The sequence below is a fragment of the Lagopus leucura genome, unplaced genomic scaffold, assembly GCF_019238085.1.
Source record: "Lagopus leucura isolate 7727_CA_CO unplaced genomic scaffold, USGS_WTPT01 Super-Scaffold_100027, whole genome shotgun sequence".
In the NCBI taxonomy this organism is placed as follows: Eukaryota; Metazoa; Chordata; class Aves; order Galliformes; family Phasianidae; genus Lagopus; species Lagopus leucura.
This window is the reverse complement of record NW_024962278.1, coordinates 7,342,532-7,486,710: the sequence shown is the minus strand read 5'-3', so window position 1 is coordinate 7,486,710 and position 144,179 is coordinate 7,342,532. Positions and strand designations below refer to the sequence as shown.

Genomic DNA, 144,179 nt, shown 5'->3' with positions numbered 1-144,179 from the left:
GCACATGGTGTAAGGGGAGGAATATAGAGCACTAAAGTGGATGTTTAGCAAAAGATGAGCAAGACAAGTAGGAAAACAGGCATTCTGTTTACTTAAGGGATTGCTCTGGGTCTGGCTTGAAATATTTCTCAGAGGTCAGTAGTACACTTGCTTGTCCTATTGGCAAATGCAGAAGTTAGAACAGAGTCAGTAGGTCCTGTAGGAGTCAGTGTTGCTCATGGAGACCTTTAAACAGTCTGATATGTGACTTCAGCTTCCATCTGTGGCTCCTGAAGGGTCCTTATGCTGATCAGAAATCCCTCCTGTTCCCTATCTCTGTTCAAGGCAAAGCTGTATGTAAATCTGCAAATGCAGAAAGTCAGATGCCAAAAAAGGGTCAGATGGTCCCCCTCAACCCTAAAAAGCTATTGCACACTGAGGCAAAGGGCAGATTCTGGCAGTTCCACTTGGAAGAGAAAAAGACTTCACCAAAACTGCCATTACAAGAATTGAAACAGCTAAAAGCAAATCTCTACCACCCTGTCCCAAATGCTGATGCACTGGCCACTATACAATTGTACAAAACAAGAGCCTTGCCCAGGCATGAGCACTTGTTTGCTTAATTCCAATTTTTCAACTCAGGGGACCCTCCTGGCATGTGCTTCAGAGGTTGTGCATTGTTGAGGCTGAATAGAGCCATCAGGACCTGGCACTAAAGAAACAATAAGGTAATCACAGCTAGCTTTACAAAGTCAATCTGAGACTGAAATGAAGCATGATTGCATGAGTAATTGAGAAACAGGTAGATAGACTTTGGTAAGGTAGTATTTTTCTCTTATTTTAAGTATGGAGAGGACACATCATCTCAAATTATATTTACATCCTAAAAAGTGTGCATACATAGTTACACCACAGTTGTGACCAATTCATTCAATCTCCAGTGATTTCTTTGCAGTCCTCATTTTTCTGGTGTTGGTAGTTGTTCCTTCCTTCCTTGATGCAACTTGCATCAGAAACCTGGCCAAAAGTGAAACTGAGTGCACCCCCAGGGTTTGCTGCAGGATTCTCCTGCTGACATCTCAGACCTCTGAGAGCAGACAGCAGCCATTTCTTGCCTGTCTTTTTGCTTCTCCTGATACATCCACACCAACCCACGCAGGGCAAGGAGTGTAAATCAGAAAAGAGAACAGTGTGACAGCTCTGTATCTGCAGGGTTGGTGCCTTTGAACAGTGCTATACATGAGGGCTGAGATTAAAGACAGAGTAAATTGCATCACTCGCATCCTGCCTGCTTCTTTCCTTTAGATGTTCATATGGAGAGAGAGATCATGTGGACACAGGGAGACAAAAGCTTTTAACCTGTAATATCCTGATAGTGAGAATTGTCAACACAGCTCAGAAAAAAAAGGTTCCAAAATGTTACACTTGACAATACCATTATGAGCTACGAAAACAACTCTGAAATGGTGGGACATGAATAATCGAGTGAAATGAAGCAGATGGAGGGAGGGATCGACACACGCTTAAACATATAAATGAGGATCTGTATCTCGGATGCAGTTAGGCAAGTGACTCTTAAAGAAACCAAATGGAATCATTCAAATGAATATCTTGGAAGAGCCAAGTCTGTATCAATACAAAGAGCCAAAGTGAGATTTGGCGTGAATTCCTCACCCTGTTACAGATAATAAGGTCTGCGTCCTTCGAGGAGCCGTAGTTTCATTCATCCTTCTTCTGCATATCTTGGTACTTTCTGGGCATGATAGGCTTTTCCAGAATTGATTGGCATTGACCATCTGGGCCAGAGTTTCAAAGGAATTTTGTCTCCTTTGAGACAGGGAGCAGATTGCATGTCACAGTGCTCCTGGAGGGTATTGAGTTGGTTTGAAAATCTGGCCACAAGTGACACAAGAGAAGCAGCTGGTTGCTGATCACTTACAAATGTGATGCTAAGCCTTTGCAAAAAATCCCATATTGGGCATTTGAGGGTGCATGCAGTCAGCTTCATCTTTTGATATGGGGTCTTTAGCAAACGTCACAACTGAGAAATATCTTTGCTGTGTTAAGTTTTTGACATCAGTGCTTTCCTCTCTGTCTGTCTGTCCTGCCAGCAGCCAACTCTCTGATTGCACTCTAAGGGTCTTTTTGTGCATTTACATTCTTCTTTCAATTGTCGCTTTCTTTCCAGTGCAAATAACAGTGCTAACTGCAAGGAAGGCCTTTGAACTAAGTGATTTCATCCAGTTATAAGTCAGGGACCTGTGGGTATGTTAGAAGAAAGTCTAACCTCAGATAAATCAGATTGTGTATTTCCACAAATTACTGCTTTATGAAGAAGAGGGAAAATTTACATTCAGAGAGAAAGTAGGGGAAGGTTATTATGGGAGTGAAGGGAGGAGGGGAGGGAGAAAAGAAGGCAAGCTATGCACAGAATGGGCCAGATATTTTTCCTCTTTTATTTCAAAAATCCCTGCCAATATGCTAGCTGTGCCATCTGGCATCCATGATAAATTTGACTATGTGTAATTGCAAGCTGCAGAGAATTTTAAAGAGGTTGGAAATTTCTCTTTCTAGGTTCTTATGTGGCCATTATCACTGTAATCATTGAATACAGGAAAGCAACATTTTCTTTTTTAATACTCTCCTGGAATGAAAAGCTCTTTAGTCACTTAACTGTCTTTTTCACTTCAGTTTGTTTCATTTGAACAGTAAAGCAAAGGTGATGTTGGTACCCTCCCCATCCTCCATGAATATTTCATGTAATTTTAAAACTGTAATTTTATAGAGACAGAGAACATAACATTAATCTATTTCTAAACAAATTCCCACCACAGATTTGTAAATGAGGAGAAGAGTTTTAAACTTTTAATTTACATTTCAGCTTTTCTCCATTTCTTCTGCTCTGTTTTCTTTTCACATTTCATTTGAGAGATGAACCTCCATCAGTCGTTTCCACTTCCAACTATTTAAGCATTCTGCTTCTCATGTATTATTTTTACATTTCTGGAGTATGAGACTTCAGTAAAGCTGAACCAGAGAACAAGCCTTCAAAGGAGGCCTTGCCAAGCCCTTTTCTGTATGTATCCATCTGGTTGTCTGATATTTTTTCCTTTCTAGCATTTGCATTTACCCAGACAAAAGGTAGAGATTTTATTCATCATTATGTCGAGTGGGGGATGAAGAATCATCTAGGGATTCCTGTGCCCTAGAGAAGACCTGGCTCCAAAATGGCTCTTGCACTCTGTACAGCTACTGGGGGATGTTCTCATTTGGCTGTGACTGCTATGAGACCATGCACAAGCTCTGTGCACTTAAAGTATGCCACGTTTGGGTCACGGTTCTCCCCATCCCAACGCACCTCTGCACTGGAGTTAAGCGGGCAGCAGCAAACCTATCAGTTCAGTACCACCTGCCAGTCTGTGCTGAGTCAGAAATTGATGGCTGAATGGGTGCTGGATGCCTTCCAGTCATGAGAGTGATGGGGCATGGCACCAGAGGGGCTGTAGCATCCCACAGCACTCAGAATAACCAGGGAGTGCTTGTTGTTGAGCAAAGAGGCACCTCTGCTGCATTCCCTATAAGTGAAATGAAGTTCCCCTTGGGCAGAAGTTGGGTGTAGACAGCCTGAAGTAGCAGCAGGAGGAGAACAAGCAGACATACGTAGTGCAAATAACAAGATTTATTTGTGGGAGGAGCAACAGGTCTGCAGCCTTCTGACTCCTGTGCCAGCAATGTTAGCGCACCAGCAGATCACAACCAAGCTCTCACCTCTGCCTGCCATGTGTTCATCTGGTTGCTCATCAGCTTATTTCAGTGAAGGGAGCCAAGCTACTTTAAATAGTAGATCGCTGCTAGCTTAATTTGTTTTGATCGAAGGTCATTAAGGAATGACCACAGCAGAAGCTCAGCCATCGCCACAGGGCGCTGAGGACAGGTGGCAGACGGTGGGGATGCATTCCTTCCTATCCTCACAGATGGTGCCCGAAGAAGACCTGTTTTCACAGCACCGGTCTCAACTCCTCAGAGAAGAGCAGAATTACCCAAATCGTTCCCTCAATATCTTAATAGATCAACTGTGCTCTGCCTTCACATCAAACATCTTGCTATAAAAATAATTTGTTTGGCGGCAAAAGAAAAACCTGAGCAGGAGGGAGGGATGTATTTTCCAGGGATGCAAAGGCATCCCAAGTTGTGAGCAGTGGGTGATCAAACAAGGAAGCTGAATCGGGTGTGTCAGACAGGGCATCAGCACCAAGCAGCCCAGAGCAAGCAGCTTTGCACGTGCATGTTCCAGTTTTGACTCTGATGCTGGTGCTGCAACTGGCTGTGGGTGACAGCACAGCTGGGTACTGCAAAAGCAGCTGCTGCCTTCAGCTGTGCACACCAGCTCCTTCCAGGGATCCAGAGGAAATGTGCAGTAATTGCGCAGAGCTTACCACAGACTGGTAAGGGAGGTCTGCAGCCTTACTTGCTGCCCCTGCCAAGGCACTGGATGCAGGCAGTGCAGGAAGCACCCAGGTACATCTGTGTGGGCATGTGCTGAGTGTGAGTGTAGCCCTGTTCCTGGAGTGCCACAGCAAGCAAGCCCTTAGCCTTGGGGAGCTCAATCAGAAAGCAGCCTTGGTGGGGAAAGTTGGTATGGAGTTCAAACAATGTCACTGTCTCCTCACTGATAAAGGAGACACAGAAGTCAGGACTGGTTTAACAACCTCCTTTCTCAGAAGTTCCCAGCCATCAAATTTCAAGGGTTGCTCCTTTGATCTTGAAGGAACTAGAAAAGATGTCTTTTTTCTTTTTTCTTTCCCTTTTCTTTTTCAATTCCACGAGCACACCCTGGCACAGTACCTAACCCAGCATAGCTCAAAAGGCGTCTGCTACTCTGAATTGTTTCTGTTTCTAGCTGGTCTCTTAATTATTTGAGTCTTGCAGAAAAGGGAAGGGAAGGGGAGAAAAGGAATGCTGTCGGTTTGAGCATCTCACTAAGTGAAAATGAGAAACCTTAGAGAGGGAAAAAGAAATTGGTACAGTCTGTAATTGCTTTTGTTCTTCAACCACTCAGGAAATAAATTTCTGTAAAAAAAAAAAAAAAAAGAAAGAAAATGTCTTTGAACATCCAAAGCAGACAAGAGCCAATAAGGGCACTGTCTTTCCTTAAAACACAACCCCTTTTTCTCAGCCCACTTTCACTCCTTCTCATTAGTTCAGATAACTCTCACAGCGCTAATTCATTAGGTTCTTCCAGGATTATTTCCCTTCAAACAGCTGCTGAGGAAATAGAAATAATCTCCTCGTGGCTGATTGAGCCCATGATTGCAAGCACAAGGGATACGTCTGCTGCGGCGCGCAGGCGGTGCTGGGGCTCAGCCCAGGGCGGCTGCTTGATGTGCAGGAGAACAGAGGGAGCGAGGATGGGAGACCTGATTTGGACTGAGTTCTACAAATCGCATTTGTTCCTCTATAACTCACAGCCAGGACTGAAGGAGGAATCCATCTCTGAAAGCGAGAGTTTCTCCTATGACTGCAGATTGGTTTTCATGGAGTGAAGGTTAAGTAGATCCTAGAACATGTGAGGTTTTTTTTCCCCTCTTTTTCCCGCCCTTTCACCGTCATCTCACAGCTGCAATAACTGTGAGTATCATTCTTCTGTCTGAGTAATGGCTATTTTCCAGTGGCAATTTCAGTCTCCCTGTGCCTCTCTGGGAGGCTTCGGTCCCAGGCAGGCAGCACATGTGCAGTCAGAGTGAGGGTGATGATGATCCACCTTCAAACTGAGCACCTCGGCTAATGCAAATACTGAGGGAGAAAGGTTAAAGAATCAGAGAATCATAGAATCAGTTGATTTGGAAAAGATCACTGAAGGTCATCTGGTCCAACCCCCTGCAATGAGCAGGGATACTCTGAGCTCCATCAGTACTCAGAATCCTCCAGCCCTGACTGTGGGTGACTGCAGGGATGAAACACCAGCACCTCTCAGGGCAAACTGTCCCAGTGCCCCTTTGACAGTGCCCAGTGACACTTTTTAAGCTTCTTCCTTCTTTTTCTTCCAAAGGCCTGAAAGCAGAATCTAGAAGCCTATCCTGTAGCCCAGGATGCTGCAGTGGTCTGAACTGCAGTAATGAAAACACATAGAGTAAATCCTAAAGCTCCATCACTTTCTTGCAGTCTGTCTCTGGTCTGCACAGTAAATCCCCAGTCGTAGAAGCAACAGGAAAAAAATAAGGTGTCCTCCCTCAGTGGGGCATGGACCACGATGGGATCCAGCCATAGTTTTGCCCCAGCCTTAGTGAGCAGCTGCTGGACAGGTGTCAGTGAGGTGCTGCATGCCTCAGTTTCCCCATCTATGAGAAAGAGAAAAAGCAGAGAAGCATACACAGTCCTGTGCAGGATAGATAAGGTTCTTTGTGCATGGAAGGTGGTGCATAACATCCTCCCTGCTCACAAATTTCCTAGTATACCTGCTGTAGAGTGCAGCCCCAAAGGCTGCCCAGGGCTGGGTCCTGCTGGTGCCTAAGCACAACGGGAGTCAGCCCTTGGTCTGAGCAGAAATCACTTTTCTGCACCCATTTTTCGCTTTCTTACCCATCTTCTTGCCTTCTTTTTGATGAGATCATCTAAATCCAAGCAACATGGAAAGACCTTGTGTCTGTGTAAATGCCAACAGCTTTTTATTCCTCACTTGCCAGCCCTTCACAGGTTTTCTGAGGCATCGGTGCATTTTGTAAAGCTGTTTCCAGCTCTCTCTTGGCATTTCTGGAATATAAGACAAATTATCAAGGACTCAAAATAGCACAAAAGTTGTCATTTGATATCATTAGTCAGCCAGATATTTCATTATGGTCCCACATATCTTCTACCTGTTTAAGCAGAACCACACACACCTCAACCTTTTTTCAGACATACAGCAAAGAACCCAATGACCAGAGGATCCCAGCACTTGAATATCTTCTTTTTTTTCTGCCTGTCTGTCCATCCATCCCCCATTTCCTCCCCAAAAAAGCTAAAAATAGCCCAACATGTGAGCTGCAATCTGACGTGAGGCTACCAGCAGCGATGGGGATTTGCAGAAGGCAGCCGGGTAGCCTAGCAACAGGGTGCAGCTATTTGAGGCTGGTCCAGGCAGAATGCAGCACGGGACTTGGTTTTCCTTGCTGTGGGGGCAGTAGTAGGATGAAGGCAAGTTGTGCCCAAAGAGCAGAATGTACCAAGGGTTGTGGGTGCATTCATACTTCTGTCCTGCTGTGACTGTTTTCCAGTAGGGCTTGCAGCTTATTGATGTGAACATAGAGGTATTGATAGCCTGCTTGCATCAGTGGGGTGGAAAGCAAGTCCTGGAATTTATTAGGGCTGGGGTAGAGGAAGTTACACCTGAAGAAAAATGCCTCTGTGTCAGAGCATCCTATAAGGGTCCCTATATACTCTGTGTTGAAGGGAAGGTTTGTCTCTAATCGCATCCTTCACGCACACAGAACCAAGATTCACATGATAACTGGAGGGAATCTTGTGCAATTTATGGGCTCAGCCTGCATCCTCATAGCCCACGGGGCTTTTGCTGGAAGCTTCAGCAGTGCTTCATCAAACTCTCATGTCGCATCCTGACAGGGCTGCCCTTTCAAACTGACTGCATGGCAGCGATTCAATGTCCCTTAAATAACATCTGGCCCTTCTTTTAAATGCTTGGTTCTTGGAGCCTGCAGCAGCAGCAGCATCGCCCACCCCTCAGCGTAACATTGGGTGACAGCAGGTGAGGGCTGAGCCGTTCCTCATGGGCTCGCGGGTCACCTTGATTCAGGTCTTTAATCTCAGCTTTGGGAAGGAGAAACAATGATATTTACCCCACTTTGTGTGGCATTCTGCAAACTAGGCATGAAAAACACCTGTAAAAATGCAAAGCGTGGCTGTGATTTATTTAACAGCTTTCCCACCCCAGTCCTCAGCCTCTTCATTAAAAGGATTGGCAACGGTGCTGAATGCAGGAGAAAACAACCTGGCAGGTTCCTGAAACAAGTCTTGGAGGAGGCAGCAAAGAGGGCTCAGCTGGAGGGGAGCTCTAGCACGCTGACTAAGGGATGAGAGCAGAGGGGACACCTTCATCTGCAGGTATAACTCTGCATGTAGAAGGGTGCTGGCAGGAAGGAAAACGAACCAGAGCAGCTCTTGTGACTGCAAGGCACAATGTAGAGCAAGGCATGGCACAGCTCTGCTCTGGGAGGTAGGCAGAGACGTAGCCACGGTGACAGTGTGAATGTGTGTGACGTGGCACAGGGTTTTGAACCACACATAGCGTCCCTTTCCTGAGCACAATGGACAATTTGTCACTTTCACTGACAATTAAAATAGCCTGCTGAGGACAAGGCTTCGCTGTCAGGATCAATAAGTGGTCATCTTCCCTTTCCATGCTTACTGTGACCAGTCTGCATTCATCGAAACGCAAATCTATTGCCAGCCCAAAGTCTCAAATGAAATGGGGAAGAGAAGACCACAAACAACATACAGGGGACTGATTCCCTCATGCCAACACTTTTAGTAACACCCTCATCAGCCAATGTACTTTGGTGCTGAATCATGGTGAACAGGCTGAGAAGTCTGGTAAATGATCTCTGCACTCCTCAGCAGGGACTTCCTGCATTCATCTCTAAAGAGGGGCATTTCATTTCCATCATCCCATGATAATTGATCTCAGAGAGGTTTCTCTCCAAGCTCTCCAGATGTATTTGCAGTCAGCTCTCATCCATATTTCAAAATGCTCTTCAGCCCAGAGAGGAGAATTTGTAAAAGGTTTATACATCTACGTGTTTTATGAGTGGCATCAGCCACAGAAACTTTCAATGCAGGCTTCTGTGTTACTGTAAGCATTCAGTTGCACCTGAAGAGATTCCTTTTCTCCACTTTGCTGATCATACACAAGACCAAGCTCTCATGGACACAGCACCCCGCAGGTAAGCAGCAGAGTTGTGTTTGCCCTTCCATTTCCCCCAAGATCTCAGCGCCCATCTTCACTTCTCTCATCTTTCCTTCCCTCCCAGCTCCTCTCTCTGCTGCCACTGAATAAAGCTGATGCAGTTCTCCCTGCAAATGGCTGTCCTGTGTCCTTCTCTCAAAAGCAGCTGTGACTTTTGGAAGAAGCAAGTTCACCTCTTCTGACCTGTGGAATGGCTTCAGATATTTCATAAGAGCCCAAAAAGCACTGAAGCAGACCGTTCTGCAGTCTCTTTCACCCTGATTTAACATCAGATCTCAGGTCTGAAATGTCATCAAGTTAAGCATATAATGATAAAGCTAGGTCCCACAGCAGCGGATCAGTTAAGCGTGTACTTTAATTTAAGCACGTGAGTAATCTCACTGAGTGTGTATGGAAACTGAGTTGTAGGGTGAAGAAGTTCTTTGTCCCACTGAGGAGTTTGTAACCTAAAATATTGGTGCATAACCAGGAAAACGTATATATAGTCATCTTAAAGCTCTTACTGGGGAGATTACTTAAGTACAGATGCAACTGTGGCAATGCTATGGGTACTCGGCTCCTGCCAGGGGGTCTGAGAGCTGTACAAAATCCATGTGTTTTACCTTTTATTTCCTAAGCTAAAATTAATGCTGTGATACCCAAAGTGCATCCTCAATGCATCCTTTGTATCTTCTGCTGTAGCAGATCCTGAAGACTTAAGTAAAACTGCTGCTTCATTCCCGGGGAATAGAGACTGAAACGCAACTCAGTAGTTTGCCTTTTCCATATTTATTGCTTCAGCGCTCTGTCTGGCAAGGCTCTGCATGGCTGAGCTGCAGCTAAGAAGGATTTAGAGGCTTTCTGCCTTGTTCTCTACCCAAAAGGAGGACCAGAGTTGCCTGATGAATCTCATCCAGTACACTGGGTGAAACGGGGGGAATTTCCTGATTCTTTCTATACCAGCTGTGCCCCCTGGAGCTGAGAGAAACCCCAATGGTTGCATCACCACGACCTCTTGGCTCTCAGAAGAGCTGCTCGATATTTTAGTGCAGCATCCCCAAGCCCCATGGAGGGCCCTGCTCTTGTCCTGAGCTCAACCCACACTGACGTGCAGAGTTAACCTGGGGGGGGTTTCATCCCCACAGCCAGCCTCCATTATGCCAGATTTGCTCTCTGGCTTTGTTTCCTAGGCTTTCATTTAGCTGCACTGCTTCTGCCTCCTTTAGCCCCTCGCTTGAAAAAACTGCCTCCAAGCCCAGCATCCTCTCAGTTCCCTGACACACAGATTAGCTAACAGCTACAAGTAAAGGCACCAGCTTTGCTTTTCTGGAAGGGATTAGTGTGCTTCCAGAAGAATATCAAATCCACAAGCTGGTCCTTTTGTTCTGCTTCACTTTGTACACATGTGTTTTTGTTGAGCCTTATAAAAAAGAAATGAAAAAAAATAGGGGGGGAGGGAGGGGGAGTGGGAAGGGAGAGAGGAAGAGACAGATTGCTTTGCTATTGCCTGGTGTTCTTTCTCTTCAATTCTATCAGGGATGGAGAGGAGGCAGTAGTGTCAGCGCAGCAGTGGATGCTGCGGATGGTGCAGCTCGCCATTGTACGAGTCAGATGTTAATAATTAGTTAGCAGTTGAGCGTGCAGGGGGTGGAGGGGGGGAACTGAATTTACATGCATCACTACAGTGGCCTTTAAAAGTCTTAGTATGAAATATGCATGGCTGCCCATGCATTATTTATTCAGCAATGAATAGAATTTCCCAAAGATCAGACTCGCAGGTCAAGACTGACAAATTTGGCAGAATTAAGCATCGTGTCTATCAGCCCAATAGCAGATATGAAGGGGAACAGTGCTACAGCATGTAAGGATGGCTGCTTTGTTGCATAAATCACACTTAGAAGGACATGCAGGGTTTACCCCATCCAAGCAGCACCTTGCCAGCCTGCTTTCAGCAGAAGAGAGTGGTGTATTTCCATTCATCTTGGGTTCAGCTTGGTCCCACTCCCCCTTTCCACAATGAAAAGCTTTTTAACGCTAAGTATCTGTGGCAGAATCTCATCTTTTTGATCCTCGAAGCACCATTTGTTTCAGGTTTTCCTGTCTTTATTCTGTCATCAGCTAGGCAGCTTGAATACAACCTTGAGGCTTTCAGCTGACAAATGCCCCCAGAATTCTCCCTCTCTCTCTCTCTTTTTGCCTTTCCAATTGTAATTCTTGTTTGAAAATAATTTTGTGCAGTCTCTAGCCTGGCTGCCACCAGAATACCAATGAAGCACGTCTGAGACAGCAACTCTATTTTCACTGGCTGGTCTGATCCAGTATCAGGCAGTATGCAGCCCCTACCAAATTTGTGCTTCCCTCACTGTACCCACAGGGAATCATCGCAGTGTGCTGCAAGCTGAGCTGCTCAGCAAAACCAGTGCTGTCTGACAGCATGTCCCCACAGCAGGGAGCTGCTGGCCCTCACAGCACGGAGTGTGCAGGGCACCCAGCTCTGCAGCCCAGACCAGCTACCAAGGGTCATTAGCTAATGAGCAGAGGAACTTCTGGCCATCTGTGGGCTCTTATGGTGGAGAGAGAAATCAGGAATGCTGGGAGTTCTCTCCCTGTCATGGCCAGAAAGCCACACAGACAGGCACACATCAGGTTTCTTTGCACAGCTTAGCATAAAAAGGAACGTGTTTAACTTGCATGAGGGTCTCCTCACACAGACATTTGTTAATAGAGACTTTCAGCTCTGCTGGGCAGACCCTTGACATGGGATGAGCGACAGGTATTGAAGCTTAATAAATTCCAGCCCATTGCTGAGTGGTGGCAGGAGAAGATCTGTACTCACACTGCTTTCCTTGCAGGTCTTCCAGAAGTTTTGGATGAGAAGTAATTCCCTTCTGGTGCGGCTGTTCCAAGAGTGGACAGGACAGGCAGACACTGGGCAGCCCAGCAGGATTTAGGGAGGCAAATGGCCTGGGGGGGCGAGAGGGGAGAGCTGAGAGGGAGGCAGTTTGATGGAAATCCTGTTTTCCACAACAGATGCCATGCATGGAGATGAGCAAAAATGCAAGCATGGAGGAGAACTGTGGCACAGCACTCTGCAGCAAGGCTTTTTGAAGCCAAAGGCTTCAAAACTCTATGGAATGCAGACTGGAAGACTCCAGCTGAAACCTTTCTTACTTTGGCTCACTCCTATCATGGATGACTTTTCCTGATCACAACCCTTTCATCTGTGGAAACGCTTCTTGGCTGAATTGAGCTGCTGCCTGCATGCTGGATCTCTCCCATGGAGACAGGAGATCTGGGAAAGGATACATCACTCATCCACAGAGGCAGCAAACATCTTCTGTCTCGCTACTGTGTCACCTACTTTGTGCTTAGGGTCTGTTTGAGCCCTAAGTCTGCACTCAGAAAATAAATGAAAAATGAGGTTGTGTGAAACAGGCATAAACCTGCACACGCTAAGAAAGCTGTGGGGCTTATCAGCTTGGTGCACTGTTGTTCCTCTATCAGGTCAGCAAGCTTCCCCATTGCTGCTCCCCTCATAAATGCATAATACACATCCTACAAACACAGAACATCTCAGGAGCAATCTATTCTGGAGCTTGCTTGAAAATTGCTGTTTGCTGTAACGGCACCCAAGGGAGCACTGCTCTCTAATATTTGTTTAAAGCAGACTGGTGAAAGTGAAGTAATGCCCTCAGATGCTCCTCACTGACTGCAGGCTGCTCCCCACAAGATTGGGCAAAATTGAATATCTGAGCAGAGCTGCAAAAGAATGTTTTGCTCTGGAGTGAGGGGTCCAAATCCAATTGAAACACAGAGGTAGAGGAGCAAAAGGCAAATAATTTTCTACAGTTGGCATTTGATGCCTACGTTGCTTCCCTAAACACAAGCTGCCATGGGGCTTGCATGGTTGTCTGATTAGGGAGTCATTTTTTTAAACAGCTATGTGATCTTATCATAAACTTGGAAGAGTGAGAAGGCAGCTGCAGTGGCAGGGGGAGACTTTGCCTCTTGCCAAAGCCAAGATGAGCAGAAGTATTTGGGAAGACTTGAGCTCTGAATGTCTTTAGGAAAGAATCCAGTGGGACAAAGCTGTCAAGGTGACAGCACTTGCCATGCACTGACTTCTGTGATGAAGCCAGAGGGAGAAGGAGTACAGTACTGTCGGAGAATAGCTGGAGGCACCAAGTACCTGCCTGCCTCAACGCACACCACTGTGTTTCTGCACTGGGGAGATGGGAGGGCTGTTTCTGCACCTCTCACACCCTAGAGAAGTTCTGTGGGCAGACCCCACTGTTCCCCTCCCACTCACAGTTGTGCCCAAAAAATAATCACCCCCATGCCCTTTTGGGGGGTCCAATGCTGTTGCCTTTCCCTGCCCAAGCAGTGGTGCCTGGTCCCACAAGGGGCCTAGTGCTTCCGCTGTTCCTCTTCCTAATGGCAGCAGCAAAACCAGATCTGGAAATTACCCATGCAAGGTGTATGAATCCTGGCATTAATGTTTGCAACATACTCAGAGATCTCAACAGGGAAACTGCTTTACAGTGAAATATTTAACAACATAGATCCCTACCACCTTGCAGGAAGGCACCAAGTGACCCGGGAGGCTTTTTCTTCTTCCTCAGCCTCTTGGTTTCTCCATGCAAACTATGGTTCACAGGGTACAAGATCATCTGCTGTTCATTTGTAAGGAATATCTTCATGCTATTTCCAGGGAGGTAGGAGGGCTAATAATAGAGTGTAATGCTGACTCTTTTGTTGCTTGAGTCATATTTATCATTAATTCAGCTACCATGCACAGATGCAAAGAGAGATCTAAAGTGACGGTCCTTAAAAAATATATCGTTTGAAATAATTCCAGGCATTGTTATTCCTATTGCATGCTGTCGTGTTCATCGTTATCAGAATGGCTCTGTGAAATTGCCGTGGATGTACAAGGCTATTTTCATAATTCACTCTTGACATGCATTCTGGGCTGCTGCTTTTATGGTGGACTTCTGCTTCTTGCCTTTAATCATTTAGGTTGTATATTGCTTTCTGTGCATTCTCATTGCAACAAGCAATCATCACAGAGCAGGTATATATCTCTCCTCAATGTGATACTTGTTCGTACTGTGAGCTCATGAATTCTCATCATGCCTCAATTTATCCTCATGGATTGGAGCCCTTTGAGAGACAACCAGTGTTGCACGTGGAACTTGCTATGCTTCACTTGGTTATTTGTAATCACAAAATACTGAAATCAACCCTTTTTGAAAGATTTCTTACAACCCCTTGTGATTCCTGTAGTAACTTCCATATGAAGACATCCAAATGTACATTACCAAATGGGATTTGTAGCACTCCTGGAAATAAAAATATTATTATTCCCTCTTCATGGGTAAGGAATTTGAGTAAAGGAAAGGAAGCATAATTAAGGTTGTGCTGAAATAGTGTTGGATAGAATAGGATAGCATGAAATCAAATATAGCTCTGACCTCCTAAATCTCACTTCATTAATTTAAAATTTTAATGGTGTATCTTTCTTACCCAGAGGGCTGTACATTGATGTACTACCATCAGGGCATTTTTCTGCAGTCGAGGAGGTTCAAAAGGGCTACAAGCCCTCATGTAGAGCTTGGTTGGGGTTCGATGTCTTGGCTACAGGCTCCACGAATGGAAAGACAGAAATGAGTTTTCTTTGTTTGAAGGTACACTTCCTAATGCTAAGAAAACTTTGTCATACTAAAAGAGTTTCTTTCATCCATTTAATGAAGTGGGCATGCTGTGTCTCTGCTGCCCTGGAGACCTCCGGCAATGGAAATCTGGAGCTACCTGTGCAGATGGCTTTTTGAACTCTGCAGAGCTGAGACCTTGTTTATGTCCCTGGAACCAGAATGAATTAGTGGACTTAAATTTCAAAGCTACTCCTTTTGTGTCCACCTCTCAGTAACCTTTAATTACGCCTTCATGCTCACTCTTGCAGGCTCTGTAATTGACCACAAATTTAGTTGTATGGCCCAAATCAAAGGCAAAGGCACATAACTGTATTAAGGTCAATTATCTTGTGCTACAGTTCTCCTGCAAAGTGAGCTGCTTCTGGTAAACCCTATTATTAAACAGGCGACCATTCAGTGCTGAAGTTGCTTCGGTTGTGCCTTTTCCTCAAAGCTGCACTAACAGGTCATCAGCGTCACAGAGGATTGCAGCATGGAGGCAAACAATAAGGCAACCAAATCTCTTTGCATGCTTCTCATCAAAGCTTGAAATGCATTAAAAAGGAACAGTTGATGGCAGACTGTGATTTTGTCTGTTTTACATCCTGCTCTTCTGGAGAGTCTAACATCTGAACCTATCAAATATTACCATATTAATTATCTAATATCCTCTTGAATTAGTAGGCATTTAACAAATGAAAATGGAGCCTTCAGAATTCAGTTTGTCTAAAGCCAGTCAGCAGCCATCAGCAGCAAAGGATCATAAAGCCCAGAGAAGGGAAAAGCCTATGAGAACACTGGGTCACTTCCCTCTTAACGCAGGATTATTCTTAAAGAATAATAGGCTGAACTGAGTGCAGTAGAGGTTTTAAAACTCCATTTTAAAAGAAACTAAGACTGTTAGGATGATTTTAGTATGGTGCTAACTGGGAAATCAATCTATTCCCTTGTTTTCCATCCAAAAAAAATGCCAGAGAAATAAAACATCTATATAAACATGGAGAACCGTGTTGGGTAGAGTAATTAGGAAACTTCTTGATCTGTGAAAGACAAATTCTATCTTCTATATAGCAGTACAGATTTCAGCAGCTAGCAAGGGACTTCAAATTGCATGGTGTTTTCACAGCAAGGCATAGCCAAACAGAAATAGATCCTTGTATTGAACAAGGGGGAAAAAAAAAGAAAATCTACAGCACTGATGTTTTCTCCCTTGATACCAAAAGCTACAGTTAGCAGGGAAGTTTTGCACACACCTGACTTTGGGTGAGCACATGGTCAGGTGTGCACTCAAACCAGGTTGGTATTCCTAGCTGAATGGCATCAATTATCATTGTACATCTGCTACAGATAGCCTTCCTCTCTGATGTCTTTTCAAATAGGTGGCCTCTGCTGGAGTTGCAGATGCTTCTGCTGTTTGTTAGAAGTCATTGCTGTGTGCGGCCAAGCAGTGCTGATTGTATATCAGCTAGAAGCACCTGCAAGGTACAACTGCATTTCCCATCACACACCACTTTGCTCTGCTGTGGAATACTGCTTTGATTATTTTTTAAGAAATATCACATATATAGAAGAACATATATGGGGAAAATGTTGCCATTTCCATTTATACAGTATAAGACAGTGACTTTTAAGAAAAAGATAAGGAAATTGTTGCACTGTGTCAAAAATGAACTTAGTAACTGAATCAGAAAATAAGCACAGTTTAAGAGAGAAATGCTTCACATTCCACGAATGAGGGATTTCAATCACCAGATATCTACTGAGAAAAAAAACACGACGACCTGCAAGCAGTCCAGGAGACTCCTGGAGTCCATTAATGACAACTTTCTGGTTCACATGTTGGACAGACCCACCAGAAGTGAAGCATTGCTGGATGTGGTGCTCAACAACACAGAAGAGGTGGCTATAGGGGTCAAAAGGGGACATAGCCTGGCCTGCTGTGACCAAGCCTTGGTTGGGTTCATGATCTCGAGGAACACGGGCAGAGCAAAGAGTAGAGTCAGAAACCTGAACGTCAGGAGAGCAAGTTTCAGGCTTTTTAACGAGTTGTTGGATGAGATCTCCTGGGAAACTGTTCTTAGGCACAGAAGGAACAGAACAAAGCTGGCAGCACTTTAGGGATGCCTTTCTGGGAGGGTAAGAGTTCTTCATCTCCCAGAATAAGAGATCAGGCAGATGAGGCAGGAAACCTGCATGGCTGAGCAAGGACCTGCTGATCAGGCTGAGGGGAAAAAAAGGAAAAGCAGTGGAAGCAGCGATGGTGGCCTGGGAAGAGTACATGGATGCTGTCCTGATATTCAGGGATGAGATCAGGAAAGCCAAGGCACAGATGAAATTGAACTTAGCAAGAGATGTTAAAAACAGCAAGAAGGGTTTCTTTAGATACATTGAGCAGAAGAGACAGGCAAAGGAGAGTGTACTCCCTCTGATAAATGAAAAGTGAGAGCTGGCCTCCTCAGACATGGAGAAGGCTGAGGTACTTAATGAGGTCTTTGCCTTGGTTTTCATGGCCAGTCAGCCTATTCAAGTCTCGTGTCCGTGACCTTCTAAAAAGGGGTCAGGGGAGCAAAATCCCTCCCAGTGTAAGAGCAGAGCAAGACCAAGAGCATCTCATGAGGCTGAATGTGTACATGTCTATGGCTCCAGATGACACAGATCTGACAGTGCTCAAGAAGTAAGCACATGAGAATCTAATGAGGTTTAAAAAGAGCAAGCGCAAGGTGTTGCACATGGGTTGAAGCAATCCCAGATACAAGTACAGACTGAGAGATGAACTCATTGAAAGCAGCCCTGCAGAGAAGGACCTGGGAGTCTTAGTGAATGAAAAGCTGGACGTGAGCCAGCAGCATGCACTTGCAATCCAGAACATCAACAGCATCCTGGGCTGCATCTACAGATGGGTGGCAGCAGAACAAAGGAGGGGATGGGCCCCTCTTTACTCTGCCCTCATGAGGCCCCACGTGGAGAAACATGTTCAAACCTGGGGCCCTTACTACTGGAAGGATGCAGAGCTGTTGGAGCAGGTCCAGAGAAGAGCCATGAAGATGTTCACAGGACTGGAGCACCTCTCCTATGAAGAAAGATTGAGGGAGTTGAGCTTGTTTATCTTGGAGAAGGCTCCAAGGAGACCTCAGTCTTCCAATGCTTGAAGGGAGCTTATAAGAGGGAGGAGGACTGACTTTTCATACAGTCTGTTAGTGACAGTCTGATAGGACAAGGAGGCACGACCTCAAGGTAAAAGGAGGAAGATTGATGTTAGATATTAGGAAGAAATTTTTTACTCATAGAGTGCTAAGGCACTGGAACAGTCTGCACATGGAGACTGCAGGTACTCCATCCCTGGAGATGCCCAGGGCAGGTGGGATGGGGTCTTGGGAAGCCTGAGCTGATGGAGGGCGAACCTGCAGGGCTTAGAACTGGATGGACTTTAAAGGTCACTTCCAACCTAAGCCGTTCCATGACTCTCTGAATAAAGGGCACCTTGTTATGAGCTGAAGGTCTATGAATAATCCATTAACTGGAATCTGCAGAGGATTCAGTAGGAAAGCTATTGTTGTGTTTCCTTTACACGTGCTGGAATTCAATTTCATTTTGTATTCTTCTTTGACATTAAAATATTGATGTTTACATCACCAGTACACCTAGATGCCAAAACTCGTAGTGGGAAGACAGTCAAATGCAGCTAACAGGAAAATCAGGAAAAAAAAAAAAAATAAGTTCTCCTCTGGGAGATATATGGCTCCCAGCAGTTTTGTATTGTGAGGTGGCTTGTGCTGCCTCAAAAAGGAATTTTCACACTTTTATTTATTTATTTTACAGCTCAGGGTAAAAAGTAGTTTAGGATTTTAAACCCTGCCTGAAACAGCTTGGCTCTTCCTTTTTAATTTCCTTGTAGCCAGTGGCCAGGACAGTCCTCGAATCTACAGTGCCCTCACCATTAAAAGTAAATAGATAAATTCATCTAATTTCTAATCGAATCTTTGTTGAATTCATCTTTCAGCACTTCAAAGTCTTTTCCAGTTAAATAGCCCTCTTATATCAAATGTTCTCCCCATGTAGGTACTCACAAACTGTGATTAAATTGTATCTTAATATTCTTTTCAGTAAGTTTAATTGAACACTATAGCATCAGTTGAGGACCACCTCTTGGTAACTGATTTTCCAATGAATCCTAAAGCCACAGGAACTGATGAAGTGCCCCTTCTCTCCCTCCTCCTTTTTTTTCTCCCTCTATCAAATAAAAACAAAAAAAGAAGGCAAAGAATCAGTCTTCCTCCTTCTTAGGTGAAGCTCATTTCCAAGGCAGGTTGATGACATAACAAATGAAAATGTTAAAAGTCCTCCATGTTGCCAAGGTGCTCCTGGTGCTAAGTTCAAAAATGAATTTGAATAATAAAATAAATGGAATAAATTCTAACATATGTGGATAAGAGATATAGTCCAAGATGTGGAAGAAGAGCTGTTAAATGGTACCTGGCTGTCTGTTATCACACAAATCAGAATTGCTTTTTCCTCTTTATAACTCTCACCTGACCATACTGCAAGCAGGACTGCCATTCCCCAGTGATTGCAGGGGCCAGGGTGGAGCTGGAAGGCTCAAAACTTCTGCATCAAATTAAATCAATAACTGTGCTTATGAGACATGTTAGGAAGCACATGGCAGGGAGGGTCTGCTGTCAGCTACACTGAGTGGTAGGAGTGAGGGGAGCAAAGCATCCAGCAACTCTCCAACCTATGTAGAACCAAGGATGAGGAGGTGCTTTCTTCCTCTTTCCCCTTTCACTAAACTTTTTTTTTCCTGTTCTCATTGTAAGCAGTGAGAAAACAGCATCAAACAGCAGATTCCAACTCTGTGCAATCCCAGATTAAATGCACAATGTGATCTAAGGATACATAAACAGCTATTCCTCACAGCGCAGCAAGAGCTCCTTTTCCCAAGACAGCTAACAAAGCTCAGCATACTACAGATTCCAAAATAATCTAAAGCTTGTTAGAAATTTTGCAGACACCTTGCAAACAGAAGGTCTGACCAGCAGCCTGCTAACCTGTTCCAATCCCACATCGTGCTGCTAATAAAGCTTGCAGGAATTAGAGCTGCAGGAAAGTCTCCAGAGCAGCTGGGGGGCCAGGAGCTTATCATGCATGAGTACAGCTGGTGCAGATACCCTCATCTCCTGCCAGGAGGATTTCTCAAATTTTTTTTCTGAAGTTTTAAATCTAAAAACTCTGATCTGAGCCCAGTGCAGTACAAGGGATGCTTCAGTCAGCAAACTGGGGGTGTCTCACACTCTTGCCTTGCACAGTCCTTGGCAATGCTGAGAAACCTAGAAAATAAGCAATGGTGAGCTAAGACCTGGATATCAGCTTTGCCATGTCTGCCTCTGTATGTCACCCTGGCAAGGTGTCAAAAGCTGGAGCATTAATGTACAAGCAGAGCTGCACCCTCGCTGTTCACATGTATGTCTGATCTGAACACACTCCTCTGAAAATCTGCTTCTCTGCAAGTCTGTGCACATACATCCTCCTGCTTTAACCATGGGTAGGATCTGAAATAGTATCTATGTGACAGCTCTGAACAGATGGAAAATACGAGTGTCAATGTCTCAATTACTGAGCTTCTGTGTTTTCCCAGTGCTTACTACCATGCTCTGAAGAGCTAAGTACATGCAGTAAGCCTCTTGCCTGGGCTTCCATGTGCTGGGGTTTGAGTTTTTAGCTCTGAAGAGCACTGCTGAGAGCAGCTGAGCTGTTGTAGAGGTGTTTTCACTTTACTCTCTTAACTTCTTCCCAAACTGTAGGCACAAAGGCATTCCCAAACAAATGTCTCTTGCTCATCCACCACCGTTTTTATATACTGCCAGAGGGCGTGCTATGGGCCACTGCCAAAATAAAACATTAATTGCAAGGAGATGCTTTCAACGCCTAAGCTTCAATGAGGAAAAAAAAACAAAAAACAAAAAACCAAAAAAAGATCAGTTAGTTGCAGAATTGCAGTCTTTGGATCCTGCATCCACACAGCCACAGGCAGCTCTAGGGGCATGTATGCACCGAGTGGAGAACACAGTGCTATGATCTGGTTGTATTTGGTGCTTAGGAGTTGTGTGGTTCCCAGGTCAGTGGAACTCCATTGTTCTTGGTGCACATGTGTTGTAATTGGAAAGATTAACGCAGTAAAAAGGCAATAGAAGAGCAAACAACAAATGGACTAGTGCAGATGGAATGGCATTACAAAAGAAAGGTACTCACCTGTTTCTAAACATTGAGGCTTGCAGAAAAAACTCCAGAAGGGAGGAATCTCCAACCAAAGATCCTTCCCCAGTAGCAGCCAGCCCTTAAATGAAGTCTAAGAGAGGTGCAGCCAGGCTGCAGCCCTTCCAGTCGCACAGCTGAATTGCCTTCACCTGTGCTCCCAGGGCTGACCAGGTCCTTTCCCCAGGTGCTCAATCAGTGGTTCAGGCCATTACTCAACAGTTACCATACAACATCCAAGACAAACCCAGATAATGTCAGTGAAACTCCTCTTGACTTCAAAGTTAGGCCTGTTAGTATGCTTAACTGGGGGTTACACTGGAAAACATCCATTAAAAAAGTCAAAGATGCATTGCTCCAAATGGCTGAGGAATGTTTAGAATAATTTTCAGGAACATATGGTGTGTGCACACTGGTTCCTTTTCTTCTTGCTAATATGTTTCTGGTTGCCCATTCATCTTATAATTAACAAACCCACTGGGATCAATCATTGTTTCCAGCAGCTTAGTGTATAGCTGGCCTGGAACCATAGCACAGTGTGACATATATCAGCTAGTTCCCATACTCTGGCAGCCAAAAAAAAGATCTCTGCGATGCAAAGTTGTTCCCAGCACCTTGGTGTGCTTTAACCTCTGAGCTGCCCATGCTGTGCCTCATGGAGCTGCTAGACATGGTTTGGCTGCACCACTCAGCCTAAGCTATGGGGATATTGATTATTTATGCCCCAGCTGCCTTATAGGAGAGAAAATCAGCATTCCCAGGAATGCAACTGAAGCAGGTCCAGCTCGTGGTTCGTTCACGCAATGATTCTTCTTCAGGAAATGAGTATTTGAATCTGTTATTCTTGAGGGAAGTGCTTAATCAGAAGCGTAATCCTAAGCAAGCTTGCATGGGTGGGTGGGTTTTTGGAGCAAGGAAACAAGCAGGTGGGAGGAATGAAAACAAAGTAAAAGAGCCCAACAGGAAAGAAAAGAAAGCAAAGTCGAAAACTGAAATAACATATACACAAGAAAAACAGAGCTGTAATGAAGACCAGAAGAAACAAAGGAACAAAAATTAGATGTCAAACTGGGAGGTGGAAAGGGAGAATTCAGAAGTTGCTGATGAAAAATATGAGCCGTACAGACAAAAACAAACAAACAAACAACCCAGCCTTCCAAAAGGTTTGGAAATGAAAAGCAAAACCCTTATACACCTTTCTTAAAAATGAGTTAATATTCCAGTGATAAAAAATTACTTGTATTCTACAGCCTGCTTTCTGTTTTTCTGATAGACATCTGGAAATGTTTATTATTATTGTTATTATCAAGAGGAGCTGTTCTGGGGGCAGCCCTAACAAACCAGATCTATTATTTTCCTTTCCCCTTTCCACTCCCCTGCAAGATGACCACAAATGTTGTGAGAGCCCCAGCCCCATCCTTTGCACCACAACACCATGCCAGCTGAGTATTTGCAGCAGCAGCAATGAGGTGAGGATGCTCAGTGCTTCTCGATGCTGCATTCAGAGGGAGCCAAGCAGCCTCTCTTCTGCTCCTGTCTGTGTGGCCCTTGCCCAGCAGACTCAAGATGGATGTTAGAAATGCAGGCTGAGAGCTGGAAAGCACACGCTGTAATGTGCTGCTGTGTTCTGGGCTGGAGCTGCAAAGTGTACATCACATGTGCAGAACTAAAGATAGTAATGGAATTCTTACACTGTGTGTTAAAATACATATCTATGGTAGCACGTTCTATGGGGAGGTGGAAGGTGCACGGATGGTTTGTTCAGGGCTGTACCAAGGAAGCAGGGAGAGAAAAGCTGCCTTTGTCCCTGCTGACTGTAGGGAGTGCAGGAGGGAGAGAGAGACATTCATCCTGGATAACAAAGTGCCTTATTACAGTCTGAAATGTATTCTGCTCCATCAGACACCTTGCTGTTCAGTGACGCAGGTGAACTGCTAAGCTTCGAGACCCAAATCCTCACCCCTCAAGTGCACCTGCTATTGATGCTGATTTCTAAGCCAGGATGCCAGGAGGAGTCACTGAACTTAAGAGGAGGGTAAACTCAAATCCTTCACCATTCCCTGCCCTGCTGGGTCTCCTAAGTACATCTGGGCCACCTAGGCTGGCCTTGTGCTGGGTTTCTATGTTCACCCAGGGGTTTCTCTCCTTGAGTGAACATAGAACTCAAAAGGCAGCCGTGGAATAAGCAGCTTTCTCCCCAGAGCAGAATCTTCTTTCCAGAGCAGATCCCACTCTCTCACCTCAGATGAGAGATCAAACTCCCACACAGCCTCTTTGCCCCAGGGAAGGAACACAGAAGGACAAAGGAAAATGTTCCTCTAAACGTTTTCAGTTCATAGCCAAGAATTTAATTATGTGCCATTTTTGCATTTAGCACATACCTTGCTTCCTCAGGGGATTGCTGTTTTTTTCACTGTTGAAACAAATCCCTATCAACTTGTTTGGATGGTTCAGCCCCTTGGCTGGCCCAGGTACCTTATTGCTTCTGCCAAAATACTGTTCTAAAATTCACAGTTTTATGGCAGTCTACTCCTGATGATACCATTGATTTCGTTCAGTGAGCAACAGCAATCAGGACCTAAGGACGTACTAACAGAGAAGTGTCACATGGCTTGCACTGCCACAGGATGTTGTTTTTCCTGGAGGACCTGTGCTGTGAAGATTATGTTCTCCTTGCAAAATAGAAGGTCATGTCCCATGACTTCTCCCTTTCAATTCTGTGGCTTTGGAATCATCCTTTCACAGCTGCTAAGAAATAGATGTGAGCATCAGCCAACAGCACAGTTTGCTGGTCTCAGCTCAACAGGATGTATGTGTAATGCAGTGATCTCAATAAAGATGTGCAGTAAGTCTTTGTCATGAGAGAAGATCTGAGAGATCGTCAGTGGTATCTCATAGGCTGACATAGTCAGAACGGCACTGCCAGGGCAGGTCCAGCATCTCTTGAGCATTTCTTGAGCATTGTGACAGGGAGATTTTGCATCTTGGAGCTCAGCTTTTAAGGCAGCAAAGAAGACATAATGGCTTACAGACAGGAAGAACATCACCACTCTATCTTGGGCTTAAGGTTTTTGTAATGTGGGTAAGCAATGGGATAGAAAAAACATGCTATCTGTAGGCCAGGGACCATGGGTGACCTTTGCATTGTCACAGCAGCTTAGAGAAGATAGTCAGTTTTCTTCATAACCGCTGAAGAACCCTTCACAAGTGGTTAATGCATTCCACCAGCACATGAAAGAATAATTGGATAGCCTCTTTTTTAAGCTGTATGTAACCAACCATACCAAGTTTATCACTAAATGTCACAGTTTATCATAATCTAATCACCAGAGAGCAAGAAAAATGAGCATACTTGTCTCCATCAATAAACAAGCGATTATTCAGACAATAACTGGGTTTATTTTCTTTATTTCCATAATGTTTGAAGTCTTATGAAGATGCTCTGGAGAAAAGATTATTTATGTTGGCATCCGGACAGTAGAGTGGTAGGAGGTTTAGAAAAGCAATAGAGAGAGATGTTCAGCTAGGAATGATCCTAAAAGACTTAATGATTTTCATTCTGCAGAAGGAAATTGGGACAAAAGATTATTTGTCAGATTAAAAATGCACTGCTTGTTCCATCTTGTAGCATGCAGGCACGATGCACGATAGCATTGAGCACTGGAAAGCCAATAATAATGAAAGAACCAGCATTTCTACTTCGTTTTTTTTTTTTTTTTGTTTCTAAGTTCTCCTGCCAATTGGCCCTTCTTCCATGCCCCATTTTTGGAAGTTACATAGCATCAGATGCTGACATGTTACCACTCCACTGACAACAGTAAAAACTGTTTTGATCAGCATCAGCAAGATAAAAAATAGAAACAAAATCTGGCCCCAAGTCTCCACTGTGTTCTAACACGAAGAAAGTTACAGCTTGTCCCTAGGGGGATGACAAAGTGCATCTCTGATGGCTGAGCAAATCTAATGCCACATGACACCTGCGCACCCACGCATGCCAGGAGACAGGTGTGTGCTGTAGTATTTCATACAAACAGATGTCCTCAGAGAAGGCAGTGGGTTATCTGAGCCTCATATGAGAAAATAGAGATGTCAGGAAAGGAAAACAATTTCCTCTGTGATACATTTGCCCTTGCAGCTATTCCTCACGCCTCCAGACTTAAGAGTGAGCATCTGATGGCCGCTTGGGCAGAGGCACTGCTTCTGGGGCTGCGAGAAGGAAGCGTCTGAGGGAGAGCTGGAAAATGTTTTTGTGACAAAAAAACAATCCATCGGCCTGAGTGAATGATAAGAGATAGGGATTTTTTTCTCCTCACCCATGTAGGAAGATCAGTGTCAGCCGTCTGCGAGAGCTCTGCCCAGGCTTTGGCCATCGGAGCCTAATTGTGCCTGCAGCATAGACCTGGTTGATGACATCCCTGCAGTGAGCTGCAGTTTTGAGAGCGTCTCCCCTCAGTTTCCTTGGAAACATGGGGACCTCCCAAGAAGCAAGAATTTCTCTGTGAGAACCTCCCCTACTCAGGAGTGCAATCAAGATGATAGCCTGAAATCCTGGAGCAAGCACCCGGGAGATCTTTTCTTATTCCTTCCTGCCTTGACTTTCAAAGCTGCCACATCTCTTTAGATGTCAGTTGCCCAATCTGACTGATGGGGAAGAGCCAAAATGCCTTTTCTCTGTCCCTGCTGTTTTATCATATTACACACACATGAAGTACGTAGAAACAATGAATCTGTATCTTTTCAGTGCTGTTGTAACATAACAAAGAAGCCAGCTCCACATATTTCCTTCTTAGGTTGCCAGTAACCTCCTGTGACCTTATGGCCAACCTGGTTTAACAGGAGGCACTGAGCAAGGGCTTGTGCTGGAAAATATGCAGGGAAATTAGTCCCTGTAGAAGGGTTAAATGAGGATGAAGGAAAACTGAAATCTGCGGTTTGATGAGGATTGGCACATTGTGACTTGGGTATATAGCTGCTGGAGGTTTCCTTTGAAAAAGTATTTTAACCCCTTTAAAACATTCACCCTAGAGCTTCTTTTGACCTGACATTTCTGTAGTATGTCACTGCAAAATATCGTCTGAACAGCTGCTGGCAGATCGTGGCATCCTGGTGACATAAATGCTACTTTTTGGAGCAAGTACTGGGTGATCTCACATTTCCAGCAGCCCCACTGGGAAGAAGGAAGGGGGACATGGTGACAGGAGGAGGCCCCAAAGCAATGGGCAGGAGGCACAGAACAAGCTGATGAAGGTGACTGGAGTGCAGCAGGTGCCATTTCTGGGAAGAGAGTTAAATTCCAGCCTTAGTGGGAAACTGGTGATCCTCTGATGTGTGCTATCAGAAAGCCAGCTTAGGACACACGAGTGCCCTTGCTGCCTATTGCTGCTGGGCTGCTGCTTTGCCCGCACAGTGGAGGACATCAGCTCAGCTGCACAGGGCACCACAGCATCCCTACAGTCTTAGATGTGATTAGAAAAAAAAAAGAAAAATCACTCATAGAAAAATTACCCATAGGTTAATATGCTTTTGGATGGTGGCAAAAAATGGTAACTCAGAGCTGGTATGTGAGAAACCCATTTATTTCTGTTCTCTCCCTTCTTATTTTAATGTACCACAGCTAGATTAGCAGTGGCAGAATTTACGGCCCTCTAGTCTATTGGCGTCTCTGAGCCTTTAATGTCCCAAGTGGTCCTATGATCTGTTAATTACCTTATTGCACGCAAAGCTCTGTAGGGCTATTTCTCTACAAGAACTGTTCGTCAGGATCAAATTAGTTCTGGGGACCTCTCTCTGTGTGATGTGGAGTGTCCTCAGCTCTGCACAGGGAGCGTAAGGTCCTCTGCTCATAGCAGGAGGCACTCAGCCCTTTGCAGGATGAGACAGCGTGTGAAGTAAATGATCAAAGTGGCGTTTCAATAAATCCACACTCTTGTCATTAACCATCCTGAAAGTTGCAGGGGAATGGTTTACATTTTTCATTTTGCAGTCTAAGCACCGTGCAGAATTTTGATGTTTCCTCTCTTTGTAAGGGCTGTTCTGGTGTTTGGCTCTGAAGGGCTGAGCAGCCGATACAACTGAGCTGAGGCGGTCAGAGATCTTCCTGCTTCTTTCTAACCCTGAGCAATTGTGACAAGCAAGAGGAGATTTTGAATGATTTTTTTTGTAATGGACAGCGGAATTCAAAGAATGTGTGAAAAGGCATGGCAACAAACATTTCTGGGAGATCTGAGTTTTCCTCTTTACACAGTATCATTCATCCCTGCCTAGAAGAAACACCAGTTGAGTAGAGGCATTTTTCTGTCCCATCCCCTGAACCCTGTAGCACAGTTAACGGCATTTTTTCTGCTTCATATATGGCATTTTTCTGCATTTTCAAATAGCAAAGATCCCTCAGCTGAAGGCTGCATCCCCAGGCTGCAGGTCCAGCATCCATCACTGCACAGCTGGCACAGCCAAACTGCAACACATCTTGCAAGAAAAACACAATTCAGATGAGTGGAACCAGGCATTAGGAGATTTTGCTCTTTCATGAGCCGCGAAGTGTCCTACAGGTGGAGAGACATTTTGCCATCTGTTGCTTCTGCATGACCCCAGCCATGTTCAACAGACACACGTCAGCAAAGGGGAAGGGACATAAGGCCATGAGAGATGGCAGGCCCTGCCTCTTGTCACGGGGTGCCTTGCTGCATGAAGTAGCTGATGGGATGTTCCTATGGTTGCCACAGTGGCAGTGTCTTCTGTGTGCTCCTGATGGCTTTACAAACCTCAGTGATTGAAGGGTCTCCATTAATGACATCACAGTTGCATTACTTCAGCTCTCATTTCATCTGTGTAAGGAAATTCATAAACTTTCTCCACCTGAGGACTGCTCCTTAGGAGAAGTTGTCACTGTATCCTTCATCCTGAGCATCTTTCTTGCCACTCCCTTTTATAAAAGGGGCTCAGGGCTCTGTGCCCTATCCTCAGCTCCCCCAGCCCAGCTGGCAGCTGCAGCAGTCCCCAGTTCCTCATCTGGATTTGGAATCTGCTTCAGCACTGGATTAGTGCACGTTCAGCTTAGGCACCGGGGTCAGACTGCACTGTGTGTTTGGCTGAGTCTGAAAGAAGATGTCTTTTAAAAGCTGCTGTATTTAGGCCATGGAGGGGAAAAAAAAAAAAAAAAGAAGAAGAAAAAGAAGAAAAAAAGCCTACAAATCAGAGAGAAAAGGGGATAAGAAATAGGCATCAAATAGAGCTATCATTTCTTTGTATGTCTTATTCTTCAGTAAGCCATCCCTGGCTTACATTTGGGCTACAGTTCATTTTGCCTGTTTTCACATTGTCCTCTTCTTGGGTCCAGGCTGGGGATGTTACAAAGAAGGAGCAGGGCCAGTTTTATGCATCCCTAAGCAAGAAGCATTTTCAGCTGTGTGGCAGTGCTGAAGTGTGCCCTTGATGAGCGGATCTTATTCATACCATCCCCAGCAAGCAGCAGTCATTACCAATCACAATTATTAGGCTGACTTGGTTTCCAGAGAGACATCCAACAGATCAGCTTCTTAAAGTGGTGCAAATTGGTTCTTGCTGCCCACAGATGGGTAAATGCCATGCCCACATCACTTCTTACTGCCTTCCCCAAGGCAGCTGGGTCAGACCAACCTGCTCCAATGAGGCTCTTCCCTCTGCATGTTGTCTCCTTGCCACATAACACATCACTCCTGGTGCTATGAACATAATGATGGGCTGAACAGGAGTTAAATTATGCCAGGAATAGAAATGGGTAGGATTTTTTCTTAACTTTCCTTGTGGGAAATAACCACTTCAGCAGTGTTCCTATTAGCAGTATTTGTGCAAAGTTAAATACAAGATTCAGTGCTGCTACGTGCAAAGTAAGAGTATTTCATTTCAAAAATAAGGCCTGTTTTGCATTTCTTATAATAGTGAATCTGGAATTATGGGGCTGATGTGATTTTTATGGATAAAACAGCAGACATTTTCCTTTTGATTTCTAAAATATTTAGGAAGAGTCTTGACATGAAGCAAATAGGGATATTCTGAGGTGTTAATAAGATCTTCACCAATGTGGTGGAAGTCATGGGCAGTTAATGGGATATTAGGAGACACTGAGAGAATGCATTTGTATCATCACTTAGAATCTCCTCAAAAGGAAAAAAAAAATCATAGAATCATAGAGTATCCCAAGTTGGAAGGGACCCATAAGGATCAGTGAGTCCAATAAAATTAAGTATTACAGAAGGAGGGTGTTGGGGTGCCAGTTAAACTCTTAAGTCCATCTTCACATTTAAAGCATAAACAAGGGAAGAAACATATAACATTCAAATGCAATTATAAACTGGACAGGGAAAACAGAAGGATTATGAGGACATCAGCAGTGTGCAAAGACACAGTCGTGAAGTTATACGAAGACATGTTTTATGCTGATGAGAAGGTCAGAAGAAAGGACGTGCAGATGTTGCAGAATGGGGGGATATAATGATAGTAAACTATCTGAGAGATTAGCAGTAGACTGACTGATTCTCTAGGACCACAACAAAATGAAGACTACGTTGTAACTGAGACAGAATTAGAGAATGTCAAGAAATTCATAATTAAAGATGGAAAAAAACAAAACCCAAGGTGGTGATGGTTGTCTTTGAAAAGACCATGTTGGAAAAGAATGTAGAAAATGAGAGTCTTGTCAAGGCTGGTTTAAAAGGAAGAACTACAAGTGTGGTCGTGTCTGTGCCAATATGCAAAAGCAAAGATAAAAGGTAGAAAGATGTAATCCTGAATATGCAGCCATGCTGCAGGGTATATTGGTTGTATTACAGGAGGATGTACAAGGGGAGCCAGAGGGAGGTATGAAGCACAGTGTGACAACAGCATCTGGACTGAGCGCTGAACACTCTGCTGCTATGAGATGTGTGCTCCACCATGAGCCCAATAAAATGGTAGGGGAATAAGAGAAGAATAATGAAGTTTCTTGTTAATTGCTTTTCTTAAAATGGTTCCCAAAGGTCTGGCAAGGCTAGCATAAACATACAACATGATTGTGCTTCACAGTGGGCTTTGCCACTCATTGCATGTGCTTCATTAGAAAGAGAAATATATGTATATAAAACTACAGCTATAGATGTAAATTGCTAAGAATTGTAAAAACAGATAGATCTAAAAATGATGCCACTTATTCATGCAGGTCTGGGATGTCCAGAATCTGGATCTATTGAGCCCTTCTAAGAGCTGTACTAATGGCAGCAGCAATAAACTGGAGGACAGCATTTGAAAGGATCCCTGCCCATGTGCACCCTGCAAAAGTCAGTAGCTGATGGCAACCATATCCTCATTACTATGTCATGGTAGTGTCAAACTGGAAAGAATGTCAGGACCAGCATCGCTGGAGGTTCTCATCTCTCAAGCATGTTCCCACGCTGCACATTTATAGTCATTCCCTCTGCTCCTAGCCCAGCAATTAGATGTGCTTCAATATCTTGAAACTCCATGCTCAGCAGTTTGTATTTTGCTGGCTGGTACAATTTACTACAGCCTTTTCACATTTAGCAGCCCATACAGGTGTATGAAAGTCTGATTTGTAAACAAAAGTGCGGTGATGGTGCATCTTTTGCTTGGATTATAAATATCAGCCAAGTGCTTTGGGGGTCATGGCTTCCCACTGCACACTCCCTTTTGAGAAGGACTCTATTAAATGATGGATGTACTTGTATAAAAATGGCAGGCTCTGGCTGCAAGTTGGGTTAATAAATAAGTATACTGTATACTCTAAAGAGTACATTACCCTGCCTTAGTCACCGAAAGCCAGAGCTAGAACCACAGAGGTCTTGATTCTTTCTGGCAATGGGAATGTTTCCAGGGATTGGAACTAGATAATATTAAGGGTCCCTTCCAACCCAGACCATTCTATGATTCTAAAGTCAGTTTGAAATTCCCCGTGGCCATAGCAAGCAGACCAAGCGCAGAGGAAAACGTTGCGTGTCAGATTCTGTCAGCGCTCCTTTAACTACGCCATACCTCTGGAGTGTCTGAGATGTAATATTGAGCATTAATGCAATTAAGGTGAGATAAAAGTGTTTACTTTAGTGCCTCGTGTTGATTTTTTGACAAAATGTAGGTGCCGAGAGTGAAAAATAAAATACTTTAATGAATAGCTGAAATAGTTGCTCTTTATTTCAACGCCTCCCTAAATTAAATCATTTCTTTTCAGTATGCTTAGCTCCTGAGTAGGAAAATTGCTGAAAATGGACAAGACTGTTAAAGAGAGTTATAGCTGGCATAAACAGACCATTGAGGAGAGAAATGGAAAAATAGATCTTATTGCAGCCCTGCAAAGCAACTGCCTGGTTTACATCATAATTTCTAAAACCTGCAAGTGACTGCAGGAATACAAACAGGTAAAAAAATCAGAGCTGTGAGTTATTAAAAAGTAGGCATACAGACCCTCCATTAATATCCTGTGGGCTCTCAGCATCTTTAGGATATATAGATAACTGTGAGATCAGCTGGACAGGTTTGAAGGCAGTGAAAGGATGAGACAAAAAGCTGTCTCATTACAATTTAGGAACGGCTGTGATAATTGCCTGTGAACATAGCAGGGTTTCTTAAAGAAAATCTTTTCACTGGTTCACCAGTTGTCTCTCCAGTAAAACCCCACATGATCATGCCTGAGCAGAGGAAATGCTCACCAGCCCAGGGGCTCAGGGGATCCCATCCCAGCAAGCTGCTGCCAATGGGGCTTTGCCTTTCAATGTCAGAAAGGAAATTCCCTGGGAATTGTCAGCCTGAATTCAGATCAGGGAGCAGCCTGAAGCTGTCTGATGGATGGTGTAAGGATAGGCACCAGAAATCCCAGGTCATCAGCATGTCCCTCCTTCCTGCACACCTCAGCAGTCAGCACCCACCCAATTCCCATTATGGCAATTTGGAGGTGAGGTTACTCTGGGATACGTTTGATAGCCACGGCACACTCCATACTCCAGGGGATCTGGCAGTTACACACTCTTATTTCTCCACTGAGCCATTTGTCAGCAGGTGCTTGTACTCATTCTGTGTTATATAGCATCAGGTCCTTTTTATAGTACAGAGTCATTACATTGATAATTAAACCAATAATGTCTATACATCTGCTGTTATCTCAGAGGTGCAAGCAGTGAGCCATTAGTACACTTCTCCAGTCATCTCACAGCAGTGATGAAACTCCCTTAAACTTCAGTGACTGCTTCCAGCCACCCTTCACAGTCAAGGTGAGATTATAGCCAATATTTTATTTTTTAAATGTGATTTTTTTTGGGGGGTGATGTAATCTCCCTTTGTTTTTGAGGCCAATGGTGGCATTCCCAGTCAAGTAGACTTGATCATGGGCTGACAGATAAGTCATAGCATCATGGAATCATTAAGGTTGGAAAAGACCTCTAAGTTCAACCACCCATCTACATCAATACTGCCCACGTCCCTCTGTGCCACATCTCCCCAGTTCATGAATGCCTCCAGGGGTGGTGACTGCACCACCTCCCTGGGCAGCCCGTTCCAGCACCTTACCACTCTTTTGAAAAAGAAATTCTTCCTAATATCCAACCTGAACCTCCTCTGGTGCAACTTGAGGCCATTCCCTATCACTGCTACTGGGAGCAGAGTCCGATCCACACCTCACCACAGCCTCCTTTCAGGGCACTGTAGAGAGCAATAAGGTCTTCCCTAAACCTCCTCTTCTCCAAAAGTGAGACATACTTCAGCTTTGTGCTGAAAGCAGAGAGCTCAGGTGCTCCAGCCCTCACTAAATATCTAAAGTAAAGCAACTCTGAGGAGGGGACAGCATGAAAGTGATTTCTGCTGAAGCTCACGAAGATGTAGTGTACAGAGAGAAAAAACTGGAGGGAAAACAGGCAGCACAACACGTCAGTGACAATGGTCTTCTTCCTACTCAGAATCTAATGTTTTTCAGACAGTCCAAAGAAATAAAATGGAAATCTATTTTATTTTACAGCCCAACCACACCGACTAACTTTCTCTCTAATTAGATGATGCAAACCACATGGCCAAAGGCAGACAGTTCACCAGCACAGCTCAGGTGCCCCTTCCTTATTCGCAGATGGCACAGGTCACAGTGTGGTCCCTGCCTCCCTGCCCAGCTGCGGCTTCCAGCTCTGCTGCCTGGCTCAGAGCTCAGCAGTTTCCTACACATCTCTGCAGAGAGAGCACATTCTGCAGGCATAGGCCATGAACTGGGAGCAGCCTGCACTCACAGCTGGTACCAACCATGCCCCCAGCCCAAGGATCCAGCTGGACTGAGCACCTGGGCTGTGTCCTTGCTCTATGGAATTGCTAGCACTGCACTTACCAATGTACAAACCATGGAAATGTGCAGCTCTACACCCCCTTATCTGCACTCTAGGCATTCTCCTTCTCTTCTTATCCCCCAAACTTCCCCCACTCTGCTGCATTTCTCTGTCTGGTGAGAAATTTAAAGGGCTCCCTCAGGAGCACTTACATTATCTGTGGTGCATAGAGGCAGATTTCAGTGCTCTCATACGAGGTTGTAACTCACATTCTCGGAACAGGCCACTTGCTATTACACTGCTGTGAGTTCTGCTTGCATGGTGCGATTACAGGGAGCCAGCATTGAGATTTGAGGTTGAACTTGGTGCCTTTCTTTCAGAGACTTTAAAGGGAAGGAGGGAAAAATCTCTTCAATGAACCAGACAATGCTTGGCCAGGCCACGCTGCTCAGTGGATGCTGGATAATGCTGGAACTTGTGTGCAGCTCCACGTTTCCTTCCATATGGGTCTAGGATGCTGTGGGATTAGTGGCACTTCCCAGCCTTTTCAACACAAAAACTCACAGCAAAGCTCTGCAGATCCTGCGTATGGCACATTGCTCATAAAGACTTCTCTCACCGAGACTTGGACAGAAAGGCTTAAATAACCTGAGGAACAAGCGGGAAGTCAATAGGCTCTGAAAGTACAGAGGAGCTGCCAAGTGCTCCTGACTTCCAGCTGGGAGATGAAAAGCTGCCGGGAGCTTCTGATGTTGTTTGAAGGACTTTTCTCTGAGCACAGCTCAGGCACAGCTCCTGCCTGCTGCTGCCTTTTGGGGCAGTATGTGTGGCCTGGCTGTGCAGTGGGGTTGGCTGCATCCACCCTGCAGCTCCCAGCCCCAGGACACCCCAACCACAATGCCAGGGCCCTGAGCTGTCCCCCAGGGCAGTCCCCATGTCCTGGCTCTGCCCTGCATGCTGCTAGTCAAAGCCCACACTGGTGCAGGGATGCAGTGGTCTGAAGGTAGATGAACTTGTGGAAAATATCCCAATGGACACATGTACTATTCAGAAGAGGCCAGTCTAGGGGAAATATACTACCTATTCTACCTTATGTTTATGCAAAAGCATGTGATCTTACCTAACGGAGAGCTGTACCATTTCTCTCTACGTTACATGGTGCCTCCTAAAAACCTATGACTCCTTACTGACTTGTTGCTTCCCACAGGCACCCAGTGCCATAACACAGAGCCCACAACAATGCCTTCCAATGCTTCAGTCCTCTGCATGTGGTTCATCAACATGAGCCCACCCTCCAGCCAAAGCCCAGCACAGCTTACCTGACACACAGTGCTGCTGTGGGGACCATCCTCATCATCCTGCATTGCTCCATTCAGCATCTCCCTCTTTCTCACCAGCTGGAATGAATATTTCCCATGTGTTGTTCTTTTGCATTTAAAACCCAGCTGTTTTCTAACTACCTTCACACCTGAATCAAGGTGGTCTGGGGGCTGAATTATTTCAATTCTCAATGCTTAAAACATCATCAGGCTGCAATCCTGAAGCAATCGGTGGGCATCTGTGTCTCATCCAGTGTCATCCATTTATTTATTTTAATAAATGAGAACAAACTCTTGTAGATAACTGGTCTGTGAGTTTCAACTGGGTGGAATACTAGTCACTGCTGGTGGGGTGATCAGCAAGATCAGTCCTGGATACTCTTTGTTTTCTGAGTCGATCTCAGTCCATTGCTTGCTCGTGGACAGAACACCCGAACTCAGGTGCCCAGGGCTCACGGTGCCTTGCAGAGATTATTTTCTCCTTATGGTATTTAGTAGAGCTGCAAAATACTGATCTTGCTTTGGGCCTCCAGGTCTCCCTCTGTGCATTGACAATGCATAGATGGGGCCCAGAAAAAGCAGTGTAAGGCCTATTTTGTAAAGAGTGATGGCATTTCAATAGCAGTAAATCTCCCTTGAAGCAGAATTAGTTCTGGCAGGTGTATTATGGCTGCATGTGTGTCCCTTAAAGAGGTACTAATAGTACTGCTAGGAGATATTTGCTTGAAGACTTACTTATATTTTAGCAGAGTTTCATCTTCTTCCTTGTATGTGGGATTTTGTGGGGAGTGCCCGCGTGTCTGCAGCTAGACAGAGAGGCAGATGTATGCAGGCAGGTGGGTGCACGCCATACTCACACATCTGCAGGGATGCCAGCCCAGGTATGCTCCTCTGTGCTCTCTCCAAACACAGCAGCTCAGCCTTCATCTCCCATCAGTCTGATACTGCACTCAGACCCCCCCCCGTCCTGTTGCATTTTTAATGGGCCTTATAATAACTTACTGCAGAAACAACCAGTGATACCTACTAAATGTCAGCTGATGCAAGGACCTGGGTGTTTTATTTCCCTCTCCCTTCCTACTCTCCTGCCCTTTCTTGTGCTCATTCTATCTGGCAGGTTATTAATGTGGGTCTGTGCAAAAAGCAACAGCTTTTCCATCTGACACATGCCAAAATATTACTGGAAATAAAAGGGCTGCAGAGGAGGCCAGGTGTCCCTTCTTTATATACAGTCACTGCAGCACCTCGCAGGAGAAAAGCAGCAAAACCACTGCACTAAACGAGAAGCAGAATAGGTTTTCTGCCTTTCTTTGTATATTTAGTTGGAGGGGGTTAAAGTGACACATCTCACTTTTTTAAAACAAAACCTACATAGTCAGCTTTTTAAAGCAAGGTCAAGATACAGAAGTAAGCAGATAATGGTGCATGCTGTGAGCTGGGTGACAGCCCTGCTGTGGAGCACGCACAGATTGCTATCATTTGTAGGACCCGAAGACTTCATCATGTTAATTACTCATCTTAAGGTCTTGATGATTATGCCAACAGATCAAAATCATCAGCTGGCATTTGAAACACTGGTTCTGCTTAAATACACAGTGCACCATTGCTGTGTGTGTTTGCTTGAGTCCTTTTATTATAGGAGCACAGAAACAGCCGTGGCTCTTCTACCACTGTGAGGTCTCCAAAGCAGATCTCTGAAAATCTGTGTGTACTCATATGGAAAAGTATAAGCTATTTGTATGGAAGAGTATTGGGTATGTGGGTGGGATCAAATGTTTTTCTAGCAGAAAACTTGTGGAAAAAAGCTGAAAAAAAAAAAAACAAAAGGTCTTTTTCACTGTTTATATATTTTCACTCCTATCTCTGTTATTTCATAATTCTCCTCACCTTTCTTTTTTTTTTTTTTTTTTTTTTTTTAATTATTTTACACAACCCCAAGACAATTCCAACAATTTCTTCTTTATGATGAGGGGAAGTTTTTTCCTAGTGAGCCAAAAGTCCATAATTCACAGAGTAATTCTGTTTGCTGCTATTAAAATAGCCACATCTTCCCTATGGATTAAGCTGTCTTGCTCACCAGACTAGCCAGTCCGGACCACTGCCAAATGCTATATTTACATTTCCAAACTGGAATCTGTTTCTAATACATTTTTATAGGGAGTTTTGACCCCTTATATTTATTGTTAATGAGCTTTCATCTCTATAATAGGCTTTCATCCCAAAGGATACTGAAGAGTAATTGTAATAACCTGGCATGCAAAATATACACAGAAATCAATTTACCCACCACTGAAATGTAGCCACAACTGGAGGGGCTGAAAGCAAGCGACTGCTCAGGAGAAACCTGTGTTCATTTGAATGGCTGGGAGAGCTGACTACCTGTTCTGACTGTTGGCCAGCTGATCAGGGTTCACCCATAGGCCTGCAAAGCAACTCACTGAAAAGGTTTTAGTGACTGAGAACTCAGGAGTTTGGGTTTTTGGGTTTTCTGAAGACCATTAACTGTACACTTATCCAGCAAAGCAAAGTATTGGTGAAGACCCCAGCACCAGTACAAGCATAGACTTGTAGAGCTTTCAACCAGCACCTGGAAACTGCTGGCATCATTGCTGAGCATCGCACCTTTTGCTACAGCAGGCAATACATCCCATGGGTTTGTACCATGCTGTGCATAGCTGCACGTGGTGCTGTGCAAGTAGAGATGATCAGGGAGTATGTCCTGGAGCAGCCTAAGCAGGTTTTCAATGAGGCTGAAGCACACTCAGAATGAAAGCTCAGGACCTACAGGCTCTGAGGGAGAGGGAGGCTCGTTGTGATTTCACTCCCCATGTAGCACAAGCACTGCTCTTCTTAATCACCAGGTCTGAGAAGTTGGATGCTCCTTGGCCATGGGCAAACACTGGCCTACAAAAAGTCACATCAATAGAGAAGGGCAGTGGAGGGGTAAATAATGCTATCATTAGCCCCAATATCCATGGGGATACTTTGGCACTTGACTCATCTAAAACACCGCTGCTCACAAGTGTAGATATTGTATTACTGGCTCCATTTTCAGCATTTTTATTGTTGCTCACGCTCTGTGCTATCAGCAAAGGTCTGTGCAGGTTCTCCTTCCCACCTGTCCCTGTGCTCGTGGGGTGCAGGCAGAAGCATGGAGGGGATGTGCAGCCACAGCAACTAGTTTCTGCTTCAGGCATGGCCAGTGCCTCCACATCAGAGCAGAGAAGGGCAGCAACCGTGCCAATGAACTGTGTAACCTGCTGCTAAGAGGCTTTTCCACTTCCTCTTTCTCTGCTTTTAGCAGCCACAGATTGCCTACTGTGGGACAAAAGCCTCTGCAGGACTGATCCTGCTCAGCCCTGACAAGTGGTTCAAGCATAATGCTTCTGCATTTGTTGTCTTCTTGTACTTCAGCTTACCCTAGATTATTACCCATGATGGAGCAACCTAGAATTCATTGAATGACATTTCAGCCACCCCCCCCCCCCCCCAGGTAATGTTCTTAATCAAAAGGATTTTTACTTTTTTTGCCCCCAAAAGAACACCAGCCTTGCTCAGAAGGGGACCTGAGACACCCCTGACAGTCACCATGTGCTCCCAGTGGGATCCCAGCAATCCCCCAGTACTGCACAGCATTTTAAAAAAAGCATATGAGGCAAAAGCTACAGCAGGAAAGAGCTTCCATTCCCCTGTCCTCGTCTGTAAGTCATCCTCTTGGCCTATTTTACAGGAACAGGAAATCTATTAGAGCAATAGCTTAATCCGGTTTGACTGTAATAATTAGGGTGCTTTAAAAAGACCCTGACTAATCGTATAAAAAGTGATTGTAGACAGTTCAGTACATGACCCTTACACTTATCACTTGAGGTATTATTACAAACCAGAAACAGCTGGCAAACATGGAGGAGGATAAAAGGGGGGAAAAAAAAACACGTGAAGGGACAAAGACTGCTCCTTTTCTGATCTCACAGCGAGGCACTGCCAGCACTTCAGGCTGTCTGTCAATACAGATCCAGAGCACGAGGTTCCCTCCGTGCCCTTTGGCTGACATTTGTGTTTTCAGAAGGGGTCATCACCAGCCAGCAGGGTCCTGCATCAGCCCCTCTCTTTCTGACACTGCTTTTCCAGGCAGTCCAAGACGACTGGCATTCGAGAGGTGCAGTGATTCCCCTCGAGTGTGCTGCAGTCAGCAGATATTCATAGCAACAATGGGCAGCTTTTCCAAAACAAGGTGATCTGTATTAGTCAAGCTTTGGTATATAAGCTTTTATAGTGCTTTGGGATCATTAGGTCAGAATAGAAAAGCCATACTTACTTCCATGCTGGTAGCTGCCTCTTTTTCTCTTGCTCTCAATTTTTCTCAGGCTCTATCAGTCACAATTTCTTCCTCCCACTCCTGAGCCTCGGCTGAGAGCAGCTGAGTTCTCATCATGGCATCCCCATCTCTTTAGTGATTCCTTATTTTTCCACGTGTTCTGCCAGTAACACCGTGGGATGGCTGCCTGCTCAGGATGCCCTTGCCCCTTTAGGTGAGCTCATTCACGTGCTGATACTTTTCATTCATCCCTCCCTACAACTTCAGATAGGACAAACAGTCCCAGAACCCACCTCTTATCTCAGATATGAAATCAACTCTTCCAGTCCCAGTGACTCAAATACATATTTTGGTGGAGAATTCAATATTTATCCATAAAAAAAAAGGAGTTTCCCATGTGCCAGAAACAGACAACATCAGGAAACAACTATAGAGAAGACTGTATAGGATGTTTTGAGAAGCTGAGCCCACTGCAGCTATCTAGTATAATGGAGAGGCTTGCCCAAAGGGACTCCTGGCACAGACTGAGTAAGTCACAGATGAAGAAGCAGGAGAGGACTTGGTCACCACACACACGTTGGAGAAACACAGGGGAGGCTCACTTTAGTCAGCTTCATGAAGAGCTGAGATGGAGATTCTAACCAGGCCATAACCTGCAAAAACACGACTCAGCAGAGCCAGTCAGGAGCTGCAGACTTCACAAACAGGTAACAGCCAGGATGAGATTGCACTGTCACAGATATGCTACCATAATCACCTCTGAAAACATATGATCAGCTTTGAAGGAGGCTTTTAAAAACTGAAATTAGATACACTGCAACTTCAATATAGCCTATCTCTGTTACTGAGTTTAAAATATGTTGTTGTTATTGGAAGCTCTACAGCAGCTTGTATAAGAACCATAATAACAACATTTGCAGTAATGGAACTTTCAGCTGGAGTTGGGTTTTTTGCTTTCTTTTGCTCTCCCATGAGTCTTCCCTGGGTCTGTTTTTTTTTTCCTCCACTCTGCTCCATATAGATTTTGATCTTTTCTTTATTAAATAGAAATAGCTATCCCCACTGACTCACTTATCTAATAATAACTAGACCCTTTCAATTCAAATGAGTTATTAAAGTAAATATATGGTTAGGGTATTACTGGGAGAGTGGCAATAGAAATACCATGGTCAAATTATCCTATGACTCAATTCTGCAAAGCGTGCTGAAGCCATTTAATACATTTCACAAGTACTCAGTAGTGACCTCTAACACCAGAGTGGTTTCTCTCCTACAGTAGCTTTATTTCACAACTCTGAATACACTTTTTTTTGGTGTTTTTTTTTTTTTTTTAAGGTTTTTATAAATCATTCTTCAGCCTTTGGGAACGAGCCAATTTAATGCCAGAGTATCATTCCATTTCAAAGACTTGAAGGATTTGAGGAAACACAATCTGCTTTCTGAACAATGTGAGATGAATAAGTTGTGGTTTCATTAGAAACTAAGCTGTAGAGTTTACATTCAGAGCTCAACTTTTCCAAAGTTCAGCAGCAGCTCTTGGCTTGTCAGCAGTATTCCCCTGCAGTGCTCTTCTTGCAGCAGCTCTCCTTCTTAAGCTTGCTGTAGCAGGAGAGCTCACTTGCCCCAGGAGCAGATGGCAAGGGACACATTGCTGCCAGCCAAAGTTTCTAGCAGTCATTGGCCTTAAAACAGCAGGGGAAAGGAATTCCCTCTGTAAAGTCAAGAATCACCAATCAAAAGCATTAGTCCTTATTTTTAGCTGTTTTTCCACCATGTTTGAGAGGATGCTGGAGAAAAGAATGATGTTGTCTCAAGCCTAGATTCCGTCCCAGATCCATCCTGATTCTGAGGCTATCAGAACCCACCTGGCTCTTTTCTCAAGGTCACAGGATAGGTCTGAGATGTGCCCTGCTCCATAAGGACCTGAGGAAAACTGATTTTGTAACTGCTGCATTTCTTTTCCACCACGTCTGCTGCACTGCAGCAAGTGCTGGCATCCTGATAGGAATAGCACATAATAGCACATGATGATGCAGGCTAAAGAGAGGTATTTTTGCCTAGTTTCCATGTCAAAACATTTGGGAAAAGAAAAATAGGACTCTAATAGAGTAATGGGTTCAGCCTCATTCTGCAGCTCCAGACCTGCACCCATCACCATCCCCAGCACCACCTCCCAATATGTCACCAAAGAAACCTGCCCAAGCCACAGAGACACTCAGTCACATCTAGCTTTATTTTAATCCCGTCAGAAAAGTTCAAGAATTACACCAAAAAATACTTCAGTCTCTGCTACCTACTGACAAAAAATACACCACAAATTATAAACTGTTCAGTGGTTTGCTGGAGTTTGGATTTTTGGTGGAGGGAGTGGTTTGTACATTTTGAGTGAGAAATGAATTTACAGATGGAAGGAGAAGGGAGGATAGGAAATCAGACAATGACATTTGGCACTACATTTTTAGCTACACTATACAGTTATTTATCATGATGCCTGTTAGGACTGAGGAGTTCTGCCCTGATTTACACCCTCTAGTGTCTATGTATGCGAAATGGAGGACAAAATTGCCCAATGCAGGGAAGAAGGGGTCAGTTCCTAATTTCCATCCCAGTCTAGCCACAAATCTGAAAAAAGCAGCCTTAGTATAACATAAACCTTGCACTCTGCTCTTGCTGCTCAGCATCTCCTGCTAAGCAGTATAACCTCACAATGATGAGCCAAGTGGTGGCTCTGAATAACAGAATCCCTTCTTTTAAAGTCCCACCACTCTGTTTTAACTGCCATTTGTGGGGAGAAGATGTTTTACACCAGCTGGTATTGGTCTAAGCTTGGGGTCTGGTCTGGGTATACAAGCAGAGATCCAAAGGGACCCTTCTACTCTGAGAGCATGCTATGGCCAACCCCCTCCCACATCACTTACTAAAGGTCGCTCAGGAAATCCATGCCAGAAGTAGGTAAAGCCCTGATCTTCTGACTGCCACCAGCTCTGTGCTCACAAATACACTCCTGCTTTCACTACAGCAGTTTTTATCCTGCTCCACATCCACACACCAGCCAGGACTTCAGAGCCCAGGACTTCAGAGCCCAGTTGAGATCACTGGAGCAGTGACAGCTCTTTAGGAATGCCTGGATCTTCCCGGATTTGCATAAGCCCCTGTTCAGGTGTGTGTGCATGTGCTTTTACACCTGTGCATGTTTGAGGGAGGAGGGGATATTTGCATCTCTCAGCAAATGCACACTGATACTGGATTTAGTTTGATACCAGTTATCCCCCCTTTGGCAAGCTAAACAACACTGCAATATCCTTCTGACAGGTTCTCTCTATCCTGTCTCTTAAAAGGGTTTCAGCTATTCTTCAACTGCATGTTAAGTCCGAGTCACAGCTTTCCAGCAATGGTAATGTTTTGTAGGATTCCCTTTGCTGCTTTTATCCTCTCTGGCTGTTTATCTAATTTGCTTTTTTTGTTTTTTAATTTCTTTTTCTAACAAATAGTTAAGCAATGATTTAAAAATATTTTTACATCGTAAGGTACAGTCAACATCAAACATGCCTTTGTACAAGAGCTCGACTCGGTTACAAATCAACGAGAACAATGCACAAAAAGAAATATCCATTAAGATGACTCCCGCACTTGGGTCTTATTTATTCCCATCGTGCTGCTAGCACAGCACCCACTCTCAATTAGAGCAATGCAGTATAGACACGGTGCTGTCCCCCCCCCACCCTCCCACTTTGCCCATCACCACTCGTTAATTTTAATGACCTTCTGTTTTGGCAGCCTTGGCTTCATGGTTTACTGACCCTGAGGACAGCCAGGGCGATACAGCCCGGGAACTGGTCTGCTTGGCCATGCTGTAGTGGCTGATGACGGTGTAGAACCTGCCCCGGGAGTTGGAATCCTGTGCGGAGTAGTAGGCATCCAGGGAGGCCGGGATGCACCGCTTATGCTAGAAAGGAGGAGAAAGCAAGAGAAGTAAAGAAGGGTCCTATCAGCCTCAGGCTCTCCTTTCAAAAATCTCGTTGTTAGGTGCTTGCGTAGATGAAGTTTGACTCATATGCTGCAGTGAGAGCATCTGCTGCACAACCCCTACTGCCTTTCAGCAGCCATGTGGGAATGCACAAAGTTTAGACTCAGCAGCAGCCTTTCAAGCCTGTTGCTACTGGCAACCCCGACTGTAGGCAGATTTCGTGGCTGGGTTGGAAATGGGGGCTGTAAAATGAAGATTTGAGGGGTTTGGTGCGTTACTGGCACATACAAGGACCGACGTCCCTGCCAGGAGTCCTACTAGAGTACATGGGGCAGCTTCTGTCCTGATGCAGAGAGGTGCAGATGTGCAGCTCTGTTGCTATGCCTTGTCCCTGACCTGCAGGATAACCACTTTGGAAGGATGGTAGGAAGCATGGCCCAACTGCCCGGCCCTTGTCAGAGTTTCTTGGCTGTGCAGACACTGCCAGTGTGTCTCCTCTACACTACTTGGGTGCTAAGAACTGCACAGACAAATCAATTCACTTTGCAACAGCTGTAAAAGAGCAATGAAACAGTAAAAATACCAGACAAGATGGCATTCACAAAGTAGGACCAGTGATATAAAAGGCCCTAGGTATTATTATTATTAAATGATGAGACAACCCAGCTCCCATATCAATGTGATTAGCAGAAATCCGAGTTCAAAGCCTTTAATCTTTTCAGAAGTTCGGGTTTGGATCTGATTCTGAAATTCACGTCTGAAGTCCTAAATTCACTTTTATACAACCGAAGAGAATGATTCACAATAGCTACTGTACAAATAAGCTTACTCTATTTTCCAGCTCACAGACCATTCTTAGTGTGGTCAAGCCTCCTGTGTGTTTATGAGTTCATTTGTAGCAAAGAGTGAGCGACCTATTTTGCAATTATTATTATTACTATTTTTAATCTCAACAGAGCAAGCAAATAGTTCTGTGTATTTGACATAAAACTGAAGTGCAGAAAGTTTTCAGCAACTAGGTTGCATGCTTTTGTTCTTGATAGATGCTCAAAAGCACAATAGATGAGCACAATGGGCAAATTTGGATTTCTTCCAGAAAGGAGTGCCAGCACTCTGGGAGCTTGCCTTGCATTAAAATGTATGCTAGTAAACCTTGGTCCCTTCAATGTGTGGGAAGCAAACACGGGATATTCCAGCTGCAATAAATCTATTCACAAATAGGAGGGATTGTTCCTGAACATCTGTCTGTAGTGTTCACCAAAGCTAATCCCAACAATTACAGTGTAACAGTAGCTGATGGAAGCAGATGCAACCCCACATTTCCCATAACACTTTTCCCATTTCAACACATTCTTGCCAAATGTTCTGTTTGGTCTGGTCAAAAAAGCAGACCAGACTGTAACCATGTAGTCATTTAGAGTCTATCATTATCTCAGGCAGTTCATCCGGCTGAAGTTTCTTACCTTATAAACAAATCCATCTGGGCAACTGTGGTCGTAAGTAAAGGCTTTGTATACCACAAGAAACACTATGCAGGCAAGGAATGCAAGAGCCAGACTTATGAGAATAGTGACCTACAAAAGAAGGATAATGTTACTCTACATATGTTAAAATGGCATATGAGCAACCTCATAATTAAAAGACTTACAGTAACATCCATCCTAACAGACTGCAGTCTTCACTTCACTGTGCAGTACTTAACTAAGCATGGTAATTGAATGAAGGCTAGATCCAATAGCCCTGAATTATCACATCATTTCCATTCCCCCCACTCCCCTACCCCCAAGACTTTCAGGAGTGCACATTCCTGTGTTTAACCCCTTGCAGTGCTTTTGGCCTTCTTGGACCCTCTGCGTTCCCAGGATCTCATCACCTCCTGGCCCAGCAGGACCCCCAAGCAGCCAGAGCTCCACATTCAGAGCCTCATCTGTGCGGGTAAGCTGCCTCACAGCCATGGCAAGATATCATTTTTCTGATAGCAGAGGCAGGTCAGCAGGTAGGAAGAATGAAGCTTTAGGAGCACGTTCCTTTGTGTCTTCTGCTGCAAGGTGAAGTTACTCCTTGAGTAGCTTGCAGAAGGTGGGAAGAAATCCTCTATCAAAGGCATAAAAAGAGAACAGCCAACCACTGACAAAAGCCAGCATGTATACCCACAGCATGCCCATGAGCAGGGAGGCAGGAGGTTTACTGTCCCCATTCAGATGCCTGGATTGAAGCCCTGACCCTTGGTTTTAGCTGAGCTAAAACCTGTGTCCTTCCTACAGGCTGAGCAAGAGCCTCAAATACACATTGTTCAAATGCACTGAGTTTCAAGTTGATAATCACTTCATCAGGGTGCATGCATATGGGTGTATGTCTGAAACACCTTGGGACAACACCACTCCCTTGTCCCTTTGCCTGAAGCTTTCTTCGTCCCAACTGGTAGTTCAGCAAATGCCCTGCAAAAGCCTCTGGACTTCTACTACCTGTATTACAGTAATTCATCCTGTTGAGACTGCTGTCTCATGCCAATCCAGATTGGCATGAAAAAAATCATAATCCCTGGAGCTTCAGTGTTACCACGCAAACTAGGGCTCATAATCAAATAAAGACACTTATTAAGATGATGGGGTTGGGAACAGCAGTAAAGGATCATTTGGAACTGTTGCATAGCCAGGGCAGGGAGTTGGAGCTGGGCACCACCAGAATTTGGCAGGATGTTTGCCTATGTGAGGAAGGTGCTGCAATTTCCTGTGCTCTGTGAGCCTATCGGAGCTTGCACTGAGGATGATCCTACAACAAAAGGTTGAGGTTAGGCATGAGTTTACAAGAGGGATGAAGATTTCTGAGGCTTTTTCCTACTCGCAGACTCAATCTGCTTGCTTCTGGCTCCAACTTTTCGACCAGGAGCAGAGCTCAAGACTGCAAACTCTCCCTGATTGCAACAAAACTGAACCACTAAGGGAAGGGCAAAGGCAGGAAAAGGCACAGACTGTGTGCTTACCCTGCAGACATGTTCCCACCAAACCAGGCATGTGCTTATCCTTACTGACAGAACAGATATCCAAAATATGCCCTCTCCCCAATAATAGGGCTGCATTTACCTGTATGAAAGGCAGCAATTGTCATTTACTGTCCTAGCAAGGAAGAGCCACATTTTTTCATTTCTATCTAATTATTCAGTAATTCTAATTATGTCGGTTCACCCACTGTAGCTTCTGCTGTTCCAGTTACATCATTTTTATGTTCTTTTACAGGAGTCTAAGGAAATTCAATAGCATTTACAGGTAGAAGCTGTTCCTTAACTATATGTAGGAGATTGGTCATAGTACATAGCGGAAAATCAGAGTTAATTCCCACAGTATAGTGACCAAGCTTGTAAAGAACAGCAGCTAACAAATAACACACTGGATACATCTCAGAATTTGTCAATATAGTATTACTTGTATATCAATAACATAATATATCAATACATGCATGCTAATTGCTTAATATTGACTCACTCTGAATTTTGCTCCAATTCCCCCCTTTAGTCACTGCAGTAGCTGTCATTCTGCAAACCTGTAAGATATGCAATCCCTGCACAGACTCAGAGGGATCACTGTCATTGCTTTGCTGTGCAGAAGGGACATCCCACACTCATAGATCCTGCAGAGGATTGCAATGCCTGGTGAGATGCATTTCTAAGCACATAAGGCATTGGGACATTTTCTCAGAGAAGCTAAAGCAGCCTTGGCGAATTCTAGATGATCCAGAGCTACAAGTTTGGTGGCTTTTTTAAGGCAAAAAGTAAGAGTGAAGTTATGTCTGTATGTACTATGCCAAATCTGACCCATCACATCCTGTTCAAATCCCAGGAAAAAGAGAGGTATGGAGACCATGTCTAGCAGAAGTGATTTGTAAATTCATTGTTAAATCAGAATATTTTAGAATAAAAGTGCAAAAAGGTAAGATGACCGGGTAAGATTGGAGCTAATAGGATTTTCTAGTGGTGAACAGTTCACTGAAGCCCTGACTCTACTTTTAGAAAAACTGCTCATATTAAGCCATCCTCCTTACGGCTTAATCTGCTGCAAAATGGGTTAATTAAGCAAAAGGCAGGAGCACAGGGGCACAGGGAGAAGAACTTACTGCTGGGTCTCATCAGAGAACATGTGTAAAAGTCTTGGTGTGCTGAAGAAATAGCTGGTAAAAGAGAAGAGCAGCTGTATAAATTTCACCAGTTACCAAGAAAATAGGTGCTCCACTTCCTCTCCAGCAAAACACATCTGACTGTGAGTTTGAATGGATTTCCTGGATTATGCATGCCTACACTCTCTACTCTTTCCAACAGAAGATCTGCAGAAAAGAACCCTCTCCAAAAAGACCCTGATCTTGCAGATCGATGTGAAAGAGCATGTCTCCCCATAGAACAAATGTCCACCAATTCTTTCTCATCTAAAAGAAGAACAGTAAATCCAGTAACTCCTCTCATAACACTGTATGTAGTAATGCACATATGAAGGCAGTAAGGCAAAATATAGCATCTTGGTCTACCAAAGCCAGTGTTTAGAGGCTAGTCTTGGCAACGGGCTCAGTAACTAAGAAATGCTCAGTTCTCCATAATTGCAACGTACAGTGAATGAAGAAATCTTGCATTGGTTAACCTGGAGGAACAAACTTAGGATCAGGTTAAAGGAAGTAACAAAGTTCACTGACATTATGCTAAATACCACCCATGAATACACAGAATGTAACTCTGAGAAAGCATCTCTTGTTCTGAGAAATAAGATGCTCATTCTCTAGCTTTGTTTAGCAAATGGAAGGGCTAGCTAAAGATCAGCACATCCCTAAGAGTAAGAAATCAGACAAAGATGGCAGGAGAACCACATGGGTGAGTAAGTAGCTCATGGAAAAACTCAAACAGAAGAAAATCTACAGAGTGTGGAAAAGGGTGCTGGCAACTTGGGAGAAATAGAGGAAGATTGTCAGGGCATGCAAAGATGCAACAAAGAAGGCCTACTTCAAATCAAGTCCTTTGGGGATCCTTCAGGGCTGACTGCCGCTAAAGGAGATGCTGTGAAAGGGGAACATTCCCTGAGCTGTTGGTTGTCTCTCCCATCCAGAACAGCTCCATGCCTTCCTTTCCCAAGAGCTGTTGACAAAGTTGTTTTGAAAACTTCTCCCTCTAAGCTAGATAAAATGGCCAAGTTCTTCTTTTGGCCTTCAAAACCACAAAGAACTGAGCTGTCTGGAGTTAGAATGAATGTCTCTTTCTAAATCCCCTGTGCACACACAGCCTACGGAAATGACCATTAGTAATGTGATTTGACTGGTTCCTTTCCTCTTGCCTGCCCACTGAGCCCCTAAAATAATAAATTCCCATCTGCTCTGGCGCTCTGCTCCAGCAAAGTGCTGACACCCAATTCATTACCTCCCAGGAGCAGGTCCCTTCCGCTGAGCTTTCTTCTCCCTCCTGGGTGTAATTGAGCCCATTTTCACCTCCCTCCTGCCATTTCATGCACTTGCAAAATTACAGCGTGACACAATATTACACATGATGATGCATAGTGTAAAATTGTTCTGGGATGAAATGTCGCTTCCGATGTTAAAGCCCAGAGGAAAAGGAAGGAAAAATACATTCCCAGATATTTTGCCAAGTCAGAGCTAAGATCCACCTCTATTCCAGAAAATACAAAGCTTAATTAGCATTCAAACATCAAAGAATCATAGAGCTGCAATACCTAATAAACCTCCCTTTTTTTCTTTTTCTTTTTTTTTTTTTTTAATGAATAACATGAACCTTGGCGGTCTCTGAGCAATATAAACACTCACAGAGGGGAAATAAAATTTAGTGAGCAGATAAAACCTAGAAGTGCTACAAGCATGAATCTGTCATGTGTGACTGCTTGAGTGGATAGCTGGAGGGGGATACTTGCCCACCCGTTCCCCAAAGTCATATACAGCCCCCAATGGTTCCCCTAAGAGGGGAGTGTGTCTGCTGGAACAAAGCAGAGATAGCATCACTACCACACCAAAAGTCTCCCCATCCACCATAAAACATGGAAAAGGGTTTGATCTGAGCCCCCTGACATCACTGGAAGACATTAAGCTCCCACCAACATGAGTGCGTTGGCTCAGCTCCTCCCCCCCTTTCCCATAGAAGCACACGTTGCATTTTCACAACAGCACAGACAAAAATAACTAATATTCTCATCAAGCAACATGAGATGCCACTAAGTTTTTTCATATCATGCATTCAGGTATCCTTCCTGCTGTTCTCATTTTGCAAAGACAGTGTGCACCCATTGCTCCCCATGGTAGTCAGCAACACCTGGGAGCAGTGAGTCACTCCAAAACTCAAGCCCTAAGGCTCTGACTTGCACATGAGGGTTTGAATGCAATGTTGATGACCTGCTGAGCTACAGAGCTCTGGGTTCCTTACTGCAGCACAGATCAGGGACGTACTCCGGTGCCTCAGTCCTGTGAAATCTAAATTCTCTGGAAGTACCTGGGGAAAACACAGAAGAAAGCAGAGAAAGACAGATCCCGAGCTACGGCTGATGGGAACACTACCACATACTGCAGATATTCTGAAGGAATATTTTTCAGGCAGTGCAGGTGGGGGAAGGGTCTGTCAGCAGATGGCAGCTCCCTCAAATTTATGTACTGTTTGAATTGAGTTGACAAATATTTTTTTTCCCAGTGGGGATTGGATGCAGACTGCTCTCTATTAGTATTCAGCATCTAACCTGTGCTGGTTGAGTTGAGGGGTTTGTAGGGTTGGGTTTTTTTCCACTTATACAACGTATTACTTACATTACCAGCTGGAGAAATATAACTTATAGCCATGGCTCTGGTGGTGGGGCTTGTCATTCCACCTTTATATATTGTTCACCTTGTGAGAACTCGGCATAAAAATAGTTAAAACTAAAAATAAAAAATTGGGCAGGGAGAGAACAGAACACGAGCACTCAATTTTAAGCCATCTCACCATGAACATGATGTCTTACAAAACTGTGAAGCAATAACTATTGGAAAAAGGACGTTTGCATTTTTTTTCCCTAACCCAAATAACAACTGTTCAATGAAATGAATCATAATTAATCTAACAAATTTGCTCTGTACAATACGGTCAGCAGAGATCTCAGTAAAATTCCAGAAAGATTAGACATTCATATGGAGATTCTCCATGTAGCTTAAACTAGGGCTTAATAAAACTAAAGGGGCAGCTCCCTCTTTCCCCTCTGAGCTCTCATGTTTAATAAATTGAATGAGTCCTTCAGATTCAGACCTACAAATGTCTAAATCTGCTCTAGTTTCCTACAGGACACTAAAATCAGCAGCAATTTGGCACTGTCTGTAGGCCCAGGTGTCTCCAGAGGAGTAAGAAGTTGTCCATTCTGGGCTTCCATAAATTCCTTTGACAACTCAGCTCACCAGGTACAACACTACAGTGCTAAAGCTCAGTCCCAGCACAGCTGATACTCAGGCAGCACTCTTGTCATCTGCTGTCTGAAATTTCTTTTGAAGACCACTGTGCTGCTGTTTCTTTGAGAGGAAAACAGCTACAGGGAGACCAGCCTTGGAGAAACTCAGCAAGAACCTCCTGCTCTTTGTGGACCAGGCATAAGTCCTGGGAGCCACAGCTGGCAGAAATTCTGTCAAGATCATTTTCGTAGACGAGCTACATAAGAGCTATGCTTGGATAGGCAACAGGGTTCTTTCCATGTTTTATGCTAATGCCATTCGACCTGGAAATGTATCAACCCATTGACAACCTCGTTAACAATCTATAACAAAAAGGCAAAATCATCAGTCAATTTGCCACTGGGCCAGTCCCAAAGATCTTGTTACTGGAGAAATTTTTCAGCTGTAAGGACATCGCACTCTCATATCATACACTCATGATCTTATTATAAGAATTTATGCTTGACAGTGAAAAATTTAGGAGAGTAATTTATTCCCCTTCATTCCATAACTTCTTCCAACTGATAATTAGATGTAAGATTGACAACATTAAATCTTGACATGAAAGCTACAGCTAAAGTGAAAGATTCTGGAGCAGCTCCCAGCTCCAGATCCGGCTATCCTGGCTGCCTCCTACCTGCATGCCAAGAAGAAATCCAAATGTGAACCACTCCAACCTTTGCATCCTGTAAGAAAACCCAGGAACAGGCAGAGAGGGAACTACTGCATGACTCATATGGACTGACCAGGGAGACAAAGGCTCTGAAATACACCCTAAAAAGAGCTACTCTACTGTTCAGACAGCCAAAGAAGCAATGTAGTGAAGCAGCACCCTATTATACAAAAGTTCATTTAGCTGCACTTCTTCAAAAATGGCATTTCTGTCCTGATTTATAACAAGCCTTTTGTAATATGTTGCTGGTTTTGCTGATTTTTTGAGAACAGCCTCTGAAATTTTGAAAGGCTAACAAATGAAGTGGTAAAATAGTCTTCATATTTGCCCAGTACTGTTCAAGAAGATGTAGGATTTGTCCTTTATTATTACAGCCCAGTTTCATTCCAGATGGTGTCCAGATTCTTAAGTAGCCTCTAGGAGATGCTTTGTCAACTGCCTAAATCTTCGAAGTTCTGGGAAAATACTTCTTTGTGCTACATGGCTTCTATATGAAGCTTAAAGGTTTGTGTTTGGTTTTGTTATCTTATCTTTGAATTCGTGACCATAAGACAACTTGGCACCAGTTCTCCTAGGACTGCTGAACAACATCCGTGAGGATATTATAATCCTAGGGTGCAAAAAATCTCCCGTCTGCTCAACCATTTCATAGGTTTCTTTCAGCCCACACATTCCAGCAATCAAACTCCAAAGGACTTGCACGGTAGAGCCACATCTCCAACCATTCTAAGCCAGAAATGTAGCCACTTAAACACCAGCTATCTCTGAGCCAGTTTCCTATCTTTGCTACGTTGCCTTTGGCTCTACCCATGACTGCGTACAGTACTCCACCACATCCCCACCAGCAAACCTTTACATGCTCACAAATCTATCTATCTGCTGAGCTCACTAGATACCCACCAGCAATTCCTCAGTTCTGTGCCTCTTAATACTATGAGTGCAGCACAAGCATGGAACAAGAACACTGTGTTTCTAAGCAATTTGTCAAATAATTAAATTACGTGCAGAATAACTAGCTGGCTCAATTATATTAGCCAGTCTCCATCATGTAATGTAATTCCTACTGGCTGTTTAGGCACTAACAGCCTCAGATCTTTTAACTGTGCCTGATGCCAGCTGTGGTCTGCAGGATGTCTTTCTATGCCAAGTCAAACCCCCTGAATGGAAAAATCATGGCTCAGTTTACACCTGTTGCTTACAGAAGTTCTGAAATGCCATTTTCAATGAGGATGCTTTGATTGATGAATATTAGTGAATTTCTACTTAGGTGCAGATAAAAAAGATCTGTTTGTTTTACTTTTCCTTTTCTACCATTTAGTGTCTTTAAAAATGTTTCCTCCATTACTCTAATTAAAGTTCATTGGAAGACAAACCAAACAGGGCTTTTTGCCTGCTAACAAGTACTTTCCAATATGTGCCATGTTACACATGGCACACAGATTCTCATCATTCAAACCATATTATGTGTGTGGAAGACTTGATGATCTCTTCAAGTGCTGCATTAATGCAAACAGTCATATTTTCAGCTCTTACTTTTGAAATGTAAAGCACTCCTCCTTACAATAGATTCCAAGAACAGTCCTGTATGCTCAGGATGGGCTGTGTTTATTGAGATGATGTACTATTACTTTTAGGAACACCAAATTAATACATGGCCTTTTAGGAAAGGTGTTAAAAGGTCTTTTCCCCTCCTCCTAAAGGAATAATTTTTTCCTCTTCCAACTACACAAGCCTTCTCTACTTATTTCTGTCATTCTGTACCTTTAGAAGAGCAGAGCAAAGAAGCAAAAACCTAAAAACAAACAAGTGGAATGACTCAGGAATACTGCTTGTAATGGTCCTTTTCTTCCCAAATCCATGGCCCCATTCATAAAATGGCACACTATTTCACAGGACAACAAACAAACAAACAAACAAACAAAAAACAAATAAAAAAGCTGATCTGAGCAATCTGGAAGAGACTTCCTTCTATATCACTAATTTGAAATGTTTTTTTTCCATTAGTGGAATTATGGTAGAGAGACACATCTCCAAAGCTACCCTTCCTCTTTGCATCGTGCAAATCTTAGCGGTGACATTTCCTCTGGTCACTGTGAGCAGAACACGATGGATGCCTTTTAAAATGCATTGACAGGAGTACAAGAGAAACCAAGCCATCAGAAAAATGTCTCCTGGCCTACCCTTTGCCAAGACTCAACCTCCAAAGAGTTTTATGCACGCATAATCTTCCCCTTCTCCCTGCTTACCTCAAACTGGATTTGGTACAGAAAGCGTTAGGAACTCTAAGAATAGATCCAGGGATTGGCACATGGCTGCACACTTGAGAAAGGCCAGTTGTGTTCCTTCCTCCTTTACTGCCCTTCTGTGAGACCTGACACACACAACAAAACCAGCCAAGCACTGACACTGTCCCATGGCCAAAGACTGGCCTGGCTCTGAGAAAAGCTGATGCCTGTTTGCTTAATGAAATTATCTTCTTCCACAGGGTAAGTTTTGAAGCAAACATTTCAGGCTCAAGTACTAAGTCTAAGGCAGAAAATGGTATTCCTCCATGCCCTTTTTCCTCTCTAACTACTTTCCTACATTTTGATTTTGCATATGGCACTACTGTTTCCACATCACAACAGAAGGCTGGATTTTAAAATGTCCGGAATAATTTAAGCTCTTCACATTTCAGGGAACAAGATAACTCCCCCTGCCATTCTCCAGTCCTAAATACTTCTTAGATAAAGTGAAATCGGAGGTCAAGTTTGCATATATTGAAACACATTCGTTCACTGCACCCTTGTGGTTAAAATAAAATGGATTGGAAGTTTGTTCCTTCAAAAAGGTTAACATATTCACATGCATTCCAGCCTCTGTGTCTACCATCACAGGTCAGGAAATAAAGCTAATAACGTGGCAGCATTCATGGTCCAGTGCATCCACTTCTCTTCTAAAAATTGTTATGTGGGTGATATATAAAAGTGAGGAATTGGAGAGCAAAGTGTTCCCTAGGTAACTTGTGAATTAAAAGCCTTTTCATTTTAAATTGGAAATAAGAAGCTTTTTTGCTGCAAATGACTTAGAAAAGCTATTCTTTTAAAAACAAACAACAAAAATAAATTATCTTGCTGATTATGATGCCGTCAAAGGCATGAGGCCAGTTCCATTAGCTGGCCCAACAGGCTTAATATGTCTGCAAGTGCTAACAAGAGAGAGCTCAGGTTTGTTTAGCATTCAATCAGCAGCCTGTGCTGCTTTATAAATTAAGAGAGTGAAACATTACATAGAAAAAAAAAAAAAAAAAGAGTAAAGCATTTCACATCTCTTTTTTTTCTTTTTTTTTTTTTAGCATTCTGTGGTTTGGCTGCAACACTCCAAATGCACTCTACAACTGTCAGCAAACTGCCGTGGCTTCAGCTAGCTAAAATCTCTTCCCTCTCCATTCCATTAGGTCCTTTTAGCTACAATAGCTGAACAGTGTTAAGCATCTTTCATTCCACCTGAAGTGCTAACAAGAAAATTACTCAAAAAATAGGCTTTACCGTGGGGCAGTGAAGACACCACAATGTACCATGGCATTGTGTTGTTGAAGACAAAGATATAGTGTAAGAAATCATTCAAACTAAATAGAAACTGCAATTACATTTTCTAAGCAGGATGGGTATCTCCATGCAATCCCTTATGAAAATCTTTTCCAAGCATTTTATTCCAAAGCAAAGGGTCAGGTGAGGTTCCTGCTCTATAGCTCCTTTTCTTCTTCCAATATATCATGGTTTAGAAAATCCAGATTCAGCAGGTCTACTTCACAAACCTTTAGTCATGTGAATACTCTGTGACTTCCATTTTTAGACATTTTCTGCAAAGCAATTAACTTCTTTCTTCTCTCCAAATATCAAGTTAAAAAAAAAAAAACACCCTGAAAAATTCTCTTCTGCTGATTACTCTGCCAGTACTCACAGATGGTAAAAATAAAACATATTTGAGGTTTGGTTTTTTTTTGACTTTGCAAAAGTGTGCATGTGTTTTCTTCATTTTACGAGGCAGCACTCAAGCCAGTCTCAGATCATTCTAGTTAAATCAAAATGTACTTCTGTGTTTACTTATGGAAACTCTTTCTGGCTTTTCCTCAGACCTCATCCGTACCAGAAAGCTAGGTATTACCTAGAAATGCTCATCAAAACTTGAGGCGTTTACAGAGATGTGGCAATGGCACATCTTGCTTGCAGGGTTCATAAGGAATGTACCTGGGAATGTGATTAGAAATATCTGTTTTCTAGCACAAATCCATACTCAGCTGCTCTGAATTGTCACTGATGATCACAAATGTCTCCATCAACATATTTCCATGCAAGTGAGACCAACTAGGACAGATATAACCTGTTCTCTTCTCTTCCTATTACAGCCAGAGGAGGAGAAGAACAATCGCTCAGCTGAGGCAGAAAGATGAGCAGCAACGTTTCTCATTTCCCTTAATAGGCATCACAAGTGAGAGTATGAATCCACTTAGGTGCTAACTCACATCAGATCAAGGCCAGGCTGGGCAGTGTATCTGTGAACAAGGAGAAATGGAGAACATCTGCACTGTAGTGAAAAACACTCAGCCCAAAGACAACTCAACGCTCAGACTCCGCAGATAAGCCACACTACAGAATTGTTGACTCATTAAGGTTGGAAAAGACCTCTATGATCATCTAGTCCAACCATCCACCTACACCAACATTGCCCACTGAACCATGTCCTTTAGTACCACATCAACACACTTCTTCAACACCACCACCTCCCTGGGCAGCGTGTTCCAATACCTCATCACTCTTTCAGAGTAGTTTTTCCTGATATCCAACTTCTCACTGTCTGGTGAAGACTTAGGTGGAGCAAGGGCTGCCTGCCACCCCTTCAAGAGGAACATGCCTGAAGTGGGGAATAGAGAACTGCCAAGGCAACCTCAGATGGAGCAGAAGAGCACTTACAACCACGAGAAACAGATTTCCTGATGATTACTGGGAAATTCCATTGGGTTAAACAAGCCACCAAGTCAACCTCCTCATACAGACACCTCAGGCCCCTCTTTGAGGCTCAATAGAAACCCACTGCAACTCTCTGTGCTGGTGGAAGTGCAACAAAACCCCAAATGCTACTGCCAGTGCTAATGTGCTCCACATTACATTGTCTACCACTTTTCTAGTTTTTCTCCAATTTGCCCCTTGTTCTCCAGGATCACACTGCCCACAGGAGTACTGTGCAACCTGGAAACAGCCACAGTAGCAATTATCCCCAGAGTGAGAAAAATCTCTATGTTTTAGAACATGTTCCCTCCCCTGAGCACCACTCAGATTAGTCAGTGTAATGGGATCTTTCAGCAACCACTCTGCATCTTCCAGATTACTGATGTGATGTGGCAGTCACCATGGTAACAGTGTTTTGTTAGCATTAAAAAGCAGTAAGGAAAGTTGCCCATCTCACACTCAGATAAGCCATAAGTTGCTCCTGCCCTGTGGAAACTGAACAGCTGAAGGAACCTTTAATTTTATTTAGCTGTTGAATGGACATGATTAAATGCCCCATGCCATTTTCCTGGGATTCATGCCTTTGCAGGTTAGAGGAAGAACTATCAGCATAAATCAGCAGCATACCAATGGAAGAAGAACTTACTATGGAGACATTTGCAGGAAAATGAGTTTAGGAAACTGCATTCAGAGTGAAGAAACAGGAATGCAACATTTAGTGAGGGTGCTCCAGAAGAACAAGGAAGAGTTATCATCTATCCAGCTGCAATTATGATGTGTCCTTTAAAACCAAGGACAGGATGGACAGGTAGATAAATATATGCATTCAGGGAAATGATGCATTTCTCAAAGCTATGCTCAAGGTGCAGTCATTTGGCAGAGTGTCTGTAGAGGTCACACAGCAATTCTCTGCACCACTCTGTAAAGACACTATTGCTCACACCTCAGTAGATCTTACCCACAGAGATAAAGCAATTCAGACCTGCTCCTGCTCATGAGTAAAACTCTACATCTTCCTCCACAAGCATCCAAGCCCCGAGTCTGCCTTTCCCCCTGAATTTCAGTGCTTGTCATGTGAGGAACCTCCCACTACAAGGTCGAGCTGAACGCAAGGGGAATCAATAAGTTACATTCTAGTGGTGCAAGCAGGGAAAGCACCTTCCATTTCAGCAAAGCTGTTACCAACATGAAATCAAGCCCTGGCACTTGCCCAGAAAAATCTTTCTTAATTAGGTGTTTCAGATACTGGCTTCTTTTTGATAAGGAACAAATATTGCATCACAGTCAGCTTCGTAGGGTGCGGTTAGACAAACACATTCTGTTCTACATCGTTCACATTAGGTCAGAGGAAAATAATTGTTTCAGCATGAGTATTTCAATAACAGAATCATTTGAATGGGTTCCACTATATTTTAAGGACTTGATGAAAACTGTTGAATCATTACATCCACTGGATATTGCATGTGTTAGAAATGTTTCAGGGTGGAGAGAGGGGAAAGGATTGATCTGGAGATAAGAAATATATTGACACTGCAGACTCAACAGAAACAGAGTACCCAGACAGCAACTGCAAAAATGAATCTTCCCAACTTGTAGCAAAAAGAGTGAAGTTCCCGGTGTTCTTCAGTGAAGTAGTGATCAGTGCTTTCAGCTGATTTTTCCAAGTAGATAAATCGCTTCTTAAATATCTCAATTTCTCCCCCATACACCCACTCCCAACTTAATCTGTTAGAGACAAGTACATGGTTTAATTATTCCAACTCTGAGAGACTGATGAGACTGATGAGTTCAGCTTTCTTAAGAAAATGTTCCAAGAAAAGGAAAGAACTGTGGAAGATTTGAGAAGTCAGACAATTACAGTAGGTAACTATCACCTAGATGGTGGTAACTGAAGCACTGTCTCTCTGAAAGAGCATTTGGTGATAACAGAGGTCCAACTGGTTGCACATAAGCTTGGGTAATAAGAAGTGCCATTTGCACAAACAAGCAGCTGACAGTTATGTGCATCAGCCCAGTTCTCTGTGTTGTAAATTCTAAGCCTATGGTGAAAAGCCACTTGAGCCCAGCTCCTGGTGCTATTAGGAGATAGATAAATTTGGGTCCAGGGATAAGCACATGTCTACCAACATTCCTGATTTCTGATTAGATCAAGTAAAAAAATCCATCAGCAACTCTTTTCCAGCTTGTTTCCTCACAAGCAGGTGCTGATGTCTTGAACCCAACCACAAGTGCAGTGACAGCTAAGAAAGTGGGTAGAAACCCACTCTTTACCCCCTAAATCCATCTGGTTTCTGTAAAATCTGGACTGCTTGGAAGAGAAACAGAGTGATTGGAAAACTTGACCCCCAGAAGTAATAGGACTTTGGGTTTAGCGGATAATCTGTTCAAAAAACAAAGGAGATTTCAATCTCATTTTGACATTGATATAAACTAGTGCAGAAACTCAATTCATGTAACTTGCATGAGGTATTCATTCTCTACATCTATAACATGCAATATAATTGGCATAAAGAAACAGTAAGATCTGCCTCAAATGCGCAGACTTAGATGTACTGTTCTGCAAAGAAACATGAGTCATCACATTTGCAGACCCTTTCTTTACCCACTTTGGTGTCACTACCGATGGCAAAGCATGGTAACGTGCAATAACTTGAAAAAGTGCAACACCTTGAAAAAGTGCAACATGGAAGGCAAAACACCAGGCACTATTCCCTTCAGACTGAGAGACCTTGGTATACATCACTACTGCACAGTAAGATCATTACAGTTCAAAAACTTCCTTAGAGGGATGCGCTCCAAAGGCCTGGAGGAGGCGAGGTCTACAAATCACTGCCAGTCTGCTTATAAAAAAGTGTTGCCGTTGCTTCTCTGAGGAGGAGTAAAACAATAAAAGAAATTTATTTTATATGTAGATGGCTCAACATAATGCTCTTTTAACATCACTTTCTTGTAACCCATCTACGCACAACTATTTAAACGTTTGTTATAAAGTATGTATGGGGTGACTCATCCAGCTGAAGAATAAGCCTAATTGGTCAAACTTCCAGGACACTGTGTGCTGAGCTATAGAGAATCATAATAATCTCATCTATTAGGAGATGTGACAAGTTGCAGAAGCTATCTAAAATTCCTGGAAGAGGTAGCGTGAAATAAGAACTGTTGCCTGGGGACAATCTTTTCTTTACAATAATTAAAGAGCTCGGATCTGTCCTGTTCTGGATGAATGAAAAATATTCATGCATAAGCTTAGATTCTGGCTTTGGCTTGCTCATGCTAGAAAGCTTCCTAATAATTTATTAGACTCTTCAATAAAAGATAGCCAAAAGGCAGAATAAAGGGCATCTACAGATTTGACTGCCACGTCCATAAGGTCCCACACTTTCCCCAGAGACTCTCCTCTTCTTTGTAATGCAGCTATGACTCAGGATTAAAAAAAAAAAAGAAAAAAGAAAAAACCAAGAACTTGGGAAGTGTCCTTCTCTAAGAATGTTCCCATATCTAGTGATCAGAAGAGCAGAAAGTACTTCCCAGATTGAAAGAAGAACGTTAAAAAATGCTCCAAAGAGATACAAGTGAGTGGGGAACACAGTCATAGATATGGCATTTTTCCACAAACACTCATTAATGATAGGGACTCACTTTGTCAAGTTTCTGTTTGAACTGATGATAATTTTGCCTTTTGAGTGCAAAATAAAGCCTCTCTCTTTGCAGTCTACTAAAAGTAGAGTAATGGCAGGCAGAAGATGACCTCTTGGCTATTTCTTTACAGTCGTACCATCCTGCCTGTTCCCCCAGTGCGCAGGTATGAGGTGGAGACACATACTGCTCCTCACATGCAGTAGAACAGCAGTATCAAAATGGTTCCTTATGAAAATCCTTGAATTTAAGCATTATGCTGCACTCATACAAGTTGTACGTCGGGTGGAAGAACATGCAGTCTGACACGTGTTACTGGATACAGATCTCACGGATTTGGAGTGCGCTCAGCTAATAGACTGGCTCAAGTACAGGGTGATACTTTAATCAGTGAACTAGGAAGAAAGTGTGAATATTTCCAACACGTCTATTGGAAAGCTACACAAAGCAACCAGCCAGCAACAGAAAATACGGTGATCTCATTTATATTTTAAAATTGCAGCCAAACTGAGATAATAAAAGTATTTACTATGATTTCCTCTTACAAGAAACAAATGTAATATGATTTCATCAGTACCAAATAATAGGCTTGCTTATAACCAGAGGGCAGTATTTTTAATAACTTCACTAAAAATATAAACTGTTATAAAAATGTGGTGCAATAAAAAAAAAAAGTACAAAAGGTAATAAAATATTACCTATTATCTCAGCTCATTTTTGTCAGAAAATAATACTACAAACTTAATATGATACATGGAAGCGTTATGAAAAGCAGGCAGGGAGAGGCTTATAGTCTTATCCAGCATTAGATGAGAGGCTGACTGATTAATAAGTTGACATTGAACAGCAGAGAATGGAAATCATATGGACTTTAGGGAAAGGAAATAGCTTAAAAATGAAACTGTCATGTTGCCAGGCTGCATAGGAAGAGCCACGGCTCCCACTGCCATCCCCACTGTGCAGCAAAGGGCAGCTTAAACCTTCATGTTGGTGCCAGTGCTGTGCATGCTCCCAGAGCCTCCCACTTCCCTGTGCTTGCTGCTGCATCAGTCCTTGTGCACACATGGGCAAAAGCAAAGGTCAAACAGCACAGAAAATAGGAATGGAAAATGTAATCCAAAAGAATTTGAATGCAACAGCAAGCTGAGGACTTGAAGAAAGGGAAAAATAACTTATGGAAGGAGCTGATGAAAGGAAATACATCCTTTGTAGTGGATGAGCTACACTTCTAACTTTGGGGGCTTCAGAGTGCATAGTGTGTAGGCTTCATTGCTTTCTTAACTAACAGAGCTTTTGATGGCACCAAACCCTGGTCTAACACTCACACCAATGTTGTTCAGGGCTGCAGGATTAAGTTCTAAATACCCAGTGATGCACCACCACTTCCAGTATCAACAATAATGCCATTTCTTGAGGGTCAGAACCCAACCCTTCCCAGAGACTCTACATTTTACTGTTGTTTCTCAGGCACATTGTGTCTGGTTCCGATTTGTATGTTGTTCATGATGGAAAATGTCTGTTGTGGTATCCAAGACTGGGGATTTCAGCACAGCTAATTTGCTGTGTACTTTACCAGTGGTAACAATGAACTTGGCTATGCATGCAGCAAGATCAGTGAAGAATTTAGTTGAAATCAATAGCATGTAAATCCTTTGTAATTTAGATCAAAATATGGAATCTCCACTGGAAAAAAAAAATAGAAAAAGGAAGCTATACACAATTATTCACAGACTCCTTAGAAATAGATCATAGTTTTAAATATCATGGATGAAAGCTACAGAATTCTTGTGAAATAAATTATTGAATTTCTGCAGAGAACAGCAGCAGTACCATTCTGTGGTGCTTCAGAAAGAGTAGCTGAAATTTTTTCCTTTCAGTCAGTTCAATAAGCCTGATCCCTCTTTTTAGAAATGAAGAATGATAACAAGTCTTCCTAGATCACATTATAATTTTGAAAGTAATACTGTCTTCTAAATTACTAGAAAATAATTACAATAAACTTCTCTACTGCTAGCAAGATTAAGAACAACTAGGCCAAATGGAAGCTACTTCAGGCAATTATTCAGTTGCTTGGGAGAATTCCTGTTAATTGTTGAGAATCATGTTCCATTCTAAAAATGTATAAGCCCCATCTCAGTTTTTCAAGGAGAAGAACTATTAATTAGGCACTGCCGAGCCTCTACATTTTCTACTTAAATCATGGATATTTCCTCTGGCTTTAGAACTGTGAAATCATATCTTGCATTATTTTTTTTCCCACCTTTCATGCTCTGTGCTTTAATAAAAGCATCCTATCTTTTCAATGAAAAGGCAGCAAATACTAGCTGCTACATGCTTGGAGTCTAATTTTAGGAGGAACTGAGCCATTCTAATTTGCTGCAGTCAACAGGAACTGAAGGCACTCAATAATTCACGAGTTTCTTTCCACGTTTCAGTAGAGCCTGTTGAAAATTTCTCAAGGAAACACTTTTCCTCAGAAAATTCTAATTCCTGTGAACCAGAACTGCTTACTGAACAAGTTATGCTTGGATACTTTCTAACATCTCTTCTTTTATCCAGTTTGAGTTTTCATCTATAATGAAATAAATGCATAATAAAAAAAATATTTTAAATATTAACAGGGTTACTTTACTACAAAACAAAAGAATTTCTGAAAGATGACAAACCGTTTCAATCCATTTTCTCCCTTTTTTTTCTTAAACACAAATGTTTGAGGAGGAAAAAAAAAGATTTAAGTCTTTTTTTTTTTTTTTTTTTTTCCAACTTTCAGTTTGTGCTGGAAAACATTTTCATCACTCTTCCTGGGAGAAGAAAACCATTTCCTATAATATCTAGATATAAAGGTATTTTCAAGCCCGTCCTAAAAATAAACAGCTTCGTATTCACTCAGATAAACCTCTATTTGACACAAGTGATGACAGGAGCATTAAATTTGTTGTGTCTTTACTGTCAGTTTGATTTAGCATTTTTAAAATGAATGGCATTCACATCAGAAGGCAGCAGGATAATCATTTCTTACCTTTAGTCTTTCTGTTACACCATCAGTGAAACTGACTGTGAATTCAGCAATTTTGGGCACTCTGAGTTTTCCTTTGTTCTTCTGGTCAGGCTGGTACTCTGTTCTTGTTTTCACAATTACCTGGAAAACATCAACATTTTTAAGGTTCCTGCACACAGCATATGCTTTTTTGTTGTTGTTGTTATTATCTAAGCCATTGCTTTTCTACTCCAACTTCCCCTTGAACCTACAGCAGGATCTCATAACCGTCAATACAAGCTCATAACTCCCTCAGGAACTAAAATACAGATAAACAGACAAGCAGATAACAGAGACATCAGACCATCTTAACATAGCTGAGAGCAAAATGCTTAAGCCCACTGTTGTTTAGGGTCGGGCATGCAATTTTTATACAGTATTCAATGGACAGAAGATGTAAAACAACAAACAGCTCAAAGATAAGAAACTCGCGTATTAAAAGCCCTGGCCTAACAAGTTCCACTAACCCCAACTTAAAGTTAGGCTGTTTGGCCTCTCATTTATTCAGGCTCCATATTATCAATATTAATCTCATTCTATCACCTTGGGTTTTCCCCAGAAGATCTCAGTGCCATTTGCTGACTAATCCAGTTCCTGCTAATCTTATAAAACCAAGGTGGCTTGCGCCAGTGGAGCCGTCTGCAAGTGGTTTTAAAAGGGTACAGACAAATTACCAAAATTGCATTTTCAATCTGCACTGAATTTATTTGTAACCTAGAATGATCCGAAATATTTTGGGTAAAACGCATCCCACCACTGTCACCATGACAACCACAAACACAGAAAATATAACACCTAATGCCAACTGCTCCCAGAGAGCTGCGCACTGAAATCAATAGTCCTGATGTATTAGTGAGCATATCCATCCTATTATACATGCCTAAAAGACTACTCAACCATGAGTCTGTGCAAGAAAACGCTGTGAGAGGATGCCAGCACAGATGCACTGTCTTAATCTAGCTAGGGAATGCTGGAAGAGGCAAAATGTCCATCCTCAGCACCAGCTGAACTCATCCCTGCAGAAGTGGGGTTGTGGCTCTGAGCAACCACAAACAATGGTGGATGCACAGCATTCCATCAGCCAGGTCCACAAGGCACAGAACAGTTTGGTGTGACTTGCAAGGCGCAGAGAGATTAAGTACATTAAAGCTCCACATGACAAGGCAAGCACTTCCACGTTCTGGCCTCCCATTCTTAATTGCAGATCTACGCAGGTGTTAGCCTTGCCAAGGTGAGAATAAAACACTAGAGGAGGTCACAGAGAAGTAAGGCAGATCCTAAAGCTCTGCCTTAGAAACAAAATCTTGAAGGTTTGTAGAGAAAGATTATAAGGCAATCTATGAGCTTGAGTTACCAGCTAATGAAGAACTTTTATGCAAGTGAAGACAGTAAAGTGTGGTTTGGACCACAGAAAACCCCAGGTATTTAATTTTCTAGCACTTAATGCCACATGGAAATCAGAGTGAGAGAAAATCAGCATGGAGTCATAAGCCAATTTTCTGGATTCAAATGCAAATCATTAAAGACTAATGAATATTTACATCCGTCAGTAAATCCCTCTCCATAACATTTATTTACTGCAGCAGTATTTGCAACATTAAGTCTTGAACAGAGAATAAAAAAACCCACACAAATATATCTGTGTTAGCATTTTGGATCTCAGGACTTGTAATGACACAATGTACATGCTAGGATGTAACATATGGAGACAAGTTTGATTCAGCATATTTGGGATGAACCCTAACTCCACAACGACTCTACTACTGAATTGACCCCTGCTGTGCTCTGAAATGCACCCTGACACACTTTGGACCAAACCAAACAACGCTCCCTCTCCAGTCAGGACAAGCTTGCCCATTTAGCTCTGTATTAGCAATAAGCACCAACCCCATTCCCTTGCCCAGAAGAAGGCAGGTGTACTCAGGACTGCATACAGCTGGGCCCTAGCTTCCAGTCAAGGAAAGGCCTTTTGTAACCCAGTACAGTAAATTATAGAGTCAGCCATCAACACCTGCCAACCAGGGCTCAGAAACTCTGCTCACTCTGCTTTTAAATCTACCAACCACAATACCAAATTGTCACCAATCCATGCTTCCTGCTTGATAAATAATGCTGTTGCTAATAAAATCTTTAAATAGGATATTCCTATAAGCTCTAACATTAGGTCTTAGAGAAGATCCGTGGCACCAGAAAAAAAAGAAAAAAAGAAATTAAAAGCCTGACATGTTTTAATATATATAATTGAATTTTTCTTCCACTCTTTGTCATCACATTCAACGAATATATCTTAAGCAGGTAAGTATGAAATACGCTTTCTACATACATGCATTTACATACATGCATGAGATTGAAAATAAACCCACTCAACCCTGCAATTAGGCATCAGGTCCAAGTCCAGTAGAAACATCTATCAGGTTTGGGAATAAGTAAATCAGATCAGCTCCCAGGGAGATCAAAAGCTGCTTGAAACCCAATTTGCTGATTGTGCCAGCAGTGAGATTCGTGTGCGTAGAACCACAGACATCATTGGTCAGTGTTCTGCAGGGACATTTGCAGAGGTATCAAACGGCTTTAGTAGAGGACCGAAGAAATACCTTAGCTAAATGCCTTTTGGCACTGCAAAAGCTAAATAGCTGCTCTGCAGAAATATCTTTGTCAGACACCTGGTGGAATTACTCAGCAGAAGAAAGGGCAGTCAGTGAGGTCTCCTCTTAAAGGAGAGCACAGAAATAAAATGAGAAAGAAAAAACAGAAAACTGAAGACCTGCAGCATGGGGGTAACGCTCAATATTGTGGCAGTAAGGATAAAAATGCAATTTTGCTGAGGGCCCTGGGCGCACATTTAGAAGAAAAGAGCTACGTCTTGTTCAGTCGCCTACAGTCTAAATAAATAAGGCAGAGTACAGATCCCTCTGCTGCAGCAATGCTCACCCCCTCCATCCAACAAGCTGCCATCAGGAAGCCCACGCAAAGGCTTCTGGAAATTGAGTTGTGTTCATCAAATGCTTGTGCCTCTGGCTCTAGTGAGAGCACCCCAGGCAGGGCTGCCTCGGCAGCACCTGGGAGTAGGGGTAAGCACAGTCAGGTGGTAACGTACACATGGAAAGAATAATGAGTCTCATAAAGAAATATTTCCTGTATTTTTTGCATGATTGCTGCTATTTTGGTTGTTTGTTCTGTTTTCACTTTCTACTTTTCTGACTCAGGTTGCTAGGGTGGGACAGGGTTTCTGCCTTCCCCCCCCCCCCCCCCCCAGTTTCCCTGCCATCACTTCTATTTCATTTTTTCTTCCCATTTTATCATAGAGAAAAAAAAAAAAAATCCCTGGCAGCGAAGTCTTCCAGAAATTGTAACCAAATTGCTGTTGGATGTACGGTAATAAAACCCCCACTGACTCCACAGCCATGGCAATGATCAGAGCTCATTTATCACCGGCTGCCCCAGAGCAGTTCCATCAGAGACCAGGATCCTACTGTTTCACTGCAAACAAGGCACATTCATCTCACTCCACGACATGTTTCTTGGGAGAGGGATGAGCGTTTATTACAAACCACAGCAAACAACGATCCTGATTCTCTCTTCTTGCTCATTTTTTGCTGACTTTGGTAGAGTTGATCTTGACAGAAACTGGAGAAAGGGGGATATAAAACTGGGGTCCTGTGTAGGTTACACTTCAAAGCAAACTGAAGTGGGAGAAATGCCCAGCACTTCATTCCCTTCTCTGCAATGCTATTACAGTGAAAATGTGCTGCAGTAAGAGGGTAAGTACCAGAGCTGGCAGCAGGGCTTGGTTCTGCTCCAGCCTCATGAGAACAGACAACAAACACAAACAATCAAATCAGTGTTTAATTGGACAAGAAGTCTCTTGGATACTCCCAAAATAGACCATGAGTGCCTTTGCCACCCCTAGCACAGCAACACCATTCAGCCCATCCTCTGCACTTGTCTTCCTGAATTCTCACCTCCTCCTGCACACTCTCTAAATCTTAACTCATACTCCTCGTGATTAAACATTGGGCTGTTCTGGGTCACCATCCATAACAGTGTGAGCTTTCTGTGGCAGAGAACTGTTACTCTTCTTTTCATTCATCACACAGAACAACTTGCACATCTACAAATAAAATATTAAAAAGCAAGAACTGTCCCACCAATCAGCCTTATGGACTAAGACTTTGTGATTGCCTTAGAACAGTCCTGGATGCCTATCAGCCTTCCTGTTTCTTCATCTAAACCCTGATCCAACATATTCTTATGCCTCGTTATGTATTGAGTTCATCCACGAAGCAGAGCAGCCATCCTGCCAGCTCATCCCAGCACAGCTGTATGCCTTTAAAGCCTGCATTGTGGATGGAGTCTGGATAAACATCATCTCAGAACATCTCCCTGCAAATTAGGCTGCTGTTATATCCCATTCTCAAAGTTTTCACACTGCTTCCCAGAGAACTTTCACTTTTAACTGCAGATACACCGTGCCATGGCAGATAAAATAAGGAGGACACAAGCAAATTACCTGGGACTTTCTTCATTTTACACTCAAGATCAAACTGTTCTTTGAAAGTTGCTTCCTAGAGAAGTTGACAGAGGAGATTACAAGAACACAAGAGAAAAGGGCATCCACAGAGCAGCAAAAAGACACATCTAATTACAAGAATCCACATGCCAAGTCCTGGCAGCTTCCTCCAAAGCTAAGTTTATCTAGCATTTGAACTCATTAAATTCTAATTCAGTGAAGCTTTTAAGCTTGCACGTAGTCTTATTAACACCAGCAGGATTAGTCAGATATTTAATGTTAAGTGTGCATTTAAGTGCTTTGGCCAGAACAGAGCTTAAATCTGCTCCGATCACCTTCCCACAGCCAACTTTAACTATGAGGCACGGGGCTCCTGGGGCATTCTTCTGCAGGACCACTCCAAGAGCTTCCCACAGCAGCATGGGCCCAGTATCTGCAGGGGCAGCCAGGGGAAAAGCTTAGTGATGTGCTGAGTCACACCAGCAACCTGTGGCTGCTGCTGACAGAGCTCAGGTTTTCATTAACTGGGCAATAATAGCTCTGTATAAATGTAACATTCTTGGGATTAAGCGTAGGCAAGTGATACGGCTAGGATGGGGAGGAAGCCAGATGCTATATGGAAAATGGCAGTCCTCTGCAGAACTGCTGTCCTTGGTCATTCTAGGATAGCAGATGCAATTTCACTATGTCTTGAAAGGTTTTTACTTTCTATTTGCTTTCTTGCATCTTCTGCCTCTTCTTCTGCCTCTTTTTTCCAATCCCTCAAGTGCCCAGTAGCAGCCTACACAGTACAAACTACGTAAATTACAAAAACCCAAACATAGCAAAACAAGCCACATCGATCACACTGGCCCACACAAGCAAGATTTTTCCAGTGATGCTGTTTGCTAAAACACGTATTTATATATATGTATAAAAACGTACCAAACATAAATATGCTTACTATTCTAGGCTTAATACTACTGACACCAGTGGAGTTAACAGGAAACCTTTTCTTGTTTGTGATGAATTCAGGACCAGGGACTTTCCCTGTGGTGCTGCTTTGGAAAATTATAGGTGTGCTGAGGCGAAAAACAACAGATCAGAAGCTGCATACACCAGCAGGAAACCCAACGTGGACAACCTTGAGACAGCAAACAGTAGGAGAGTCTGGGAAATCTAGACGTTTGGGATGCTGAAAGGAAAAGAAGGACAGCTTCTCACCAAATGGACTATATTAAAAGCATTTGCTTTCAGGGGGAAGGAGCAGCCCAGACGTGAAATGTGACAAATGGAAAAACGCCACATTGAGCATGGAAACTTAAAAAAGATTTTCCTGCAGTGGGATGAAGTAAGTGTTTCAGAAAATGAACTGATCTGAATTCTGAGTCTTGTCTCGCACTGACTAAATGTAACATCATTTATTGCCACTTTATATTTGTGTTTGAGCTCAATGGCTTTCCCTGAAGAAATGAGTAATAATATTTAACATAACTGGCATTGTGAAAACTTTAAATTATTCATTTGGAAAAGGACATGCAGCCTTGCTGTAATTCCCACTTCACTGCCACGGTGCATGTAATATATTGTGGTTCAGGTGCTGCAAAGTGCAGACCATAAAAATTTAAAATACTACTTCCCGGGATTATTAATAATGAAGAGTCTCTCACTCAGAGTGGCTTTCAGATTGACAGAGGAGATAAACAAAATGCACTTCTCCTACCAAGGAGAAAGGTTTCAGCCAGGTTCAAAGCTGCCCTTTGTAGTCCCGCAAAATGGTTGTAACACACCCATCAGTTTCCTTTTGGTTCAGTCACGATCACTTTTAAATGACAATAAGACTCTCAGCTTGCAAAGACATGCCTGCATTCAATTCCATGCAAAGAGAGAACAGAAAATAAAATCTCATGCCACTGACATGGTGGTTTTCTTTGCTGTCATTACCCAACTGAGCATCAGTATCTGAGAAAGACCTTTGACGGAGTCCCAGCTGCAGTGTGCTGTCCAGGTTACTGATGATAGCAGAATGGTGACCCCCCAGTCTTGGCACTAAATCTGCTGTCACTGTGTCTGTTTCTATGTGTATGTGCTACGTGCCAAAGGATGGCTAAAATTCACCACCTGCTCTCACGCAAAAATCTCCAGTGATCTACAAGTCTAATCTCACACACAGCCAGCCTCAAAGGGCAAACGAGCTGTGCACAATGCCAACAGCAGCTGAAGTTAAAATACTTTGTAGTAAAAGAGCGTAAGAAAAGAAATGAAAAAAAAACATGTTTTGGGGCTTAAAACAATCTCTCTTTTTACAGGCTTAGGATGGAACATCCATGGAGCAGAGCAGTTCCGTATCTACCAGTGCATCTCCTGTATGTCCTTCTGACACTTGCACGAGCTGGTGCTAGAAATAGGGCACTCTGGTCTGGATGGATCAGTGATCTGAGACTGCATGGCAATCAACTATTGCAGATTCCCAGATTTACAGACAATTAGTCTTTAAAAACTTTCCCAAATAATTGCAGCTATGTCCCACCCTGTGGGAGAGGCAGCAGTGATTCCAAAGCTACCGGATGATATATCTTAGCAGGCAGACTTCCCAGAGATTAATAATAAAATGGGCGAGTTGGATGGATGCAATTCTAGTCCCCATGACACCCCTACATTCTATCTGAATGCACAAAATGCCTGAAATACCATTCAGCAAAAGGAAAAAAAGGAGATAAAGGAAAAAAGGAAAAGGATGTCCAATGATTAAATCCACAGCCTCCATAGTCAATAAAGAAAGGCACATTCCACGGGAAAAGGCTGCTTTTTGCATTTCTCTATATCAACTCATCTAATGAGTGTTGTACTAAAAATGATCTTCACAGAGGATGGTAGGAAAAAAGCATTTTCTTGAATCAGTGCCAGGAGGATATTCCAGGCATAAGGAACATCACAAAAGGACAAAGACAGCAAATGTAATCAGCCCTGGCATCACCAATGAATGGCAGCACAGAATGCAGAGGCTGCACTGGGAGCTGAAAGCAGCTGAGAAGGGAAAAGCACAGCTCATAAACAAAGAGGTGATTGGAAATTATTCAGTTAAGTCTTCCTACAAATCCCAAGGTTACTACAACCAGCAGGAACCCATGGGAGGCTGTGAAGGGGCGACAAAAATTGATTTCTATAGGTTCAGATGAGGAAGGGTGCAGCAGAGCAGACAAAAGAACCAATCGCTCAGCAGTAGTGACAATAAAATTGTCCAGGATAAATTAGCAGAGCTCCATTGATTTCATTTAAACACCACAGATTTACACCAGTCAAGAATCCTTCCCAGTCTTACTTCGTACACCAGTAAGCAACTGGTCAGTTGGGTTCAACAGACAGCCTTGCTGAAATAACTTACACCTCCAGCAAAGGCATTGCATTTTTAGAATAAAGAATGGATTGCAACAGGCTTAACCAAACACCCATACCCCAACACATTTTTCCTGTGTCCCCTTTTCTGCTGCTTCTGCAGAACACAGCTCTGAGAAATGCAGTGCAGACATAACGGGGTTTAAAAGAAGCAAAGGAGCTCACATAAACAGGCATGAGCTGGCCTTAACTTGCCTAATTCAGACACCGACCGACAGCAGTGCTGTTAAGGAGAGACATTTCTGCATGGGCTACACAAATCCACAGCCTCCATCCTCCAGAGCTGCAGCAGCAACACGTTATCTGTATGCAAGCAAGGTAGCTGCATGCTGCCAGTGCCTGCGCAGGCTTCGAGCACACTGCGATTGCAGCACAGTGTTGCCCGGAGTGGACACAAAAACCAGAGGTGGTTGGTGTGTTAGGGGAGGGCAGCCAACAGCAGCACGTCCAGAGAAGAAGAGCATGAAGCGCCAATAAGGGCTGCCCGAGCTGAGCAGATAAAATCAGAAAGGTTACCCCAGAAACACAGCACTGCCAGCGCTGAGCGTTGCTGCAAATATTTATTATAGCTTAATGAGCAGAGGCGGTGTTTACATCCAAACACACATTTAGAGGACAAATGGATTTGCACAGTGCAGAAGGGGGACAAATGTCAGCGGGGAGGAAGGCTCAGGCTTGGTATTTGTGGAGATTAGACATCATTCCCCAGATGCAGGAAGGGAAAAATGAGGCAGGACAGCCCGCCCATTCCTTCAGATTTGCAATAAAAGATATAAAAATTTTGTTCATGCTTTCTTTCCCTTTGTTCCCTCCTCCTTCCTTTTACTCTTCCTTCTTTCAAATGCCCCCATCACTAACCCTGCCCCATCACTTCTTTTACCGTTTGCTCCCTCCCACTGAACTCCAAAGCTCTCCAGCAGGGCGAGCAGGAACCCAACACCCAGAGCCCCCAGCCAGCGGCAGGGAGTGCTGAGCTCTGCCCATACAATGAGCAGCAGCACCTCAAACCAGCCCCACGTTGCCCTAGCTGCTCTGAGGGCTCTGCAGAAGGCAAGCAGGCATCAGGGCTTCAGGACAGAGCTGCATGTATTCCCTAGGGCACAGGAGCCTACTATTAAGCCTACTATTAATTATGCCTGCTCAGCTGGCCAGGACAAAACATTATTTTCTGCTAAGCCAATAGGGACAGGCTACGAGCTCAAGGGACCCTCCTGATTTTCAGGAATTCTTGATTACACCATATAAAAGCACAGCATGGGCTGCAGCCACAGAGGATAAGCGATGGACCATAGGGTGGGAAGCACATTTGAAGAGAGCAGTTCCATCAATTTTGTTTCTTTCTTGTGCTGATGGCAGGAATTTGTCACCAGAAAAATGATTTCTCAAGCCTCCAGATGCATTCAAAATGAAGAACAATGGACCACATGATAAGCCTTCTGCAGCCTTCCCCACAAAAGACACGCTGGATGTTTTTTTCAGCCCTGACAATAGCTTTCATGAACTTCGGTATTATGTAAAATTAGGATTTTTACTGCCAGAACAGAGGCATTTCCTGCAGGATTACCACTGAAGGCGCTGTGACCAAGAAGTCCCCGGTTGTTGGTCTCATTTAAGATTTCAGTGAAGCAGTGTGGGCTGTGAAAAGCCGCAGATCAGTTAGGATTATCATTGTAGGGACACGTCACAATTACAGCCAAAGCATTTTGCCTACGCCTAGGAAAACAAGTGAACAGCAACCCTTCTGCCCTCTGCTCCTAAAAGAAAAAGACTTCTTTGTTTTGCTTTTTTGAATACAAAAGAAATTACATTCGGAAACACAAAAAGCTAGGTCAAAGGCTTGACACCAGTGACAGCTATTATTCCAGCAAAAATGATTCAAGAGTGTCTGTCCCTGCCTTCTGCAAATGCTCACCAGCAAGAGTAGGGAGGAGCAAGAGAAAAGCTTGGTGATAGTTAATAAATATAAATGCATACGAGGCTTAGCACCCTAGGGGGAAAAATTACCATCCTGGGGATATTTTTCCCCTTTCAGCCATACAGCTGCAGACAGAATGTTGATGCTGCAGAAGGAAGAATGTGAGCCTTTGCAGGAGACATCCTTGCTTGGTGCATCAACACCAACAGCATCAAGGTGGGAATCAGGGGGAGCTGCCAAGCTCACAGCACATCAGAACACAAACTAGTTAAGGAAGCGTGCCCGAAAGACAGCCAGTAAGTTAATGCATAGCTTTAAGTATTTCTCCCCTACACCACGTGATTTATTCTAATCAAGAACTGTCTGAAAAGAGATGGGTTTCAGGAATTACATCACATGAGCAAGTCTCACTTTGATGGCCTTTCTCTGTATCCTTTCTCTGAAAGTAGAAACAGACACAAAAAAATCATTTGGAAAGAGGTCAAGCTACAGTGAAACAACTACAGAGGCCAACTCCACTTACAAAAATATTCTCAAAGCAAGGAAAAATTCAGATATCTAAAGCCCAGAAGAATGATTTTCAGTCTGTAGATGCCATGGGCTTTGTGGGTTGCTTTTCAGGAGATACACAGATTAGTATGCTGACAAACCACAGGTTTGTTTTTCTTTGACGTGCATGCATGTGTCTAAGACTGAGCTGGAAAAAAAGCAGCGGTCTACGTATTAACAGTGCTTGAAAATCTTTGCTGTGCACCATACACACACAAAGCGAAGGCGTTACTGCACACAGTAATAGCAGTGGGCTGCCCAGCACAGACCCAATGTGTCTTGGATCAGAGCCTTCCTCACTTCACTAGACTGGAGCTAGAGCAAACACACAGACCCAAGCTACTGCCAAACCTCCTTGTTCTGGTTTTGATGCACCCTAAATTGCAAAACAAAACAGACAAACCTGGGTTGAGAGCTTGCAGCATCATAAATGAAGATATCCTCTAACGGCCAAGATAAGCCCAGAAAAGGGAATGCGAAGCAGGTGCTTGGGTATTTTTCCCACTCTAGATTTCAGCCACAGGAAAATGTCAGGGAATACAGCCCTTTGCTGCAGTGGCACAGGAGATGTTCCTTGAAAGAAGCTTGGAGGCCAGGAGCATTGCCTCCTGGTGGATAAAAGCGAGCAGCAGTGGATTTGCATTTAGGAAAACGACAGTAAAACCCGTCTGAGTTCATACACTCAGATCCCAGCACCAAACCGCTTTTACCTCCAGTGATTTCTGCAACATTCCATGCAAGAGGCACAGGAAGCACCCTGGTTTGTGCTGCCTGTCTCACAAGTTAAAATCAACTGCTGGCAGGTTTGGCAAACACACAGAAAAACGTCAAATTGATTTCTGTATTGTGTTGGCTTTTTCTTTTTTTTTTTCCTATTCTTTTTTTTTTTTTTTTTAATAATTAAATCTGCCTACTGACTGCAGGGCAAGTCCAAACAAAAATTCATTCTGAAAGACTTGAAATCCATGTTTGCTCTACCTCGGGCTCACTGAATTCTTACTGAATTCAGTAGCAGCTTTGCTTTTCCAAGTACAAAGCTTAAGTTTCCCCCACCACTTAACCTTCAGCCAAGCTTTTCACCTAAGGCCCCACTCCTTATTCTCAAGTCTTTATGTGAACCCTTTGCCCCAGGGTGAACTCACTCTCACAGAATCTGTTCTACAAAGTGCAAAGGAAACAGGCAGTGAATTATTTTGCTTTTATCACAAATAATCTCTCCTTTTGGTAACAAATCTTCAGTTACTGTCAACTCTGGGTCTACTGCACACAAGAGCTGAACCACAGCCTGCAGGAATCAATACCATTGACTCTAATGATTTCTGAATCATGCTTAGCTCTCCTGGAGATACATCCCACTCTCCCAGCAAAGAAAAATACAGATGTCAGTAGATGCATTGACACTAATGTATGCTAATGAAGGTAATGTAACCTAACAACATGTGAATTATCGATGTAGGCATGTTGGAACAGGAAAATCAGCACGGAATCACACCGGACCAATACGCTCCAATATTTGTGCACCAACAGGCAATTGGAATGTGATGGTCGTGAGAACAGTCATTACCACTTTATTAGCTTGAAAGGATTTTTGTTAGGTTGTCCATGTCTCGCCTGATACACTAGCCATTATATTTCACATCATGCAACAGTGTGTGTGATATCAAAAAGCCACTTGTACCAGCATCAGATGAGTTACTGTTACACACCAATACTTTCCTCTGACCTTCCCAGACATTTGTCATAAACCATATTGCTTTGCCTAAGTTATTTTGCCTAATTGTTATGATGAGAGTCATAGACAAAGGCCAGTTTATCCTCTCATTCACAACAATTCATGGGAGCACAACTCTCCTGAATGCAGTAAAATTTCTCCTAGTTGCCATGAGGCCCATGGGGAATGAAGTTAACTCCTTTCTCTGGTTTGCCTCTGGTTCCCAGGATGTCAAGGCATTTGACTCAGTTCCATCATAAAATAAACTAAGTTTGTCTATCGAGACAGTTTTATCACATCATCATCATGTTCTCCTAATGTATTTAGAGAAATTTCATTGTGTGCTACAGTAAAAAGATGATGTATATTCAATAATAATCAGTGTTAATTTTACTATTATTCCATTATCCTGTGAGATCTAATCATTCTGTCATGTACTTTCGAGTGAGTTGGCTCCATCTCTGTGGTATCTGGGAACTACACTGCAGACAGGCTTTGTTTTTATAAGCACTGTTGGGGCATACAGATTTTTATGATCTCATCACGTCCTCACCAGGTTGTATTGATATGCACCAGCGCTGCATCAATATTGACAAAAGACTTCCCAGCATATGCATTGCACCTAAGAAACCCCAGCCTCCAAACCTCAGCCAATCACTGGGGCACCTTTCTGGACATTTTAGTGCTGCATTCAGCTCTGAGAATGTGGAGTGGGATGGGGAGAAAGCTGTTCCCTGGCAGGTGGGACCAGTTGGGGATACCAAACGTGGGATAGCTCCATCACCACCCTATGGATGGGGGAATTCATGGGTAAAAAGCAGCATCACAGATGCCCAAAAGAGCTTTGCACAGCTACAGAGAAGAAAACAAAGCTTGAGTGAGATAATTAAAATAGCATCTTATTTTGAAAGAGTCATCACATTACTCTCAGTGCAGGCAATTAATCTTACTGATAACAGTTACGTACTGTAAACTGCTCCTCAATTTCTCCAGTGTTCATAATAGAAACACACTAAGCATTATCCACTTATACATATGAAGGAATATTTGGATATTTTCTGAGGAGGGAAGGAGTAGGGGACAGCTGTGTGTTCATTTGCCACTTTAAAGCAGATAAACATGGCATGAAAGACACCCTCTTATTTACTGTATAGATACTATGCCACAGCCTTTCTCATCAGAGACCACTGATGGACACAGGGCAGCGGAACCCATGGGGCAGTAAACCCAGTGTCTGTGTGTATGGCCATGCAGGAGTGCTGTTGGGTTCTGCTTTACCTTTTCCGGAGCTGGGAACTGCAGGTGATTTACTTCCAAAGGTGTGATCAAAGGAACTGTCTGAAACCCATCTTCGCTGGATGGTGGTTTGCTGTTCTTGTCGTTCAAATTACTCCCCAGCTTCACCATGCTTGGACCTTTCTTTCCAGACCTAAATCCATTGAGACGATCAATGTCAGAGGGGCAGCGGGAAGAGGATTTCTGCCTTGCCCAGCTCGCTCTGCCTTGGCATATTGCTTTCCTGGCTTTGCAGGCACACGACATGCCCCACCGAGGCTGACCTCACCCATGGATTTTGCAGCGCCTCACGCAGCCGCCCCACAAACACATCTCTGTGCAACACGGCCGCTCCCAATGCCCCGCCATTGCCAACACCATCCCTCAAGCAGCACCGACCGCCCCAAATCTTGCCCCATCCCTCTGACCGATGCCCCCCTCCCGCTGCGCACCTGCACCCATGTGCATTCCGTGCTCCCACACGCTCCCCCATTTCCCGCAGCCCCAGGGGTCGCCCCTCCCGCCTCCCCCAGCCCCTACTTACTGCAAACCACGCGGTCACTGGCGGCGGCTCGGCGCGGAGGCGGGAAGGTTCCTCTTAATTTTCACTCGCCGCAACGAAATGAATGCGAAGGGGAGCGGGCGGCCGCCGCGTGCCGGCGGTGCTGAAGGGACAGCGCTGCGCGCGGCTGCGGCTCCGCAAGCGCGACTGAGGGCGGGCGCGGGCGGCTGCTCCCACCTCCCTCCTCCCGCCGCCGCCGCCGCCCGCCGCGAGCGCGCCCCCGCGCGGCCTCGGGCACCCCCTGGCGTTCCCGCCGCGCACGGCCGCGCGCCCCGGCGCCCCCTGCAGGCATCAGAGGGAGCCGGGGGCTGCGAGGTGGCCTTTGGGGTCAACTCGAGACCCAACAAGGTTTTCACTGAGATTAGAGATTACACCTCCTGCAGACCCGCCAAGAAAAGATACGTACATATAAAGGCGGCAGTGCGCATCCCAAAGAGGCAGGAAAATGTGGAATCGTAGAGTCTGTCGTACAGTCATAGAATCTGTAAGGCTGGAAGAGGTCATCCAGTCCAACAGTCCGTCTATGGATCCAATCATGATTCTCCATGGATTATGCTCTGTGAGTCTGAAGAGGCAATTCAAACCCACTCACTAATAAGGATTATTAGATTGTACCAATTTAATCAATAATTTATGATTGCACTGATACCAGAAATCACCCAGTCATTACTCATCAGGGATGGGATCTGTGAAAATATATCATAGAAATAATAAATCATTGGAAAAGTCCACCAAGATCATCTCATCCAGCCCCAACCCATCCACCCCAATACTGCCCACTGTGCCACACATGCACGGCTCTTGAACGCCTACAGGGCAGTGACTTCAACACCTCCCTGGGCAACCTGTGCCAGCACCTTGTCAGAACCAACATGTTATAAATCCTGAAAAGCCCTTTGCTCATGCTCTGTGCAGAGATGAATGTCATGTTGCCATTTGGCTCAGGATGATCTTTAGGGCCTTCAACATGTGGAGGTTGTAAGAAAATCTAAAAGCACAAAAAGCAGAAGCCCAGTCTTGTCCTAGACATTATCAGCACTCCAGATTCTACACCAACCCCTAAAGAGCTCTGCAGGTGCACTGGAGTAGGCTGCTATCAGACCACCCCATATCATTCATGCATCCCATCCCTCAGGCTAGCGGAAACATCTGCGGAGTGCCCACTTCAACTGGAAGAGCTGATATTCCCAACACTCTCAGCCTTTTCCCATATGACAGATAAAAAACAAACAAACAAACAAACAAACAAACAAACAAAAAAAACAGCAGCTCTTTCCCTAACATTCATTACATTACAGATTACACCACGTGAAGTGATTTGACTATCCAAAGAGTCACAGACTCTGCAGTTACCTTCTACTGAATGCATATATTTGAACTACTCTGGCTCCTCTCTCAGCAAAAGAGCCGTTTTCAATTGAGGGATTGGGAAATACTACTAAAAAAATGCAAAGGAAACAATTCCATTGTAACTGCACAGAAATGGCACGGTGGTTTTCTATCTTTATCTGGCAATTACAAAGGGGCATGAGAGTGCTTTGTTGAAAAGCAAAACGATGCCTTTCATAGTGTGAAAATGTGCACCATGACCTGAAAACCAAACTATTTTTATGCATGTCAACATCAGTAATGAATGTTCTACTGTCCAAATGCTGTCCTAGCAACAAGTAGATAGATCCTCTTACTTAAAAATGTCTTCAGCAACAACTTTTGCAAAAACAGTCACTTCATATCTCCAGAATCACTTGTGCAAACCCATGGGAATTGTGGTTGCACCATGAAAAATGAAGTTGCCAGTAAGGCACCTGCTTGTTTAGCTTGTCTACTCCCATGGATGCAGTGATATGCTTGCAGAATTTAATGTATTACCTTCAGTTGGTTATACCTGAGTACTCTTCTGCGTAACATAGCTAAGCAGCAATGAGGTGAATCCCATACCTCCGTGTGCATTTCTTCCACTGCTAAATACTTTCCATGTAGCTGCAAATCTGATAACTAAACAGAACTCAGTTCTGCTGGGGATACTCTGTATAACCCCAAGAATGCAGATCAATCTGCCAGCACTCTAGCACTGGCAGTTAGAGCCAGGTTATCACTAGGAGAATCCCAGCAGGAGGACTTGTGATAAGTGAGCAGATGCGGTTTCTACCTTACGACTTTTCAGAATAGGAGCAGATTTCAGGCAGTGTCTTTTGGTGGCGCCAAGTGAGAATGTTGGCAAAGTAGCAGAGGGAGGTGTGCAGGGAGATACCATATCCCTCAAAGCTGTCCCTTGCATGATATCCTCAACTGCCACTTTTTTTTTTCTCTGTGAGGCTGAACCATCCCTTTAATTACTTCAGGTCATACGTTCGATTTCAATTTGAAAATACCTCTATGCCAAATGCCAGCTTCACAGGGAGACACAACTCCCAGCAATAAGTAAAAGCAGGGTGCTTTATGGAAAACTACGCACACTTAAAGTTGCTAGCAAGATCCTAGAAGAGAACATTCTCTACAGACAGCACGAAAGTAAACCCAAGTGAACACGACAAGTGAATTCGCTCTTATGGAACGAACACAGAGTCTGACATTTCCACCCACACAGAGCAAATCAGTGATGGCAATAAGACAAAGCAGCAGTATGAGCAACATGAGGCTCCAGAGGAATAAAAACCACATGCCTTCTGTCAACAAAAATATATGCTTCTCTTGATTATTTTAATAAGACTCCCGTGATGTATTTTCTATTTTCAGTTAAACAAATCGAAGTGGAATTAATGCTTTCATTACCAGTTTACACTGAGGATTATTGTCTGTCTTTAAGAGGCAGAGTATTTGCAGCAAGGTTTGAGAACTTCTCACTGTATTCAAGAATTCTGCAACTTGTAAACAAAATGTCAGCCTCCCCAGGTCTGAACATAGAAATCAACTGCTCTTCAATGCTCATGAACATTATTTTCCGTATTCGCTCCATGATCTGTGAAAATCTTATGGTCATTACCTCTCTTCTTCAGATATATTTCCTCCACACTGCGCACTTTCCTTGCAGCGTTCTTATAAATTATTGCAGGTAATATTGCTTTTATCTGCTTTCAAACACTGAAAAAGTGGCGTTAGGCACTCAGTAGAAGTATCTGAAAATAGATGGACCGGCTGAAAGTATTGAGTTGAGAAACTGCAAAACTTGAAGGCGCACCATGAAGACAGTCTCAGGAAACCAGAGTTGCGGAGGCAGAGCAATGCTGGAACACCAGCCACGTCGGGCTCTTCCGATGAAAGATCGGGTTTGTCTCTCAGACATTCCCATCAATTCATTTCAAAATGAGTCCGAAAGAGCACTCAAGAGAGCTCAAGAGGAGCTTGAGGAGGCATTCAGGAGACAGCTTAAGGCAAACTGAGCCCTGATTTGAGTCATGTGACTCAAGAAACCTATGCAGTTACAAATTCACATCCAAGTTCTCCTCTAGATAACACCATACTGTGATAGAAAGCAACATTTAGAGCACATCAACACCGAAAGCAATCTTACCGTATTAACTGAAATCCCAAGTAGACCTGATGAGGTTATAACAGGGCAAGTCTCAGCAGTGCCCAGCCATGCTCTAAGCTGCTCCTCATTTCATGCCCCTGTTGTTCTGCTCAGTCTGGGCTAACAGATTGAAGCGAGAAGTTCATGTGCATTCTTTTCCTTGGGAGATCCTTCCTGGAAAAATTAGCATCACAGTCAAGAATTTTTACCTTGGAATTCAATAAATTTTAAATATGAAAGGGTGTAAAAAGTGATCACAGGTATTTCAAGTTGGGTTTAACTACTTGTTGCTTTTGCTATGATGATCATCCATTATGCAGAATTCCATCAGCAATGCTGACTTTCTTTCATACATCCACTGGGAACAAGAAAATAAGCATAGAGCAGAACAGGAAAAAAAAATGCTATGTTAATTAAGTATTCATTTCAAAATACAAGAGTTTGCAAAGATTCTGGAGGAAAGGAACCATGGATCAGTGCCTTAATGAACCTGCACGCAATAAATTTCATGCATGAACACACTCTTGTCATGATCTCCGGTAAGACTACAGTAATCAGACATATTCTTACTCAGCCCAGCAACATTTAGAATTCAACAAAATCTCTCAGCTGAGACACATGTGAGCCTACAGTTTAGAGCAAGAAGTAGAGAATCTCTCACTGATAGGCCCCTGTGCATACTGTGCAGAAGATGCAATACAGTCTGACCTAAAAGGTGCCACAGACAACAGGAAGTTCAAGTATACAGCATCTTCCAAGAGGTTTTCCTCCTATCTCTGCATCTAGGCATACTCCCATTTAATTTACAGCCTCCATATTTTTTTCCTCTAACAAATGAAGCACCTCCTGCAGCTCCACCTGCAGCACCTCCATTTTCACTAGCTACAAGGCAAGCAGAAAAACTTTCAAATGTATATATATTTTTTCCCATCAGATGTCTGTGCTGCTGTCACTGACAACAGAAGAGCTTCCCATAAACATTTGTTAAAATTCACTGTGGCCTTCATATACTTAACATGGTAGGTTCATCTGCTACTTCCATTTGCTGGAAATGCTATTATGCTACTCTCATTGCAGTATGGTCTCTTCAATTTTTATGCAAATTTCTATCATCACAGTTATATAAGTGCTTATGCAATGAAAATATACATAATACACAAACCTGTCACTGAGTGTTATTTACAAGAGCTATAAATCAAGGTTGTATCCTGTTTGGTTTTATATATCAGGATCTACTGCACACATACATAAAATGTCACTTCTGCACAAAATTTGCTTTAAGTCCCCTTCTTCCCCCAAAGAATAGAATTGAATTGTCTGCTGAAGGCTATTCTTTAGTCAGAGGCCATGGAAAGTGGTATTAGATGTTTTGAAGTTAAAACATGAACATCGACTACCAGCAAAGGCCCTAAAGACAAAGACATTTACTGGTATAAATGTTCAGTGAACACAAAGGTCACCTTATTCTTTCCCAAAATCTGGCCATAGTTGAAGCTTCACATCCTGCTCTCAACTTTTCTCAAGAGCTGAAATCTTTTTATGGAAGGAAATAGCAGTGAAATACGATTAGCCTTGGTGATGGCCAAGTTATAGCCTCACAGGCCATAGGATTGCAGAATCACTGCTGTTAGGGCAGCAGAATCTGATTCATCTCAACACCAGAGCAGATGGGGCACAAGTAGTAGAGCTGCCTGGCGAGCCAAGCCTCCAGTTTGCAGGAAATGTGGTTTTATCTGAACTGGTGGCATTGCTCCAAATCAGGGAGGAAAGAAACTCCTCTGAAAATGCCCACAAACTGGAAATTCCCAGAAAGGCCACTTCAGAAATACCGAAACACTTCCAAAACACAGATCCCAAAGTTCCCGAGTCCAAGCTGATCAGTGGCACTGTCTCTGACAGCAGCAGCTCGGCACAGCAGCAGTGAGAGCACCCAGGACTCAGCGCAGCCCTGTCACTGAGATCTGCCCAGGGAAGCCTGCCCAAAGTCACAGCTCCTCAACAGGCCTGCCTCTGGCCAAGCCTCCTAGCACTTCCAGGCATGGAAATCAAAGTGGAGATCAACTCCCAGGATTTTGGATGTGCTAGCCTAACAGCATGGGCTAGAGTTTCAAGCCCTCTAGCCTTGGTGTCTCTGGGCAGACATGAGAGGCTTCAGCTCCCAAGATGACAGACAAGAAATGCTCCAGGAGCCAGGGGACCTCAGTTTGGAAAGAACTCACCAAGTTGGAAAACTTCCAATCAAAATATTTCAGTCCTAGCAAATGTGCTGTTTCCCATTAAACTTGTTTTACCAGTAAATTTCTAACTGAAGACCTTACTCTCCATCACTTAGTTTCCTACAGAGTCATCTGTATTTATAAAAACATGGTACAAAACAATGTCTTTTCAGACCAGCTCTGAGATCTTGAGACAAAATCTGGCACTGGTGCTTACTGATAGAGGAATTCAGCAGCAACGCCTCCAGCTACTCTGCCAGCTCCAGCTGCTCCATCCCACCTCAATACCACAACGTACCTCCTCAGATCTCTGGCAGCTGTTCACAAGGCTGAGCTGAAAGGATTGTTCTTGAACTTTCCCAATATGCTAGTTTTTGTTCTGTGTAGAAAGGTAAATTACGTCCAGAGAAAAAAAAGCTGCAGAGCAAAGAAACATCGTGACCTCTATATTCGCACATCTGCTTCGGTTCACACTCCAAGTGAGATTTGTTATTAAAAACTTCAGGTAACTGGTATGTGTTCTGAAGAATGTGAAAGAACAACACTGCTACCCAGGATCCACAGCAGGATGGAACGACACTTGGTTTTGCTTCTGCGGTGATGATTAAAAACTTCAGAGAAGGGTCAGCTGTTTGATGAATCTCAAGCGAATGATCCAGTGCCCTGAGGTTCCCTTATTTATTTTTGATTCCTTTTAATAAAGAGATTTTAAATACAGTTATTCCTGTATAAACAATTCATTTTTTTCCTATGCCACTTAGGTTATACAAGGATATTTTAGCACAACACAGCAATTATTTCCTTTTTTGCAGTTTTTACCTAAGTGACCACAGAAAGGAAAAAAAGAATCCATTGCAACAGGGATCTGAGAGGATGGTGACAGTGTACATGTCAGTTGGATTTCTTCATACATCCTGAGTTCAATTCTTCTCTAGGTTGGTTTCCTAGTAGCTTAACTGCTCTGACTGCCGTTGTTCAAAACAGTACTTTAGAAAGCTGGTCACTGCAACAGAAAGCTAGAGAAGGAACTGGAAACTAAGCCCAGAAAAATTAGAAATCATGCAAAGAGTTAGAAATGGATCCTAAACCAGCAGGTATCTTCCCGTCCTGTTGCATTAGCTGATTTGTCCCACAGTGATTTCAAACATAAGATCCCTTTCAAAGTAACACCAATCAGAAGTTCTTTTCTATTAGCAGACCCCAACCAATTAATTACATTGCCACCACCACAGGGTTTTTGGGAGGCGGTTTCTGGCCCCTGCCTGCACTATCACACACCCCCCAGGCTGGGAAGCCCTGCTGCTCACCACCTTGTCCCCCAGACATGGGCTGGATTCTTGAGTAGGCTGCCAGTGGGGTGATGGCGGAACAAGGGCATGTTGGAAAAGGGTTAAAATAAGTAGGTAAGAAGACAGATGTTAACAAGGATAAAGTCATACGGCATATTAATGCTTTGTAGGCTTTCTCCTCAGATCACCACCACACCTGGATGAAAAAGCTGCAGCACAGCAGAAGCACTAAAGCTTCATCTCCAGGGCCACTTCCATCTGTGCGAGTAAGGGGACAAGCTGCAGCTTACAAGGAAAGAAACATCAGAGCAGCAAATCCACAGTTTACAGTCTGTGTCTATAAAGTACTCCTCATGCAAACATTACAGTGACAGAACCGGAAGACTATACCTGTTATTAAACAAATAACCAAATTCATGCAACTCCAAACACGAATTTTGAAAATACCAAAGAACTGTGACATTTTTGCTCTGCCAGAAAAATGATCATGTCTTGATTGAGTACTTTGCTTTCTCACTTCCTTTCACAAGCTGAAATGTCAACTATTTCAAGTCAAATCAGAATTTTACTCAACTGCAAATCAGAAGAAAACCACCTTGATGCCAGAACTGCCGTCAGGAGGACACATGCCATTTACATGTTTGCAGTTGTGCTGTTAAGTAAACGGAGATTAAACCCTTCTAAATGCTTTGCTGCTTAATGACACAATCACTGGCATGTTATTAAAGCTCAGCACTGACATTCCAGTCACCGTGTCTGCAAACAGTAAGACGTTATGCAATGAGAAAAGCATCCTTTTATTGAAACCAATGATGTCTAATTGTGACAGGTGAATGTTTTACCTATGAAGCTTGTATACACACTATTTGTATGCAGTCTTTGTGTTCCATTTACACAATTTGCTAGTTTAAAAGGTTTTAACAGTCAAGAGTCTAAGCGTAAAACTCCAAAACAGAAGAAAATGAGACTGTGTTAATGAAATCAGCTAGGTGAATGCCTTCTGGTTATGATGATATCATAAGGGGCCTCAAGATGAACAGTGAGGCAGGAAACATTCACCTAGTTCTAAATTCAAAATATTTGCTGAGATTCATGTCTAAATGGATGAGTGAGCAGAAAGGTAATTGTGTGCTACTTTAATATAACAAAATCAAAATTATTCAAATCACTAAGAACAAAAATGTTTCTATATGCTGCATGGGGTTCTGCTTTACTGAAATTGTTTACGATTCTGACAGGCTACAAAAAAACAATAAAATAGACATCAACACTAAATGTGGGTCTTTATTCTTTTACAAGCAAACTGTCACAATACTATGCTCACTAAAAAGCTTCCAAAAACTAATAACTAAGTGAAATATCAGACTTAATGACTTCAAATATCTTGTAACAAGCTACTTAAGCCACTCTAAAAACAAACCTATTGAACAGCAGAAACATACATGCCAAACAAACAACAGAGAAACTGCATTCATCTAAATCATTTGTAGTCTTCTCACTAATTTTAGCAGGATCTGGATGAAAACAATTTCAATAGTTTTATGTTTCCTTTCGGCCTGAATCGTCCTTTATTTTCTTGCTACACCCAACCAAAGACGGACTCCTCCTAGAGAAAAAGAGATGACAAAAGTGAAGCGGTACATTCACTTCAACAGAAAAAAGTCAGATGTGAAGTGTAACAAACAGGCTCTGTTCAGATCCTCAGGCACACATCACATGTATAGGCAGCCCAGAGAGAGAGCACTTCACTACGTGCAGGAGATTGCTGCAAGGGGCCAGCCAGGGCTCATGAGAAGCTTCCACAGCACCTAAGAGAAACGACAGCCCTACACTAGTGTTTCTCCTTCCCCAAGCTGTTATGCCCACTCTTCCCACTCAGCCCCTCCCCAGAACAGACCTACATGTATTTCTTTTGATAGCGTTCTCAAGGCCAGCTACCAGCACTCCTCACTGGATCACAGAAAAAAAGTTCTATAGCCACAGAGCCAAAATGTGAAATCACATGAGCATGCAAGCTTACACATTAAACATTTCCTAAATGCTGTGCCTTTCTGTCTGCAGACAGTGCACGTCCCTCTAGTATTTGCTGAGGGCAAACAAATGCGTGCATGTATTTGAATGCTGACACCATATGGACATTGACCTGAGTTTTTAAACATGCTGCGATTCATCTTTCGAAGTTTGAAGGAGAGAAACTGTATGATGAAATATCTCCTCACACCAGTGAGAAAGCCATGAATAAGCTGCGGAGGAGAGGAAGCAAACAGCCCTAGTAGCAGACTTGGTCTAGAGCAATAAGAGCAGTCATTAACACAACATGCAGAAAGAACTGACAGGCAGGAGCACAGACTGTGCCTCTGTAAGGGAAAACCCACTTCCCTGTGCTGGGTGCATACAACCTTCCTGCTGAGCACATACCCCCTCTGCTCAAAATCTTGGGAGACGAGTGAGGCGGACATCATTAATAGTGAAGCGAAAGGCTGGCACTTATTAATAACATTAAACAATATCAGTGCATCTCTTTTGAATATTTTGCTTATTATTTAATCTTGCTTGGCAATTGACTCCATACATACCCTGTCCAGGGGGAGCCCTTCTGTGAACTTTGGTTCGCATCATTGCCTGTGGGATAACATCAGTTGGAGACACATCAGCATTTTCACTGAACTTAATCTAATCCTGCAGCATTCCAGAGATTAAATAGGTAGCATTAATAGTCGCATAGATTGTTTCTCTCAAAAGAATTTATTAATAGAAGCCATAAAAAGCAGCATTAATTTTCCAGATCTATTAATCAAGGAAAAAAAAATGATGCAAATTTATTCAGATTTGTTGATCCCTATCTAAAAGCCTGCCAGAATTATTTCCTTTGCTTCTCATTCAATCAAGCATTCAGAACAATAGGAGACTTATCTCCATGATTTGGTGTTTGTAAAATCTACTAATTAGAAAGGTGTTAGAATTGATGATTACCAGCTAAAAAGAGCTTAATAGTAGATTCTCAATTAAAGTTCCTGAAAAGTGAAGTACAATCATAATTAAAGACACAAGAAATGCTTGGTTGGGTGTTTTTTTTTTAATTTTGTTTTTGTTGTGTTTGTCCTGTTTGTTTGGTGTTGGGGTGTTTGGTTGGTTGCTTTTCCTTTACTTGTTATTTGCTAGGGGTTTTTTTTTTGCCTTTTAAAAAACAAAACAAAACAAAACAAAAAAAAACTTCTTTGGGGCTTTATTTGTTTAAAGTGTTCGTAGAGATTACATAGAAAGGTAATACTTTCCCTCCAGATGACAAAAAGAAATGAGTGTTGAAAATGAGAATGGGCCGCGTCTGCTCTGTCCCATGATAAATACAAGCTCAACAAAGGAACACGTTGCGTATGCATAAAAACCAGAAAAGCAAATCAGCAACCAGAGTGTTGAGATGGTAAATCCAAAGAGGAGATTTTGTATTAGCAGCACTCTTTTTATTTTATTTTATTTTTTTTTTAAATAATAGTTTGAAATTTTGGAGGCACTCACATATCAAAGATTTCTACTCCTTTTTCCCATCACCTGTTGCTTAAAAGCAAGCAAATACAAACCCTAGAAGACTTCTTTTTTCCTTTATTGACTGCTAAATCCCACATACACATTAACATCTGTGCACTAAGATTTTGCAGAGATAAAAGCTGCAGCAGAAAGCGCATAGAAGCTGCTGGACCAAAAACCTTTAAGTTAGGTAGAGAAGCACAGTTTTACAGAGGCTCCTGCAACAGGTTTATCAAGGGATAACATCCTAAGACTCCTCTTGTGAAAGGCTCCTGTTTGATCCAGGCAAACCTCCCCGGCTGGGAGGAACCATTGAGCCCAGGAGGAAGGGTACCCACCTCACCTCCATGGAGTTCTTAGTGCAGCTACTTACTTGTGCAAGCATGAGACAGATACAACGTTAGGTTTGCCTTTAATTAGTGTCTCTAATTACCACCAAACAAATGAGCAGTAATATGGATGAACTGTACAGCATACAGAGAAGCAGAGAGATAGCTTTCTAAGTGACAGAAACAACAGACTAAAGATTACCACAGCTGAGAAATAGTGCAGATGAGGGAGATTTCATAGGCTAAATTTGAGCAGCTTGAGGGAGAACAAAGTAGAAAATTTGACTAAGGCCAATGGAATTATGATTGGTATAAAGAATACAATAGCACATAATAAATGTACTGCATCTTGTAATAGCAGAATTAATCAGAAATTGGCTTTCAAGCAAACAGAAGAGCTTTCCCATACGATGGTAAATATTTTCAGAATAGTTGCAGATGTTGTGGTGTTTTTTCTGTTGTTCCAACAACATCCACTGTAGGTTGCGTAGGTCAGGCCCCTGGAGTAGAAAGATTTCCATTCTGAACCAGAAATGCACTTCTGTTATTCTTATGAAGGTGAATGTTGGGGAAGCAATGTAACGTTTATGAAAACTGGCAAGAACTGACCTAAGTTTTAGCACATAACTCTTAACATGCATGCTTGTGGAGAACTTCTATCAGCCCAAATGTAAACTGAGCAGAAGCACTGCACATGAATACACTGTTTTTAATTTACCTGGTAACTTTTCATGGTTTATTATATTCTCTATCCTAAAAACTCATCAGACCATGAGGCCAGAAACTCCCATTACATTCATGAGTGTACACTGCATTATCTTAAATTGTGCAGCAACTACAATGTCTCTAATTGAAGCTGTCTCAGGGCAGAGCATCACTTTTAATTCCCTCGCCTTCTGCCAGTAATGGAATAACTGTATTCAGGGCACAGTGTGAGGACAGGTTTGATAGTCGTGTTAAATTGTATTGCAGTTACCTTTGGGGAGCATCTAATTTATTTATTGCCAGTATGAAACCAACTACTATTTTCCACTTTACCAATGTGAAGAAATAAATTATTATTCATCCAAATGCTGCCTTAGATCAGTCTGAGAACAATAGTTTAATTATATATTTAACATGTCCAGAAAAAATTGCAGATGTTTTGGATTCATATTTTAAATCTTACAGAGTGCAGAGAACACTCTTCTCATCCTTCTTGCAAAGTCATACACCTTTTCATAGAACCTTCAATTAACACAAGTCAATCAAATATGGCTACAAGCATTTAAAGGGTGCAATGAATTCCATTATTTGTGAGCTGTGAAGCATTTTACCCAAAATAAACAGCTCAACGAACTTCAAACCTAAACATCTTGCGTCAAAGGACTTGCATCAATAGCTTGTATTCTCTAACATAACAAATATTATCAGTTTATTACTTACCTTCTTCACTGAACTGACTGCTAGTCAACAGTCTATGTCTGAACTTTTCATTTTCTTCAAGCATTTTTGAAATTACTTTCCAGACTTTAAGCCAGACTTTGGACTGAAAGGCAAAAATGAATTTTCTCAATGAAGCATATAAAAAGTTTGTGTAAAAACATCTCTTGTGCTGCAGAACCTTGAACTCTTCAGCACGACTATGAAGTCTTGCTGTTTTCCGGGTGGAGGGGGAGAAACGTGACATCAAGAGGGAAAACTGGAGGAAGGATAAATCAATGGGACATACTGGAAGAGTCATCTCAGTTTGAAAGCCAACAAACTTGGAATTAGTCTGTGCTTTTCCACATGAGCTATCATGCTACTTCCTTGCCTGGCATTCCTTTTTATCCAGGACTTGCAAACTGCCCCTGTAGATAAGAGCTTAGGAAAACCTACACAGGGACATTAGAATCTCCTCAAAGTCATTCAAAATGGGAGAAAAATTAGAATAATACAGAATTGCTCATTTTTTTCTGAGAGCAAGAACTTTCCTGTCTAATTCCACACCAGCAGTGTAATTCAGATCCTGTGCTTAGATTCCAGTGTAGCAGTGACCTGGCCTATCTCATATCAAGTTGGCATTAATCTGTTTCATAGATGCTGAAGACTTTTATTTTAGAGGCATAAAAATACATCTATAGTGGGTTTATTTCAAGCACACATTAAAAATGCTAATTTGGAACTGTTGACAATGGCATTCAGACAAAGAGGCAGACTAACAAATATAAATGGATGTTAACATGCTAACGTTATGACTTTCGCTGGACCCCATCTGTGAAACTAGTTTAAATCTGAAGGTAATTCCTCTCTCATTGACATTTATTACTAAAACATAATGCGTTTTCCTCGTTCTTTTTGAAGACTATTTAATGTACTGGAAGAGTGATATTACAGTATGCTATTAGCTGTTCCTCTGAAGTCTGTAATATTTTTCTGGTTTTAAATCAAGTATCTGTGACACTACTATATTATAGTCTAGCTGATTACTTGTACCTAACACATTACAAAGTCTCATCACGAGTTTCTCTTTTAACAAATGTGCCTTTGTAAATTTCAAGCATTTGCTGAACTACTGAACAAGAACAGAAATACGTTTGTGAAACAGAAAGCAATTTCAGATCACTGTTACTGCCGTGTTAATACCTATTGTTCTCGCCTTCATTTCTTTCTCACCGATGGAATTTCTTTGCTCAAAACAAAAAGGGAAGAGGATGTGCAGAAGTTTTAACCTGCCAGGTTTCACCAAGCAAGGTGTGCAGTGCCCTGGCCACAATGCATTTCTGTACATGCTTTAAGTCAACAGAATACTCTAAACCTTCAAGGTAAGCACACACTTAAGTGCTTTATTGAATGAGAGCCAGAATTTTAAAGCCTCCAGAGAGGGAAAATAATCACATTTTTCTTTTCAGTAAGTGAGGCTTTCAGTAACAGACTACCAGTTCAATCTTCTAATCTCCCTTATGATCCCGCATAGACATATACAGAACAAGCAGGAAGATATTATCTCAAATGCTAAGGCAGTAATTCAGCTCCCACATTTCATACCTTCTTCTTCTTTCGTTTGATTACTTTTTCAACATTTCTTGAAGGGAAGGGGAAGTCAAAGGCATCAGCCTTTTCCTCTCGAGGGTCACCTAGGAGGAGAGTTCAGAAAGCGTATCTTCAGTGTTTACAATCAATCCCTGAGGAAGCTGCACTTCCCTCATCTTCCAGAGATACTTATTTTTAGTCCCAGGTTACAGAACATCAGTCTTCACATTACGTTGACTATCATCTAGCTTGTTTTCTGCATTATAACCATGTGGCAAGTCTCACAAACTTCACTGAAAAGATTTCAAAACAATACAGCTAGTGAAGACAGCAGGCTTCTGGACTCCAGAATTCTGGACAGCAGCTTTCCAAGGAGCTGCTGGGCAAGCAGTGCAGCTGAGTGAAAGTGTGAACCATGTGGGGATGCTGAACTCAGTAGTGGCTCTGGGCACGTTCCCCCCTGCAGCAGGGCTGCAGGCAAACCAACATCCTGCAGGCCACCACAGCCTGCCAGTGGGAGCCATGTTATGGGAGCCAGGCTTTCCGTTCCCAACAGCTGCCTCTGAGCCACTGGCTGGCATCATTTAATAACAATCCAGCAGAACTGATTAACTACAGACTAAAGTCATATTTCCTTTTGTTATCTTTAGAAAAACGGTTCTTAAGAGGAAGAAAAAAAAAAAACTAAAAACATTTGAAGATCAACAAGTTAGTAACACTCAGGACCACCATACCTTTATCACTCAGCATTTCATAGAATCATAGAACGGCTTGGGTGGGAAGGGACTCCAAAAATCATTTAATTCCAACCCCCATACCACAGGCAGAGCTACCAACCTCCAGATCTGGTACTCGACCAGATTGCCCAGGGCCCCATCCAACCTGACACCTCCAGGGACAGAGCATCCACAAAGAATAAGACTGCGGCTTTCCAGACTTGTGCAATAAAAGGATACTGAATCTCAATGTCAATTTGACACAAGCTGCTCAGTCCAGCATGATGCTTTCTATTCTTTTCCAAATCCCAACCCCAGCTTCTCCTCCAGAAGCTGGGTCACACTCACTGTTTTCACTCCATTTCATCTTATGCAGCAGAGCTATGTTTCATAACAGATTGCAAACAGTGGGAAACTGCTCAATCTCTTTCTCTGCACTTTAAGTAAATAGAAGGCACCCACACCCATGCCCATCCCAACTTTGTTTGGTCCCAGCCACACAGCAAGACAATTAAGAAACATCTTCAAGCGGTTGCAAGAGCAAGCAGCACAGTGGTACCCTGCTTGGACAGAAATTGCTTGAGAAAAGACAGAAAGAGCCCAGAAAGAACGTAATGCAGCAGCCTTAGGAGTTGGACTCTGATTCATAAGGGTCCCTTCCAACTCGAGATGTTCTTCAACTCTTAATTTTTGTCTCATCACAGGAAAGGAATGAGGTAGGCTGCCCCAAACACATCACCTCACCTTGCAGGATGGTGACACAGCAGCTCAGCAGCACAAGAGTTTGTAGCCAAAGTAACGCATTTTTCACTCACATGAGTTTAACAACGTATTCCAGCTCCTTCCTAAACACCCAGTCTGCCTGAACCCAGCACATTACAAACCCTTCAGTGCTGCGTTCACCTCCCAGCATACAGTCCGACCGTGTTACTACATGGCTACGGCCTGCCCCAGAGGAGGGCATGGCAGAGATCTGAGTGCAGCCCACACTCCTGAGGCATGGGATTCCCCGGGCTCAGCAGCACATACCAGGGCGCAGGCTGACATGCTTCACCCCACCACAGCTCCTTGTGGCCTGCATCCCATCAGCAGCAGCCATCATCTCAAGGTCAGCCTCTTCCCTCAGCGCCTGAGCAGCGCTCTGCCCCCTGCTCCTGTCCGTGAGGCTCTGCCGGGAAAGCAGGCTCCCAGCCCCGTCCCTCTCAGCCTGCTGGCAGCCCTTGCCATAGCGGATGATGAATCCACAGCGGTGGGAGCCAAAGCTGTGGATGTAAACATGCTGCATGTGCAGCCGCGCCTTGCCATGGCCCGGCTCCATGCTGGTGGGCAGGCTGCTATGCTGTGAAGTGCTGAGCACCCGGCAGGAATGCAGAGCACTCTCCTGCCCCGTCACATTGGCCACCACTGCCCCGGTGCAGTGTCCTTGGCTTGGCAATAAGAAATGGAAAGGATGTGCAGTCTGAGCAGGAAGGAAAAATGAGCTTAGCGCAAAGCAGGCCGTGTACCATCCAGTCACACGTACACAAAATGGCTGCCCACAGGATTCCAGGAAACACCCTTAGTTTAATGATTTTCCTCCAGTCTGGGTATAATTCAGTTTCCTGTCAAAAAAAAAAAAAAAAAAAAAAGATAGTAATCTACTCCACCAAATTGCCTTTGGCCACCATTATGGAGTCACAGAGTGGTTTGGGTTGGAAGGGACCCTAAAGACCGTTTAGCACCACTCCCTCTGCCATGGCAGGGGTAGACCGCACCTGACCAGTTGCTAAAGGCCCATCTGACTTGGCCTTGAGCACCTCCAGAGATGGAAAATCCATGGCTTTTCTAGGCAGCCTGTGCCAATGCCTCACAACCTCACAGTAAATAATTTCCTCGTTGTCTAAACACAGTGCACGCTCTTTCACTTAAGATTTAGCACAATGCACACAGTCTGAATTCGTATGTTAATATATTTGACACAATTTATTGATAAGTGATACGCTAGGCTCCAGGCTAAAGGCAGTGATGTACTGTTAGTCTTTGCTGCAATTTCCAGAAGAGGAACTAGCAGCATCTCTTTCGTGAGGGCATTCCTACAGTTTTTCTGCACTGATGCCATGAGCTTCACATCAGCGTACTCCAAGCTAACAGCCAACCTGCCAGTGGATGTGTGGGTGCCCAGCTGCCTGGTGACCATATAGGGAACATTAAATACATGTTGTCATTTCATCCTTCAAGCAGCAGCTGGTGGACACAGGCACTGTGTGACACCATCACAGCAAGGAGCCCTTCCCCCAAACAGGCTCTCCATGGGAAGAGTGCCACTGCAGCACTGGGGCTAGGAGGTGACAAGCAGGTTTCTCAAACCACTTAAAAGCATCCATCCTATTGATCTTTGCTTTAGTATTGAAACACCTCTCAATATTATTTCCCAGAGGCCATCAGAGGAGGGTGAGAGCCCTCGAGGTCTCAGGGCTGCTGCCCCTTGTCCCCTTGGCAAGGCAGGGTGCTGTGCAGAAGGACCCCACCAGATGGCAGCCTTACCTACCGAACTGGAGCCTCCAGCCCTGCAGGAACCTGCAGTGGTACGAGGAGCCAAGGGGAGGGAAAAAAAAATTAAAAAACACTGTGGAAGTATCCCAGGATTTTCAGCTATTTTATACAGTGTCAGAAAATGGCAGTTTGTGTACGCAGTTGAAGAAAAAGGAAATAACTTCCAGAGGCACAGCCTGACAGTTTGCCAGGGTATTTTTATTTTTTTTTTCCCCCCCACCTCCCAATGATAAAAGGGCATCTTTTGCAGGCTCCAAAACATAAGGAGCAGAAAGGAAGTTGCAGACATTTAACATAACCACCAAGGCAATCACCTCAAAAGAAAAAAAAGAATAAATAAATAAAATCCACCAGGGACTGCCTCTCTCCATTTCAAAGATTTGAGCTGACATTCTGGCCTAGTGAGTTAGCCAGTGCATCTAATTTGAGGGAATTAAGCACAGAGTGAGGTAACCAATTAAAAACTGGTCCTGCAGAGCAAACTTCATCATGTCCATTAATCACAGAGCCTGGGTAAAGAAAGCACGTCTCTTGCTGAAACACACGTCTCGTTTCACATGTCCCCCAGCACAGAAATACAGACCTAAGCAGGACCCGTTTCAGTACATGCTCTCATTGCACTTTGCGTGAACACTTGCTGCTGTATGTTCCTGAACAGGAGCCTGCCTTGCCAGCTGGCAGGCTTCTCCCTTCCTATGGCCCTTTCAGGGCATCAGAGCTGCCAAATCAGTGGTTCATTCATCTGTATTTATGGTGTATTCTCTCACCCTATTAATACAAACGCACATCCCTTGTGTGACACATTTTGCCTACTTTCCACAACAGCACATTGCCAGGACTTTAATGTCAAAAGCCAATTCAGCTCAGATCCCATTTAGAAACTACTTCTGCTGACAAAATCAGCTCCCCCCTTAAATCTCTGAGAAATCTGCAGAACTGGGTATTTCAGCTATCTTTGCTGTTCTGCACTCTCCAACCCCCCTTCCCAGTGTGACCAGACCAGCAGCCAGCCACTGGTTTGCTACTTGTTGCTGTGAACAAACAGCTCAGCTTTTCACCACATCTTCAGCTGCGAAGGTAAAAATAGAGCAGTAACTCTCAGCCTGCACCTCATCACACTGCTTGCTTTGTATTCTAATGTCAGCCTCTCCAGCTCAGAACTTGCATTGTTTCCTGAATTCTATTGTTTCGGTTTTACTTCGGCCAAGCATGCATCATCTTCTGCTAACCTCAAATACCATTTTAAAATTAGATAGGTTTGGTGGTGGCACGCCTTTCAGTTTATGCCAGGAAGGAAGGAAGGAGCCAACAGGGCATTGCTGCGTGCACTTCTAGCGATGTATCTCATGTCACTGCCCTGCAAAAACAAAACTTGCTCTTGTTTGAGAATTGTTCTTCTGTGAGGATCCTCTGCAGTGCACTACAAGGAATTATTCAACATAATTCTGGCAAGACAGGTTGCTAATTAAATATTAACCTGATCAAATCATGAATTCATCTGAAATATGAATTTTAACACTGTTAACACTGGTGTTTGTTTTTTTGTTTTTTTTTTTTTGTGAAAAATATGCTAATTCTGAGAACAGCTCCAGTCAAACCTTGTTAATTATATCCTCAACAGCAGCACAAACAATTACTGTATCTCTGTCATTCTCACAGAAAACTTGATAGGAATTGCTGGAGTGAGGTATTCCATCAGAACGTGGTGAATTTACAGAACATGCTCACTGGAGAACATTTATTAGTATAACTGGGAATCATCATCAAAACAAAACTCACCGCTTCTGGTAAATGCAAGCAAGGCATTATGCCTGCAGTTTTTGCTTACTTGTAGCATTTCTTAATTCACAACAGATCTCACAGTTAATTATGGAAGCGACAAACCAGCGCAGCAGAGATGTAAAATGGCCAGCTGCCATTTCAACACACCTGCACTTCATATTAATGAACCCACGTATCTCAGATTGTTGCCTCACAAATCATACACGTGGGAATCACTTCATCCGCACCACTCATAAGGGGAGGCATGTTTCCCCATTTATTCATGCTGCAGATAAAATTATTTAGCAGACTATAAACTAAGTTTGTTACATAAAAGCCTGAGTCCCCCTTGAGAGATTTTCAAGTCACTGAGAAGATCCATAGGCCTTATAACCAAAAGCCAAGTCAACAAGACTAAAGCCTTTGGTTTAGAAGAATTTTGTGTTAAGGTATTTGAACAAAATTCCCAATCTGAAACAAAAACATGGGGGGGAGGGGGGCTCAAAAAGGGAAAAAAAAAATTGCTGCTAACACAACAATTGAAGGGAATTCTTCCTGGGAAAGATGTGCTGTCCAGAGGTTATCACAAAAGGCAGGTTAGGACTTCTGTTTCTCTGATTTCACTTTTCCACGTCAATGTGCAAACTACTGTTATTTAATGATGGCATCCTTTGTTTCCAAAGGAGAGAGATGAGAACTTTCCCACGGCTCTTCCAAAGGCTGCAGGCATCATAGTAGTAAATGTTACAATTCTAGTTCTGGGCAATGTGCAGTAGGGCCCTGCGTGAGCAAACAGATGGAAGCTTAGTCCTACCTGAGACAGAACTGCAGATTGTCTTCTCACACCATTTAAGAACACTGGCTCAGTAGTGCACATGAAAAGCAAAAAGCAATAAATCATCCTCCAAATTTAGAAGTATCCAAGGTCTTCCAAGTCCATCTGTCGCAGCACAGAAACTCGTGCTTTCTTAGCTTCAGACATCCAACAAAATATCAGCCCAAAGCATGCCTGCAACCCAGCATAACCACCAATGCACTTGTCTGCACACACAAGACAGTCTTACCTACCTGCAGTATAAATATCACTGAACGTTCTCTTTAGCAGGTCTGCTTTGTAACGGTAGTTGGGCCTTAGCAGAACTGTTCCAGCTTACTCCCTTCCTATCACCAAAAACTCGAGGATGCTGCCAGGAAAGGAACAGAGCAGGGCCTCTGTCTGCAGGGACTGCCATCTCTGCACAGAAAATTGAAGCAGTGGCTGCTTTGTTCTGCCATCAGATTCCTCCAAAGACACCCCTCTGTATAAGCAACCCATGAGCAAATTTCCTTGCTACTGACAGAAGAACTGAGTTGATTGTGGCAGTGTGTACTCAGCAGCATCTGCCTGTGAACAGCTGGCTCCATACAGCAAAGCTGGGGGCTACTGCCTGCTGCTTACAGTAACAATGTTCCTCAAATATCTAAAAATCACATTGAACTCACTGAAAGAAAATTCAGAAATGCTTGGCAGGAATATACTCCATACACAAACCAGTACTGGGTACGTGCTTAAAGTGACAAGGATTGTCTTGAAAAATGACACTTTGCTAAACTGACAACTTAATGCTTTCACATGCATATCAAGGCATCAGAGATCACTAAGCAAACTGGTCCTGGCTTATGAGTCAAAAGCAGTGAGAGATGGCAATTTTGGTTGAAAAAAAAAAGTTCTCTGAAATGTTGGACCAGAGAAAGTCGGTAGACCTTTTTTTGTAATGCCTTGCTGTGTGTGTGAATTGGTATCCTCCACAGATCACAACACGGAGTTCAAAGTTACTAAGGCACACAGTGAGCGTGAACTGCATCTACACAGCCCATCACGTCAGCAAAATCAACACTTCTCACTGACACGAAAAGAACCAGAACTAATGCAAAACCAAAAAGTGTTCTCATAGTGTTGTGCTCAGAGAATTTAATTTCAGTTTTCACCACTCACCAAAATTAACTCTGAGGAAGAAAAACATGATCAAAAACAATTTTTATCTAGTTCCATATGTTATAGTGTAATGCTATAATGGGATGGAAAGTGCTGCAATAATAGCAGGGTGGCAAAGCCTTTGGCTGCAACAAATGAGAATGAGCCCAAATACAGAAGCCATGAATGGAGAAATGAAGGAAAAGAACCGCTTACCTTTGTAAGGCCTCAGGTAGGCAGGGATCTCCAGCAAGAGATTTCCTCACCTCCACTGCCAACACTTAACTGAGGTCTGGGAAGGGGATTGACCCTGGCTCCATCCCTTCCGGTCATTCAGCTACATTGCATGCACCTGAGCTCCCCTGGGTTGGCCCTGCCTTCCCACCAGGTGCTCAATCACTGCTTCAGGCTTTGCATTTCCACTACATATAGATACAAAGAGAACTGAGAACTTTTCAAAGTTCTCAAATTCTGTGAGGGACCCCAAATAATAAGAACAGTACCACACTGTGGTTTCCCAAGTGCCCTAAACAAGACAACTGAGAGAGCTTCCTTTAGGAATAATCACATCCAAATTAATAAGCACTCACAATGAAAAAACTTCTGACAAGCCATACAAAAAGTCAGCAAATTAGAGTTTGGGTGTCGTGAAAGCAGGCAATACCTGATAGCACTAATGAAATCACCAAGTTTCAGAATGACCTTCTCTCCATCTTAGGGAGATAATAACAATAACACCTTGGGAGCACTGATTCAGCCTCTCTACACCCCTTCAATTTCTATGACTGGGAAGGCAGCTGCAAGTATATTCTTATCCCAGAGGCTGTTTTTCATACTGGCAGACTGAATCAGCTTATTTTACGCAGAGGAAGAAATGTCAGTGTTTTTTTCCTCATCTACCCTTTCTGAGGCTATTATTTGTCTTAGATTTCCTGTAGGCTAGCAATGTGCATTTTGGACTGCGGCTGAGCAGGCTTTCATTGCGCTGAATAAACAGCAGCTGGAGAACCAGGACAGACAGTAGAAACTGTCCGACACGAACTTGACAGCCAGGAAACTCTCTTTAAAACGTACCTTAGCCTTTAACTCTGTCCTAGATGGGTTTTATCCATCTCACCCAAACTGAGTTCCTTCACTGATGCGGAATGTAGCAGTTCATTTAGTGAAAGCAGCACCCTAGAGAAAGCTGATGGCTGACTGTGCTCAACGAACAGTTTGTGCTGAAAGAAAATATTTGAGATTCATGTACTGTGGAAATTCTGAAATTCTACCCCGCAGGCAAACCTCCACCTTCTGGAGTCAGCTTGGAGCATTTATTTATAGTTTCAGGACAAACTGAAACCCAAAAGAGATTTGATATATTATCTTTCCTAGAATGTTCTTCTCAACAATTCAGAACCAGCCAAGGCCGTTGCTAAAAAGGTGATTATTTTCAGTTTGGAACACCCCAGACTTCTGGTATTTCACCTTATTGAGGTGTGTTTTTTTTTTAGACTCTAATAAATTAACTCTCATTACATAGGCAAATGTTCACAAAGTATTCTGCAGTCTCCAGAGGGGAAAAGCTCTTAATTAATTTACACACCAATCAGGTTTCATCTTGATAAGCACTTGTGAACTCAAACGAGTGTGGGAGTGCCTTGCCTGCGGAAGACACCAGTGGTTCTACCACCATTAGAAAACCCACACTGCAGGACCAAACTTCAACTCCATCCTACTTGTTAGAAACCATTATCAGACAAAGCACTGATAAGCACATGCTTTCTAGAAGACCACTCTGCACTTGAAAGCAATGTCAAGAAGTCGTTATCACACTGGGAGAGGCCAACCTGTAACTATTTCCTAGCAATAGGAACACAGAGAATGGAGAGATACTTCCCTTACCAGCCAATACTCTGTCTGATGCAAAATGCAACAACGTGGAATTCATCATTTGCCAGGCAGACTTCCCATCTCCAGCCTCTTTATTTTTCCAAAGTTTACCAGCAATTTTATGATTATCTTAAAATAGCTGTTTCAAAGGATTGAAAATATACGCATGGAGTCACCAGCAATTCTTTTCTTGTTAAAAAGGCATTAGCTTCTAAGTTTGCATCATCCGAAGCCAATGGGAATTCAAGTGATTAGCACCTTGCAGAACTAATCCCATTACAGCTCAATTCTGCATTTTCTGAAGTGCCCATGGAAATAATTACACTCAACATCTATAAAACATTTACAACACCATTCCTCAAACTCGGGCACAAGAGATTAGTAGCCCAGATGCCAATGACAAAGCACTGGTCATCAGTGCAATGCTACTCGTATCAAAATCTAGAAAACAAACAGAAATAAATCTGGATCTCCTAGCCGCTAAGGATAGCTTCTGACGAGCAGATACAGTAGGTGGCAACCCTTCACAAGACTCCTTAGACATCTCAAGATCAGGTATTTTAAATTAACGCCGACTCTAGCAACCTCATCTAAGAACGTTCTTTAAAATTCCAGACTTATTCCTTCAGGGAATATCAGATCACAACTGCGAGACAAGTGAAAAGCGATCCTTGTCTGTCTGTGCCACGCTTGGACAGGTCCTCGCCTGGTTATCTTTTTGTCCCAGCTGCAAGGTGGTTTCTGACTTATGTTATGCATTGCATGCGCCTCGGCGGTATCCTTCTCATTAAACACGTCACCCGCTCAGTTAGCTTGATTTCTCAGCTGCATGGTGGTTGTCTTTTGACCCTATGAATTGGAAGCAGAGAGCAGAAAGAAATGATGCAATTCCTGGCTAGGGTGATACTCTTATGGCTGCGAAAAAAAATAGAAACAGCAGTGCTGAAGCTGCTGAAAGGTTTTTCCAGAGATACATAAGATTACTCAACAAGCACCAAATCCTCAGCAAGCAACAAATCCACAAAATTATGTAGTTAGCATTCAACATTCCCTAAAGACAACATCTGCATGTAAGCAGAAAGAATGGATCTTCTTGCAGTCTGATTCAACCAACAGCAGTTCTACAGCCTTCCAGACATCACCCTTCCCATTTCTGCTGCACTGCACATTTATCTTGCGGTGCTTTAATGCACTGTTCAGGGCACTCAGCATCTCTCCAGTGGTTACAGCCTCTCACACACCCTCCACAAAACCATGCTCAGTGTTCTGACCAGAACAGGACCGCAGAACTTCACACATATACAGTCAGACATGTGCCCACTTCATCAGCATCACCTCCCGAGCCCCAGGAGCTGCAGTCACAAAGGAACATTTATCCACTGAAAGCTCAAAAAAAAGAGGTTAAGGAGAAGCATTGAGTTAAAAGTTTTATTCATTCAACATCTCACATTACAAATATTTAAAAATTATATGCATACTGGTATAAATAGTCATTTGCAAACTATTTAATAACATTAATTTTCACTAGCACTTCAACAAATGAACTCTTTAAAAAAAGTAACTTGTGTTATATAACTTAGAGTAGAACATACAAAAATATGAACTTAAACGTGAAAATGACTTTAATAAAAAATGAATTACCCTTATTTAAAATGCTATAATAAATACTACAACCTCCCCATACACAGTAAAAACTATATGGAAATTCAGCCAAGTAGTACAATTAACTGACATACTTAAATAACTTTTCCTTCTGATAATATGAGCAATACATTGGGGGGAAAAACATATTAGGGATTAGTAAAAACTAGACACCCACTTGCTAAAAGTTTCACTTCCAAAAAATATAACAAAAAAATCTGATGAAAATTATAAAAACTAATTATACTTTAAGATTTAAAAATATAAAAAATAAAACAGTTGAATACAATATTGTCCCAATTCTTACAATGCTATCACAGTAGCTTTAAAATAATAAAATAAAGCAAATGACCAAAACCTTTTATTCCATTTTTTTTTAAAAATAATCTCAAATTTACATTAGTAGAAAGATCGATTTCTGATTCTTTTCTTTAGAAACGCCAGCAAGAAAGAGGATTTACTAGAACAGTAGAAAATGACATTTTTAAATGTCTGCAATTAAAAACAAAGAATTACACTGCAAAGATCTTCCAGAAGTCTGAAATAGGTATTGCACATAACTTGAAGTTAACTTGCCACAATTCATCACATTCAAGTTTTAAATCACCTTTTAACAGAAGGTTTCAACTCCTCTAAAAACAAAAGGGGTGAATTATCAAGTCTTTCCAACAGCATCCTTAGAAAACGCTAAATTCATTCACTGCAAGTTTTAAATTTGCATTCTGCAGAGGTCTGTGTATGGAGAAGTAGATACTATACCAAAAAGCACGGGGCAGTGGGGTTCCTTTACATACAAAATAATCAGAAACACTTTATTTTACATTGCAAAAATAACCATGTAATTACTCTGTAACTACACTGTAAATACATGGCCGGTGCCATGCTAGTGTGATAAAACTACATGCTCATCAACCCCTTGCAAATCGAAGTGATACCCTAAGACCGGTAAACTAATTACATGTTCATTATGTTTGGAGCTACATGGTAACCCCAACTACAAATCCCATGTAATCAGAAGGACGTGCCGTCACTACTTAAGTACAGAGTAATGCCTATAATTGTTTATGCCTTGTAAATCGAAGTGTAACCAAATAATCTGTAAACACGCTTGTCACACAATCACAAGTGAATATTAGTAGAATAACAACTTCTTACATTAGTCATGCATACTAACATTACGCGCCTGCCACCTAGCAGGCTCTCTTTTATTCTTTAAATATAATTTAAAAGAGTAGACACATTTCTGCATCAAACACCTAACACCGATTCTGTATTAATATTAAAAATGGCTAAACATTCACCAAAAACGTCTGCATTTGTGTATCATCTTTAAAAACTCAGTAAGAAGCGGTAGACAATTTTGATGTTTCTTTGCTTTTAAATCCTACGCTATACTTATGCATTTAAATTTCAGGGTCTAAAGACAGTGTCATTTGTCACTTTCATGCTTTTCTTCTTTAATTCTCAACTTTACATATACTATTTCTTAAATTATATGTACACCAAATACCTGGTGCTGGGCTAAGATGTTTAAGCAACATGCTTTCTTTTCTCTGCAGATTCTAAAATAGCATTGCCAGTGCACAACATCCATAATTCAAAATGTATGCAGAGCACTGAAATGTATAAAAAGCAGAATATAAGAAAATAAAATTTATTAAAATTATTTATATTAAAAAATGAAGTATATGAAGATCTCTCAGTAATAAAAGTACAAAAAGCTACTCTTTGCAATATGAAAAATTGAGGTATTGCATAAAGAGATATCCCGTCAGTGAAAAGTGTGCCTAAAAATGCTCACTGTTGGAAAAACAAGATATACAAAAGTAGTGCATAACAAATATACATTATGTGCATGACAAAATAAGTTAGCTACAAAAACACTGTACCGAAATTCAGCAGGTCATGTACAAAGGGAAAATTATTATTCAAAGCTAGTTCTCAAACAGTGTTATTTCTCGTAATGGTAACCCATCTCACCTGTTTACTGGGTAGGATCGGCACAATAGCACACCCCAAGCCACCTACAAGCATTAAAAAAATTAAAGGAACATTCCAACTCTAATTATGTACTTCAGAGAAAAAAAAGTCCCTGACAATCTACACAAGAGCACTCTGCATTTGCATTACTGTTGTCAATATTTTCAGGGATTTCATTAAAAGCAGCTCCCTTTCTATACTTGACTAATAGACAGCAAATGTCTCCATTTTGACCTTTGGAACTCGAGAAGGTTCATTAAAGCCTGTATTGAAAATAAAAACTGCTTCTCATAAAGATAGTCTGGGCTGGGGGACGGGACGAGGGGGCCGGCGAACGCTTTCGGCGCAGCAGATGTTTCCCAAGCAGTGCTGAGGCAAGTCTTTGGTCTGAGAGAATCTAGGATGGTACCACGCCAGTCGGGCGGTTTAGAAGATTGCCACTGAACCTGTTTGGTTGCACACTGCTAAAGAGTAGTTTCAGAAGTTGGCCGGGGCTTTAGTTCAAAAGTAAAAAAATTATGTTCAGAACTACTCCTTCATTCAGCCATTTCAAACTAAACCCCTGCACCCACTCTTTATCATTCATTAACATGTACTGTGTTAATGCTTCTCAAGGTAGAATTTGTTTATAATAAAGCAGGCATTAACTTAGCAATGCTGGCACTTCAAATACCTGTGTTTCTCTATTTTTCCATATTAAGTTCTGAAGAAGAGGAATTTTAGCTGGGATTCTTTCTACAAGAAGAGTAAGAAAGGCATATGCATGCTTGCACTGTTTCATGCACAAAACAGCGCAAAACGAGACCTGGAAACTATGGAGGTTCATGCCTTCTGTTACAACTAAGTTAGAGAGTATTCAAAACTAACTTTACATCCATGATGGGAAACCAGTAAGCAGCCGATTTTACTTTGTGTGACACACTGGAATATCAAAACTTCAGTAAAAATTAGTGATATCCTTGAGGTATCTTAAGGTTTTCTAGTTTTTCATGTCAAAATGGAGAGCAAAGGCTGGCCCCTGATGAATGTTAGTACATTAGGATATAGAGTTATATATAGCCATCAAAAATAAAATCTATATATTTAATCCTTCAGGAGAGGAAACGCCAGTTAACTAGTTGTCATTACTCTAGCTTTGGTTGGACTTCTAGGGCTGTAACCAGACAATTGAATTCTCTTAAACATAAAGGAAAAAAAAGTGCACTCCCCCCTCAGTAGTAACTTTACTCAACTTTTACATTCAGGAATTCTTAAAATGTAATAATTTTGATGAAAATATAGTAAGCTCTGCCTATCTCATTACTAATTTGGATGTGGGTGGTAGTCAGAGGCAAGGTCAGATATACACCGAGCAAAAATTTCAGCCTCAAAACCCTGAAAAGATTAAAGAAAGAAAGAAGGAAAGAACGAAAGAACTATCATTATTAAAACGCTGCTTCAACTTTACTCATGCATTTTTGTTGCTTTAAACATGCTCTTTCCTGTTGATAGGTAAACGCTAACTTCAGCTGTTGCTGGAAAAATCCAAAGTCAAAACAAAACGAGAGGCAAAAACAGGCTTCCCTGGGGAAAAGTGTCAGAACAGACTTATAGTGTTATTGTTACACGGTTATTTTAATAAAAGTATTCTTATGTTCTTTATTAACAATAATTTAATTAAAAAACCAAAATACTCTATTGTTTCAATTCTCTTTTCTTAATATTTTTCTCTCCTCTAAGAAAATGTTGCATGAAATTAAGTGTTCTCTCCCTAGTAAAGACAAGAGAATGCAACTCACTTGCAACATGTTATCAATACGAAAAGGAGTTCCCAATACAGTTTTCAATGACAAGGTTCTACAAAATACCCATATTATAGGTCATTCTTTCATTATACTATTGTTAAATTACAGACTACTACAAAAAGGACATGCTATCTTGAATAAGAGAAAGGGCAGGGTGGGTAGGGACAATCAGGATAACAGAAGAGTGCACTTAATTTGAGGCCTGCATATGAGCGCTGCAGCGATCATTTAGTTCCAGCGGAATGAAATATGTCTTGGGCGATCTCCTCCCTCCTTCACCAGGGGCTTGTGGAATTCCCTGCCAGCGCGTGAATGGATAGCAGCCCAGCAATATTCACAGTAATACTGCAGACAGGTAACATTAGCACAGAAAAATGGAGCAAATTTTCCACCGCAACGGGCCCCCTGACATTCATCACAAAGCTGATCGTCCAAGACATATGGCTTAACTTCCACCTGCATACAGAAAATGAGAAGAAAGTTTACAATTCTTAATTACAACGCAGATGAAGACAATTCCACAACATATACTATTTGCATTCTAGCAGGGAACAACACAGACAAGAAGTAAATGCCAAAACTCATAGGCGCTTAATGCGAGAACAATCTTGTTCCCGCTGCATTCCTTGATCCTTCAAAAAGCACCACAGAATCCAATGCTCAGCATCAACAGTTTCACACAAGCTGTCATTTGCAGAAAGGAACAATCAACATGTGGCTGTAGAACTGATACACACAGATTCACATCAGAACGCTGGAGAATTCTGGGGATTTATTTTTAAGTAGCGTGATGCACAACCAAGCTCCTACCCGTTCAGGTAGGAACGTCAACTGTTTACACAACACTGCCTGCAGATTAAAAGCAGTTTGCAAATTTCAATGTCTGAATGCCCGGCTTTAAAAAAAAAATCATTATCTTCAATAAACAGCACATCTCTGTTCTCTTTTTCTGTGGCTTTGTCCACTCAACAGAAAGAGACCCACCTACTCTTGCTGGTATCAAATACAAGGCTTAAAATGGGACTGATGACCATCTACTTAGTTGGCATGAAGGGCCAGATGAGCAGCAGACAAGAAAGAAGAAACATTTAAGTTCTTAATTGATAATGACTCACAGGAACTTACCAGCTGGTGCTACAAGGATACATCTACGCTTCAACATCTGCAGGCTACTAGCTTTTAATCTAGGCATTTGCATACCAAGAACAAACCCCTGCCCACAGTGCAGAATGCTGACTGTGTGACAGGAAGGCGAGGCTCGCTGCTCTCAGTATACAAGCTGGCTGGAGTACAGCTCGTTTAGACATGCCTACATGTTCAAATAGCATTGCCATCCCTTACAGGCTGGGTTTCACCTCATAACCAATAACCACCTCTGCTCCTGTTCCTTCACTCCCTAGGACTATGAAAGGTCCATCAGAAGCACAGCAACAAACCTTAAACCTCACCGTAAAGAAGCACACAAACAAGTTCCTGTCCTGATAGTGTTTGTGAGCCCTCCCTTAAGCCTGTGCCATCAGGCATTTTCACAACCATTCCCAAATATCCAGACAGCAACTGGTGTCTCTATGTCGTCCTGCTATTTCTGCATCTGCTTACGGATGGCTCCTTCTTCAACTCACAAATCTCAGCTGTATGACAGCTGATTCACATTCACATAGCATTTTAAACTCACCCAATCCTAAGAGGCTCCAGAGGAGACACTGCAGTAGGTTTATGTCATTTGTGCTTACAAACTACTTGAGAGACAACACAGCAATCTTTTCCCTCCTTCTTTTTTTCCTCTCCCATTGATAATGTTTCTCAAACACTCCTCCACACCAGCTCAGAAGAATAGATTTACAAAAGAGTAGCAGAAGACTGAAGAGAAGGAGACTTCACTTTCTCCCTTTGTCATCTATTTTGCTAAGCAGTTGGAGGTTGGGTACTCAGTGGTGAGCTAAGAGGACAAAATACAGCTATGCTGTGCTGACCTCCTTAACATGGCAGCTCTGCAGCTTTACTGTGCTTGAATGTATGTGTTCAGAGGCTGGCTTAGGCTGCAACCTAAAGGCCACACTACAGCACGGGTAATTATACCTCTGCTTGCTTTAGCCTGTTACTGCACCACTGGTTTCTCTACAAGTCTATAAACCACAGGTATGAGTCAGAGTCCTCAACACATTTATTCAGTGTGTGCTATAGTGCACAGGACCAACATGGCCTGCATTTCTTACCTGTGCTGGCTACGTGGAGGATTTACAAGAAGTACCTTAAAGTACAGCAACTTCATCAGGCACACTTAGGGTGGCAGCACACAGCAGAAGCTCAGTAGCAGTGGGCTCTGCAGGCCACTGAGCATTTACTTTGCACTACCTCTCTGAAGGCACATCTATCAGCAGCACCTCCTTGCCTAATTTTACAGCAAATCCCTTCTTGTTATTACTTTCATTTTTATTTGTACAGAAAAACTTAATTAGAGAAAAAAAAAAACCAACAAAACAAATAGCAAGTAATTAATAAATAGCATTATTCCCATTGTTGCCTTTTTATATCTTTTATGCAACCAAACGCTCTTATAACGAATCCTCTGAACATTTATCTCCCCATGGCTTTTCTGAACACACAAAATGGGGAAATACAGAGGAGGAGAGAAGGAAGGGGAAACAGATTGCAGAATACTTGCCAGAGTTCACAATTACTTAAATTTCTAGTCCCGACAGCTTCAATGGACCTATTCACCCAAATGTCTGCTTATGCAAGCAGAAGTTGCACAAGGGCAGCCCAAATTATTTGTTCAAAGCCATACAGAATTTATTTCAGAGCCAAGATCAGAACAAAGACATTCCATCTCACAAGCCCTGAGACAAACAGTTGTTCTACCCAAGCTTTATAGCCAAGGGAGAAGTGAAATGATAATCAGCTCATCAGCCAAGTTGGGGTATTTCTTCTGTAGTGATACTAAAATTGAAATAAATAGTGACAGTCATGTAAGGAAAATTCAGAGACAAAGCACCAGTGAGAACAATAGATATAGAGATCTCAGTTTCTCAAAATTGAGGCCCAAAGATCATTGCAATGGACAAAGTCACATTTGATATAGATGAGGGCAGACACTAGCAAATTACAGATCTTGTCAGCATATTTCTTTAATTTATGTTAACAAATTAAGCAATAAATACTTATAGATTATCACTGAAACAATTAACTGGGCAGCTTTTACATGAGACGAGCAGGATGATTGTGAGGCTGTAATGCCTGCTGAAGAGTTCACAATGCATTACTTGATGTTCTTCAGAACCGCTCAGCATACAATGCATAACAGCAGAGCTTTATTCTGCCCATTCTCTACTAAGATGCAGAACAGGAGTAAAAACCGCTCCACCCTTAGCAGATACCCTCCTCCCTGACATTATACAAACACTACAAGTGCAAATCCTTGCAGTGGGAGTACATGACGAGCGTAATATTCTTATAAAAGGGCAAGGCAGCTGACATGCTTCCCATTATGCTAAGCAATTTGAGAAAGTCAGCTTCACAGTTGCCTCCCACGTTCCAGAAGAAATAGCTTTGCACCACTCCATCATTTTTATTCTGTGTTGTATCTTAGTGGCACAGTCTAGCCTTAAATATACAATGCATCTGATACAACATTTACAGTCTTCACAATGACACACATTTACATGGAAAGCCACTTCTAGAGAAGGCACTGAAAAAAAATAGAATACACTTGAAGACCTTACCCGTTTATCTATCTCTCCATGCTGCAGCTGAACAAAGCGAGCGCTGATAGCAGCTATGTAACTCTGTTGATTAGAAAATGCAACCCGCCCAGCTCCTTTTGGGTACTTCAGCTCAGGGTCTGTGTCAATTCCAGCATAGCACACCCCTCCATAGAGTCGATCCATTATCATTGCAAGTTCCACTAAACCAGAAAGGAAAATGAAACAGTGTAGGCTTGGTTATTTTTTCTCCCCCTCTAAAAGCATCCAATGCGACAGTTCATTTGTATCCATGTGCCCCACTGCAAGTGTCAGGAACACTTCATAGTTCATTTGCTGAAGTAACTTCTCTCCCCCCTTGCTCCCCAAATCAGACTGCATATTCAACATGCCCAGTGCTGCGGAACACGCAGTGTACCTGCTCGTAAAGGCCGAGGAACACCACCAACAAAAATGGTTTTTCGTGGGTCAAGAGGCTGTGAACCATCCATAACAAAATCACTATCACTAAGGTTCCAAGGCCGGATCTGAACCTATGGACAAAAAGCCTTTTTTTTTTAACCATTCACAATTCAAGGTATATCAGTAATATAACTTAAAACAGTATTCTACAAAGTAGAAAGCCTCCTAAACTACACTATTTTTAACTCCCTATTCAGCAATCATTTCCCAAAACGAAACGTTAATAAGCTCCACTTGATTGTACCAAATTTCACCACTTCCTTGTTACCCACATTTCTGGGAAAAAAAACCTCACCCCTTACTTACGCATTTACTTAATCGTGGCCAAACGGTGCTGTGTGAACCACACTACTGCACACGTATCTTCACTATTCGAGTTGGTCTAGGCAAGTGTAAGCACCAGACCAGTGTTATCTCAATGGAACAGGCTCAAATGTGTGTGTTTATTTACTATGACAAACTAGCAGCTTTATATTTACCTACTGCTGGCTGAATTTGAAGTGCAAGAATATGACAGAAGTCTCCCAGCTATTAACAGACTTGCATCAGTCACAGAGTCATTTATATTAATAATGTACAGCTCTGTGCCATATTATGCTTTTTCTATTTGTCTCTGTCAAAACAGGTTGCATGCAACACTACACATAATATTACAATTTTATTGCATAAGAAGGACAAAATACCTGCCTGAAAATATATTTATTACATCAAAGTTGAAATTCAGCAAACCTTTTTCTAACAAAACTGAGAATTGTAACTAGACTTCAACACTTCCTGATGCCTACTTTAAAAATATGTTATTCATCTTTCTGAAAACTTAATTTGGCAATTTGGGGAAATTTAAACATTAGCATTCTGAAGACAGGAAAAACAAAAGGCACCTGAAGAGTACAATTTCTGGTTATCATACAAGAATTGTGCAGGCCCTGAAAATTTTACCTACCGGTTTGTCTTTGATAGTGGGGCTGGAAACACAAAGATAGAGCTTTCCATCTTCTTCAATACATGCATCAATCAGTGCCTGCACAGAGCTCTCATCTTGGAACAGCAAAAATGCGTATCCTACCAAAAGGGAAAACAAGCACATAATTTCTTTCCTCTATTCACCTTAGAGTACAGTAACTTAACCCAAAATTATGTTTGGCACCGTGTCATCATGCTACTGTATGATAAAGGACAAACTTCAAGATGCCCTCGCACCTTCCCATCTGAACTTCCTGCAAGCCCTCTCACAGTCACGAAGGAAAGAAGGGAGGGAGATTGCTGATCAACACATTCTCTCCCCATTTCCTTTGAAAAAGAAAAGCCAGTAGTAAGAACTGAACAAAAGCCACAGCTGTGGAGGCATGCTTCCCAGCACGGCTGTTAATATAAGGTGCTAGTACTCTCTGGCATCTGTGAACAGTATTTAGCTGCTTTACAGAAAACTAGCCTTGATTATTATTACAAAAGCAAGTAAAGCAGAATGAGGAACAACAGGAAAAAAAAAAAAAAAGAAGAAAGAAAGAAAAGGAAAACCAAATAAAGTAACAACAGGAAGTTAGGGAATAATTGTTTTAGTGCAGAATAATTGCAAAGCCCATTCTAAAATCAGTTTATAACCCAAGGATTCATCATTCGTTCTCATAAACTTTGGTCATCACCACAAAAGTCTCTTTTGAAGTTGAGCCTTATCAAGAAAAATGAATTCTAGAACAATGATACCATTATCAGATATTTACCCTTAGGAGGAAAATAAGATTTGCTTTCTGCCTTGTGTGGCCAGTCTACAATCAAAGGTCCAAAGCGACGAAAGCTAGCAGTGATCTCATCTACACAGAGAGGAAAAAGGCATGAACTGAAATTAAAATCAGTTGACTGCAAGACAATTGAAAAACACAGACTTCATTTAGCTTCACTACATAAACAAACATGCCGTAGCCCTAATGGTTTACCAAATCATAGAAGTGCTTACTAGCTGATGGGGCATCTTTAGGACAAGTCAGAACACATGTTACAAAACAAGACAGTTCAAAGATCCATCTTTTATTTTTACTGTTGATCTCAAACCCACTAATAAACAGAAACTGAATCTATACAGCTATCATAACACAACTTCAACTATTCTGCCACAGAGTTTAAAGGCAACTTGCTGACTTGCTAGTAAGCAACCAGCTCTGTCAGTGGGTCTTAAAAATGCAGGAAGACAGGAGAAAAATGATCAGCCTATCACAGGAGTCAGTCACACCTGTTCATACTGCTTGTCAGTATGCAAATACTGACATCAGCAGCAAATACTGTCTGAGTGTGACCTCCACCTAATACAGAGAGAACTTCCACAACAGTGTTATGCAACATTATAGGAGAGGTGGCAAACAACATATAACTATAGCAAGAAGCAACTCTTGCATCCATTTCAAATTTGCCTTCCACCTAAAGTTGCTGGTAAAAACGTGCATATGCTAGTCCTGTGGGAATCCTCTAGTTACAGTTCTTGTTGAAAGTGACTGTTCCCTTCTCCACAAAAGACATTTGAACCATCACCAGTTGAAGTTCTCTGAACAAGAATTTTTCATTAAAAAAGGAAACAAAAGGAACAAAGTTTCTGTCGCTGGAGCGCCACCTAAATTGGCACAAGGCTTAGCTGAATTCTGCTCAAGGTGCTACAGACCCTCCTGCAGCAGCACAGTGTTGGGGTTAGAAATCTGAAAAGGTGCTACTGGTTGTGTTCCTTTCAGTCTGCTTATACCTGCTGATGACACTGATAATGAAATAGCAGCTCACAAGCCATAGTACTGACAGCTGCATCAGAAATGCACCCAGGAAAAGAAGTGTGTCAAGGTTACGTGGTGATGAAGATATTAAGCAAAGAAAACATTACTTATTACATCTCTACTCCTGTAACAAATCTTCATCTAGAATGGTAGTAAGACAAATTTCATTTCAAATTACATTACATAAAATGCATCTTAGAATTACAGTCAGAAAAAGTTCAGACTCAGGTGTGAGACACTTCAAATTACATCGTCCTTTTTCTAATTCACACTCGTGCATTTAGCAAGAGGAGAGCTGACGTGAAGCAACTCTGACACATTCAAGCTACCCTCCCAGCACACTTTTAGCAAAGGCTTTGTGCCTCGATAACTCAGCTTCACACAGACAGAACTATTTGTCTCATCTGTTTTTAAATCAACAAAAGTGACAAAGACACAAACAACAACAACAAAAAAAACTGTAATAAGATTTTCCCCTTGTAAACATCATGTTAGACTTGACCTTTTAAATGCTGAAGGAATAAGTTATGTTAAACAGGATAAATGCAGCTCTTATGTTGGATGTGACAGTCAGGTTGTCATGCTGCAGTAATACAAACTGCAGTGCATTACAAGCTCTCTCCCTGACGAAAAGTGGGGATTAAAAGTAATTCTGTGATTGGAGAAAAAAATAAAAGCAGCTTTGTGGATTTACACTTGAAGTTCTTGTAGCCACCCCCATGTCATGCTCTATGCACACAAAAACCGGAACCTTCTGATGAAAAAAAGCTTCACCACAACTGTGACCCTCACCACGCACATGTTAGAAGCCACACATGATCACACCACAGGATGTGATCAAGGCTAAAAATCACCTCTATGAAACCATACATAAACCTCACATATGAATTAAGTTACATACACCTTACAAATCTACTAGAAATCCTTTCCCTACTACTAGCTTCTGGTGCATACAAAATGACTGCAAAGTACTGTGACTTTCAACAGGGGATATTTACTTGTTTATTGTTGCACCACCACCCCTTTTTTATACCTCTTATATTGCAAACTTCAGTTACACGTGTGATAACGTAAGGTTTTGTTCTTCAGCAGCAAAACAATGTCATAGCCAAAACTAGCCTGAATGATCTCACATTTGCCACGGAGTAAAAGTGGCAATATCCAAAACCTTATTGACACATCAAAGCTCTTCTGTAGAGTTAGAAAAACATTCCTGCAGTCAATTAACAGACAAAAGTTTTCACACCGCTTTTCTGCCATTAAGCCAAAAGGAGCTGCTGGGTAAGATTTTCGGGGCGTACCTTCATCGATGTCTGGGGGCAGCCCACCAACAAAGACCTTCCGGGAATAGCGCTCCACTCGCTCCCCATTCTGATGGGAGAAGCAGTGAGGTGACCCCAACCCACTGTGCAGAGTCTGATCGCCACGTCCGTCATCCAAGAACCCGTCTTCCATTGGAAACAGCGAAGACTGACCTGAAGAGGGGGTTAAAAGAAAAAGAAGGAAAAAACATACTAACAGAACAAAGCACAAACTGTTTTAATAGGTACTAATGCATATTAATGTTTTTGTGTTGGCAGCAGAACTGTTTGCAGTCTTCCCTTCTAATGAGCAATTCTGTTCTTGATTACATATGACTCTCAAAGTTTTCATTATCGTTCAGTAATTCAAATGTATTATTTCAGAGAAAAGGTCACGACCTCCTTCATAAAGGCACCACAACTAACAGAAATTTGAAACAAAATGGTACTTCAAATGGATGCTCAGACTGACTACTTTCCATAAATGTCATGTTTCTAATTAAAATTCTTTTAAAAGAACTTTCAAATGAAAGAGAATAAAAGCCCCACTTTCCCCACATCCCCACCTCTTTTTAGGGAGTTTCCCAATAGCAGACACTAGAACCTAAGCTGTACATAATTGCTTCCCAGTGAACAGCTTCTTACAAGGCAGAGAGAAAATTTCACAGCGCAGATGGCAAGAAAAAGAATTCTGCAACTAGATACATTACACATTCAGATCTCCTGATAGCAAAACAAATCACAAGCCACCCACTTGCAAATAACAAAAATATCCTGATAAATCTGGGAAGACCCACTCTCATTTACCACAAATGGAGACTGCAAACTCGGCAATACTGAGACATTCTCAGAAGAAAGCTCACTTGGATATTACAAAGGGACTGCGTTCATGAACTCACTCTAAGAGAAAATGTAAGCATGCTTCCCCTCACTGCCCAATATTCTTCTGTGATAATCCTTTTATCATAGATTTCTTTAATAACATTCATTGCTTTTAAATAAGATTATCCGAATGCAACTGTATAATGTAATAAGCTGAGCACACAAACTGATCTCATCCCTGAATTCTTTCTTTGGTTACAGTATTCAATAGCTAGACAATAAACTGATTTCTATTCGCTTAATGAGTGCTTTAGGAATAAATACACATAGGGGAAGTAACCAATTAATGAGGTGTGCCACAAGTTTTGGGATACATTTCCTTTCACCTGAGCTATGATATAATGTGCCTGCTTTTCCAGAGTTCATTACAATCCACCACAGTAGTGCATTGCTACGGTTAATCTATGCTGCTCTGCTTCCTTCCTTTGAAAAGAAATTACTGTCATTTACTCCATTTTAAAAAAGGAAACAACATACTGAATAGCAGATTTACCAGATCCAATATCCTGGCTATTCCCATGCAAAAATCAAACAGTTCACAGGTTGAAAGCAAAAATAAAATAAAATAAACAGTCCACAGAATTTATATGAATAAAAAAAATGGAAGACTTGGCCAGCTTTCTTTATTTGAAACTTCAGGGATCTTTTTACTTCTTTGATTAAAATAACAACCTCTATATAATAAGACCTACTTCTGTAACTAGGTAAACTTGGCTCTGTACTATGATAAAAAATATGGTAATATATACTCAAATGATGCTTTGTTTTTCCCTAATGAACTGATGTGTATTTCATTTCTTTCATCTCTGAAGGCCCCAGTCCTGCAGGCATTGTTGGAGGGGAGCAATTCTCCGTACCTTCACATGTCTTTTTAGGTTCATTAGCATTACCACTGCTGTGAGATAACTCCATAGGCATGCTTGCAGCATCTGGTTCTCTAATCTAAGAGGCCAGGACAAATATTCACTACAGTCTCTGCTGCATCAAGAAAACCATCAGCACTCAAAGAACCAAAATAAGCTTCTCCAGCGTTGGCATTCATAACATACACACAAACAGCAACACAGCTCTACAGTATAACATATCATACAGATGTCCACTGAAAGGACTGTGATAGCCTCAATAGCACTGTTGTGGAGTACTACCTAATTCAGTTAAAATGTTTACTTACAGCATGCAGACTAGGGAAACTTATGTGAAACTGATGCTTTACACTCAGATATTTTGGAGTTTGCCCACTAGTAACAACTTAATGTTTTTCTCCCATGAGACATTGTCAACATTAGAAAATTAAATAGGAATATTGTTACCTCGCCTTCTCCCATATGTCCTTGCTGCATGTTAAATGAGAAAGAAAACAGCCTTTCAAACATTGTTATAAGGACCAAAAGACCTTGATTTATTGCCTTTATTCTAACTCGGTGATTCTCCAGCCTTTTCATATTCCAGGTCATTTAAATTGGTGTTCATGAACTGACCTCCCCTCCCACCCACAACACGCCTTCCTTGCGCCATCTCTTATTGACAAAACATGCTGCTTTCAAGCTGACAAGGTATGTGTGTAGCCAAAGAGACTTTCTGAAAGCAATGGAACTTCTTAAGTTGCACATTTCTACACCTCACTCCCCTGCTGGATGTGCACTTGTACACAAATCCATCTTTTCTCATGCAACAGGTGCCCTGCACTCAGCCCATCATGGCCCATGCTCTCTCCTCACCAACATCAAGCACTGCCATCTGAACTGCAGGACCAGCCCTAACAAACATGCTGGACCTGCAGGACCAGCCCTAAAACAAGGAACGTGGAGGACAACAGTGATCATTTCTGTTTTCAAATTCATTTGCTACAAGCACTTTGTTCTCCTCTCAAAATCCTTGCTTGAAATTATTACCAGCAAATAACTAGCTGAAAAACTGAAATTCAAGGAGAAAATGTCTGGGTGGATAATCTGGCTTTCTGACCTCCCGCAGTTTGTGCACAACAGTACAGAAGCCCTCACACTGACTTTGTACTTCACTGTAATAATTCAACAGCTTCCCGCTGCTTCCTACTTTTCATTTCCCAAAACAAATCAATTCTACCAGCAATAAGTACTACACTTCTGGGTGCCAGCTTCCAGTACCTGTTCAGCACGGTTACACTCTGTCATCACATTTGCACATTCTTTCTGTTTCAGCCTCATTAAAATCCGTACCTGAAAGAAGGCCAACTGTTTGAAAGGCTCGGGTTCTGCTGGCAAGTACTACGAGAGACTCGGAGCACATCACTCGTTTTATTTTGCTTCCTCATTCAAAACTGAGGCTGACAATTAGTTTAAGTATTTAAATATCTGCAAACCGCAATAAAACATGAATAGTTCCCGCTTTCAAAATAAAAAAAAACATATCAGTTCAATTTCCCTCACCATTATTTGGCACCTGTAAGATCATTTATGTCTCTGATGCTTGGCTGATACGTTCACAATTAACACGGAGATTAAAAAACAAAGCCTTTGTCTTCAGAGTGCAGCACATCACCTCATGTTCACACAGATCCTGGCTTTAGGGAAGAACCTGGGGGCTTTACATGCCTTGCTTATGCACAGAATCCAAGACATAGCTCACATAGCCCTCAAAGTGAAAAGTTTTGGGAAACTTGGCTTTCAGGGAAAGCAGTCAGCAACCTTCCAACATTCTGACAGAGATCAGAAGCATGTGCACGTTTCAGAGCACTTTCAAAACCAGCCCTGCCTATAAAGCCATAACAATCCTGCCTGCAGTTCCTGAATCAGAACCAAACCGCACGAACTCCTTGCTTGGAACACCCACCCTTGGCAGCACTGCTCTCAGCACAGGCTCGGCTCCCACTGAGGATCTGTGTGCACAATTCAGGTCAGTCCCTCCTCGCTGCTTTGCCACCTGTGTCACTCACAACAATAAGACCTTTTCTCCTTTCCTGGCATGGAAAGCAGCAAAAAAAAAAAAAAAAAAAAAGCTCAGCCAGCAGCTATAAAGCATTTTCAGCGCCAAATACCACTGAAGAAGGTTTGAGAACCAAATACTGAGATTTTTTTTCCTCATTTAACTTGTTTTGTGCATTTGCTTCCTCTAACCCACAAAATACCAGCACTTGACATTTCAAAACGTTTCTCAAGAGCCACTTGTAAATTACCCCAGCACAGTACAGATACAAACTTTCTCCTCTCATTGAATTCAGAGCTCATCACATGCCATTAATTTTGCACAATGTAAAACAACCCTGAAACAAAAGAACACTCTCTTGGCAGGCCGGGAGGACTGCTAGCTGCCATCTACCAGCCCTGACTCTGGCTTTCGTAATTTCATATTAAGAGAAATCTTATCCTAGCTGAGCTGCAGCACAGCTGAAGTGCCTGCTGTCTCCCACTCTGCAGACTGGGAGCACTTGCAGCTGTACTTTGTGCCACTGAGTGCAGGGGACTTTCACAAACAGGTCAGCATCGGGGGTGGAATGTTTCAAGCAAAGGGACGAGCAAGCAAGAGGCATCTCCTGTGGAGAACGTCACCCCAACCAACTCAGGACCATGCTGCAACTAGAACTATGCCAGCATCCAAACACAGCATGCATACTTAGTACTGATGTAAACATAATGCTCCAGAATGAACAGACCGACTGACTGCTCAGAGTTGAATGATGGCTGTATCCTCATTCTCACTTCCTTGCTATAGTCCAGGTTGATGTAACACCTGTACAGTTCTGTACTTAATTCCTCTTTGGTCCACAAGCTGCTCAAGGCAGTGATTGTGTTCTTTACATCAGCACAGACACCAACCTAACAACACACAGTCTCTTGTTCTCATCTTAGGCACTGATAATGATGTACGCAACACTTATGATTCTCTTTTCTTTTTAATTAGAAAAATAATTGAAGTAGAATCTAACTTCATTTCAAGAGCTTAGACTTCTATGCCAAAGCAGACTACTAGCATAGCAACATCTTACAGTTTGGTCAGAGACAACTTTATACATCAAACATGGGGGGGGTCAGCAAGGAGAGAAGCTGAGAAACACTGCAGTGAGAAGTTACTATTAAAACACACAGATGGGGTTTGTGTGAGAGCTTCCACCACCATCATTATTCCTTCCCTGCAGGTGCTCTCAGGTAATCTGCCAGGCTAACACAGTGCCACGCTGACTGAACCTCTAAAGATGATCTTTCACACATTTCAAAAACCACTTAACTCCTCCTGAAAGCTGACAAACCAAATCCAGCCTGACTCCTCACAAAAATATGGAAGCTTCAAAGCTAACTTTGAAGTTTTCTTTGCCATCAAACAGAATAATGCAGAGCCATCTTTTCCAAAACAGACCTGCTTAAAATCCTAAACATAGCCACAATTTTGTCTAGAAGGTACTCACATTTTTTTATTTTTATTTTTATTTTTTTTATAATTCCCACTATGCTAAAGCTGGTTTATAGCAAATTAGTCTGAGTGGAACCCATAAATATCACTGATACTTGAATATTTCTTCCCTCCAGGAATCCCCATACGGTCAGAGATTTAAAAAAAAAATCAAAAGCAGAGAAGCAAATCACGAAGCACACTTCCCTGCTGCAGAATGGATGTTTGAATTATGTGTGTGTGCTTTGGAGAAACAGCCACCCCACTGCTGGTGGCACTGAGCTTTGCCTTATGTTAATGTATGACTTCTAAGGAATACAAAAGTTATAAAAAATATCCAATCTTTTCCCTCTGTACATCTCTCAGTTTATGAGACGGAACAACTAACAGCATTTATTTTCCAGATGTGTAACATTGTTACACTTCAAAAATAAAAAGATGAAGGCAGAGTTTGCAGCTGGGAGAAGAAAAAGTGTTAAACAACTTTGCCAATAAAGAACCAAACAAGTTCTCAGATACAAAATGCACACAAAGGATGGACTTTCTGATAGGAGGAAAGAAAAAAAGGATGCCACATGCTAAAAATCAGTAGGCAGACTTTATTTACTAAGTGACAGAATCAGATATTATTAACCCATAACAACTTACTACTGATTTTATTGAAACACAAAAGAAAAGGTGCAAAAAACTTCACAAACCTCCCCTTTGTAGTTCTGGTTCACATGCACTGTTCCTGGATCCTCCACATAGAGCATACCCTCAAGAGAGGCAGATATCTGCCCATGCCATCAGCCTGACACTTCTGCAGAAGGCAGGCTGAGCTCTGCCCATGCTTTAATGAATAACTTGAAACGATTCCTGCATGTGACTCAAAGCTCAATTTACATTGGCATATACCAACAGGCTGCAAGATTTAAAACCAGAGTTCCTTAAGTACAATAATAGGTTCAAAGCAACTTATTTTTGTCTGTGGAAGGAATGATCACAAGGCAGCATGGAATGCAACGTGACAGCTTTGTTCCTTTTTTAAGCACCCTCATGCTTCAGTCCCAAGCAATACGGGAAGGGTAACACACACATACTCGAGTCTCTGCAACAAAACATTTCCCCATTTTTCATATTTACAGTAACTGTAAAAAAGATACTAATTTTTCCAGTAATTTATTTGAAAAATAAAGACAGAACTGTACTACAGCCCCACTCCAATTAGCAAGAGAAACAGAAACTGCATTTTCAAGGAATCAGCACTTCATCTCCTCTGCCTAGATACAGCACAGCAACACTACTACAACAACTTTAAATCACACACGAACAACCTAGACATTATTTAGAATGCCTCCATGAAGTTGTCTCCACCTCCCTAACTCTTTGTGCACTAGTGAAGTATTTGCATGTAACATTACTACAAAACATGGGAAAATTATGTATTGTAAATAGTGTTATATGTGTTACCTATCACAAGTGTCCCCACGCTCCACTCTTCTCATATCCATGCACTCTGACTGCCAAGCTAGGACTCCTGTTATCAGGATTTCTCACAAAGTAAAACTTAAAGAATACGTCTCTGTGTACCGCTGCATACCTACAGCTATCAGAGATATGCAAAGGACTGCTCTGCTCATCTAAAAACTGTCTGATTTACTGAAAACAAAACCCAAAACACCCGGCATCACAGCTAACCCATCTGCATTGCAGTGAATGACAAATTAAGCCAAGTGAGGATCAATCTACTTCAAGATGTATTTTCAGACTCCTCTAATCAAACGTTCTTCTTCTTATGTCTCATGCTTAAGCAATAAAGAAAACAGACAAAGAATTCACAGCTTTATACTCCCTGTAAGAAGTCTATAAAAATTGCTGAAATCATTTGAAAGAATTTTTTTTTTTTTTTTTTTGTTAAGATAAAGCGCCTGGTAGTAGACATAGGACATAGGATGACATAGGACATAGGATGACATAGGACATAGGACATGAGGAAGTATTACTTTTCAGAAAGGGTGGTCAGGCACTGAATGGACTGCCCAGGGAGGTGGTGGAATCACCGACCCTGGGGGTGTTCAAGGAAAGACTGGATGTTGCGTTGAGGGACATGGTTTAGTAGGAGCTATTGGGAATAGGTGAACGGTTGGACTGGGTGATCTTTTAGGTCTTTTCCAACCTTGGTGATTCTATGATTCTATGATTCTATGATAAATATCCGGCCTAAAAGAGTTGAATTTGTTAATTTGTTGAAGTTAATTTGTTCTGATTTTTAAACAAAAATGAAAAAAAAAAGAGATTTTTAAGAGTTGTTAACATCTGTTCAAAAAGCAGAATCCAGGCACAGAAGTTAAGCATGGACCTTGCTGAATCATTACTTGCCCCCAATAAATTAAACAGCATTCAAAACTTAGTTTTTCTCTCTAATCCTTCAAATAAAAAGCATTTCTGAATGATTAAGAAACGCAACCAGACATCTCAAATGTGAGAAACACCACAGTTGCTTGCATGTACACTCTTTAATTTGTGCCTCCTAGGCCATCACACTTCACTATCACAGCCAGTAAGTCAGCTGAAGTCTCCTGTGCTGCAGAGCCTTGAAATGACAAGCATTCAAGAATCAGCTCCCTTATTTTCACACCTAGGCTTTCAAGACAAACCAATCCAAATTGGATTTGTTGCAGGTATGCAGAACTCCAGCTGGAAAACCACTAGTAGAAATTTGATAGTGGTCCAGTAGAATTGATACATTAGTGGTTGACATGAAGGAAGGGTATTACAGAAAGGTTTGTTGCTTTGCAAATAAAAATTGGTCCCAGGAAACTGCAAGTCTTTAGCAGGTAATCCAGTTAAACTCCTGTGTTCTGAGCACCTGCTATGATGGCACAGATACTTTCAGAACAGCCTGTCCCAAAAGACTGGCTTAGCAGTGTCACTTGACTGCCTTCACCAGAAGAGTTCTGGTAACAAACCACTGCAAGGTAATGCAGTGCTTACACAAACTCTCGTCCCATTTATACCTAAGTTTGATCTGCTTTCTTTTTTCCAAACTCATCCTTCTTTTCATTAAATCTCCCATTTCTTCTTGTTGCTCAGGTTTAAGAAAAGCACATCAGCCCTTTCATTCTGCCCCTTTTGTGCAATTCTATCCTGATAAACATGGTAGCGAGCATGCAAAATGTGGATAATAAAGAATTCAAAGAACAAACAATACAACATCAAGGAAAAAAGGTGAACAAAGTGAGAAAAAAAAGACGAAGGAGAGCGATTTCCATCAGCCTGGGAGGAGAGGCAGGGAGAGCTCTGTCTTTTAAAGCCATGAACAGAGACTACTCACGGAACACAGCTCCAAATTAAAGGCTTCTTTGAAGATGATCTAGAATGACCAGAGATTATCAAAGCAAGGATTCAGAAAAGAAAAGAAAAAAACATTTGGTGGACAGTAACGTTGAAACAAAGCAAAAGAATAAAAAAAAAAAAAAAGGGTTAATTTAAAAAAAAAAAGAAAAAGTAAAATAGAAACCAAGAAAACTTTAGAAAAGATCTTAACCAGATCAGCAAGGCTATGGGTCTGGTATTCAGCACAACTTCGTTGGCTTTAACACCTGTGAAGACCAAGTCACTGGTTTCAACTCTAAATACTGTAGCAGTATTGTTGTTGCTTTGTAGTATTTTAAGCATCAGGAACTGCCTGCACTTGCACCATGTGCCTCGTTAGAAAATGTCTTCTGTAAGGAGTACGAAATGTATTTTATTTAATTTTCTATGCAGACTCTGGAGATGGGACCACACGGCCAGAAGCCTCTGAGAAATGTTTCAAGACCGGAGAAAATAAAAACACAGACCTCATACCCTAATGAAGTTAACAGGAATCTTCACTTGATTTCAAAGCTGGACCAAGATCAGAAAACCCTGGGATATTTGTACTGCTCTGTGATGGCAGGGGAAGGAATTTCCTGGCCTCAAAGGGTGGTTACATTAATACCCTCTGCTCTTTGCTCGATGGCAGCACACATCGAGGCGTTATTCCTGCTTAGCTGAGTAACTTTGCCCAAAATCTTACAGAAGTATAAACATGTCATTCTTTGACATCTGCATCGTCAAATCCTGTACTTCTACAGAAATGCAAAGGTTATCAGAGGCGAATTCATTTTCAAGTATTCCCCAAAGTCTTTGAGCAGTGCCATCACCAACAGGCTACTTTAAACACTTAAAATTAAGGGTGTCAATAAATCCAGAGGAATTAATTTAATGTAAACAGTAATTCAGCTCTTCCAACAGCTGTTTCCTATAACTGGAAATGTTTCTGAATATTTCCTAATAATTTTGGATGATTGCTAAAAATGTTCATAATATAATACCTGAAATATTGCATCCCTGCCCTGGTATTTTTGTAGTGTTTGTGGTACAGTGAATATTTATAGCAAACAATAAAGAAAGCAGCAACATCAGTTGAACTCTTATACATCTTATATATCCTTATAGGTCCCTTCCAACTGAGCTCAGTAGCTAATGGCAGAGCTGGGAATTCCCACTGTCAGGGGGCATTCACTGTTCCTAGGTGAGAGCTTTGGTGCACTCTGAACAGCTCAGCAGTATTTCAACCAACATGTGAGAGGAGCTGATGGAAAAGCACAGCAACAGACTAAAAAGTTAAAATATTGAATACTGCCCCAAAATTATGAACATCAGATATATACATAAAGCATGCCCTTACGTACTTATAGCACTTCCGTTCTAAGCCAGCTGAGAAATGTGGCTAGAACAGCAACAGGAGCTGCTGATGGCAAACAACCACACTGACTGTTTCCCCACCACAGCTCTGTCAGCACAGGGTGTGGGTTACTGCTATTAGATCCAGTTCAGCACTACCTTGAGACATCACAATTGGTTTTACCCTCAGTTAATATGCACCTCAGTCTGAAAGTGCTGTCAGCTTTTCCTGGTTACAGCGTAGGAGGTGAAATTCAGGAAGATCCACACAAAAAAAAACCAATATCCAAGTCCTAAAGACCATTACAGCAAGCCCTGCTGGTGCCAGAAGCAGCAGGGAGGAAGTTTTTGCACAATTTACAGTAAGTTGGGCACATCAATGTTGCAAGTGAATGATCCTTCAATAAAGACAGCAGGCACACAAGTGCTGGTGCTGCTCTGCAGCCTGAGGGGAGACCACAACATCTGCCCTGGACAGGACACTCACAGAGCCCATGAGGACACCTGCAGCATTGGGCTGCAGATTCACGCTCTGCCAGAGCCTCTGACTTTCAGGGCTCAATAAAGAGAATGGTTTGGATTGGAAGGGACCTTAACATCATCCAGTTCCAGACCGCTCCTGATTGTGTAACACAGCAACAAGAGGGAACTTTCATCTCAGCCACCAAATTAAAGGTTTACTCATTGCTATGAAAACTTAAAGATGTTTTAAAAAAACCAATCTATTATTTTAGATTCTAAACCTCAGTTAAAGCTCAGTTTGTCTATGCAAACACAAAGGCCCACTTGTCTACAAAGAATCACAGCCTCTCTTATTGAGCCCTTAGCAAAAAATTGGGCCATATTCTCACTAATTTTCTGGTTCATACAGGAAAGGAAATGGCCCATTTTCTCAATATGAACATGTTGCATAATCCATACAGCTAGAAAAGAAACATCTAGTTCATCTTCTCCAGCACTCAAAAAATGCTGTCAAAACAATTTTCCTCCTTCTGATCAAAGAACACTTTTTTTAAGATTCACTGTGGAATCCCCACCTTCTTTCTTTACAGCTGAAATAATTTTTCAGATCAGTATTAAGGTGCTGATGACTTCTTTGAATATACAATTGGGTTTATATCAGCTCAGTCAGAAAAACCCCAAATGGTGTCAGTTCTCATCATTCTGACACCTCTAAAATGCAGAGCTGCTGGCTGGCTCGCTCTGCTGCTGTCTGCATGCAGACTGACCTTGCCCTGTCTCTGAAACACTTCTTTTTGTGCATACCTATGTTTGTTTTTTTACCGTGCAGCATTCATACAGACAATGAACTATTCACACCCAAATTTTGGAGAGCTTCGCAGTGCCATAAGCAGATGTGCTGGTCTGCTTTAATTTCAGCCTGCGCAATTTGCAGGCAAAAACCCTTCCACCCCTAAGCTGAACCATAGGGTATTTCAGAAATAAAGCAGTCTGCTGCCCTAAAGTATTTAAAGACATTTCAGTGTCACTTAACAAGGAAATATTTAGTCAACCTACTACTATTACAGTAATGCTCAAATTGCCATCTGGAAGAGCCAGATTCAAAAAATGAGGCTCCGGATCCCAGGCTCAGCACACGAAGGCCGAATGCACAGCGGAGGAGATGCAATTAGTCTCCGGGGAAAGGCTTCTGCAGATTGTCACTGGCTGTGCAGAATGCAGCACACTCACTTGTGTGGATAAAAATAACATATTGAAATGGCAGCTGCTCCGCAAAGGAAGAGGATTCAACAGGGGTAAAAAATATACATCAGAATGAGGAAAAGAAACAGTAAAAGGCCTATCAGAAGTGCTAAGAGGGAAGGCTGAATATAGTAATCAGTGCTAGTTAAGATTCACCTTTGAACTTCACACAGCAGACACTACTTTGTATAGTGAGACAACGCAATAACATGACCATAAGGCTCCTAAACAAACTGAAAGCATCACCTCAGTCAAGAAGCAGGCACTGCGAATGGACTTGGTTAAATTTTGAAGAATTCCTGTTTATTCATTTTGCAGGATCCAAAACCTGATGCTTTGAACACAGCTTTTAAAGATAGAAAGGATTTCTTTAAAATCCCAAAAGCCAGCGGGTTCCAAACTGATTGGTATCTCCTGTCTTGTCCATACTCTTGTTGTGAAGGTGTATTTTAACATTTTCTCTCTCTGGAACTCCACTACAATATATATAAGAGGCCGGCGTTAGTGCTATGTACTAAACTCACATTAAGTCAGCATTACAGCCTCTCAAGGACTTGGAAGATAGCAGAGAGACCTATTAGATCATCTAAATTATTTCCATGCCATTCTGAGATTGCTCTCTGCAGCATGTGTTATTAGTGTCTTGTCCAGGCTATTTTTAAAGTCTCAAACCCAGCAGCTTTTCCCTTTTGAGAGTATCCAACCTCAGTTTAAAAGCATGCACCAATTAGCTCATTTAAAATAAAAAATGAAAATCTTCCTGTGGAACTGATAATCTAACTGCAGGTACTTGAAATGGAGTGCGAGATTTTGAACTGACAACCCTAATTCACAACATTTTAGGAATTGCAGGTCCGAAGCTCTTAAATTCCTTTCAATCAGTTTAAATAAAGGCAAGAAAAATAAAACAGAACCTGTGTTAAGACAATCTCACCAACAGATGGGAAAAAAAACCAAACATGTGAACCCTTCTTCAGAGCTGAAATGCACTTTGCACTGGCAAGGTGCAATTTTCTTCCAGTTCTAACACTTGATTTAGCTAAAGGTATTTCTTCTCCTTAGAAATCCCACCCTGCTTACAGATGATCACTACAGCATTACCACACCATGGGAGATTCTAGTTTGAATAAAGATCTATTTCTAAGTGTATTACTGCAGTTTCATTTCTGTATCAGGTCTGCTGCAGCAGATGAGCAGCCGCCAAGTTCTGCATTCTGCATGTTTGAGTACAAGCAAGCTTAACACTTGTGCTGTGGAAATCCTTGAAAAAAATGAAGAGACTTCACAACAACCAAGTATTTCATATGGGAATACTTGAACTTTTCTTCTTCATTCTGAGGCTTTTTTTTTCTTATGCTTTACACCTATTAATTATGAAACATAAAAATGCATAAAGAACTCAAGAAGAAACATCCAGAACACAATCAGACTGATACCACTCTGTTCTGATCAGCACAATGCAATGCCTACAAAACTCAACACAAAACACAGATGACTCTGCAAAGGAGATTAACAATTTCAAGCAGGAATAAACGTGTACCAGGACTATGTGTGTTCTTCACTGACACGCTTATTCCATCATTCTTAAAGCATGGAAAGCACTCAAAAAACACCCAAAGATTACAGTTGCAAATAATCCTTTCAAAGCATTCGAACACACTACTCTACAGAACAACTAGTTCTGTAGAGTAGAACTTATCTAGAACTTATCTAGTTGCTGAATATAAACACATACCAATCTGACTTTATTAATTCAATTTTTAACAGAAATTCTATTTTCCTACAGCTATATCACTTTGTGTTGCTGTGTTGCCAGATCTGAGCAGCTAAAACTTGGGTTCAGCCTGCCTATGAAGATAAGGTCTCAGAGCAAATCCCAGGTGCTGCTGTCAAGAAAGAGCACCCTAATCTTGGTTCAGTACACAGTGCTGGGGCACATGATGATGCCATTTAACAGACTGCATACTAAACAAACAAAAGCTGTTACTATCTGTAATTAATGAAAGCCTGCTCCCAACACATAAGGTGGGGATTTATTTTTATTTTCTGTGAATCTATTTGTTGTTAGTTTATATCCACACCAAGCTCCCCTTGTCATTTCAATAGGAAAGTGTATTTCTTGGTATTTCTCATCATCAGACTACGGAGAATGCAAGAAACAAGCTAGTGCCAATTAATCAGTGCTTGGTCGTCTGAGAAAGAATCACCACTAAAACAAGTCATATTTCATTAACACCGCAAGCCTTGATATCCAGAGAAACTTACTTTTAGAAACCACAAGTCTAGCTTTGTTTCTTAGTGGTCTCATGACTGGTTACAAAACTGAATTCTTGGATAATGAGCATAAATAAAAGATTGCCTACTTTCACTTACATGATTAACCCTCAAACTGACACAGATTACTCATTGTACAGAATAAGAAACTACATTTCCGAATCCATCCCATAAGCAGTTTCTAAACAGGCTTCAATCAAGTGTGTAGACAATGTTTTGAGTACTTTGTCAGTTGTCATTTCAAAGAAAGATTATGTTTGCCAAAAATAGAAACATAAAAATAGTTAAACTGCAAGTTGGTTCAACCTGCCCCCTTCCTTTTTCCCAATGTAAAAAAATTCTGCAATTAAGGTGACAAAAATAAAGAGAAGAATAGAAAGGTAAAGAGCTTTTTAAAATAAAATAAAAAATCAGAAATACTCTGTTCTCCCAGTGACACACCTAAAAGTCATTCTTCCTCAGGACTGAAAGAGCTATGACTTCAAGCAGGAAAACACTATAGAGCTGATAGCTATGTTTCACCAGTCTGCTTAAGATTTGTAAGCTGATCATTTCTACAGGCTGCACACATCGTATCTATTAAAAACAACACTGTCAACTTACACAAAAGATTGGTTTATGTTTGTGTTTCGCATTGCTTTATGCTAAGACAAAACACACTCCAGCATCCACGTGCTGCAGCAGCTTCATCAAGGGACAGCCGAAACAGCAGGCCTACCCGAGCTGACCTACATGCACCAGGGTGCACAACAGAACTTTACTTTTTCCTAACCAAAACTGCAGCTTTTTATCCTAAGCAAGCACATCTTCCCAATTATTTACTGCGGGAAACAGACTCCTTCTAAATTTACCTTTCAGTGAATCATTTTCGGCTCTCATTATGTCAATCAACGAATTCTCCAGTGAATGCATGTCAAAAGTCCTTGTGCGATCCTGCAAGCAAATACAGAGACAGATTAGGCAACATAGTGTTAAAAAAAAAAAAAAAGCCACCTGTAACATAAAATCTTGTTTTATTCTACAGCACTACAGCACGTGCTTAAACACCACTAAAGTCAGTCTAATACAGAGAACACTGTATTAGAATACAAATACAGAGAATATGAGTCTGATATACAATAACCAATCATTTGTTTAAGAACTCCAATATTTAGTTTGTGTTCCTTGCTATACAGATAAACTATGTTAAAAACAATTTGAGTTCACAGTCAGGAAGTAAAGATCAGCTCCCAGGAGACAGAATGGCAAAGAGAAGTCATAAAACAGGTATTGCAGCCTGAGCTAAAAAAATTTGAATTCATGGAGTGACACAGAATTCCTCTCACCTAAATTACTACCCTGATAAACAGCCTAATTCTGCATAATCAGTGCTGATTCTGCACAATTATAAAGCATTTCACACAGGTAGCAGCGCTGCTGCAGTCTGGTTTGCTAGCTGACAAGTTTAGCTCTATTTTTACAGTCCCCAAAATCACAAGTTCAATATTCCAAGCACTACTAAAATTGAAGGATTCAGAAAGCATGAGGCAAGGTGTCTCTTGCACCTTACCATTTCATTGTATCAACCCAACTGAAGCATGCTTCACAAACCAAAGCCACCATTTAACACAGATACGCCTCAGACTTCCCCAGCTAAGACAACAAATTCCACGTCTTGCAAATCTGGTGCTACACTAACAGAAGACAACACAAAATATCCTGGCACTGCATTATTTTTGTTTTCAAATTCAGGTCAGCCAAACTTTGAAATTTTTACAGTATGATAAAAGGTCACTAATAGAAGCAAAAAATCTCCTCCCCAAATCATTCACCACTCCATTACCCATTATACATGCAAATCAACCTCACATTTAGTTTTTCTGAGTCTAGTAACTCTAACATCAGTTCTAGAGGTTTTATTTCATCCATGTTTTAAGGGATTCATCTCTGAACACAGATCAAGCATGGAAGGTATCCATTCAAATAAGAAGGTAATTCAATGCACATTGGGTCTGATCTGCTTTTCTACAATTAATGCAGTGAAAATATATTTTTTCTCCCTAATTCCAGCTGCTGCAAAGCTGAAATTTCTTCAGTGCAAACAGACCCAGAATTGATCACACCGAAATGAGTGAATTCAAAAGGACACTGCACCTGTGGTGCAGAACAGAATGCCACAACGTCCCCTACTTCCAGTAACGAAGTGCTGAAGCAGTTACCGACAGCGCTGCGAGAGCCATTTTTCTATCAGACAACAATCAGTCATCTTGGACTTGAAACGCTTAATACTATGTTAAGAGCAGGAATCCATTAGCTCTTAGAGTCCTGATCCATTTCCAAGGAAGTTACATTCTGACTGCTAAAAAAAATTCTGTTTTCCAACTAGATTTTCTTCATTTCCTCAGAACAGTCGATTACCGACGCAGAACCGGTGAAGTATTTCCACTCCACTGCACTGCATTTCAAATAGCATTAGAGAGACCAGAGTTAGGAACCGTGTGTTGTATTAGTCTAGCCCCAAATCAATTTTGCTATGTAAAGCATAGCACTGCCCTCTCTCTCCACAGTATTTACTTCCTTGCTCGTTGATGTACCTTAGAGGAAGCATTACAGGCATTTGGATTCTTTAGTTTCTTTAGTTTCACACTTCCAGCTGGTTTCTTCCTTTGGTAGTAATGTTTAGTTCTTTGGTTTAGTTCATACATTACTAGTTCCTACCTATTTCAAACTTCAGTTGCACTAAAATAACTTATGAAGATTGAGTAAAAGTTCCTGGGTCTGCATCCTAAACCCACTGGGATCCAACTGCTCAGGGATGGGTACTGGAAGACAGTCTCCACATTTCCAGCCGTGTTCCTAAAGTGACACAAACAGCCTAAGCTACAGATAGAAGCACTTTCTGAAAACTCTGTATTATTCAGATGGTGCTCATTTTTTCCATTCCAGCTTTTGCACTGCATTGTGTCTCCATGTATGGGATGAACCTCTGCTCCAAGCCAATAACAGTTCTACAACTCTTACCTCACAGAGAGCAGAACCCCAGTAGTTTCAGGCCCATTAAATTTGTGGCACTTAACATTTCAGTTGGCTGAGATGAAGGGAAAAACAAAGTTGAGCAACTTCTCATGTGCTGCACTAAGAAAGCCTCTTGTCTCTAACCTGTTAGGTTGGATTGAGCTACAGTAACAGAGGGACCCTCTGCAATGGGTCAACACTGCTCAATGCTGAGAACAGAGAGTTTGAGCAATGAGAACCACTACAAGTGCTACATGGTGTTGGCTGTACTCCTGAAGGGAGACTTCTTTGAATATCGTAGCATGAACTCTGCCACTGCATGATCCTATCAGGAATAGATATTACATCTGGATTATACACACGATTTGCATACATAGTTTATCTAATATATCGGGAAATTCAAACTGAAGACAGGTTAGTGGTAGTGGCCTTACTGCCAAATAAATGTGTGACTATGCATTTAATTCTGAAACATCAAAAAGTTGTCACAACTGAGACATTGATCATAGGCTGGAAATGAAGCATGGGAAAGAGCAATTCTAACTACAAGCTGCAAAGCACTTAAGTCACACTGTACTCAGTAGGGAAAAGTGAAGTTTTCTTAAGAAGCTTCACGTAACAAGAATTAATAACAACACAGTGGTGCTTTTAATGGGTCGATTCACAAAGTCACAGTGCTTTCCATGGAGCTGGACTGCTTACTGTATTCTTATTTACTTATTTATATACAGGTAACGACTACCCTGGAATCAAGCAGAGAATATACACTTCGCTAGTAAAGGAAGTTAACTACAACCCGGTATTAGTTACATAGATTGATCAAAAGAACTTGGCTTTATACAGCTTTGGTTTAGTGCATCTAAAATTCTGTTTTCTCAGAGGACTCCAAGGGCATGGTGTTTTCCCCTGGGAAATCTGAAAAGAAGTAGAGTGACCAGACTGAACACAAGACCATGAAAAAAAAAACAAACCACACAACCTGAAGTCTTAATATATGACTGTACTTTAAATGTCATCCAACATTTGTAAAGATATTTGTTAGACATCATTTTGAGAAAATGGCATTGTTTTCACAAAATACAGATGAGCTGACAGCTAGCAGGTCAGGCTGGGAGCCACTGGGACTATCAGCATTCAACAGCAGCAAACAACAGTTTTGAACTAAATCCTGGCCAACTATATCTACAGAAAAATAAAAAGGATCCTATTTCTCCTACTGTCTAGAAAGCATTCATAAGTAGTAGAGCGCTCACACTAAGTCTCATTGCTAAAGCACAGGCAGTTGAACTCAGCACTTCCAAGTCACAACTTCGCCGTGTGTCATCCTTTGTCTCTGTGACTACAGTGGTTTCTCCATTATTTCACTCCTATTCCATTTTTATTTTTCCAAGTCCAAAGACATTTCATTCAAAAAAATAAAAATAAAAAATGACAGTGGTACCAAGCATGTACAAATGGATAGGATACGCTCCGACACGAAAGAAATTAAATGTGAATGTCTGATGCACAAAAAGATCACCCCTGGCACTCACAAATCCCATACCTAATCTCCCTTATAGATCAAAAAATGTAAGTCTAACTTTACTAGTAAAGTACAGGCCCATTACAGTTAATGTGCACCACAGTGCTCTGATCTCCTGAGCAATTCAGACTGAAGATGAGAGCTTCCGTTCAGCACTTCCCAGGATGAGTCTGCCAATGCTAAGACCCCTAAGTGTCCAACAGGTAAAGCACGGCAAGTTATGAGCTCCTGCTGATAGCCAAGGCTGTACCTGATTTTATAAATTACAATTTCTCTGAAGACTGAGGAAATCAATAACAGTGCAAAACCTGGCACTGAGTTAAGCAATTTACTGAAGGTGACTTAGCAGGATTCATGAAGTAGGCTCAGCTATAAAGCTGAGGCTTCATTTTATTTAAAGCTTTGTGAAACCAGAATAGTCGCAGAAATTAGAAAATTCACAACTACATTTGCAACCCTCATTATAGCACAGGAAGCTTAAAACTTTCTGAAACCTCGTACCTATTTCCCACAATTAAAAAGCCTGATGTCTGAGGCAAAGTAAGATGCGTGGGGAGAGGTAAATTATAGGTACTCATGCAGGTTCCACATTTCTCTATTAATTGCAAAGCAAATTTGGACTTGATTATACTCTTGGACAGGCTTCTCCTCTTTCCCAGCACCCTGCAAATGCTGTATTCCAGCTCCCCATCCAGAAGGCAGCGAATTACAGGCTTTGAATAAACAGGTTTTTCCTGAAAGGATGTTGCTGTGTGCTGCCCTGCTCATCCTTTATAGCTTCACCAGGGAGCCATAGGAAAATGCTGAAGAAGTGACGCCAAAGAGGAGTGTTTGAGGAGGGAGCACTTGTGGTTTTGTCAAAGCCGATTTAACCATTAAAAATCATAGACCCTCATAAAAACTTCCAGTAATGTCTGACTCTATGTTAGCCATATATGAAGTCTTTTAATGTGCCTTCTATAAAATATAATCCACAGTATCTTGTGTTCTCAGCCTTTGTGCTGGGCTGCTAAGTACGCAATTCATTTTCAAAGCAAAGCGCTTAATAAGAGCACTCCTTTTAATCTTTGGAAAATACAAACATAATTCAAATAGCTTCTATCAAAAGCTCCTTTAAAAAGAAACCCTGAGGTCAAAAACGCACAGGAGGGCCAAAGCCGAGGTATTAACGTCAGTAGTAAGTTTATAAAACAAGAACAGCGTTAACTTCCACAGTACTTAACTTGTGCCTGTCGTACCACATTAGAGCGCTTCTAATTCCACAAACCAATAGCTGTGGGGAACAGCACACAAAACACTAATTACTACACAGCTGATGGTCTCGTTGAAAAATGGGGGAACTGACATTTAAAAATTCAACTTTGAATATTTACCCTAATTTAAAACGATAGATTGAAATCTCTCAGAATCGCTGCCGCCGCTACAAGGGAGAATAAAATCTGACAAAGCTCTGCAAAAGCTGCAGCCTCATTTTATGCAACCAGCCATCGTGATTTATGGAAAGGCCCCTCAACTACAAAGAGCAAATATGAAAGAGGCATGGTAAAGAAATTTACTTGCAAAGTTCCTTCAAGAAGAAAGATTGGCAAATGTATTCAAGAGGGTTTTGGTTTTTTTATTCCAAATTCCTGGGCATTTGTTTTAACGCACTTCTTAAATCAACCCATTTCTATGGGCAAACAAACCATGACGTATAGCTCAGAATTAAAACACAGTCTGTAATCACGTATGTGTTTTCTCAAACATTCCATATCAGCCTGAAGGAAGAGAAAGTCCCTCTGGCACAGCCCCTCGATGGATTTGGAAGGGGTTATGTACCTGGAAACCAGCCACTTTAGAAGAAAGGAAAAAACAGTTTTGAACAAGTGGATATGATGAAGTACTCTCCAGCATGAAATTCTTTGAAATGAGCAGTTATTGTCAAGCTCGATTCCGGGAAGAAACACAAATTATTCTCAATTATTTTGTATGGAAAGTTGAACGCTGCTGCTTAACTTGCCTTCAAAGACCAATTTAAAAAACATCCCCGCACACTGGAAGATGAGATCTGGAAACCTGGAAGCGCCTATCAAAGCAAGATTTATGCATTGCATAACAGGCAGGATGTTCCACTCTCATGAGGAAGTGCAAGCACACAGCAAAAGGAAAGCCAAAACAATCCTGAGGGCGATGCTGCAGCAAAATGCAATTACTGAACATTTAGTTTGTGAGAGCTGTGAGGAGGGAAATAGAAGGAATAATTTTAAAAATCAGGACTTTGTTAAGATGCAACAGTCACAGTTGAAGACATTTTCGTGTATTAATTCCCAGGGAAAACTGCTGTGCCCAAAAATACGCAACTATTTTTTATTATTCAGGAACCGTTTTTTCATTTGGACACCATTTCCTTTTCAAATGAACACACAAAGAACAATGGCTTTTCTCTTTTCAAAAGATCTTTGAAGGGGGAAGGCTGCCCAGCGGTTAGAGCACAATATCAAAACTTCATTTCATTAACACATTTGGTGGTAGTCTTCTCTGACCTCGCTTCAAGTTCCATCCCTGCAACACGAGGTTCCTAGAGATGTGCCTCTTCTGAAGTGTGACGAGGCAGAATTCCAAATAAAGAATACAGACAACAAACAACACGGTGGTTTGTAGTAACTCTCAAATACCAAGCAAGCTACCACCAAACTGTAAGACTATCAAGCAGATCAACATGGGATTTTCCTTCCATCTGCGCTGTTTGGGACGCCTATTTCAACACAGAAGTCAGACGTTTTTCAAGTGAGCAGCAGTTCACATGGGTGGCATTTGGGGACATTATGCCATGGTGTCCTCTCCAAATTGGAAATTAGCACTTATGCTTGGCTACCCTAAGATTTGCATCTAAACATAGACCTCTGTGCTTCCCCAAGCTTCAGAGTAAAGACAACCTTTGGAAAAAATAAGAGATCCCCAAGTATCTGCAACTGCTGGTTTACAGCTTGCTTTCTAAAGAAACTCACTCTCACTAGGCTGCAGCAACACTTGTTAATGATTTAAGCAGCAAAACATAAATATTGAATGAAAGGGTTAGTTGTATCAAATTACCCCATTATGTCGTTGCAGCAAAGACAGCTTTCAATTATTTCCTAAATAGGAATCCAAGAAGATTCCAGTAACAAAATAGCTTTGACCAGTACATGATTGCATCACTGAGGATAGTTCACATTAATGTATATATGCATGAACACATATATACAATAAGCAAAACTCCTTATTTCTGCTTTGAGTCAGGCACACAATGAGAATAATCCAGAAAAAAAAAGGTCAAATCTTACATCATTTGTTTCCAGTGATTCAAAAATTCAAAAGAGCACAAAGTGACCAAAGGAGCTGAAGATTTTGCACACAAAAAAAAAAGTTATAAGTGGTGAGGTGCTGGAACACACTGCCCAGAAACGTTGTGGATTCCCCATCCCTAGAGGTGTTCAAGGCCAGATTGGATGGGGCCCTGGGCAGCCTGCTCTAGCATTAAATGGGGAGGTTGGTGGCCCTGCCTGTGGCAGGGGGGTTGGAGATTCGTGATCCTTGAGGTTCCTTCCAACCCTGCCATTCTGTGATTCTGTGAAGATGGCTTCAGAATTAATCAGCATCTTTCTAGGCCTGCAGTGATGAAGTCCTGCTCTGCTGCCCAGCCCTTTTCTTCACAGAAGCGATTGTAACAGACTGGAAAGCACTTCACTCCAACACTTTTTCTTTTCCTGGCATGAAGAAGCGTCAGACTTGGTCTTGACATGTACAGCTTCATTTCAGCATTCATGTAAACAGATACCAACAGGCCACACAAAAATTATTTCTTTACTGTGATCAAAATTAGCATGTCGGGTGTTTTATGTTGGAACACAACCCAAAAGTCAAGGTTGACTTTGTCACTTTGCTGCAATTTCCTTGATGTCAAAACAAGCACGCTTCTATTGGTGCACATACATTTGGGCCTTACACGCAGCAGCAAGGACACGCTTGATCTCATTCTGTCACTCTGTGCATCAGCTACGTGTCAGGGTAAAGAATGAATTACACTGTGAGCCAAGTCGCGCTGCAGTGAGGCTGAAAAAAGACCGACTCCAGCTGTGTCCCTTTTTCTAATGCCTTCAGTGTATAAATTCAGTTTGCTGGACACAGGTTCATTATATGAATTACAAACTCTGATATTAACATCAAGTGCATTCTAAATTTACATAGACTGTACCTGATACTGAACCAGCCAGCCCTGCAGCAGAAAGAAAGATCTCTAATGGAAAGTTATTGCCAGCAGCTGCTTGGTTGTCTGAAGGCTGCATAGGCTGGCCCTGCAAACCAAACAGAAACTGAACAGTTCACTAAGGAGAACTGAATGCTGCTATGTCTGAATCCACAGTGTCATTATTACACATATTTATAGCTCTCAGGTGGTTTAGAACATGAGACATATTGCTTCTTATCTGAAATCTTTCAAATTATTTTAAAGTAGGTCACCCTGCTTCTTACACCATGGCTAACAACAGTGCAATCATTCCAGAATTCTCACTTTTGCCCTCATTTGAAGGCCTTTAAAAGCAACACATTTCATATTAAAGAAATCATAGTCTTCAGAAACCACTTAAAAAGACTTCACAAAAGGTGGACACACACACATACAAAAAAATAAACAAACTTGATGAGTGGTCAGATGAAGAGCTTTAGATTTTACTGCAGGCTAGACTCAACATTATACACCTCATCTCAAACCCATAAAAAGTCTGCCTAGGAGGGGCTGAAGTGTCACACAACCTGTCTGCTGTCAAGATGAGACCATCTGAAAACATAGGAGACCACCACCTGACCTCATCCAGATCTATTTTGGGTAATGAGTTTTAATGGCCTGTAACTAAAATTCGCTGCCATCGCTGAGGAAAGCAAAATGTGCTGATCATCATCACGTTAAAAGATTATTTCCCCAAAAACACCACAAAAATTACACTGAACTACAAGCCCATGAGATTCTCTAAAGTAAAATACAATCACTTAATACTTTTCTCAGATGTACTATGTTTTCAAATATTTCAGAAGGCCCCAGATCTCTCACACCTCATTAGGCAGCAGTTTTCCTTACTCCTCTTAGTGGATATACGTGCTGCTTACAAGTAGATTTGTTCAGCAGTTACTTGTTAACGTAAGTAGTAAGCTGATGGAAACTGGCTAACTGGAGATGTTTGCTGGGAAATAGATATTTATACGATCACCACTACTGAAAAAACAAACACCATGATTCACAGCTCAGTGTAATTCACACTGTGGCATTTCAAGTGAGCTGTATGGCTTTTTTTAGCTGCAAACACAGAAGTAACACAATCAGAGTGTATTATTCAAACCCCCATTCCACACTCTCTGCAGCATTTTAATGCAGTCATGTGTTATTTTCCTTATGGGTATAATAGAACATACTCACCTGAAAAGGAAAAATATTGTCAGCTCTATTCAAGCTGTCTTCCATCCACGATTTTGGAGCAAAGGCTGAGCTGGGTCGAGCATATTTCTGCAACTGGATATGATTACTGGCAAAATTCTTCTTTAAGGGCGAGATGGAGTTCAGGGGCGTTATCCCTCCGTTCAGTCCCCGGCGGTGGTCTCGACCTTGGGACCCACCCCACCCACCATATCCACCGCCCCCAGGGCTCCATGAAGATGGTGTAGGCGATGGACTTTGGTAGCTGCTCCATGGAGAAGGTGGCTTGTTTAGATTATTAGCCAAATGAGGCAACTGATTAAAAGCAGCATTTCTATGCGTGAATGGTGGTGGGTGAGGACTTGCAGGAGACCTCCTCTGTTGTTGATGCTGATTGTGATGATGCTGAAAATGGGGGTGATGAGGGTGGTGTTGAGAGAGGGGTCCAATTTGAGGGGAAAAGCTACCACCAAAGCCAGGGCTGACGTGATGTGGAAAATTCTGAAACAGCAGAGCACCATTGTTAGCTGAGGCAGCAGGGACCCCTCCCTGGTGAAAAAAACTTGCATCTTCATTGATTATCGTAGAAGAAGAAGGAGCTATCGCTGCAGACCAGTTACTAAAACCAGTCAGAGAAGATGCGGTGGATGTCAAGGGCTGTGTCGAAGAACCGAGCCCCGAAGCCTCTTGATAATCAAATCCTGTTAACACCGGCGATTCTATTCTTATTTTCTCCTTTCCATTGCCGTTCTCCGAAGAATTATCGCCCTGATTTTCTTCAGTTTTAGCTTTCTCGGGCTCAGAGAGCATGCCTGCTTCCTGACTTTGACTGGGGGAAAGTTGCTGTTTTTCTAGGGACTCTTGCTTTTCCTGTTGCTGAGCTTTAGATTTTTCTGACCCCAGAATCTCATCCTGAATATTATGGGCAGCTGGAGCAGGAAAGAGCCAAGCTGACCCAGCACTACTGCCATTGGCAGCTGTGTTATTATTTATAAAAGCAGCAGGGCTGGGGGTTGCATTTTGATGATGGTGTGGAGGCTGCAGATGTGGATGAAATCTGACTGGAAAAGCTGACTTATTTCCAGTGTTGTTTTGCACTAACACTCCAAACCCGTAATCCCCCATTTATTATACTTAGGGTTTGAATCTTCCCTGTTAGAACAAGTTGATGTTTAGTGTTTACCTCCTCCTCTTCTAAGGAGAGATTAGCAAGTAGCCTGTTTTTAGCAAGATATTCCAGTTTCTCCCTCCACGCAAATTTATCTCAGATTTGAATCATAGATTTTTTTTCTTTTTTTTCTTTCTTTTTTTTTTTTTTTTTTTTGCAAAAGATAGATCTCTTCAACTATTTAAATGCGTAAATTGGTGTCCGCTTCCTCCCTTCAGCCAGGAGAAAGGGAAAAATAAATCTTTGGTTCACAAAATAAGAGGTTTCTTTTCTTTCCTAAAGGAAATGCACAGCAATGACAGAAAAAGCTTCTGGGGAATAAGGATAAAGAGATTCTAACTATCCTGTTTTCTTCCTCCTCAGCAGCCTTGACTTGCCCATAAATGAGTTAAGAGCAAACAAAATATACAATGACGTCTGGTCCCCCGACCCCTTGGCAGCAAAAAAATAGATTTAAATCTGGAATAATTTAATACATCTCTATAATCTAATATATATTTGTGTCCTGCTCAAAAAGAGTCTTTGCTGTGGACAAGAGAAAAAAATTTACCTCAGGATTTCAGCACTCAGAGGGGAGAGGAGGGGGGGTGAGTTGCAGAGGAGGCTTTTTACTGAGCTGCTGGGTTTAACCTATTCTGTGTAGAAATAATATACACTGCGTATGTGTGTGTGCGTGTGTGTCGTTTAAAGGGGTAAGATCTTATCTCAGGAAATTAGTATTCTGTGTGTGCTGGGTGGGGAGTGAGTTGAGCAGAAGGGTGGATTATCGATGCTGCTCCTTTTGGGTTGGGTTTCTGAGATCGCCAGACTCACTTCTTGTTTGCGATCCGATATCTCCGTGTCCTTCAGACGAGCCCTGGGTGCCCGGAGAGGATTTTCATCTCAGAAATCAGCATTCAGCGTTCGGGAAAAGGGAAGGGAGGGGACAAGCGAGCTGCGCAGGAGGAAAGGGAAGAAGGTTTTCTCGCTCTCTGTGCTGCCGGAGGGTGATCGCGGTGCCGGGCTCGCTCCTTCCACCCAGATCCGTGGGCTCCCTCCGGGCCGGCTCTTCTCGCGGCCGGCAGCAGCGGGCGGTGCTGCGCTCCCAGGCCCGGCTGCGGTGCCCCGCGGTATCCCCCCACCCCGCGAGAGTCCGTCTGTCTGTCGGGAAAGGCGGGAGGGGTTGTTTTCTGTTTCTGTTTTTTTTTTCTTTTTCTTTCTTTTTTTTTTTTTTCTTTTTTCTTTTTTCTTTTTTTTTTTTTACCTCAGGAGAGGAGCAGCCTCCGGCAGGGAGGGGAAGGTGCAGGCGGCGGGGGGCCGGGCTCCTCTCTCCCCCATGGAAGGCGTTTAACCGGTTCTCCCAAATCGCCCGGAGATGACGGGACGGAGGCCCGGCAGACTAACCGGGGCGCGGGGTCCGGCGGCGGTTCCTCGGCGCAGTCCTTCCCGTGCTGCGCGTCCTCTCGGCTCCAGGCGGGCTGCCTTCCCCGTCATGTACAGCGGCCGGGCGGGAGGTCGGGGACGCTGCCTCCGGGCGGCGACAGAGGGGGAGGCTCCGCGGGAGACAGCGCCGGGAGAGGGGGCAGGGCTGCGTGCCACCGGGAGAAGCTGCGGTAGCCGGCAAGCCCGGCCGCGTCGAATCCTCCGCGCGGAGCCTCCGCCGCCTCGTTTCGCCTCTATTTTTTTTTTCTTTTTTTTTCCTGTTTTCCCCTTTCTCCTTCCCTTCCCCTCCCTCCCCCCCCCAGCGGCCGTAGCTTCCTGCCTCGGTACCGCAGCCGGTGCCTCCTTCCTTCCCGCCCGGCCGCTGCCGAGCCCCGTCTCCTCAGCACCGAGCCGCCGCACGAAATGACAACCAGCTGGAGGAGGCAGCGCGGCACTTCCGGTTCGGCGCCGGGCGCGCCCCCGCCCCACCCCCGAGCCCGGCTCCCCGGGCACAAGCCACGCCCCCCTCCGCCCGCCGCCATTTTTGGTAAGGGCAGGCACCCTCTCCGCCGCTTCCCGGCTGTGGCGGCCATCTTTGTTTTGGGCACGTCGCCCGCAGCTTGGTGGCCGTCATAGGTGAGGGCAAAAGGTCAGGCGGATGCCGCAGGGCGACCATCTTGGAGCGGGGCGGCCTTGTGCAGGGCAGGGTGTCCTCCCTGAGTCAGGGCCCTGATGGGCCGGGCACCCTGTTCTGAAATCCACTGACGGCATTTCGTCCTGTAATATCACGTGTAATATCTAAGAATTCAATAATATCTGAAACGCTGCTCATTTTTAGCACCCAAGGGCTGAGAATCTCAAGTGAACCTTTCCGTCCCTACTCTGCCCTGTCCCAGGCCTTGGCCTCCCATCATTGTGCTGGAGGAAGGGGCAGCCAGCAATGCAGTGTAACAGTGCTGAGAGAGATCACAGAATCACAGAATCATGTTGGTATAGAGCAGACATTACAGTACCTGGCTTATGGTGGCTGTTAGAGTTCTTGAAATGTGGAAATAGGTTACAAAGAAAAGAAGTTGTGCTAAACATGTTCTTTTTAGAGAGAAACAAACAAAAAAAAAAAGGTCCTTTTCAGGCCATTCTGTGATTCTGTAGATATTAGGAGGAAGTTTTTCACACAGAGGGTGGTGCTGCACTGGAACATGTTGCCCAAGGAGGCTGTGGATGCCCCATCCCTGGAGGCATTCAAGGCCAGGCTGGATGTGGCTCTGGGCAGCCTGGTCTGGTAGTTGGCGATCCTGCACACAGCAGGGGGCTTGAAACTGGATGATCATTGTGGTTCTTTTCAACCCAGGTCATTCTGTGATTCTATCATCATTCTAAAAAAATTTTTTGAAACTTCAACTCATATATTTTAAAGGATTTCCCAAATAAATGGTGGTTTGAAAGAGACAACAGATTAGCAATATATACAGATAGAAGCTAATAAAAGTACAATAAATTGGAGTTCATAGAATCATAGAATATCCCAAATTGGAAGGGACCTATGTCCCTTGGGTCTTGGATCACTGTTGGATCACTGAGTCTAACTCCTGGCTCTCCACAGCACCACCCAAAAATTAGACCATACATCTGAGAGCATTGTCCAGATGCTTCTTGACCTCTGGTAAGCTCAGTACCATGACCACTGCCCTGAGGATCTTGTTCCAGTGCCTGACCACCCTCTCATGAAGAACGTTTTCCTGATATCCAGTATGAATCTATCCTGTCACAGCTTCATGCCATCCCCTTGGGTTCTATCACTGATCACCAGAGAGAGGAGATTATCACCTGCCCTTCTGCTTCCCTGTGAGGACGCCATAGGCTGCCATGAGGTCTCCCCTCAGTTTCCTCTTCTCCAGGCTGAACAAACTAAGGGACCTTTGCCATTACATTTTCCCCTCTAGATCCTTCACCATGTTTGTAGTCCTTCTTTGTCACTCTCCAGTAGTTATCCTTGAACAACTGTATATCAAATTTAGATAGCTTTTAAATACTTACTGTTCTCACTGAAGGGAGACGCCTTTCAGCTAGACTACAACACTGCATCAGAACAAAGCAAGAAGACCTGTCAAGGAAAGGCAGGCAAGGAGAAGGAAGGTATGGGGCTGGAAGTAAAGCCACATGCCCCTTTGTCACAGTCCTCGTCTGTGGGCTGAGTCATAGATCACAAAGTCATCTAAGTTGGAAAACACCTTCAACACCATCCAGTGCAACCATCAACCTGACCCATTGAGTCTCATCATAAAATCATGTCCCTTAGTGCCATGTCCAACTTATTTCTTAAATACCTGCAGGGATGGGGACTCTACCACTTCCTTGATCAGCTCACCTCAATGCTAGAAAAATGTTACAGCAGGCTGTGCAGCCTGGGATATCAATGCAGCATGAATATTATGTATCATAGAATCACAGAATCCTTACAGTTGGAAGGGACCTTTAATATATCTGTGGTATTTATTAAATATTCAGTGATCATTAATTCAACTACCTCAGCAAATGTGATAATGGGCTTGGTTGTCCCTGCCTGCCAGGAGCACACAGTGAAATTCCAGTTTTCCTTTGACTGCGGTTATCAGAGGAGTAACACCATGCACTGCACATCTGTGTATACAGTTACTTACTGTGTATACAGTTATGTGGTCAATTGGCACAACCAAAACTGACACAGGCTTGCTTTCTTTAAAATTAAGTATTGCACAGGAATGGGGCTTATCCAAGGACATACATCAAAACTCTGGTCGACTACATATCACTTCTGTAAAATAGTTCATTTCTAGGGATGGCTGTCCTTTTTGCATATCTACAAATTAAAATTTGCCGATAAAAATGTAGTTCAAAATTAAATGACAAAAATAGTCAAGTTAAAATAGGTAAATTTAGATATTATCAGTGGAAAGATCAACACAGAAAAGAAACAGTCCTGAAAATTTTTCACTCAGTAGCGGGGTGTTCACTACTACCTCCTCCAAGACTCTCTCCCACCTGCACTGTCCCCATTTGTGAGTTTGGATTGTACAGACATCTTTGCCAAACCCAGTACTTCCCAAGCATTTTGTTAAATTATTTTTTTTTCTTTGCAGTCATTTGTACATTACCTCCATGTGTGAAAATGTACTTGTTTACATTTCACGAAAACATCATTGTTTGTGAACATGTAATTACAGGGTTTTAATTTCCCCTTTTGTTTACTGCTTGCAATGTATGTAAGCCCATTTGATGTTAAGTACTATTTTCTTCTGTACTTTTCTAGTCATGCTGTTACTATCATCACCATCGTCAGATGCAGACTTCACAAGCACTTCTGTCAAAAAGCTATGAACCTTGCTCTAGCAGTATATGGCTATTACATGAACAGACTGAGTAGATAGTCTCACTTTAATTTCAGGCAAACCATTGCAATGCAGAGGGATGTATATCAGCTTGAGTGATATGAAAAGAATTTCCAAAATTGGACTTTGATCACTTTGCTTGACAAATGAGGCTTGCTGAAACCATGGGAGGCTTCTTAACAGCTGATGTTCTGATGGTATCAGCTGCCCAGCAGGATTTGTGTCATTTTATTCAACCTCTTTGACAAAAGAAATGCCTGAGCGAAATACAGGGATTGCAGACACTACACGTAGTTGCAAAGAAGAACAAATCTCTAAAGAAAATGAGCAGTGTCTATAAATAAGTGTATTTAACAACCTGTGAGGAAGCTGGCACTTTGATGTCTTGATGATGTAAAGAGAATCTCAAATAACTCATCTGAGGTTGTTTTCTTTTTAATGCATAAAAAACAAAATAACTTCTTCGAATTGCCACAGAAGTTCCACGGAAGCCAATCATCAAGTCAGCTACATGATTAGCTTACAAATTTGTCAAACATTTAAAAATTCTTTATTACTAACAGCAATAGAATTTCATTTGCCGCCTTCTTTTAATGGAGAGAATCTTACTTTCCCAGCTGCCTCACTGTGAAACCAAGCTCGTTTCCATGGAGTGACTGAGATATTATTGCTGTTTTTTGTTACAGGCACACCAAGAGGGTGACAAGCATTTCTAGAAACTGTCCTATTGCCCTAATTCAACATGTAGCTAACAGGTTAAGCAGGTGTTTTTGTTGTGTTCTTTTTCTAATCACAAACCATAAGCTCGCATTTTGCAGTCACATTGGTCCTTTATCACACAGCTTATCATACAGTCGCAGTCACGTAGGTTGGAAAAAACCTTCAAGATCATCAAGTGCAACCCTCCACCCGACCTACAGCCCCATCAATAAATTCCATCGCTTTCCCGAGCAGCTTGTTCCAATGCTTGACTACCTTACCCAGGAAGAAGTTGCTCCTGGAATCCAATCTAAACCTCCTGGCATAGCTTGAAACCATTTCATCATGTCCTAATTTTTGCCACCTGAGAAAAAGACCAACACCTCTTCACTGCAGCCTCCTCTTGGGCTGTTGTAAACAACAATAAGGTCTCCTCCCCTCTGCGTCAGAGCAATTTCCTGTTCCCTCAGCTGCTCCTCATAAGTCTTATTTTCTAGTCACGCTGTAGTAAGGTATAGTGACACTTAAAGCATAAGATCAGCACAATAACAATTACAAACAAAACATCTTGGACATCTAAATAATGTGAATTGAAACAAATCAGGAATTTAATCCTAAATTTCCCTTCACCTCAACAATTAAAATGATGTTTTCAAACGTGTTTTCAATAGAAAGGAAGGGAAAGTTTTCCCAGTGGCATTTGCTCACATGCAGGTGAGATTCAGTGTCCAGATTTGCTGCCACATCCACTAAGAAGGTCCCTGCATCTTGGCCACTGGGTATCTAACACCTTTCACCTCAGAGGCCCTTCCAGCTGAATTACACGGAGTACCTTTGGTCATTATGGTGACTCACACTGATCACTAACAGGACCTAATGGATTCATTTCTGGAAGCAATGCAACTCTTCTGGTGATCTTACAGGAGAGGATTCCCTGCCATCATGGCAGATGTCAGCCAGTGGCACTGGCATTCCAAAGCCC

At 42.4% G+C, this 144,179-nt stretch overlaps 3 protein-coding genes across 7 annotated transcripts; all 3 read right to left on the bottom strand.

The window, feature by feature from the left end:
* Positions 1 to 42,495: 42,495 nt before the first annotated feature.
* NSG2 (neuronal vesicle trafficking associated 2) lies at positions 42,496 to 85,365 on the bottom strand. Of its 5 annotated transcripts, none has more exons than XM_042880777.1 (8): positions 82,929 to 83,893; positions 82,408 to 82,800; positions 79,894 to 80,067; positions 76,789 to 76,947; positions 75,824 to 75,974; positions 62,468 to 62,587; positions 44,187 to 44,297; positions 42,496 to 42,702 (listed from the first exon to the last, which is right to left on the bottom strand). In XM_042880777.1, the coding sequence occupies exons 4-8, from the start codon at positions 76,917 to 76,919 to the stop codon at positions 42,511 to 42,513; spliced, it is 705 nt and encodes a 234-aa protein (XP_042736711.1). In that variant the 5' UTR covers positions 76,920 to 76,947; positions 79,894 to 80,067; positions 82,408 to 82,800; positions 82,929 to 83,893; the 3' UTR covers positions 42,496 to 42,510. The 5 variants fall into 5 exon arrangements, with proteins under 5 accessions (XP_042736711.1, XP_042736713.1, XP_042736712.1 ...); XM_042880779.1 differs by having other exon boundaries at positions 82,408 to 83,112; positions 83,549 to 83,893; XM_042880778.1 differs by lacking the exons at positions 82,408 to 82,800; positions 82,929 to 83,893 and adding an exon at positions 85,300 to 85,365.
* A 3,076-nt stretch (positions 85,366 to 88,441) lies between these two features.
* Positions 88,442 to 92,280, bottom strand: CUNH5orf47 (chromosome unknown C5orf47 homolog). The gene is made up of 4 exons (XM_042880592.1): positions 91,992 to 92,280; positions 90,262 to 90,350; positions 88,678 to 88,780; positions 88,442 to 88,479 (listed from the first exon to the last, which is right to left on the bottom strand). The coding sequence occupies exons 1-4, from the start codon at positions 92,278 to 92,280 to the stop codon at positions 88,442 to 88,444; spliced, it is 519 nt and encodes a 172-aa protein (XP_042736526.1).
* Positions 92,281 to 100,495: 8,215 nt separating this feature from the next.
* Positions 100,496 to 138,924, bottom strand: CPEB4 (cytoplasmic polyadenylation element binding protein 4). The gene is made up of 8 exons (XM_042880770.1): positions 136,565 to 138,924; positions 127,469 to 127,550; positions 112,704 to 112,877; positions 110,371 to 110,460; positions 109,593 to 109,711; positions 108,606 to 108,720; positions 108,209 to 108,390; positions 100,496 to 104,942 (listed from the first exon to the last, which is right to left on the bottom strand). The coding sequence occupies exons 1-8, from the start codon at positions 137,684 to 137,686 to the stop codon at positions 104,715 to 104,717; spliced, it is 2,112 nt and encodes a 703-aa protein (XP_042736704.1). The 5' UTR covers positions 137,687 to 138,924; the 3' UTR covers positions 100,496 to 104,714.
* Between the last annotated feature and the right edge of the window lie 5,255 nt (positions 138,925 to 144,179).

Coding starts and splice junctions, on each gene's coding strand:
- CPEB4 (XM_042880770.1), bottom strand. CDS start 137,686: ATGGGGGATTACGGGTTTGGAGTGTTAGTGCAAAACAACACTGGAAAT. Junction 127,551..136,564: donor ACAATATTTTTCCTTTTCAG/GTGAGTATGTTC, acceptor ATTTGCTTGCAG/GATCGCACAAGGACTTTTGA. Junction 108,391..108,605: donor TCCTCGGCCTTTACGAGCAG/GTACACTGCGTG, acceptor TTTCTGGTTTAG/TGGAACTTGCAATGATAATG.
- CUNH5orf47 (XM_042880592.1), bottom strand. CDS start 92,280: ATGGAGCCGGGCCATGGCAAGGCGCGGCTGCACATGCAGCATGTTTAC. Junction 90,351..91,991: donor GCATGTCAGCCTGCGCCCTG/GTATGTGCTGCT, acceptor CTCTCCTCCTAG/GTGACCCTCGAGAGGAAAAG. Junction 88,781..90,261: donor TCAAACGAAAGAAGAAGAAG/GTATGAAATGTG, acceptor TTTGCCTTTCAG/TCCAAAGTCTGGCTTAAAGT.
- NSG2 (XM_042880778.1), bottom strand. CDS start 76,919: ATGATTGGATCCATAGACGGACTGTTGGACTGGATGACCTCTTCCAGC. Junction 62,588..75,823: donor AGTTCCCAGCTCCGGAAAAG/GTAAAGCAGAAC, acceptor GATGTTTTCCAG/GTAATTGTGAAAACAAGAAC. Junction 44,298..62,467: donor GTGTAACAGAAAGACTAAAG/GTAAGAAATGAT, acceptor CTTCTTTTGTAG/GTCACTATTCTCATAAGTCT.